Source organism: Salarias fasciatus, chromosome 3 (genome assembly GCF_902148845.1).
Source record: "Salarias fasciatus chromosome 3, fSalaFa1.1, whole genome shotgun sequence".
Taxonomy (NCBI): Eukaryota; Metazoa; Chordata; class Actinopteri; order Blenniiformes; family Blenniidae; genus Salarias; species Salarias fasciatus.
The window spans coordinates 9,947,501-10,091,679 of record NC_043747.1 but is presented as its reverse complement, the minus strand read 5'-3'; the positions used below and the strand labels follow the sequence as shown (position 1 = coordinate 10,091,679).

At 44.6% G+C, this 144,179-nt stretch overlaps 1 protein-coding gene and 3 long non-coding RNA genes across 9 annotated transcripts; 2 read left to right on the top strand and 2 right to left on the bottom strand.

The window, feature by feature from the left end:
- Window positions 1-25,712: 25,712 nt before the first annotated feature.
- On the bottom strand, window positions 25,713-140,119 carry pcdh7b (protocadherin 7b). 6 transcript variants are annotated; one of them, XM_030084992.1, is made up of 4 exons: window positions 136,104-140,118; window positions 84,491-84,710; window positions 31,090-31,108; window positions 29,664-29,801 (listed from the first exon to the last, which is right to left on the bottom strand). In XM_030084992.1, exons 1-3 carry the CDS (start codon window positions 139,176-139,178, stop codon window positions 31,092-31,094), a joined length of 3,312 nt encoding a protein of 1,103 aa, XP_029940852.1. In that variant the 5' UTR covers window positions 139,179-140,118; the 3' UTR covers window positions 29,664-29,801; window positions 31,090-31,091. The 6 variants fall into 6 exon arrangements, with proteins under 6 accessions (XP_029940826.1, XP_029940835.1, XP_029940844.1 ...); XM_030084996.1 differs by having other exon boundaries at window positions 84,515-84,710; XM_030084966.1 differs by lacking the exon at window positions 31,090-31,108 and having other exon boundaries at window positions 25,713-29,801; window positions 136,104-140,119.
- On the top strand, window positions 61,093-70,955 carry LOC115383003 (uncharacterized). The gene is made up of 3 exons (XR_003930617.1): window positions 61,093-61,105; window positions 64,835-64,839; window positions 70,558-70,955. It is a non-coding gene; the product is annotated as an uncharacterized LOC115383003 (long non-coding RNA).
- LOC115383019 (uncharacterized) lies at window positions 105,656-116,748 on the top strand. Its single transcript, XR_003930620.1, has 3 exons — window positions 105,656-105,668; window positions 107,738-107,742; window positions 116,386-116,748. It is a non-coding gene; the product is annotated as an uncharacterized LOC115383019 (long non-coding RNA).
- LOC115383011 (uncharacterized) lies at window positions 106,043-124,119 on the bottom strand. Its single transcript, XR_003930618.1, has 3 exons — window positions 123,726-124,119; window positions 115,611-115,613; window positions 106,043-106,062 (listed from the first exon to the last, which is right to left on the bottom strand). It is a non-coding gene; the product is annotated as an uncharacterized LOC115383011 (long non-coding RNA).
- Window positions 140,120-144,179: the final 4,060 nt, after the last annotated feature.

Here is a 144,179-nt window from a genome sequence, read left to right as displayed (position 1 = left end):
CAAGTACAGTTGGGCATAACCAATGCACTTTTTTTTCTTAATTTTGTTTGTCAGTAATATTACTCTCAGAGTAAAACACAATGTTCAAAAGAGGCTGTACTTAATCAATTATTCATATGTGTGTTTTGGGAGTAGCTTACCAAAACATTACTATTTGATATTACTACTACAACTTCATTTGCGCTTTCATTTCGAGCATATCAAGGGCAGATATACCAAACAGTAGTGAAAGCGACAGCTGGAATCCACATAGAGATGCTGGTGTAGGTATTTTACAAACTCCAAATTAATGTAAATGCAAACAGATGTAATCAAAACTAAATCTTGGCTCCAGAACAGTTTGATAAAGCATTTGAGCCGACTAAGCTGTACAAGCACATAGAAAACGGCAACAAAACTAGTGTAGTTTTAATGCGTGAATCTGTGGCCATTTTCCTCTTCTCCTCACAAACCGGTGCAATTCTTTGGACAAAAAAAAAAATACCATCTGCATCAGTTTGACGTGATAAAAATAGCTTTTTGTGCCACTTTCTTCCACGCAAAGCACTTGTTCCTCAATCTCCAGTCGGAGTACAATTCATATTTAATAACTTCTCTTTTTTTTCTTCATTCCAGCACAACTTTATTGTCTGCAAACTGTTTCTGTGGAACTGCATTTTTTAATATGAAATGAGAAAAGAGGGATCTGTTGGATGAAAATATGATTACCAAATATTGCTTCCAGTCATATTTTACAAAATTATTACATTGAATTATATTTTTCCCCTCGGCCTGTGAACAGACCTCACTTTTAATGTCCTCAAGACAAAAACAATGAGAAGTTCTGGACTTTTGGAATATTTTATCAAGCAACAAATACTAAAAGTGAAGAGGCCTGGAAGATGATTAGCCTTTATTGATCATTTTCTTTTTTTGATCCAAACAAAAGCATCCAACAACAAATTAGTAGATGAGTAATCGGAACATTTCTGTGTAAACAAGAACTATGTCTGGGTGTACATGACAAAGTTCTAGCTTGAGCCTTCTCCTTAATGAGAAGCATTATTGTGTTCGGCTCCTGGTCATTCATATTGAACATTGAGGTTTTTTTTTGTTTTTTTTTTCCCCCGCAAAGTTTCTGGAGTGTATATGGCTCAGAGGAAACCCAACAGACCTCAAATTATCCTCCTCCCTTTTCGAGGTCTTTTCATCATTTCAGCTCTCCTGCACACCATTCCTTTACTCGTGGACATTTTACCCACAGTTATATCTGTTCTCGCTTGCACATTATTTTCTTGCTTTCTTCTTCCCTCCTCGCTCCGGTCCGTGCGTCTGCCAATTTCATGCCAGGCCAGTCCTTGGAGAATCACCAAGGGCATTGGAAACAATCAGACAAGTCTTCCTTCTCCCAAAAAAAAAAAAAAAAAAACCAGACCTGAGTTCTCCATAAACAACTATTTACTCTCTGTTGCAATTAGGAAGCACATAGATGGAAATTATTTTTAGACATGGCTCTCGTTTCCTATTTCGCATTTCACAGTTCAAGATTATTTATCTAAACACAGCACTGTGCTAGTGTGCATTCTTTGGCCCGCAGCTATTTTCCACATGGGCAACCGTGAAGTCATATTGACACTAAACATATGGTCGGCCCTGTTTTGAGATACACTTGCAGACTCCCAACGTTTCACTTGTCTTAATGAATAATACCACGGTGGATTCCAGCGTCTGGAATCAGTGGAATTTTTCAGCAGCACCAACTATGCCTTCATGCATGAATTAACGGTGCGCTTTTCCATTTCTACATGGTCCTGGGGAACACAACGCTTTGTAATTTCATTTGCACAATTATGAGGGAGGGACTAAATAAGGGACCCTTCCTGCTTGTAATAAGTGGCCCATTTTATGTTGATTTCCATTCTAGTTCAGCCGAGTACACCCAAGGAAAAAAAAAAAAAAATAGAAGCATTTGAGACAAATCAATGATATTTTACGGTACTAAACCACCAATCCTCAGTGATATATCCCTTTGTTATTGAAATGCATCTCTTTCAGAGGACCCTGGCTTCATATCAAGACTGGAGCTATTCCTGTGTGCACTGAACGGAAGAAACCTAATACTAAGTGACAGGATAGGAAATGAAAATAATGAGATCTCATAAATATAGTTTGGAAGACAATCCATCCAGTGCTGCAGAGACAAAAGGAGATATTTCTGTCCACAGGCCTAATTTCACTGACCTCTGAGGTGTAGTGGGAGTTGGAGAAAGAGAGACAAGAGGATGTGTGTGGGAGTATGAAAGGCGTAAGTGTATGTGCTGTCCTGTTTGTGCTTGCGAAGGTCAAACTGAGTCGCACAATGATGCGAGAACTTTCCTGCTAGTGTGTCCAAAAGACAGAATGATTTTTCAAATCAGAGGCTTTCAGCAAGATCGGACCCCCCCCCCCCCAAAAAAAAAAAAAAAAATTAAGCTCCGGGATAGTTTTTTAAAAGAACATGTTTTTCCTTTTTAGAGCTGGTTCAGTCATTCACTCAAAAGACATGCCAAAACAAATCATTGTTTAAGTTGTGAAAAACTATGTTTCTATTAGTACTTAGTTTACACAACTTATTTTTTCTTTCCATGCTGATCCCCCCTGTGGATCGTACTCCATTCTACCCCTCACAGAATCATTAAACTCATGACATGAGAATAAACAAACTGAAGACGCTGTATAGAAGGGAGCTGCCTACCATGTGTTGATCCATGTCTTAATGGGTCAGCCGGTAATGTTGATCTGTTTTTGAGATTTAAGTCATGGGATCACCAGTGTCATTAGTCTTAATCCTCTGGGGTCCATGAACGTATGGATGAAATTCCATGGCGGTCCATCTAATACTTGTTAAGATCGTTTAGTCTCCAACAAAGTGGCGGATAAACCAACTGCCGCCATCTGATGAGCCGCGCCGCGCGTCTGATACAAAGACATCCTTAATTCAGTAAGCATGCAAAGAAATGCATGTCTGATGTTTTTTTTTTGTTTTTTTTTTTTTCCTGTCCTGCTGCATAATTTATACATTCAGATTCTTAATTCTATTTTAAATTCACTACAACAAAATACATCTTGACAACATGACAGTCTTCAGAAAAGATTCCCAAACTTGTGTTGACAGTGTCACATGAGCTTTAATTTAGCAGTTAGGCCATTTTTTTTTCTCCTCCCACCAAATTTTAAACAAGACATCAGCACTGTTCACCCGCCTGTCTAAAAACATCTGCCCCCCTGATGACCTGTGCTGCTTAATGACTTTCCCCTAAGTTTCCCTGCCCAGCCAATGAAACTTGATGATGTCGGTGGATTGTGCCGTTCCTTGATCTTGACGACTCATAACTCTGAAACCTTATTAAGGCTGATTAGCAGTTTGTCGAGCTCGTGCTTTTGTGTGCATTTCTGTCATGCATAAATCTTGACAAATGGCCTCTTGGCTCAGCGCAATATGCATGATGTAGTACACGCACATTTCACAGCCCCGTGGACTCCGAGCTGACTGAATAACTTGCTGTGTCTTGACTTTGGAGTGACTGACTGGCTCCATGATGACTAGAAAAGCACACTGTGAAGAATTTACACAGCGAAATCAAACACAGGAGCGAAGGGAGGGATCATTAACTATTGAAGGCAGGTGAAATTAAACAATTTGTCTCAGTCCGGGGGCGAAAAAAATGATCTTAAGTTCCTGCATGAGGAGCCTCTTGACTATCCCCATTTTAAAAAAAAAACAAAATAAACTGCACAAAAGTCATGCATGCAGTCAACATTTCAGAATGAGTTTTGCATCTGAGCTTATTTTGTGAGATAAATTTCTGTCGCAGACACATTCTCTAATAGATAACACACAAAAAAATCCAAAGGGATAAACATCAGCTGATAAAACCAGACAAGGTTAAAAAAAAAGGGTGAATAAAGGCATAAAATACCACATCTTTTAATTCATTTATTCGTCTCATAAATTGTGCATTTAGGTCTACAGTGGATCGGAATGCGAAAAGGCTTCAGCTCCACTTGTCCTCTGCGAGTCAACGGCTCAAAGACTTCAGAATGACACCGGCCTCGCTCGCCATATGCTTCTCCGAAGTTCCACGTCACTCGTACCTCGCAGGACAGCGTCAACGCCAACAATGAATCCATCTTGAAACGTACTTCTGCTAATTAAGAAAGAGCGACAGAGCCGGTACATAAAGGATCCGGGGACAAGGAGCAAACATAAAGGTGCAGGTTAACTGACAAGCCAGATGGTCTGAGTTTCCAACCAAAGTCACTTTAGCTACCCGCACTCTTTTCACCGTCCTCTGCCTAAAGTGAACTGCGTTTGTTGGAACGGCAAGAAAAGCATGCCAGATATAATATTTTACGACATATTTGCAATCACTTTTTGGGAACTGCGATAACATTATGAGGGAACTATTTTAGTGATTTTTTTTTTTTTTTTTTTTTTGGTCAGCAGATAAAAAGTGATACCATCTTCTGCAATGTGACGAGGATTCAAATCACGTTGCTTGTGCACATCTTCTTGGCTCGTTATTTTTCAGTGCTGAAAATATTTTATTTTTTTTTTTGTTAAAGGATTGCACATTTCCCTCCCCCCCAAAAAAAGGAAAATATTGTGAAGTTTTGTTAGAATTGTTGTGATTGCACCATCATTTATTTTGGGTTGGCGTGATTACATCTGGTGCAAGAAAAACACAAAAAATGTTGGAACAACATAATTGGTTGATTTTCACTCACTCCCTAAAATCTAACAATGTGTCAGATTCTCACTAACAATGGAGGAGATCCAGATCAGGACTGAAACAACAACATCTGCAGCTCCCTCCTGCTTTTTGGAGAAAGAACGGTTACTTTGCTGTTTTTTAGTTGACTCAAGCGCAAAACAAACTCTGATGATCCCAGAGGTTTTCTCTGGGATTCAGGTGTGGAGAAAGTTCAGGTCACTCCAGATGTAAGAGGGGGCACAACAACTGGTTTAATGATGTTTTTCAGGTAGTGTATGGGCTTGGAAAGGCTCCATTCACAAAGTGTAAGCAGATCTATACTGACGAGACACGCTGTCACACCACCAGCACCGCCGGAGACTCGTCTGGGGACAACAGATCAAACACATTAAGCTCACCTGTGAATGTTACAGCGCATTTTATGTTCTTCCTGAAATTTCACCTGGAAGTCGAATAGCCCTAACTTTTTGTGAGTAGCTTGTATAGAGTATATGTTTATGCTCTTATTTGTTTGTTTATCCATAAGGGGCTGCGAGTTATACAGCAGCTTTGAGCATTGAAGTAAAGCACAAGTACCTTAAGCATTCCACTTGAATAAATTGTTTTTATATAAAAAAAACAAAACAAATGTTGCTCACTGTTCTCTCTTTATTGTAAGGCTCTTATGAACTTACTTTGAATTTGCATGATTTGTAGCTGTGCTGAAGTGTGACTGTTCAATTTGTTAACACTTCAGTGATTTCTGGAGTTTCAGATGCAGGCATTAAGGTAATAACCAAAAGCCAGGAGTGAAGCCAGTGATTGCGGAGTGTATCATAACACCATCCCGTCTTCCAGGAATATTTCCGTGCAGATTTATTGCCGTTGTTTCTGTCCTCTGATGTGATTTGATTGACGGCCCGGGATGCTGTTGTGAGATGCACCTCTCAGAAACATAATCAAAGACTGCGCGCTCGCTGTGATGGATTACCAGAACTAAACTCATTCAAGTTCCTGGAAGTTTTGTGTTTGTGAAGCTGTGCCGCTTTTCCCCGACTGTCGAGAAACTAAATGTCGTGAAGACAGGCAAAATTTGCATGTGGTAACATAGAGGGAGACGGTTTAGAGAAATCCTAGAAACCGGCAATCATGTCCACATGGTGCTCAAGATGGACTAAATTAGAGGACAGAGCACTTCAGGTGATATCAATAAGGGAGGCGCTCACTGTTTTCTAAGTGCGTTCTATTGCTTTAAGTTTACTTTCGAGATGAAATCGCTTCACTTTGCAGTTCAAGTAATTCTCTCTCTGCCCTGATCAGAGTGATGCATTCAACACATTCACACACAGACACACACACACACACACACACACGCCGATGCATATAGGCTACTCCGCAGATGGATATTGATGACAGGGCAATACCAGTTGGTGTAATTAATGCCCAGGTTATGTTGGAAGGACATGAACAGCGATGCGAGCCATTTATCACCAGTGGGCTCACTCATTCTCGCCCCATTGAACCATCGGAGTAGGCTGGCTGAACAGAATCTTAATTGCAGGCTCAACCCTTCACACACACACACACACACACACACACACACACACACACCCGAAGACACGGAAACCAGACGGGAAAGTCAAACAGTGCGGCGAGCGTCTCCGCTCCTCGCCGTCGCTTCACCTCTGCGCAGTGTGCGGCGGCGGAGAGGAGGAGAAGTACATGTGTGGCGGAGTGAAGAGCGCACACCGGCGCGCACGTACCGGCTGCCAGATAAGCGAGCGAAAACGGGGGAGGGAGTCCGTCACGCGCGCGGCGGGACTCGGAGTAGATTACAGAACTCCTGAGGAAATATTTCTTAGCCCTCAAACTGACAATGAAAGAGGATTGACCACTGCCAAGCCCCAAAACAAACATTTACACTCCCCCTGCAACACACAGCATTATGTAAAGAGATGGGGGTGCCGAGCGGCAGATGAAGCCTGAATCACTGAAGAAGAAGAAGAAGAGAAAAAAAAAAAATACTTTCTGCCAAATGGAAAATCGACAGGGAGCTTGTGGACTGCATTTACCCCAATTGGTGAGAAAGTCAGAGTCATTTTGTGGAAGATGTGCCATTTAAAATGTGTTTCAGCAGGAGAGAGCCACGCTGCTTTAAATGCGCCGTATCGGCTGCCAGCGTCACCTGGCAGTGTCACACATTTTGGAGAAAATCCCAGGAGGAGCTCTAGTTAATGCAGTTTTTTCTTCTTTATTTATTTTTTTTTTTTTTGGGGTGGTTGTTGAGGTTAAGGTTGGAGGTGCATGGGGCTCCTAAGAGGAGCGCTTAATTGAAAACACGAAGCCGGAGAGGAAGCGAGCGCAGCGGGATGGTCCAGGAGCCAGGCACCTTTGGGAATACCGACCGGCGCTCATTATCATCGACGTTGGCTTCCTGAGCCGGGCGGCCGGGCGAAGGCGAAACGACCGGAGGAGGAGAGGAGGGAGGAGACGCAGATCCCCGAAAGGGGACTGCTGACGTGCGGAAGGGAGATGTTGAATGAGGAGACTGATGGGAATAAAAAAACAGTGTAAATACAGAGCCGTCAAAAAAAAAGCAAAACACAGTTGACAGGCGGCCGCGAAGGGAATAGCGGAGGCACGTATTTACGCAAATAGCTGTGGAGTGTTTTCAGAAAGTTCCCTACCTGAGTGGTAAAGCGTGCCTGTCAGTCAAACTACATATCGATCCAATGACTGTATGGTTCATCAGTTCATCACAGTTAAACAAAGAACAGTGATTTTAAAACTGAACTCCCAACTAGACTCCCGTGAGAAAAACAGCGCTCATCACCGCTCCGCCCGGCGCAGCCTGAACGGAACAGGCCGGTCCAGCCAAATGCGCTGAAATCAAAGAGACGAGCGGAGCAGACTGATGAACGCCTCCACACCCACATCCCTCCTCTCTTCATTGTTTCTGCACATCATCACATCCCTCTGTGTTGTTTTATCATTAGTTCCGATCTCCAGTGACTGGCTGTCTGCTCGGCCGGCGCGCGGTGAAAAATGCAAATGTTCCAGCGGCACTATGAGATGCATCGCAAACAAAACTCCAAACCCCCCCCACCACCACCGCCACCCCAAAAATACTTGTGTCAATACAGAGGATGGAGAAGATCTAATGTAATATGATAGACCGGCGACCTTTCTCTGTGCTCTCAGGTGTCAATGGGATGATGAATAAACCGCTAAGTCGCGCAAGATCGCTGACGGCGAGCAATACCGAAGGCCCAGACTTTCCCACTCTTTCTGCAATCACTCTGAAACATATTGAAAGAACCGCAGCCTGACCACACACTCCTGCCGACGCTGTGGTGGGCGAGCGAGCAAAGACACGGATGAACGGAGCACAAGTTTCATGTTTGAGCACTTTGGAAATTTTACCGTCTGCATTTATCTGGAATGTTAAGGAAACGCTTAGACAATCGTTTTTAATACCATTCATGCAAATAAAAAAAAAAAAACGCAAATTTCACTTTAGCAAAGAATTAATTGCAGTAGCTAATGACGTAATTTCTCTCCTGGCGGGAAATAACTTGCAAAAGTAACTAATTACACGTTTTGATGCACCGGGGAAAACACAGTTATGCTACCTAATGTTCCTGTGAAACTTGTGGCAAGAAAGTCAATAAGCAGGTTTTTTTTTCCCCAAGAATCTTCCAAAAAAGAAAGCAGCAGGGATGGTTTAATTGCAGAGTTTTGCCTCGGGAAGCCAGGAGACATTTTGGTACACAGATTGTAAGAATTCATACCCATTGCCAGGACTTCATATCACTTTTCCTCAAGCAGGCTTATAATGGGGTCGGTCATGAATACAATTGTGAAAGCGAAACATTACTGAAAAGACTCTTTAAAAATGAATTTCCTTAAATGATATTCAAATTTGTTTGGATTTCATCATTGCATTTAACTTCCCGCCATTGGCGGGATGTCATGTCAAATTGTGCAAAACCCGTCACTGTCATGTCATTCCTGCTGTACAGATTAGAGAAACAGTGTAAAACCCCTGCAGCTTTTACAAATACACATTTCATAAGCCTGACTCTGAGTCCGACCAGAAGTAAATACAGAAAGTAGAAAACTCGGGGCGGCGTCCTGCCGTATCCTGCAACAATGACCAAGGCGTTCAACTGGAAAGCAATACAAACGCTCCCCAACTTGTTCATATTATTATCTATAAATCACTGTATCCATGCAAGGAAAAGAAATGGAGATAATTCTCAAAGAGAGAGGAATGATTTGTCATTTTAACAACGAGAGCGGCGTGTAAAGCACACAAGTGGCGTCGACTGCGTTTGGCGGAGGAGCATACTGACAGCAAACGATGACATATGAATCTGGCAGACAGCGTGCATATTCTGCAGCATGTTCGCCATGTGGGCTGTGCCTATACCCCAACAGTTCTCTGAATCAGTCATCTAAATGCCTCCCCGCACACACACACACACACACACACACACACACACACCCTGACTGGTGATGTGTAAAAGGAGGAGAGAAAAAGATCCAAGTTGTGTTTTTCTTACAGCAGAGCAGATGGATAGAGGAGACATCTGCAGTGTGCACTGTGTGTACAATACATCTCTCTAACTTTTCTCCTCTTCGCTCTTCTTCTTCTTCTTCCTTCCCCCTTGCCGTTTGCCCCCCCACTCCTCCTCCCCCCCTCAACCCTGCGGCTAAACACACTCCATTGTATTCCTCATGTTGACTCGCAGGGAGAACTGTCACCAGCGCTGGAGTCCTGTGCCATCATCTGGCGCTTCGAGGAGGGAGTGGTGTCTCTGTGTGTGTTCCGTGTTTGCATGCGAGTCTGTGGGTGGGCTGCCGTTCCCCCGCCCGTCTCCGTTGAACTGATTGGCATGGCAGCAGAGGGAGCAGACACTAATCTCATGTGCCAGGTTGGAGGCATTGCGCGGTCTGCTATCGCTTCCGCGGATAAACAAAGTTAGTCTAACAGAAGCCATGCCGCCGCGGCACGTCGGCGGACGCCATAAATGACAAGGATGGGAGGAGATGGAGGGCTTTCGTGTGTTTCCTTGAAACTGAGGAGGCCGCGGAGTGACGGCGAGTGTCAGGAGTTCAACATTTCGAGGTTCACGAGTTCAAGAAAGTGAGAGGGACGGTGTGAGCAAAGGGAGGCTATTTGTGGATGTTATTGAATGTAACATCCTGGGCTGTCAGTGCAGGTCAGCGCGGCGCTTTGAAGTGGAAAGGATGTACTCGGGTATGGAAATAAAGAGAATTAATACGAGGTTTACACTCAGGTGTGATTTCTTTGCTCAATTCTCAGTTTCACTTTTAAATATTGAGACTGGTAGCTCTTGAATTGAATATTCTTGTCATATTGGACATATTCCTGCCTGCCTTTTTCTGATTGGCCTACCTCCAGGAGTGACCCTCGAACCAGCACTATGTAATTTGACATCAGCCTCATTGCCTCACTTACTGCTGCAGATCCAGAAAAGGATTTTTTTTTAACATATATTTAAATTCATATTTCAGATTGAGGCATAAGCTACATCCCTTTTTCATAAAAGATACAGAACGTCCCACTCATAAAGACGAAACTGCATCAAACAATTGGATCCAAACACCCTCAACAAACATCAAAAGTTATTGTTGGCAATGCATTCAGTTGGTAGAAAATATTTAAGAAATGTTTATCATGTGGGACCAGCTTTGCTCATATCCCACAAATGCATGTGTTTTACAAATGGGGCACCAATTAAAGGAGAAACAAATTATTTAAGATATATAATATCCCTCGCACCCTGTTCTTACTTTTTGTGTCAATGCTCTTTTTCACTATTCAAAATAAGGAATAGTAATAATTCTACAAGAAGTTTGTGGTTGAAAACCACCTTACCTTTTTTTTCATTTGTTTGCCGCACTACATTTACAAAGTTTTACTGCTGTAATAACTTCCTACGGATGAATTCAAGAGTGTGCAATTTCAAAACAACATTCATTGGAGAAAAAAAAAATGTTTCCTGGTGGAAATGGAAAACACAGTTTGAACCAGGCTGCAGTGCGCTCCTTTGGAAATGTATTTAATAAATATACGTCCAGGGCGGAATTAGTGCGTTTCCTCTGGCTCAGCCACCTGCCTCTGAGCACAAATTAGAGGCACAAAGGTCATATATATTAAAAAGGCTGTTGGCTCTTGGCGCAACTCGTGATTATGCGGAGTGTCATCTTGAAAAATGCTCTAACTGGGGTTGTGTATGCAGCATATCTCTCAGATTGCTGCACAGAACCGGGAAAGTTCTTCTTCAGTCATCAATATTATTGTCACTTCATTCTGAATCAATGAGAAGACGCTGCGCTTTTTGTTCCACCACGCAGGATGAGTTAGTGACATGCACTTGAACCCAAACCGCCTTGCACTCTTGCAGCCATCATCCGGCTAAAAAAAGGAGGTTAAAGGTCTTGCTCAAGGGCAGACTGTCAGCCGCTGTCAGCGGGGCACTGGATCCCCGTGCTATATGAACAGGCATTTGAAATAGATGATGAAACTTGACGGCATAAATCCCGCGCATCCCACTGATGGCACAGGTGGTTTTATCACACATTTTATCACACGTGACCCAACAGCGCCGAGACGGGAGCACTAAATCAGGGCAGATATTGAAGGCTGTACAGTGGAGCCGTGTGATTAATAAAGAGGATAGGAGCGCGGCTGCTGACATTAGGATGACATTGTGCACATAAACATCTGTTTTGTTTTGTCAAGACAGCCGGATCCCCGGGGTTGCCGCTGCTTAGCATCGGCAAATCCACGCGGATTTGTTTAGTGTGTAATTACGGGAGGGTGCATGTGTGTTGGAGTATCATACATGCAAGAATGACTGTATTTGCATGTTGTGTGTGTGTGTGTGTGTGTATGTGTGTGTAATGCGGTGTATGCTCCAGCTCCGGCTCGTGTTTTCTCCTTAAGGGGAAGGGAAGCAGTCGACAGAGGTTTCGGTGAAGGGTCCAGACGTGCGGCCTCTCGTGGGACGTGCGCTGGAGCTCCCAGCCTCCCCACACACTGCTCCTTCCGTCCCTTTGGGTGCAGTAAGAGAGGCAGACGCAGGAAGTAAACAAGGTGGCCTGAGGGACGGCGGGGTTCACACGTGAGCTGTGTGAGGAGGGAGCAGAAAGGATGCAAACTCAAATCTTGGTGGGGAAAGGGGGATGTTTTTATTTTATTCATCCAACCTGATGCATTATTATATTGTGTTCTTCATTCTACCCCGTGAGTGTAGCCCAAACCAATCAGGAGCTGTATAATAATTATTTATGGGCTTGAAGAGTAAATGACATTTATTGTTGTTTTGTTCCTCCATCCAAAGGTGCACTTCAGGGTTTCTTCCACCGACCAGCATAACTAGAAATCTAGAAAACACACCCTGAAACATAGTTGAGTTCCATACTCGGCTTAGTTTTAGTTAAGTAAAAAAAAAAGGTAATTAATGAGGGATAAATGAAACAAGTGTAGCTTACTTTCATATTGTCTATCTTTTACCTTTGTATAGGGGTGTCCAACGTAAGGCTTGGTGGCCAAAATCCATCCAAAGAACAATCTGATATGGCCCTCATAGCCACCAAGCAAATGGTAAAAATAAAAATAAATTCATTAATTAAAAAAAAAAAAAATAGACATGAACTGAGAAATCAGTGAAGCTGCATTGAAAAACAACAAGCTTGTAAAGTCATGGTGTCAGGAAGAATTTGTAAAAACATGCAGCTACAAGAGGAGTTTTTTGTGACTTTTACCTAATTTACACTTGACTTTATCTATAAAATTGGCTCTATTTTGAGATCGCGGAAGTATGTCACGGGATTTTGTTTATTTTTTTGCAACACCGGTTTGCGCCATAAGGTGGTGTGTCGAATAACTCAAAATAGCAGCAGAGGGAGTAGCTCACACAATAGTGACTGCAGCATGGTGGAGGTGCAACTCGCACCACTGCAACTACTAAACGAAAAGAAGAGCTCAACATCTGTCGGCCAGGTGAAGGTCAGATCCCCCACATGCAACAAAAACGATTTAAATATTACACGCTGCTTTGTGTGTATTTGGATTTAGGCTCGCAACGCAGAAAATTAGCACCAGCATCACGACCCCAGCTCATGGGAGTCCTGCAACCTGAATGCATCAATCACAGGACGGCCGTGCGCGCTGTGATCGTTCAATCCTGGCGTCTTTTCATGGCTCCTTCACAAATAATGATATTCTCAAACAGAGCTTCTAACCTAAATACTTCAACAAACAGGCCACCCTGTTTGTGGTGCTGTTACATTTTATGCAAATGAGGAAATACAACATGCATGCACACATGCCTGACTGATTACATTTTTCCCCAGAACTTTGCAGTGCCTCGCCACAATCAGATATGTGGCATAATTATGCAAAAGCATGCATGCAAAATGTGTATACAAGGAACACTATCTACCATAAAACATCAAAGACAAAGTGTCGTCCTTGTCAGAATAATGCATGCGTAAATAGATGTTTTATATACATCACAAGAGTATTTTGTTTGCTGGTGCTGGCTCTATAGTAGGAATGCATGCAAAAAATAAGAAGCAAGCAGGAGGGCTCTCTCCCAGGAGAAATGGCCCACAGTACCCAGTTTCTTTTCCAGACCCCCATTCTGTGAAATGCATTAAGGCTGCTCACAGAAGCAAATCCATTGATCTCAGCAGAAACTTAAATTTGTGAAGTAATTAGCGTGTTTGGAGGAGGAGGCAGAGGTATCGCTGAACGTTAAAGCCGTCCACAAAACAAAGACCCATCCCAAAGTCGAGATTTCTGTTCGGGGTTTGACTCTGTGCCTTATTTAAATACACTCCTGATGAATGATTCATGAGCAAGTGTCAGGGGCAGTGTTACTTTGGTATGCAAAGGAGATATGTAAATAGACGGCAGCAGGTTGGACCAGCGGTAGGTTTAAGAGATCACCGCGGGATCAATAGTTGAATAGTTTGGAGCGAATTCATTTGCTAATGCATGTACACATGTTCGTGACAAATACTTTCGATGGGAGCATAAATTCAGTGATGTGGCGGAGGAGACACGGTCGGTCTGGATCGGGGACCGGAGTGCATCACACAAGTCATATGATTAATACGATATTTTTCAAGATATATAAAATGAAAGACCTTTTGCGTAGCAGTGTGCAAGTTGGAGGTTTCTGTTCCTGTCTGAAGATAAATGGTGCCCAAATAGAAGGTTCGGCTTTTGCATTTAAATGCTCTAATAGTCCACCTGCACGGATGTTTGGACGTAATTTATCGATCGAGCGTGCATCAGCAAAACGTTACCTCAGGTGTGTTTAGTTTGCCGACGGTTCTGTTGAGAAAATGTGAAATTTTGGACACCATTTGTGGTCTATTAACGCTGCCAAAGGGAAAACGTCTTCTTCTGACATCTAATTGTCAGGATTTCATTAAGTGAGCTGTTGAGATGGAGTGGGGTCAAAATGTTTTGTCAAATATGTAGTTCAGGATTCTCTGTTGAGAAGGACACCACTGAGAAGCAAGCCTTTTTTCTTGCTTTAAAAAGTGCTTTTTTCCAGTGAACAGCAACACCGCTGTTTTCACTTTAAAAGCACTGCTGACACAGGGCTTGATGGAGCTCAGCTGAAATCCACACGATGAATAAACAGTATATTTTCACAGTTTTAGTTTGCCCAGCCGTGATAAAATTGTCTTTTTTTCCACATATATAAGAACTGGAAAATTTCATCTGTAGAGAAAGCGTGTGTGTGTAATTAATCTGAAAGCTCGAGAACAACTCCTAAATGGGCTGATTGATGTGTTTCCTTTACACGAAGATTAGTTGGTGGATTTCTGAAATTTGTCAGATTTTTTTTTTTTTTTTTTTTTTTTTTTTCCTATGTGCTGTATGGCTTTTTGGAGTCACACACCTTTTTTTCCCCCCCAATACTTGTCATTTCCACAATGCGTTTGACTACTTGGTGATTTTTTTTTTTTTTTTTTTTTTGGTTTAACAGTAATGAGAAGTGCAGCAGAGTGGCAGAGCTTGCAGGGCACAGTGGGATGGAAATGGCTTGGTGTCTATCAAAGTGTCAAAATGGAATAAAGCTGTGCTGCACTCTGGCCCCGAGCCACAGGGTGAGTCAGGGATTCACACATACACACACACACACACACACACACACACACCTACCTACATGTACACTTCTTGCTTCCACTGTAAGGTCAAAACCATCACTCCTGAGTCAACCCCTTTATTTGTGATCTGGCATCGAAGTGTAAGAAAGTGCGTATTGAGAGGGAGAAAAAAAAAAAAAAACCCCAAAAAAACAAAAACTCTGAACTGGAGCGAGAGACGGCAGCCACATCTTTAGAAAGGGTTAATTCTGGAGCTACAGGGCTGGAAAGACACACAGGGAGAGTGCACTCACATGTGTGTGTGTGTGTGTGTGTGTGTGTGTGTGTGTGTTCTGGGCCTCTCACTCAGCTGCTCAGCACATTATACATTTATCCACATGGGAAATAATGAGATCACTAAGATCATTCTCTCAGAAAAAAAAAAAAAAAAGAAAGAAATCCATTGCATTTTCATGGCTGGTGCCCCGCGCATGTTAGCAGCATGAGGCGAGGAGCAAAAACCAACTCTCCCTCCACGTGCCTTTCTCGCTTTTCTCTCTCGCTCTCTCTCGCCGCTCGCTCGTCCCCTCTGGCTTTTCCTATTGAGAAAATTAGAGCATGTGCACGAAATGCACCAGAAAGAGTGGAATAAGAGACGAGAAGGGAGGGCGAACCAAAGACGTGAAATCTGTCCGTCTGCCTCCGTGTTGAGCTGATTTAGCATTTGGACACTTGTTGCCGCCTTAGCAACAATATAATCTTTTCGCCGCGGCGCCGACGTGGCAGAAACGCGCGGGTTTAGAATATATAGATGCGGCGCCGTGCACGTCGAAAAGGGCAAAGATGAGACGTGACTCCCGCCGCCGAAGTGTAAGCCGCAAAACATTCCCACGCGAGATACTTGTGCATGATATCACGCCGTGATTCATATGCCAGAGATTATTCTTGTCGCGAGTGTGAATTTCATACACGGTGGCCTTTTGAACACGTGTGTGGGCCTCAGATTCTAATCGATCAGACTGTGAGGATCATGTGTTTTACATGTAAAATCGCATTTTAGATCAAGAAAGGCAATACGATGTCGAATCATCCCTTTAATGCTGTTAAAAGTTGCCCCCTTGGGAAGTTGCTGTGCTTGTGAGGCAGAGTTTCACGGGCGCAGATCAGATCTTAATTTCTGGAGGTTTGGGGAAGATTCTGACATCTCTGGCTTTAGGTTATTGATTTTACTGCTCACCTCTGGCTCCCATCAGCTTTATGACTATATCTGTGAGGATCATTACGACGGCGTGCATCGCAGACTCTCTCGCTGAGGTTAATTCTTTGGTTTTTCTTGAACGCCCAACCACGATTTTATTAGTTACGCTCAGTCTGGCAGTAGATATAGAGGTTAAAAGAAATGTTGGAGGTATTTTGCTAATACAGCTTCAAATAATGCATACAACTCCTGAAAATCTAAAATGGTGAAAAAAGAGGGTTAGAAAATGTTAATCATACCTTCATTTTATATCGAAATGAAGCAAAAATACTGCTAAACAGAGTACAAAATGGAGGAAACATAAATATTCTATTAACAGAAATGCTGTGATTGTGATGAAGACTCTTTTAAATGATAAAATATGCATCAGAATAAGGTTGAAGGTTGCATATGAAGAGTCGTCATGCCCTCCAAGGTGAAAGCTTCCACCCAGCAAACGCGGGTAAAACGCTCTTTGTGGTCTTTTATGAATATCTTTGTTTATGAGTAAACCTTGCATGAAGCATTCAAGGTAAAAGGGTTTGATTTATTGATGATGCTTCATTTTGTCAATCTGGTATGCATTGATTCTTATTTCCTCACCCTTTTTCGAAAATACTTTGCCTCCATCTTACTTTCCGCTGCAAAAAACAGAACTTTTCTGGAACGTTCCTTCGGCCGTAGATGTTTAAAGTGCGTTTTTCTTCACAGGGATGAGAGTTTTCTTTGGGGTTTACTCGCATGTCTCATGAGGCTGTTGTCGCTCTTCACGTTTGCAACTCAATGTTTTCCTTCGGAGCATGCCTGGCTGTCGTTTTCCCAAATATCATGTAATCTCCTAATGCTTAAGGCTTTTTGATAAAACCGCCTGGAGCTGGGAATGTGAAGCGGCACCATGCCATGTCAAAGGCGAGAGCGACGGCGCTCCTGCGAGTTTACAGTGGAGCGTTTCAACCGCCGCGTTCAACGTCCCGAAAAGTGCAAAATCGGTTGCTTTTTGTCGAGTTTTTTTCTTTTTCACAAACTTTCAGAAGTAAGCAAAATTTCCAAGAGAGACCTGGGCTGGAATAAATAAATGTATTCATCATTTGTCAAAGCTCACTTTTTCTTTTTCTTTTTTTTTTTTTTTCTTCTTTAGAACAGAAAGTCTGGATGCAAGGCGTCAGGGGGCGTTGGGTGTTGGATAGTCAATCAAGTAGTCACCTTTTTCTCAATCCCTTTCCCCCACAGTCTCCTGCCATCTATTTGTCATTTCTCTGCCTCCTCCAGCTCCGTCTCTCCCTTTCTTCTCACCCGCTCACTTTCTCTTATGTAAGTAGTCCTCATTAATCACAGCCCGGCTCCAACTACTAAGACCTGTATGGATTTTTGTCAAATTGCTTCTGCCACATAAATCTAGCACATATAAATTTGTGTGCATTCGACTCACAACTGATGTGTGATTAATGGACATGAGTACATTTGCCTGTTCTTTTTTTTTTTTTTTTTTTTTTTTCACTTTTTGGCCTCACAACAAGTCGCGCTCCATACTTCATCTCTGCCGGGACGTCACGTGAGCGGCTCTCTCTCTCTCTGCGGTCGCGGGTCAGAGCGGGAAATCCATCATGTGACAGCAGGGGTCACGGGGAGTCTTGTGGATAATAACTGGAGACCTCCGCGCGGCGGAAAGGTATCACTCATCGCTCCTCGCTGTCAGTCCAGCTGCCGCTGCTCTGCGTGTCCCAGTTTACAGGGAAAGAGGTTACAAAAAAAAAAAAAGAAGAGAAAACTGCGTCGATTTTTGTTTACTGGCAAAGTTTTAGGGACGAAATTAATTGCTAAGTCAGGGGTGTTCAACACGAGGTCGAAACCGTCCCACAAGAGGCTCCATTCTGGACAAAAACTGCAAAGGAACATTATTTTTTTAAACAACAAGACCTGAATTGACACCCCTTAGACAAATGAACTTGTCACGTTTGAGTGAGGAAACCACTTTCTTCTTTTTTTTTTTTTCTTTTTTTTTTTGATTCGACTGAACAACACGGCATTTTGCTTCATTCTTCATACTTTTAATGAACTCTCGTCTCGGGTGTCAGGTTTAATAATCCTCCAGCTAAATTTTTGTAATTGCCTCGGCATAATGATGTAACAACATTTAATAATTGCCGTGGTTGATGTGAGAGAAGGAATGCGGCGAGATCTGTTTTGACAGGGAAAAAATAAAACGGTATAATCATAAGCATTTTCATTTTATCTCAGTTTTATTTCAGTGCCTTAGAAAAGAGTGTCTGAGAATCAGATTTAAGTTGCACGTGAATGTCATTTGTGAGATGTGTGTGACGCATTCATGTCTCGTGAAAGCCTGACGTTTGTCCTTAGTCAACCTCGAGTAATAAGGCCATCTTTCAACTTCCTGTTGGCTCAGCTGGCTGTTTTCAGCACTAATTAAAAAGTGCGTTAGATGGTAGATTTCCTCGCAGAAACGGATTCAAGTATAAAAATAGCTTGAAAAAAAAAAGTAAAGAGGATGATGATGATGATGATAATGATCTTACAGCTGCTTCCATCCAGCTCAATAGGTTATGATCTGCATGTTTCGCTTGGCACAGTTTTACAGAAACCTCTGGAGATTTCTGGGTCAGTGGGATTCAAACCCTGACTTTCCGCTCACAAGCTTGTTGTTCTAACCTCTGAGGCGCCAACTGCCAAACAAAAAAAAAAAGGCAAGAATCAAGTACTTTTTCTTTATTTTTCCTGCATGATGCATGACAGAATCCGGACAGCTTCCGTCCATCTTTCAGACCGTTTTAGATTCTGCTTTTCTTATATATTATAGTGATTTTTGGCTACTTTCTTTCTCACTTTCTTCCTTTTTCTAGTTCTTTTATTTATTTTAGGCATCCTCAACCATGTTTAAGGTCATGTTTGCCACTTTAATCATTGAGATAACAGTTCTTTTGAATAAAATGGAGCCGCAAATATAAACATCTTGTTGGTTAGGATGTACCAGAGAAGCTATATAAACCAAAAAATTTTGTGTCAAACGTCATGTTTCATAAACAGGAGTGTGAAAAGTGAGCAAAATTTCAAAGCATCTGGAAGTATTTGGCTCACATTCTTAATATCATGCCCAAAACGATGCATTATTCATATTTAATAAGTGTCGGTGGCACATTGTCTGTTTGCTTGTAGCTAAAACAAGATTCCACCAAACTTCATATTACAGCGGTGCAAATCATCGGGCAGAAATCCGTCCGGACGGACACGGACTTCTCGAGAAAAATATCGACTTCCAGCAGGTGAAGTGTGATCGCAGGGTACAGCGGCTCACTGCACACGTGTCCATCTCAGCGGCGAGAGCAATGGAATTAACTGTAATAACAACACACTCGGGGGGCCGGATCGCCGGAAAAATAAACGCTGATAGAATTTATGTGATCACAATTAAATCAAAGTTATTGCGGGAGTTTCCTCGTGAACTTGTTTATTTGTTCCATCCACAACACATAAAAAAAGTTAGCCCTCAATCCCTCAGCGCATCCATAAAATAAATATGAAATAGAAATCAATTTAACAAAGCCCTAACTGCTATTCCTCGGGTGCCATTTCCCGGCGGTTGCGCTAGAAAAATAAAATTTAAAGACAATAAAAAAGTCATAAATTGTGGATATCAAATAGCTCCCTCAAAGGTTTATGGTTGAATTCCCCTCGCTAATGCGATTTTAAGTCGTTATTTTGCACCAGTGAGCACAAATGGGATCGGAATTTATATTTAAAGTGGCATACCTCGTGTTTGATGTTGGAGAAATGATCAATGATTTTGTTAATTAGCTTTACATATTTGAGCTGGGGGGGAAATGGTGTATTTTGCGATTCTCTCCATCTGTCTCCTGCCCCGCGGTGCACCGAGGACCTTCTCCCCCTCCCGTGCAGGTTTATCTGTCTGACGGAGGCGCGCCGGCGCCGCGGCTCCTTCCAGGGAAACAGTGGGAGGTCAGTGCGAGGTTTGACCTTTCAGGTGCCGTTTGTCCGATTTTCAGACACGTATGTTTATGGATGGGCTGCAGGAGCCGTGTCAGATGTAATTACAGGTGATAAGTTCCACGTTGTGTTTCTGTGAAATAGCTTGTTGCCCTGCTCTGCTTTGTTTATCAACCACAAAAACACTCGATCACGCAGGATTTGCCCTGATGAGGCAGGATGGATTCAACAGAGAGGGTGTTTTCAGTCAGAGAATGATCAACAATGATGACGTAATATGTAAAATAAATATGAACAGAATCACTATAATCTTTCTGAAACAGCAGAGTGTGAGCTCCTGTGAGCCGCACCAGGAAGTAAAAGCATGTTGATATGCAGATAAGCAAGAAAGTATTACTATATCATTGAGAACTATCTATTTACGACACATGAAAAAGCTGACATCTGAATAAAAGAGCTGCAATTTCAACAATATCATGCCTCGGTTCACTATGTGCTTTATATCTTACACGTCACAGGGGGATTAAAAAAAAATAAACTAGTTCCTGTTATGATCAGAATAACCTGTCAATTTCAAGGAATTATCTTTAATGTGGACACATTTCTATAACTTTGTCGAAACTGCTTGTAGTATTACAACATAAAGACGAGCTTGAGCTAGATAAACATGAAAATTGCCATGTTTATTCAGATTACAATGGAACATACGAGAAAGAAAATAAACATCAGGAAGGTAATGTCGAAAAAGCTAATTGGAAAAAAAACAGAAGATGCAAATGCCAAAAAAGTTGAGACGGTTAAGGAGGGATAACAGCTTAAGCGGCAAAAACAGAAGCAACACCAAATACTGCAAAAAATAAAAAAAAAATCCAGAGAAATCTTCATATTATGAGATAACAATGTTTTGTAGTTCCAGATATTAATTTTGAGGTGGAAGTGAGAAAACCTGCAAAAACTCTGCTCAAAGCCAAATTCAAATTTCTTATTAGTGGTAGCTTTATTCAATTCAATTGAATTTATTTCATTTCTATTACGCCAAACACAACACAGTCATTTTAGGGCACTTTTACAGAGAAAAACCCAACGATTCCAAATGAGCAAGCAGAGGAGAAGGTGGAAAGAAGGAAACCTGCTTCTTTTTGTTTTTCTTTCAGGCTGATTAGTGTTTGCAACCTTCCACATAAGACGTATTGACCCTCAACTCACTCTGTCTTGAAGGCTGGACATATTTTAGCGTTGCTTGAGATGCTAAATCCAAGTACAAAACTCTGCAAATCACTATTTACTCGTAAAGCCTAAATGTTGCACTCCTTAATTGCTTAAGGGAACTCGAGGCGTTTAACATTTTGATGGAGCCTGATTTCTCCGATCCCGGTGCCGGTTTAGAGGAATTTCAGTGAAATCAAACCGAAACAGAAGAGATGAAAAGTGACAGCGACATAAATAGGATTTTTCAAAAGTGAGAAGGGAGACGGGCGCCCAATCCCCAGTGGAAATTACATCCCTGACAATTAATACTAGCAGCAAAAGTTTTTGTTAAAAAAAAATAAAAAATCCAAATCATGTCAAAAATGATACACATCCCATAAGAATTAAGCGTTTTGTCACATTTTCCACTGTTGTGTTCCGGTATGGACTGGTGTTAATACAGCCAGTATTTTCCATTATTTATCATTTATTTTTCCCTTTTTTTTGCCTCTCAACCTTATTTATAGTATGCAGAGTGTTCTGTCACTGTTTTATTCATAAAAAGAATCTCACAACAGTTCATTGGTATGCATTGCCTAAACATTAATTACATTCAGATTCATTCTAATTTGTCTTAATTTCCCTCTCTCTCAACAGAAAAATTAATACTACCCGCTGATTATTCCATGCCTGGCAATTCAAAATGCTTGAGAGGGAACAAGAACATTTGCATATCAACATGAGTCGATGCCAGTATTTCTTAGAAGTGGCATCTTTTTTGAAGACAAACATGCAGTGGGAAAAAAAAAATTCTTGAATTCGTACAAAAACCAGCTGTAAATTTTTGTTATTTTTTTCAGCAGTGCGTCGTATTCGCGCCACACGTCCTCTGATCTCCCCGTGACAGCGGAGAGGAAAACTTCCTCCTATTGATTGAACTTTGGAGATGTAATTTAACAGCGCGCTGTATTTTTCTATTAAGATGCCATTAGTGGTTTGAGGGTGTAGAGGAGGCTGCAGTGTGCTGGTAATCAGAGCGCTGGGACTGGATTAGAATGGCTCTCTAATTACCTCCACTGTAATCGCCTCATATATCAACCGTAGATGCACGGGCGAGATTGGAAAGCCATCCGGAAGCGTGGACGAGCGGGATAGGCAGGTACGCACACCTGCTAACGTTTGCAGGAAAGACACGCTGGAACGCATATATTGTTTAGAATAGGATATTGATAAAATATCAGCTGATCCAGGCCTCTTTCTCAGCTACACGGCGATTGTAAGTATCATTCGTCTCAGTGTTTGTTACCCTATCCTCAGATTTCATTCAGATCAACCTTGTTTCCAGCCTCAGCCGTCAGCTCGCGAAAAGCTCTTATGAATCCGGCGTTTGCCTCCTGCAAAGAGGCCGTCTTTCAAACATGACGACACCGCTCAAGGCTGAAAATCTCTAACGCTTTCCACAAGGTGAACGAGGCTGCGGAGACCGCTGAGATTAAAATGGAGTCAATATTGGACTTAGACTCAACATGTGGGCAGAAACATGACTGAATGAATGCTAATGGAACGCTGTTTGGTACTGTTTGCTGCGAGAATTAAAGAAAAATACCACACAATGGCCATTTTTCCACCACGCTGGTTCCGGTGCTGGTTTGGAGTCGGAGCCTCAGCTGGAGGCGGGGTTATTGAGATCGCTGGAAACTCACCGCCGCCATCTTGAAGCCTACAGTCGAGCGTTTTCATTTATTTTCTTTAATACACAATGTTTGCAAAATGAAAGCAGCAGTGGTCTGAGGCTGAGACCCAGAGCTTCCTGGCACTGTGGTCGGCGACCAATGTCCAGAAAAATTTGGAGGGAGCCTCTCGGACAGAGCGAGTGTTGGAGGAAGGACAGCGGGAGATGGCTGCAGCCGGATACCAGCCTCCAACAGATCCTCAACGAAGTTAACAAGTTACACAAGACAACAGAGAGTTGTTGTGTAAATGGCTATGTATATAGGAGAGAAAAAAACTCTCTTTAAAATGAACAAATCATATTTTCAATGATTTATTAATAAGACCAGGCACCAAACCCGGGCATCCTGCGTGGGAGGCGAGGAAATCTACCAGTGACTCAAAATAGCTTCATATGTGCTCAGAATCCCGACAAGGCTTTTAGCGTTATATATAATGGATGCGGTGACGCGCTGACGCGGCTCTCACTTGGCTCCTTCTCAATGGGAAAGCAACAGCTTCCTCTGGAGTGCCAGATTGGAACCAACTAGGCAGTGGCTCCAGCACCAGCACCGAACTGGGCTCTGTTTGGTGGAAATGTGTCTTTGGAAAGGTGTTGAGCCAACATGAGAAAGAATGAAGAGCATTACTCAACTTCAGTCATGATTCTGAGACTGTAATGAGCGAGAATTGCGAATGCGTCAGGCTTACTTTTTCGTTTTTGCAGTTTTGTCTGTTGAAGCTCACAGTTTATCGTTTGATGTCGGGAGTGTCACGGTGCTCTTGATTGGTTTGCAAACCGTTGGCTGGAAACATTGTGTTCCGTCAGGGCTGCAGCCTCTCCGGTCCAGGGTTCTGTGATCAATAGCTTCAGGGTCTGGGCCTCTGCCGTCTCTGGGTCTGGTTCCCTGTTGAAGTTTTGGGTGGGATGAGCGCCAGTGGCAGCTGTGTGTCTTGAACTCCGGAGTCCTCAGTTAATCTTATTTAAGTAAATGGCACTTTTTTTTATTGGACTGATCCAGGAAAAGAGTTGAAGCAGCCAAACCCACAAAGAATCTTTACAGTGTTGTGGGAAACATAGCAGTCTTTCAAGAGGTATTCCTTTGAGTGGTGTTTTATTGATAATTTTGCAGAGTGCAAACTTTATTCTCTGTTCAATTCAAGTGAAATGTGCAGAATATTCTCACCATTTCGTGGTCATCAGTCACAAGTTCAGTGTATATTGAAAAATAGTAATCACCTACACTAACTAATTGGTATTGGTAATGACTGTATTGATCTAACCTTGGACAAGTTGTGTATATATATATATACACACATATATATTTGCCCTCCCAGGGACATATTTGATTTATTTTTATGTAAGATACCGATGCTGAAAGATGCTGAAACCACACCAGAACTTCAGCATAGCTTCATAAATAAACTGAAAGCTTCTCTTTAATGGCTGATTGCTTAGTAGAGCTGTGAAATAGCAACCAGGGTGTGGTTGAGTTTTCAGTGACCTGCTAAGGAAGCCACAGCGGCGACCCCTTAAGGAACTGGAATCTGAGATCTCCACTTTAACATCGAGGCTGACACTGCTCCACAATAAATCTAAAACCACAGGTGTCAAACACGTCATCGTTCGTTGGCCACACACACAGCCGAATATCTGTTTGAGTTGGCCTAAAGACTAAAGACTAAAGCCTCGACATGAAGCCAATTTTAATGATACTTTCTGGTACAAAATACAGCGAAATTCCCTAAAAACCCTCTCATGTCGCTTTTGCAAATGCATGTTTATGCAATCTCATGCTAACAGCATGGCTTCGAGAAAATGCTTCTCATGTTTGATTCCCATGATCTAAACTATCACTGCCTACTTGTTTTGAGAGAAGATGACAGGAGAAAAGTTTTTTTTTTTCTTTTAAATCTGCAGCCACACTGGTAACTGTCTCAAAAATCCCGCCCACTTGTCCGAACATGTTTTGGATATCAGCGCAAATAAGTCGAAGGCATGCAGCGCTTACCTTGCTAATGAGCACTTTTACCAAAGGAACGATGCAGTTAAAGTTTAAGTGCAGCAGGCTGCATTGCCATTACTGCTGGAGCTTTTAAGAAAGGGAATAATTAAGAGTTGTTTACAATAATGCAATAATGGGAAAATTATAGGTTAATGGTGCTGCTCCTTCAGCAATTAAAGAACCATAAATGGTTTTTTTTTTCTCTTTAACTAAAAGCAGAAACTCACATGAACAGTCAAATCAAATGAACCGAAACGACAGATGTTTGTTTTACCATGTTATATTTTAATTTCTGCAGAGACAAAAATGACAAGCAATTTATTTACACAAACCTGTACAAAAGCAAATTAAATTATGTAAAATATCTCATAAATAGAAGTGGACTTGCGCTCAATACACTTTGCCATGTTCAGCTAAGCTGCGTGCATAGTGACTCATATTAAACGATGATAATTTTTGTTCCTCAATTTCTATATCAACATCCAAGTCGCAGGACAAATAGTAATGGTTAATATTAAAAATCTCATTACACACTGTGAATGCTATTACGAATAGAGGAGAGCGGAGACGGAGCGCAGACCTCAGGCGGCAACAAGGTACAGACGTTTTGATGACGGGCGCTGCTGACCACGCCTCTAGTCTTTTCGTCAAAAGCTAAATAAGCCCCAATTTAATACTGCCATCACCCACAAGTCTGACACTGTTCAGAAAATATCAAGTGCAGACGACAATCAGCACAGTTTTCTTTCATTTCTCATATTTTTTTTTTTTTTTTAAATTTCCTTCCACAAACAATTGATTCTATCTGATCTGGAAATACAAAGCATCACCTCACAGCATCAGAGCAAAACCCCGCACCGTGCTTATTAGTAGGACAGGGTTTCACCGTCTGCTGATATGCATACACTGTGAATCCTTGTGTACGGGCGTTGTGTTGCGCCGTGCGTCCTGAGGTGTGTGTTCCGCCAGCTCCTCTCCCTTGCAGCTTTTCGCCCCCACCCCACCCCCCTTTTTCCCTCCAACTTCCACTCCTCCCTAGTAAACCGTCACATTAGCATTTTTATCTCTAGGCTTCCTCAACTCCGAGCAGTCAAATGTCTCCAAGCAGTTGTGTTTTGCTTTTTTTTTTTTTTTTTTTTCAACCCGTCCTCTGTCTTCCTAAGCTTCTATATTCAGTCCTAGAGCTTGTTTCATGCACAAAGAAGGTTACTTGACCTCGGATGTCACACATGTACATGAGTGGAACACGACAAAAAAATCCATTATATCATTATTATTTCTACCAACAAGCAGCTTTTTGAATGTACCTGTACTCATTCAGTAATGCACTAAGCTAGGAATGGATATTTCAACAAGATAATTGAACTCAATGAACAACAGCCATTTGAGTTTTTAGACCTACAGGCTCACTGACATTTGACTGGTCATCCTCCAAAAAAAAAAAAAAAAAGCCTTTTGACATCAAGGGATTTCGTCTAAGATATGCAAATGTATATCAGTCTGTTTCTTAAATACCACCCATTTCAACGTAATTGTTTATGCACCATTCCTAACCAACAATTAATCATACCGATTGGTATAAAAAGGCACAATTGCATATTTGCATTCACTCTAGAATTTTTTTCAAACTTTTTTTTGTCTTTTTTTTTTTCAGAAGCACTCTAAATATACAAAGTGGCACCAGATAAAGGAAAAAAGTAAAACACATAGTACATTGTTATGATCATTTCCACAGTTTTTCACTGTTGTGTACCAAATCGATATGACATAAAAAAAAAAAAAAAAGAAAATACAAGATAAGGTTTCCTAATTGTATGATTTGAAGATGATATGGTTAAAAAGAAAAATAACAAGAAAAACTTAGGTTTGTGATGAGAAATAAAATGATGACATGTAGTCAAATCAACTGCATGAGCTTAAAATATGTTTTATATAACGAATGTCTTTTTCGGTAAAACAAAAGCAAGCAACAAGATGGATTTCCATGTTTACAGGGATAACTTTTTTTTTTTTGTACATTTTGTTTTACAGTTTTTTTTCTTCTTCCTTCTCAGTAAGTGAAGTTAAGTTCCCATTAAACGTGCAGTAGAAAGTAAATATTTATGTATACAGTTGATAAGTATAGGAGCACTTTCCTTCAAACAACGAGTAGTACTTACAGACTATAGATTGCCGGAGTGCGGAAAAAAAGCAGCTCCGGTCCAACCAAAGGGGTTTTGCTAACATACAAAAAGTTCCATTGCATCTGATATTCTTTTGATTTATTACAGTCATGAGAGTTTGCGCCTTTGTTGCTGCAAAAAAACAAACAAACAAACAAAAAGAGAAAAAGAAAAAGAAAAGAAACACTGTTGACAGGGAGGCACAACGTCTCAACATTGTTATGTGTCTCTGTGTGTGAGTGGTCGTAAAGCGTCGGCTCCGAGGATGGAACGGATGTTTTGTTGAGACATCACATTCTTATCATTCAGACTCAATCCTTCATGAAAATAAAAACTTCTTCATGTCATGTGCACTTAAAGCACGGTTCTCCCCGAAAGCTATTTGTTGTGTGGTTGTCGGGTGTGTCGGGCTTTGTGGGAGGAGGGGTGCTTCATTGAGCTCACGAAGCTTTGGTTTCACATTGACGCCAGTAATCAGAAAACAAACGAACAAAACAAAACGACAAGCTTGCCGGTACTTCCTCATTACAGTGTTGCTTTTTGATTTTACTCCATTGAGCTGATCCTTACATTCATGCTCAAAGACGCCATCAAAGCAACATCTACTAGTGCTTTGAGAGCTGTTGGACAGCCACGTTAGTGGGAGGGGGTTGGGAGGGGGTAATGTCATGTTTGAAAGCTTGAGAAGAAGTGAAAAAGAAGTTGATGCTTGTTGGTCACGTGTACTTTATGATATTTATTGCTCAGTCCTATCACACAACCCAAACCAACAGAAATGAAAGGAAGGAACAGTTGAAAAGCTGTCCTTGCAGCTTGTTTTAGGACCAGCTCGGCCATGTTTACGCCCTCATAAGCCTATTATTGGTGTACATCTACAGTGGCCTACACAACCACGCAATATTCTGCATTATCTGGCCCATACACACATACGATTTCAACTGCGCCTGATAATTTTAATCTCATGCCTCACACTGTGCTTACCCAGGATTTTAAGTCAGCAAAGCAGCGCCACTGGCCTCAGTTAAATGAATCTGCTTTTCTGCTTCGGCATTTGGATGCGAGTCTGCATGTGTGCTCAGGAAGGGTCGAAGTATTACAACGTGGTATAAACAGCAGCATCCCCACTAAGGTGATCCAGACGTTCGTAAGACCGTGGCCAATGCAGTCGCGGGTGATGACTCAAAGAAGTGTTGCATTTAAACGGGAGGATTTTGGTCTCAATCTCGCCAAACAAAGACAAAGAACGAGAGACTGAGGAAAGGGTGTGAGACAAAAGGGTATGAGAGCAGTTAGCACTGTTGCTATGGTCCCATGTTTATGTACAATGAGTGACACCTGTGAAGCGTGTGCGCACTGGTAGATCTGAATCAGTCTTCATTAGTCCATCGTGGTCTACCGGTGAGGTTGAAATCTAACCAGGAGTGTTGTTGCAGCAAATCCCGTAGGCTCCTATTTCTGTCCGTGTCCGTAGCGAGGAGAGGATCGAGTATTTAAAGCTTAGTCTTTCTCGTCCCGATAAGACGTGACTACGGACAAAATTTGGTCTGCAACATTAATCACAAACAGTAAGGATCCTTGGTCAGTATGACACCACACTGCTTTGTCCGTTGTGTTACTCCAGCCAGAGAACGTCTTGGTCAGACTAACCGGCTGTTCTGAAAATAAAAAAAAAAAGGCATATCCAGACGCACTTTAAAGTCAAAATAGTCTACATGTACAGCTTTGTTTCTAGAAAAAACGCAAAAAAACCCAAATGGTCTCTTTTGTACATTGTCATCTTCGGGGGATCAGGGGTCTTCAATGGGAACACGGGTATGCATGCACGGTCTGTATATGTAAAATGAGCTGATAACTGTACAGATTGACTGTCAGGCAGCAGAGTGTGTCCCAAGAGCCCGACTCGCCAGTAGAACAGCCTCACTGAATGTCCAGTCAGTGCCCTCAAATAGTTCTTCCTCCTCCTCCTTCGTTTCTTCCAGGTCATGGCCGGAATTAGCACTTCAGAAATGGGTATTCGGTTTATATATCCACTTAGATTTTATATAAAGGAGCTGTTGTGAAAGTCTTTGGAGAAATTTTAGTCCTGCCTTGCACGGAGCAAGGGTGGCTAAAAGCTTCAGAAGCTGTAACGGTGGTGGGTAAGCGTCTATGCTTCGTGTTTTGTTTGAAATGCCACGCTTAATGGCACATCGGACGTGTCTGACCAGCCCATCTCACAGGTACACCTCCCGTCGTGTTAGAGTACCACAAGTTGTGGGCTTGTACTCCCCAGTGGGCGCAAGAGGGATCTCCTCGGTCGGGTGGCCCAGCGCCTCCTCCCCGCCTCCCGGCGAGCCGTAGGAGGACGAGCCGAAGGCCTCGTAGGAGGAGGAGGAGGAGGCCATCTTCTTGTTGAGCAGGTTGCGATTGCGGTCGCCCATCATGTGAGCAGCGGTGGGGTCTCCGTTGGCCATGGCGGCCATGGCGAGGGTCTCTTGGCTGCCGGGCTGCTCGGCGCTGCTGCTGCCGCTGCCGTTGCCGCTCATGAAAGTGGAAAGCTTTGGTTGTTGGGGGTTGGTGGTGGACTTGGAAGGCCGTCGCTCGGGCGACGTGCGCACAGGCATCCAGCAGGAGTCCGAGTGGCCGTACTCGTCGCATTCCCGAGTGCACTTGCCAGTCATGGCTACGTCAGGCAAGGGCCGGGAGTCTGGAGGGAGCAGAACAGAGAAAAAAACAAGAGTAAATGATACTGTTTAGTCCACCAAATTGGAATATTGACTGATAAACTAGCAATGACAATGACAAACTTTCCTGCCGCTAAGTGTTTGTTTTGGTATGTATCTCATGATTTGACTGTTATGAGTTCCTTCATCAGATGCGTGAATCTGTATTTCCTTCCTAATGAGGGCATCATCACATCTGAATGTTAATGGAGAAGGAGGAAAACAATAAAAACGGGTCACGATGGTTTTTCCCAGGCACCTATTTCCACAGCTAATTTAGGATGTGACTTTTATCACCAGTGAATACAATAAAGCTTTCACGGATAAAATAGCATTTGATTACATGCAGAGCCCAAACCACATGACAGAAACTGTAAGGAAACAAAACAACAATAACAACAAAAAAAAAGAATTTACTAGCTACGACAACAGCCTCCAACTAAAAAAAAAAAAAAAAAAAAAAGAGTGGTGTGAATCAGAGTTGAAATAAAGTCATGCTTCAAAACGCGTTTGTGCTGAGAAGGGGAAGGAAGGGACGGGGGAGGGAGGGGGGGGCAGCGATGGAGAGGGAAGGGAAGAGTTCAATTTGTGCTTTACTGTTCACCTTCATTTAAAATTTAAGATGCGCAATTAGGCTTGTTCTTTCTGTGTGTGTGTGTGTGTGTGTGTGTGTGAGTGTGTGTGTGTAAGAGTGAGCATGTTTGTGAGATAGGAGCACCACCAGCACCCTATTTTCTTATTTTGGTGATTGACAGACGGCAATCACATTCTGATCTAAGTAGCTTAATAGCTTTGTATGGCTCAAGCGCTCTAATATCCTCTTAAATCCCCGAATAGGGTTCTTAACCAATTAACTAGCTGGGCACTGGCCTCAGATTAACTACATCTACTGTATTGTCGTAGAAAGCAAATTATGTGCTTACAATGCTACATCAGGACAACAGGTTACACAGATACACTACTGTCAAAGGATAATTACCCAAAAATACAAACCAAAGCTGATGAATTAATTCTGGATGAGACCAAAAGGAGGGAAGGAAGGAAGGATTCTGCTCCACAGCCCGAATGCTTGGACGTTACACAGTGCCAGAGGTGATACAAAGTGCCCGTGTTATATAGAGATGCTATGTCAGATGTAATTTATTCATGACCTGATGCAAAATATGGAAAACCAAAAATCAAGCAGAAGCAAGGGTGAGTGCAAACCAAGCCAAGCATGCCTTTGCCCATTTAAAATTTAAAAAAACAAAAAAAGTTTGGACCATGGCTTACTTTTAATGCTCTTTTTCTCCTGTAAAAGAAAAAAATACAACACAAATCACTCTTTATGTCTCGCACTTATGCAATTATATACTGTATAATGGACTGTATGAGCGACCTTGAGCAGCACTGAAACTGTGACTACAAGAAAATCAATGCCAAAAAAAAAAAAAAAGAGAAGTCGTATGTAGAGCAGACACATGACTGGGGACACGATGCAGCGGAGACAAGGACAGCAAATAAAGACGAGATAGGAAAAAGCGTAAGCGTTCCCTAATGTCCTGCTGGTTTGGGATTTTTAATCAACAAATGAGTCACTCGTTTCACTTCAAATGCCTAACAGCAAGATCTTCAATATTACTTCAAGAGTGCCATTCCTCTGCTGTAGGAAATCTTATTCCTGCTAAATACCTACTGGAATCCATTTTCATGTCAAAAATTGCCTTTGTAAAGCGTCAACTAATGATTGCTAGTCAATATATAGCCGATGCCTCGGGGAGAGACTGCAACTCGGTAGAAAAATCAAATAACTTTTTTGCTATTAGTGAGCCAAAACAACTGAGTGCTTCTGTTTAATGATTTGCAAATAGCTATATAAATGAGAGGGGAAGAAAATAAAGCAAAATACAAAAAAAAAAAAAAAAAAAAAAGAAAAACAAAAAGACAGATGATTCTGCAATCACAGTTAACATGCCAGCTGATGTGATGAAAATGGTAAAGTGGAGCTTTGGATCACACGGCGTCTCTCCCTCGTTGTTCTCTGCCTCAGCTTGACAAACACAGCCATCAAAGAGACAAGTGGCTACCAGGTACTGATTGTCTTCCCTCATTTACACCTACGATTGAGCCATCAGGTTACCCACAATGCACACCGGCTCTCTGGAGGGCCTCCCTGTCCTGCTCCTGAATGCTCATCCAATTGGCTCCTCACCCCAGTCGCATTCAGACACACTCATTTAAAAGAGAAAAAAAAAAAGAAAGAAAGAAATAAAGCGCACAACAAGCAGGGAGGACCTCTAGCTTCCTCCGGCTCTCATGGGTAACAGCCAACCTTCGGCGCAGCGTCGCGGCTGCCCCGCACAGCGAGATGCTGAAGTAGTTAGCTGGCGCTCTGTGTGTTGTGCATGCTAAAAGGAGGCTGATTTCCTAGCCATGGTCCATTGACTCTGCAGGCTTGCTAAAAATGAAGACATTTCCCACTGAGCTAATGAATTGGGCTGCTATATCAAAGCAAAAATGCCTCTTTTTTTCGCTCCGTCTTTCTCTCTTCAAAAGTGTCACCTCCCCCCGAGGATAGGCCATCAACATTAATACTGAAACCACTTAAAACCATCTGTCCTTTTAGCTTTGGACAAATAAGCATGTGGAAGCCTACGTGCACCTACTGGCTGAGGGGATGTTAAATTAGTTTTGATATCCAGCTAACATAATTAAGGTTTTTTTTAGTTAGAATCAGAATAAATTTTTCTATGACTATCAAATCTGGTTTCGATTCTTAGGATGTAAATGAGCATTAAAAGACCACAATCCAGCTGAATTGCTCCAAATGGTTTTAACGCAGAAGACACGCAACCTTGCTTCCATACATATATCCATAGGCCCTTTCAGAACCCAATTCAAAAATCAGGATGTAGAAAATGTGCTGAAATAAAAAGGCCTTTCAGCATGTCCAAGACATTTTAAGGCATATTCACAAACATCCCACAAGGCCATACTTCTACTACCGGACATAACACAATACAAGTGGGTCACTCCATACTCCACACCATATTCAAAAGCTTTGCTTTAACACTGAGCGCCAAACAAGGACGCCTCTTGGTCCCGGGTTACATCCCCAGGGCGCAGGCCTTGTTATCCGGGGATCCGAAGCTAGAAAACAGTGAAACAGTGTGGGTGCTGCAGACAGGGCGCACTCTCTTCACTGGAGCTGGGAAATGGGAGCTTTCAGCCAAGTAGAGGCTGGTCTGCTCAAAATGGCAAGCCATTAGGCATTTTTTTTTTTTTTAAACATTTCTTCAAAAGACACTAATGAAAGATGGGGGGAGGAGCTGCGATGGTGAATAACAGAGCGATTGACGCGTGAGTTAAAAGGGCAGCGTGCGGAATGGAAGCACTGCAGCCGTTCCTGAGACGTAAAGCCACACCAGCAACAAAAAAATGCATGTTGCTGAAGTGATGATTACCCAGCAAAGCACCAACCGCTGCTGCAATGCTCCGAGACATTAAGGCCTCAAACCATAGAGGTTTTAAAGCGTCTACAGAGGAGGCTTTCTCCATTCGTGCAGACTGAAAGTGGGCCAGTGACTGCACTGGTAGAGCTGTGGCTTTTCTGAGCTGGCTTTAGACAGCCGCCCTATCAGCTGACTAGCTTACACTTTGGATATTTCAAAGAAACTCCGATGCTCGGCTATAGAGGCAATTTGATGCGGCGTCTTTAGCACCCGCAAAGATGTTGCAGCGGTGGAGGAAAAAATACAGAGGGTTAGACTCATCGCTTCCAGCCATACAGTACGTATGTGCGTGTCTGCGCCGCGGCCGTCCCCCAGGCGATTACGCTTCGCCGTGTTGTGCAGTTGGTGTTTTCAACGTAGCATGTCAGCAAGATCACTCTGCCAGGCTGCATTTCGTCTACGTCACCGTCCATCTTGGCCTTTTTTTTTTTTTTTTTTTCAAACTTTGTGACCGCTTGCTTATTGCTGGCCAACTGATTCAATACAAAAAGCTGACGAATAGAAGGAGGGAATGGGAAAAAATGAAGAAAGGAAAAAAAAAAAACCAGACAATATGTCTACGTGCGAGTTTTGCGTTCTTGCCTTTGACAGACATCGCACTTGGCTGGATAGCAGATAGGGGTCACAGCGGAGAACGGAGGACGGGAGAGGATGAAGAGAGAGATGATGTGCGGAGCCAAGGAGGGATGAGCAAGAGAATAAAAAAGAAAGTGAGCGATGGAAAGAGGAAGGGGAAGTATGTGATCTGAGTACGGCTGGGGTCAGGGCACGAGAGAAGGGAAGCAGCAGACTGAGTGGAGAAGACAGCATGGCTGCCTCTGGGCCGTCACAGGCCAAACACACTGCCAGAGAGAGCAGTGGAGAGGAGAGGAGAGCCGGGAAGACAGGAGGAGAGGAGGAAGAATTGAGGACATTAGAGAAGACAGGAGGGGGAGGAGGAGGAGGAGAGGGAGAAAGGACAGAAGAGGGACAGTGGTGGCAGAATGATAAAAGCAGCTCTGATAGGAGAATATCTTCGGCGGTATAAATAAATCCTGCTGGCGTGCTCTCCCAGGTCGCTGCCTGTGCTCTGAAGCATGCACGCATTAACTTATCAATCCAAAGACCTTAATTTAGCACGCTGAAAGTTTCAAATTATCTCTTTAACAATGAGGTCTTGTCCGCAGCCCGAAGTGAGGGACCGTTCACCTCGGCGGTAACTTAATCTGCGATGTTTTGAACATTCCTGACATTAAGAAGGCTAAAACAGGAAAACACTTTACCCTCCAAACACCATTAACACTCATCCACGTGTTTTCACTCGGAAAGCTCAATTGAAAGTCGTATTTCTCAAATGATACCAGGAAAAAAGGAACCTTTGCTTGTAAATGGACTCGTGACTGACTGATCAGAGGCCTGACAGATCTACATAATATAGTGTACAACATTAAAGGAGGAAATGTAATCAGGTTTAACGGTTTTTATGATGGATGATGGGCCAGAGGAAAGATTTTACGCAGGTAACTTCTGGTTATTTCAAGTTCACCACTCCTCTTTCTTAATTAATACCAGAAAAAAAAAAGTAAGTTTTCCAGACCAAAAACACACAAGACTTCTTGGAACTTAAAATTCACACAGGTGGTTTGACCAGCGATCAGTAAGATCACCGACCACTGTGAATCATGCAGATTACTACTTTGAGGCGAAAAGAGGCAAAGTGAAGTATTGACTGTTTTTAGAGAGAGACAACAAAAATAAACGCAATACAAGGAAATGGCAACGAGACAAGGTTCGCGGAGGATGAGGCCAAAAACAACACGAGAGAAGCTAATGTTCTCTCTGTGGCGCTCTCTCGTCGTCTCTCTTGTTTCTCTCCTTCTACTCATTCCTGCTCTTAATAGGGTCCCATTTAATTAGGTGAAACTTGCAGACTAATTATGGTGTAAGAGCAAGTCTCCCTGTGTTTGGCTCCGGCTCTGCGGGGCCCCTGCGGCATTGCCTCGAAGCTGAGAGGTCCTCAGCATCAAAGACAGACAGGCAGACACCATGCACTGCTGAACACACACACACACACAACTAAAAAAGGTGGCTGTGGGGAATAAAAGGAAGGCGAGAGAAAGAGGAGGAGAACGCGTCGGCACGACCTAAGAGGGGGAAAATAAGGTGGGGGAGGAAGCGCTCCTGAGAGAACGGCAACGGCGAGGAAAACGAATAGGTGCTAAATTATTAACGCAGTGACGGCGAGTTCAGACGGAACAATATCCACAGGAAAAAAGCCATATTTGTCTTTCTCTTGCTGAGATGTTTGCCAGACAATTAAGGAGGGATGGAAGATACGCAGTGGTGCAGGAGGAAAATGAGAACAAAAAGGGGGATGTCCCGTGGAGCGATGACCTTTGAAATGCAAGTCATGGCACACACACTGCAAGCGGCCGCATTAATTGACGGTGATAACATCAGCAACAGAGACTTTTCTTTTCTTTTTTTTTTTTACACCGTTAAATCCGAACCTCAGAAATGCGACCCTGGTTCACCCGCTCACGCGCAGGAGGTCGGCTGGATTGCAGGTGCACGAAAAACAACTAATTCCGACACCCCTAATTACAATTTGAGGAATGATTATTTATCAGGAGCACTTCTACACAAATCGCTCTCTGTTCTTGAGCCCTACTTGACCCATATTTGCCCTTTCTCATAACCGACATCTCTCGGCGCAGCGGTAACCTTTTCTCTTTGGCGGTGCTGCTTATGGGCCAGCTGGAGGAATGCTGTTGAATGTGGCAGCAGGTGATCTATTCTCTGCCTCCAGAGCTTCTTCTTGAAGTATTTACTACCTGGCAAGGGCAAGTAAAGGAATAATAATCTGGAGCCCCCCCTCCCCTTTCTCTGTCATCCACCCACCATGCCCGGAGAGGTGAGAGTGAGTGAGGGAGCCCAGGTCGAGTTTTGTAATGAGCTGTTGCCTCCTTTTGCCTTACTTTCCAAAATGCCCCAACCTCTGTGTGGAACAAAGACTTGAGTAGAAAAAAATACATGTGAGAGCCAGTGAACTATCCCTATAGCAAAAAGATTTTCTCGGCTATATGCAGGTGGATGACGACACCGCCTCCATTTCATCCCTCCTTTTTTTAGCTGCTGCCTGCAGCCCGTACGCTAACAAGCATTACAATAACACCGCGAGTAGGCATTATGGGTATGATATGGCTGCTTCCCTCTCTCTCTCTCTCTCTCTCAGCAGGGTCAATACTCTTTCTGGAATAATGAATGTACTGCGGTCTGCTCCTGAGGTAATTAATTGAGGAGAGATTAACTGGCATAATTTCATTCTGGTGACGATCTCTCAGCCAATTATCAAATGCAGCTTGCACTCTGCCTTACCCTCTGCACATGTCCTCTCCCGGTCTCTCTCTGGGCCCCTCTGCCTCCCTTTCTGCCCATTTGAGCAGTCAGCACTCAAAGCCAAAGACCTCCATAAATAAAGTGTCCCCCGCACGCCATGCTCCCTCATTCATCTTGCATGCACACCCTTCGCCGTGCACGCTCGCGCGCACGCGGGGATATCTGGTACAGCAGGTGGTACACTGGAAGCATCCGCTCTCTCAGGTGCACATGCAACATCGGGAGGAGGTGGGTGGGGGGGGCTTCATGGGCTCTCAGAGCAATCCTGACCCCTAACCTATGGCAAAGAGGAAACAACGGGGATGATGTGGAAAGCAGAGGAGCAGAGTGACTCATCCACTCTCCTAATAAGACTGATGGTGCTGGCCTGTTGCCAAAAACACACAAGAATACTGAAACAACACCTAAGCCAGAAATGCTGCCAAGCAGTGTGCAACAAAGCACAAAATCTTGAAACAAAGGGATTTTTTTTTTTTCTCGCCACGCTTCCATATTATCATCGAGGCATGACACTTATAATCACCTTCACAAGCTACTACTCTCATCTTAGTATATGTAATTCAGTTATGCTTGAAAAACAACCAATTACAGTAGAAAATAAAGTACTGTGTCAACCCTGAGAACCTCGCGTTTGTGTGTGCCTCCCTCAGCGTGGCAGTCTGAGCTTATACGGACTAGTCAGGAAGCACCGTGAGGATTAGAATTAGCTGCTCTGCTGTGGTGCACACATGCAACACTGCTAGCAACCGATAACAAAAACAACATGGCAGTCTAAGCTATAGGCCGCACAAACGCCGCAGACAGAGAAGCCCGCATTAACCATGCAGCGTGTGCAAAACATTCCCAGCCACAGATGAAAAAGAAAAAAAAAAAAGCAGAAGCACACAGTATTAATTGATAAGACAAACATATAGTGCACGTGAAGGGGGTGGAGAGTGTGTAGAAAATGGTAGGGCTCACTGCTACTCACATGAGGATGCAAGTGAAGGTTTGTAATCAGTTAAGGATAAAATATGTTTTTAATTGTTTACTGTTTCTCCAAATCCACGTAGCTACGTGCCATCTCTCTCTCTCTATCCTCTCTCTCTCCTCTCTCTCTCCACCGGTCTTTAGAAAAAGAAGTGTCATTGCTTCTCCTCCACTGTTACTCTTATCGCACACTCCCAGGCACACTCACACAATAGCCTGTTTTACACCATTAAATGGTTATTTGTCAAAATACAATTTCAATTAAATCCTTCCTAAAATAATAATAATAATAATAAAAAAATACTATGTCATTTGTGTCTTTTACTGATTGTACTAATAAAAGAAAACATCTACATCATGTGGTATGTGCAGGTTGTGGCTCCATGTGTGCGAATGACAAAGTCCTGGAAGAGGGGTGCAATTCTCCAGAGATGGAATTACTGGGAAATAAATATAAAGACGTGGCTTTCAGAAGGAATTTTCTATCTGATATTGCTAAAATCCAACGGCGACTTCACAGAACTTCCTGTTGTGCACATTTTCAGCTCTGAGCAGCTCATGCTTTAAGAGGAAATACAGTATAATGCCGCTTGGCAAAAATGCTCACATATTTTAGCTGCAAATTTGCATCAGAATTTCATTATGTGTCCTGCTTACCGCAAAGATTTAGTGTGACCTACATATTGCAAATTCTGTGCATGCATCATATGGTTTTTGTTTAGGAAAACAGAGGATTCATGAATGCCTGGCACTGTATAATCTATATTGTTATTTGCAACGCAAATGGTTTATTCTGGTACATCTAGTATGCAAAGGTAAAATTCCTAAAAGCCTGTCTTGTGCTGTCATTGCAACCTTAACTAGCAGCTTAGTGCCTATTCTGATAGTTTGAAGACATGCGACTCATGGTAGCTGCAGGGAAGCAGTGTCTTTTAAAGGTATTCTAAATTTAAAAAAAAAAAAAAAATTAACAATGCTTATTCTGATGCAAAATTGTTTTGGTTCCAATCTCAGAGAGACTGAAATGTCTGCTTCCCCAAATATGTGAAAAAAACAATCATTTCTTTTGGCTGTTTTTGACATTACTGTATATCCATCTGTGGAGTCAAAGCTTCCTCCCAATACAAAATGTATTCACCGCACCAAACGTCTAAAACAAAGGGACCACTTACGATAAGTAGTTAGCATCGGCGGGCTAGCTAGTTAGTTTGTGAGTCGGCCAAATAACACCCACTATCCGCAGCCCTCCTCATCCTGAGTGTGGCAATTAGCTCTCAGCTGCTGGCACGGCCGAGGCCAGAACGACGCTGGGCTTGGTGAGTCATGACCTTAATGGAAAGCTTGTGGTGGAAATGTGGCGGGGGTAATTACGCTGACCTGAAGGGACTGGCTTTTCCTGTTATTTTTCTGCATCTAAGCTCATAAACAGGACAAGTGCGCCTTGCTCTGAAGCACAAAGGGCCAAATTATCTGGGGTTTGTGTTTTCTGGAGGGATTAGTTTTCGGTGTTTCAGCAGGATCTACAAACACGGACATTTGTTTTCGGCTGCAGAACTCTGAGGAGCAAAAGAGCTGTCCAGAACCCGATAGAAACACACCAGTAACTCCTTCCTGATGTTTAGAAAGGTTACCATCTCTTGAAGCTGATCTGTGATGGGTTTGTGGAAGGCACAAGTGCAGAAGCCGGACTCAAATCTTTTCATTTTTGCAGAATTGGATTGTTAAATCTGTGTCGAACTCCTGATCTGGAGGCCCAGTGAATCTCGCTTCATCAGGTCTCTACCCTTTGACCTTTCTGGCACAGGAGACCCTCAATCACTGCAAGGTGGCGATCCTTTGGTGAGCTTTGCTGCCCGACAGGTATTCAATCGAATCGGTGAGTCAGATCCGTTCTTTATTCTACTGTGTGACAAATATAGCCCGTCTGTAATTGAATGAATCACCTGTTGCTGTTGCACTGAGAATCTTTACAAAGCATGCCGGATACCAAGTTGTGTTAAGTTTGTTGTTTTGACCTTTTGTCCTTCCTGCTGCAATGATTAATCAACTCAGTTTTAATTATTTCGATACCGCAATGTGCCAAAACTGCTAGACACAGCTCAACACTGTAATGACCTGCAAAACCAAACAGGCGATCAGACGGATTTCGGAGAATCTTCCCCTCAGGACAGATAGAGCGCCTACTGGGAAGGTTAAAAACAAACTGCATCAAAATGGCTGTGCACAGCGCAGCCCCTGATGAAAGTGCTAAAAGGATGTGCCAGTCAGCAAATAGGTTCTACAGCACCTCTTTAATGTATCCTTGAGGCTGACCAGGGTGCCACTGCTGTGCAAAACCTCCCGCAGTGTTTGAGTGTTCAAGAATAAAAGTGAAGACTTCAGCGGCGGCATTAAGGCCTCATTCTGCTCTCTGCCAGACATCGAAGGAACGAGTCTCAGTAGGTGAATCTGAATGTGTACAAAAACACATTCAGTTATGTCGCATGATGAGGAGACTGTCACTTCACACCGGGCGTGTTCAGATGCGTGTGAGGCTTGGCAGCCCAGTAGGAATTGAGATCTTGGTATTTCTCAAGTGCTCTAAGTACTCTGCAGCCACTCCTGCTCAGGCAGAAGCTCAGGGCGATACAGCCTGATAACGCCAAGGTGTCCTGGATTATAGACTATCTCACAGATAGGCCACAGTTTGTTCCCCTTCTGCTGCAAGTATATTGGATTTGATGCTGCAGAGAGGCGCCGTGCTGTCACTTTCCTCATTCACTCTATCTGTGACTTGAGACTCAACTGAGGGTCAGCCCACCTCCAGACTTTCTCCAGCGATTCCTCCAACACGGAGCGCATCCATTCAGAGGAGGAGGAGGTGCGTGTAATGGTGGGGCTGGAGGGGAGACCTGCTGCGCGGTGCGAGGATGACCATCTGCACACCGGCATTTGTCAGATGAGGAGACTCAGAAAGGGGATTCATGTTGAATCACATGTTGAGACAACAGTCATTCTAAAGATGGTATGTTTTGCTGCAGGAAGGAGGCTTTATGCTTGAGTTTGCCAGTTTGTTTGTACATATGTTTTCCACACTTTCACAAGCTTTTACTGCAGGACTATATATTTTAAAAAAATTGTCTATATACATTGGAATCAATACAGGGAAATGTGAGTACACTGCATGGGCCCTCTGCTATTCTGAGAGTTTTCCATATGGGGTCACATTATGCAAAGGGAATAAGCAAAAAAAAAAAAAAAAAAAACCCATCTTAACATTTCCACACCACACCTAACCCATATTTTCCTGCTCGCTTCACTTCACCAGCTCAGGGAGTGTCAGCAACAGTGGCACACCACATTTTAAACTTTCATCATCACATGATTCCTGAGCATTGAACGCCGCGGGGATACAACAAGGCTCTCCTCAGTCATCACTCAAAAGTCGCCTCTCATCCCTGGAAACTCTGAATCTAGATCTGAATGCGAGTGGACACTTGAAAGTAAGGCTGGCGCTAACATTTGCATGTATCACACAGCTGAATGAGAAAGGGAGACGAATGGAAGTGAAACCTGCTCTGGATTGAAGTCACTAACCGTCCCGCTCTCTCTACCCCGCAATACACATCCCTTTTTAACAGACCAGTTTAGCAATATAGAAATACAGTGCCACAGCTGAAACCATACACAGTGCATTATTTAAAGCACCAGGGGCCCAATTTGTCACTCTGGCGGGCTCATCACAGGCGAACATCCTTTATGAAATGCACTTTTCACGCTGCCTGTCGGAGGGATCAAAGCAGCAGCGGCGGCGGCGGCGGCGGCGGCAGCAGCAGCCCTGCCCGCTTCTCCCTCTTCAGTTTCCCTGCTCCGATTCCCACCGACAAAATGAGTCAATTTAAACCAAATGGATCCCCTATCAAAATAACGAGAGTGAGTGAGAGAGATAGACGGGCAGAAAGAGATTCATATTGTGGGTGGATGGAGTTCGGACAGGTGGGCAGTTACTCGGGAAATATGGACACTCAGCCTCACTTATGTAGACTGAAAATTGTTGGATATAGGACAGAAATGCAATCATTGTCGTGGAGTCGAGGCCAGTTTTCGGTGAAACACAGTAAATGATCAGACTTAGTGAGTATGATCGAAAAAGTTGAGCTTCTATTCGCGTCCCATGTATCGTCGAAGCCTGGAGTCTGAATCTTTGGCTGACACACAAGTGTGTACACTATTTCCGGCCTCACTTGCCACTTCATATATTTGATTCATTTCAGGCCATCCGAATGTGCATGTAGGTCACTGTCTCAAGCTGGAGAAGTTCATCTGCAGTATTTCACAAGTTCTGCTTGTGATATTAATTATAATAAGAAAAAAAAAAAAAGATGAAGAATTGTGTGTGTTGACATTTTAGCTCAGCTGGAGCAAAAGCAAGAGCAGATGGACGGATCATATACGGGACATTTTCAAAGAGGATGGGATTTTAGTTCAACAGTTGTCAACAGTTCAAGCTCCTCCACGTTTCCCTTCTCAGAACTATTTTTCGCACCATTCTCACGCCTGCAAAATGAACCAAGAAAACAGCTACAGGATTCATAGGTGTCTGAGGAAATTCCACAACTGTCAAGTAACGGACATGACACTTGCGCTTCGGCAAGCTGACTCAGATAAACTGGTAACACTTGAGTTAGTGAAGCATGGAGTAAACACACATTTCGGGGTTGATACGTGTTCATCAACAGCTGGCGGAAGAAGATGCGGCCGGATGTTTGCTAAATATTGGTAAACAGGCTCCAGCTGTGAGCCCACAATTGCCCCATTGCATAGAAAAAAAAAATCCAAAAAGCAAGCATTGGTTTTTACCATGAAAGGTTAGCATAGCTTATGAGGCTTAAACTAAATGTTTACAGGTTGACATTTAAACACATGTCAGGGGAAAGTCCAACTGCGCATCACAAATAGTCTGAAGTATCTCTTTAGCATGCAGCTCGGAGAAGAGGCCAGTTTTAAGGTGCTTTTGCTGATGAGCCTTGAGTGGAAGCTCATCCCAATGCACGCACAGAGCCGCTTAAGCCTGTCTCTTTTTTCTTTTTCTTTTTTTTTTTTTTTTTAAAGATTTAATTTTCAGCAGCCAGAAGTTGTAACGGATTCTTAATCTGACACTGATCAGCAATTCTTGAGAACTCCTGCTGATATTCCGTGCAAATTGCACCTTAAAGAGACGCCTGGGAGAAGCGGTTTAATACTTGAGGGGTTCAAACGCCTCGCGCTCACCTCGGCGTTCTGTACCTTATTTCTGATTCATATGATCCTCAAATTAATGTGACATTTGATGACACAGAGTGTGACATAACTTCACTGTGCCTTTTCTCCCCTTGCCTTTGATGCAGTGAAAACATGCTTCATTATTCACTCGGCTTGACAGGCCTATTTTTCCCCCTCTACCCCTTCTCTCCCACTCCCTTCACCTCCCCACCCCCTTTTTAGCAAAGCTCTCCCCAATTGATTTTCCCTCTTTCCTCTGTCTGTTTTTTTTTTTTTTTTCTACTTTCTCCCCCGTCCTTGATTTCTATTGCTTCTGGGTTGTGGGAAATATTTATTCACATTGATCGACGACAGAGCTGATGGGTCTTTCATGAGCGTCAGAACTCAAACTGTTTTTGTCCCACCGATGTCTCTAAATATCAATCACCAGTGGGAGAGACGCAGACCGGACTGCAGATTAGGGCAATAAAGCCCCAAAGGCCAGACTCATTTTCCTACAACTGAATAGAGAACAGAAAAATATACACCAGACGCCGACAATCTGACCAGTTGATGGAGTGTTTGTGGATTCTGAGATGAGTCTTTTGAGCTGTCAGAGACAGCATTTTAAAAGATGAACTTTTCTTTTTGAGTGATTGAAATACCTGAGGCCAATTCAGGCAAGTCTGTCTTGGAGGTGCCAAATCATTTTGGGGTGCTGCGCGTGATGCTGTGCCGTGCTCCGGAGGGGGGTGGGGGAAGGAGGAGGGGGGGGGGGCGCCGCTCTGATGATAATTTCTGCAGCTGCGTGGTCTCCATTAAAAATGCAGCGCCGACAGGATATTTTCTGCATGAAATTTTCATCGCGTCAAGCAGTCTCGACAGCCCCCGTCGAACAAACACACATGCAGACGCCGCCGTAACAATGATGGCGTTCTCAGAGCCTGTGGATCTGCTCTCTCTGTTTGAATGAAAGCGGTATGGATTTCTTAAGAGGATGCAGACTGTGTCATGGTTCACAGACGGCGGTATTCCTCAAGGACTTCCTTTGCTTTAGCGTGCTTGCTATTCCCTCGATGCATACCTTCACAGCAGCCTTACATCACTGATTGCCGCTTCTCTTATATGTACACAAGCGAATCTGGAATTATTTTCGAAGCTGCCTGACATCCAGTAACAGGTACCTCATATATATATATATGTAGGAAAACAATCTGTTGGTTCCATGCGGAATAAGTGACACGTGTACGTTTATATATCCGCAGCCCACACAAGCTGTACAGTCCACTGACATAATATACAGTACAGTCAGCAGCCAAGCTAGTAAACACATTATGTCTAATCCTCATGAATATCACGACCCGTGCTGACTCAACTGCTCTTTCCGTATTTTCATATTCATATTCTGCTGTCACATCCAAGCTAAAAGCACATCATTCCAGCAAAATAAAACTCTGCGAATCCCCGTTCCACCAATTGCTGCTCACAAGGTCATATGTAAATAGGTTTCCCTCGCAGCAAGGGAGACAGAGGCATCACCATCCGTGTCAGCGTTGGAGAAAAAAAAAAAAAAAAAAAAAAAATGGCAAAAGCCGCGTTTGATAAATACGCCTGGTGTTCAGCCGCGCACATTCCCCTAGCTTAAGCAAATAGCACATGAAAAAAATGGAGGGCTGTGGAAGTTTTCGGCTCTGTTTCGGGGGCAATGAAGATGTATGCTCGCTTTGCCCTCATTATCACCCTCGCAGCACAGACTCCTATGTTCCCCTGTCATGTGTGGAGACCGGGAACAGGTCCCGCATTTAGGGACCCATTAAAACCTTTAGCTGCAAGAAAGCAACGCGCAGTCTTTGTAGGGGTTGTAAAACGATAATAAACCAAAAGTACTTCAGATTTATCGCTTTCCATGCACACAGCAAGGCCAGAAAAAAAAAAAAAAATCCTTTTGAAGACTTCCAGCTTAATTCTAGCAATGCTGACGGAGAATTTGTTTTCTTTCCAGTTCGCAGGCTGAAAGATTAGCATTGTCTCTGTAGTCGTTTGTTGAAAGGAATTTGCAAGAAAAGGAGAGAATGAAACTATAGCATCTATAGGGTACGAGTGAGTCATACTTGGCTTGAGAGCTACGGAAGGACGTAAGGACGTACGGTGATAAAACCTCAAGAGTGTCTATTTAAAAAAAATAATATGTATATGCTTCCTGTGGTTTCTCTTGAGAGTGTGGAGGGGGTTGGAGGGTGTCTGCAGAGTTACTGTGGATTGTGGAGCCAAATTAAGAGAGAGAGCAACATAATCAGCGAGTGGTAGAGAAAGAGTGAGAGATGCAAAGTGTGTATGAGAGAAAGAGAGACTGGTAATATGCTTGGGAATTTAATAAGGCTCAGCGCTCCTCAATAATATCACCCGCTTCACAGAGTCCTCTGGGAAACATGAAATGTGCCGATAAAGGATGATGCCTCCCTCTGACAAACGGGGTGTGCTAAAAGCGCTGTGGCAAGAAAAAAAAAAAAAAAGAAAAGTTGGAAAAAAAAAAATCTAGCCACGTGTCGCTGCCGTAGCTAGCGCACATGCTAATATGCCCCAGGCTACACTTTAAAGAATTATTCACTTTCTTCTCCTTATGCTGCGATTCTCCAAACTTCCCCTCTTTAAGGTCACACACGCCGCACACTTATTCAGATTCAAGCCGAGAAATGTCAGCTTTATTCATAAAGGATTGTTAGTGGACACGGCCGGTGGATTTAACACAGTCTCTGTTTGTGTTTTTCTTCAGTCTGTGAGCGTCTGAACCTGTCCAACCACACTGAATACATCGCGAAACGTGGCATAAGATGCAAGAGAGAGCATAGCTTTGCATCTATTAACGTAGATGGATGTTAAAAGGGAGCCATTATGCTGGTTTTCACTATTGCAACAAGGTACCTTGAATTGGAGACTAGATACTTGGACCCATATTACACCCTACTAGAGCCTGCTATAGAGTTATCTTCAAACTGAAGGTTTTTTTGTGTGGAGTTTGAATACGATACGGTAACGACATGTTGCCTGACTTTACCAGAATTGCATGTAAGTGCAACCCTCTCCGGGTGTGTTGGTGTTGACGCCAACACGGCCCAGGAATCCACACCCTGACCTGTCATGTTCCGTTAAACGGACGGGGACAGGCATCCTCTCGCTCTGTTGAGTCCTATGACATTTACATACCGCACCGCGTCACCCTAAGGCCATACCGGGGCCTTGAATTTAGGACGGGCACGTTTCTGCTGCCTCGCCCCCGCCTCCCACCTATCCACGTCCGTCCCCTCTCTTGTCGCTACCATGCCGGGACCTGTTCACGCTTGACAAAAAGAACCCCAAACATGTACCTTGCTCCACTGCTGCCCAAAAAACGGCCTGCTGGCTTTCAGACGGGGGACGCAAAGCGTGAAAGGGAAAAAAACATGGCCCATTTCTCCCCCAACCCCCTCTCCGTCTCCCCTCCCTCCTTTCCTTTGAGCATCGGAGCAGACATTGATGTTCACATTCTCTCTTTCACGGCAACTCTGTCTATCAAGGCTCACCTGCTCTTTTGTCTTCACAACTCGTTCTCTTACAGTCGCTCAATTCCTCTTCAGTAACTTTAAATATATCCCCTCCAGTCACCATTTCCCAACCCCCCGCCCCCCTTCTACCACCATCCTCCACCATTTCTCCCACACCCACTTTCTCTCATTATCTTATTCTGATCGGCCAATGAATCCCTATCGGCAAATTCATGAGATTGATCATTTTTTACACGGGTGGGTGGACTTGCTGATAGGGCCCGCTCCTCTCCTCCTCCTCTTCCTCCTCTTCTTCTTCCCACTGTACACGGCTCCTGCAAAGTACGCTGTGTGGCACCCATAGCCCTGCCGGTAAGACTCTGAAGCCATATCACTTAACATGCACTGGGCTCAACTCCCAGGAGGAGGAGGTGGGGGGGAGAAAGAGAGAGAGAGAGAGAGAGAGAGTGAGAGAGAGAGAGAGAGAGAGGGGCGATGGCGATGGGGAAAAGGAGAAGAAAGCGAAGTAGCTTCTGAGCAGAATACTAATAAAGTGGAGCACTTGAGAAAAAAGGAGAGGGGAAAAGACAGTGTGGCAGTGTTTTGGTGCTGCAAAATTATCACTTAATTTGATTCAATACTATGGCGTCTCGCATTTCTATTCTCGTCGTGTTTGCCTGCATGGACATGTGCGTCACTTTATGCGAGTGTGTGCACGGCTGAGCGCGAAGTGCGCCAACGAGCGCGCAAAGATACAGAGCTATAGAACAGTACACTTAAGATATTCATATGCCTTAAGGTGCTTTGGGCACTCTATTCTTTCTCTGTTTTTTTTTTCTTTCATGCGTGTGTGTGCGATTAGCATGATTAAAAGGACAGTTACAAATGGGTGAATGTCTCCGAGAAGCCGAGTGACTGCCACAGCAGGATATAGGCCAAGCGAGAGGAGAGTGGTTGGAAGCATTAAGGTGGAGCGAGACAAACTACGGAGCATGTGCCAATTTCCCTTGATTGCATATGCAGTGTATAGTGTTTAAGAGGCTGGATGTCATGTGAGTGTGTTTGAATGCATCAAATATTAATGCGCACATGGTCGCTGGTGAAGCCTCATTATCACAATTTCTTTTAGGAGAGGAATACAGAATAGAGAATTTCTTTCATTGCTACAACTGCTGAGTTGCAGGCAAAGGCAGCCTCTAAAAATAGCCTCAAGGTTTCATGTGCTGTAAACCCCTTTCTTCCCGCTTCCACTGGGTAGAAATGTTTCCTTATACTGGTTTTTTTTTTTTTTGCACATTATTATTCATCCGCTGTGTGAACAATTTCTATTCATTAGAACTTTTAATCACTTAGCTGAGAATTATTTGCCCGGTGCCGGGAAGTTCATTGGCTCGCTTTCCAATAATATCCATTCCGAATGGATAAAGTCATTAATTCCTGCCTATCACTTGGCTAATGCTTACCCATGGCTCTGCAATAAACCTTTGCAAGCCAAGTGTACTCTATTCCAATTCCACTCAGACTAAGAAAAAAAAAAGTTATAACCTGGTTCATGTTAGCATAGTGAAAAGAGCATGTTTCTATCTTTGCCCGTGGCAGCATTCAGCTGGCATTCATTAATATTAGAGGGAGAGGGGGGGGGGAAAGAGAGGGAGTAAGTGGAAGAAAGAATTCTTTGGTACATTAGCAGCCAGATTTATAGACGTGAGCGTGGCAGGTGCTCTTAGGCTGCTTGTGGAACTCCCCTCAAACTCCTGCCTCTGGAGATAAGTTTTCGGAGGGGGGGTGGGGGGGGGAAACACATCCACGCACGGCATTCTGTCAAGGTTGCTGAGACGTTGCGGGAACTTTATGAATGTTCTCTGTCTTGTCAGGGCACAGTGTGCAGCCCCTCACTGACAGCAGGCACAAAATGATGGAGGGTGTGTGCGTGACGATGCCAGCGGCTGAAAATCACCTGCTGGACCTGTGGCCAGACCTTGAAAAGAGACTCAGACATTTTTTAGTTTTTTTTTTTTTTTTTTTTTTTTAACTGTTCTCAAAGTCATAATTTAAATCTTTCAAACAAACGGCGCAAATGCTCAGCCATGGGATAGATGCAGAACGTTCAATATATTGCCACATTTGCCAACTAGGCAAGTAATACGTGACGCAGTCGAACCTTTAACGCTTCTGAGATATTGATGAGCACATCAGTTACACAAGTCCAGACATGCATTTGTTTTAGCGTTTGAGCTCGGCCACACCAGACCAAACATTATTGCATCTCTGCTGCGACTCAGCATGCAGCTCGTTTATTTTTTGCTTTATGAGACACTTAGACGTTTCTATGGCTTCAGCAGATGAGTTGGCGAAATCAGTCCTGTTAGAATTGGAGGAACAGGCATTTAAATATATGCTACCAGCGGATGAATGTTGTGTACACAGTGCGTTTGTGCTTCTCACGTCTGAACACCACAGGATTCATTTCTCGGCCGTTCCCCAAGCCACAATCATAACCTTTTCACCCCGGCTCATATGTCTCTAACAGGCCCTGCGGCAAACGGCGGGCCGCATCGCTCAGTGGATGAAACTGATGTATGGCGCAATGCACTGGTTCAATACAGTTTAATTTTATTAGGCCCAAAGTATGAGATTAGTCTTCAAATCTGTCCAGAAGAAACAGGGCTGGTGTGTGAGTGCTGGCGGTAGTGTATTAAATTGATGTGAATCCGACACAGTCTAAGGAGGAGGGGGGTGGGGGGGGGGAATAGCCGACTCTGGTCTCGGGAGATAATGACTGCTTGGTTTGTTTCTGCGGGTCAGCTTGGCCATTTCGGGGCCGAGGTGGTGTAGTCATTGATGTGTCAAAACTATTTATCCTCCCTCATCGCTGAATATTCCGTGCAATTCGATTTCCATCCCTCATACCTTGCTTAAAGCTGACCGGGCTCCGAGACATCTTGTCTCGTGTGATGCTGGTGAAGTAAATTAGAAAACGGAAGAAGAGACGAAACCATATTTTCATTGGATTTAGTAGTGAGGGAGCCTCGGCAAGAATCAAAGGAATGCGCTTAGGCGATAAAGCGCCATCTATTTTTGGATTCTGTTTGTCCTATATTTTTGAGAGTTATTGCATAGCATAAATAAATATCCTATAGTGTGCTTTTCAAATGGTTTTGTGCCATGAAAAATCCCTTAGAGCCAAAGAAAGGAGAACAAGTATTCTTTCTGAGGAGGCTGCATGCAGCCAGAGTACAGTTACAGTATGAAAAATACTCGCTTATTTATCTGTTTCTTCATTTTTGTCACTGCATTAAATAGAGCATATTGTGCCATCCCTCAAATTGCCTGAAACAAAGTGTGTTTTTGTTTGTGGGTTTGCATGTGTAGGAGTGCAACGGCATAGAAACACAGAAACCAATCCTCAACACTACGTACATGTTTTGGAATTCAAACACGGGAGCACTGCGGATAGGAAAATCTCCACCAATTGATTGGAGCTGTGGATATCACAACAAGGCAGGGAAACCCACCAAATATTTAATACACAACAAACATATCAGCCGCTAACAGCTGAGTACGGATTAGGCCATCTTCCTGAAAGTGAAGATGAATATTTACTCACACAAACAAGCTAGGGAGCATATTACTGAGATACGCATTGCTTACCGCCAACATATGAATGTTAAATCAGACGATATAGAGGTGCAGAATGGCTGCGGCTGTGACATTTGTTGCAAGGAGGGAAAAGCAAATAATGCTCCGGCATGCTCAGTTAAAGATCAGCAGATTTAGACGTTATTCTGTCGGTCAGTGTCGAGATTAGGGTTTATTTTAATGACAATATTTATGCATATGAAGATTTAGATAAGCAACCATTCAGGTGGATAAACTGACTGCAGATTTGTTCTTTTAATGCCTCTGCTTTGTTAATACATCTTGACTTGCTGAATACATTGTGATGATTGAGTTTTAATAACAGCAGACATTAAAGCTTTGCCATCTGTGCGCTGAACTCTCCCTAGCAGATGCTGAAGTAATGGCATCCCCCCCTTCATATCTGTTTTTGCTTCTCTCTCGCCCTCGTCTCTCGCCGTTCGGAGGCATTTTGATAGAACAGCACCCGCCACTGGTAAACAGGAAAAACAAATGGGCTCTGAGCTCATGGATGTAGATGGGTATTGTTTTTTATTGATTGCCATTGGCTGAGGAGCTGGTGACAGGGAGTCTCCACTCATCAGGGAAGGTTATCGATTAGCTGAGGAGGAGCAGTAGGGGTGCATGAGGGGTCAAGCATGCAAGTGAAAAGAGTCGCAATTTAGCCCTGCTTGGAAAGCCGGAGCATCGCCGCGATCCTTGACACCAGTAATTAATGTGTGAAATGCAGTCAATTCCTCCTCCTCGGATGGGAAAGGGCTGTTGCAAAGTCACCATTTTGCTGGGATAAGGGAATGGTCTCACTTCCATAAACACTTAAAGATTGACTGTGTGCTGCAGAAGCCAATCAAGCACACAACACTGCAAAGCCAGGTGTGGAATAGAGGTAATCCTTCATGAAGCAAGGCAAAGCATTCGCCGCCAACCGAAAAGCCAAAACTGTGAATGAGAACCTCAATTTATTGGCTGCTGATGATGATGACCTCAATCTTATCGGCTGTATTAAAGCGAGCCGCAGAAAGTTCCGCCACAGAAAAGCAGCTGCGATGGCGGTTCATTTCGCATCGCTTTGGATTGGTCAGTAAAACAGGTCATCTTCCAATCCCAAGGTTGACGGTTTGATCACCAATATTGTGCAGGCACGTTGCAATCAGCTGCCGCTTTTGTTGAAAATGATTGTGAAACGCAGGCTAAGACTGATAGTCATAAAAATGTCCAAATCATCACGTCCAAGTCTTGAAGGAGTGTTTTTATTAGAGGCAGTGATGGAAGATCGGTAGTTAGCAATAGTAATCTTTCAGAAGGATAAAGTGTATATTTCTCTTTAACTATACCAAAAAAGAACAATTGAATTCAATGGATTAATGTAAAAATAATAATTTTTTATGAATATGCACAAGCTCAAAATTAATGTAAACTTAAATAGACAAGCTAAAAAAATGAATTTTCCTAAATATACACATATACAACCTTAAAAAGAACGATCCCATATGTTGCGGGCGTCTGTACTTAGAGGACACCAGTACACTCAGAGGTAGGTGAGACAGATGACATTTTGAACCCCCGCAAGGACTGAATCATTACAAGCACCTCCCCACTGGAAGTGTGGCGGGATCAGCAATATTTCACACAGACAGAAGGGCCTGACAGCAGGCGTCCACACACAAGCCCGACTCCTCTTCTCCTTTTTATTTATTAATTTTCTGTGGGTCTCCTACTCGGCCCCCCCATTTATATTTGTGAGTTGCCAGATTGGATCAAAAGCACATCAGTTTCAAAGGTATCCTTTCACAAGCTTCTCTGCTCGGAGAGGTATGCTGGCAAACAGAAGAAAGAAGTAGAGAGTGTGATGAGAAATCTCAAACTCCACAGATTTCCCCGACATTCCTCTTTATGTTTCTAATCAGCAGCTGAATGTAAATGTGTCTTTAGCTCCAGCTGGAGTGATAGCACCAGCATCAGTATGTGTCTGCTTAGCGGCAAAGTGTTTAAAATGCCCGCTGAGTGCTCCTCTATCTTTTCCCCTTTCTCTACTCCTCTTTCTTTCCTCTGACTTTGTCGCTGATGTATATGCAGAAGACACAACATTAGGACTCCGGTTCAGCTGATTGAACCCATTTGCTGCAGACTCTTGCTGCTATCCGCGCTCCCATTAGATAATACCTTATCGCACAACAGTTCACTTGTACCTCTCCTACATCTTACAAAGACGACGAGCTCATTTGATCTGAATACCCCCGTTCTTAATGCACTTCATTCCTTGTGCTATTTATTTTTATTTGGGCCAAGGCCTTTCTTCTCCTTCAGGACCCATGAATAGTGCATCATTCTTGGCTGCGAGCACTTGAACAAGAAACACAAGAGGCCTCGGCAGTCTCACTCTGACTCCGGGGCAAGTCTCTTCTTCTGTGCCTCGCCCTCCACCCGTGCGCCCCTGCCTCTCGCTTCTTTCTTTTTTGCACAGAAATGAAACAACTTGGATGGAACAGCTCTGTCTCTGGCAGCACATCTGAACAATCAAGACGTATCAGCTCTGGAAGCAACTGACGTGGAATGATGTTTGCTGACAGAGACTGTGCTAAATCACTTAGGAAGAGTTCTTTTTTTTTCCCCCCCTCTTTTGTCTGGCCAAGAAAAGGACACCTCTGCCTGCACCACCTACATTGCCCTTTGAGACTGAGGAATGCTTTCTCAACCATCTTTCAAGTGAAGTGTTCTCATCTGGCGATTAAATACCTCAATATCAATTTTATAAAGTTTCAGTTTTGCCAATATTTTACAGATTGGCTTGAGGATTTGTTTGTCAGTGAGTGGATCTTGGCATCAAAATGGAAAAGAATTGGCACTGTTCCTTCGGGGGGGAAAAAAAAAGTTAAAAAAATAAGTAAACAAACAGGTTTGTTAGTTCGGTTTTATAATGTAATTCAAGAATTTTCCAACTTTCCACAAACTCTATGAATTTCACTTAGCAGAATTTCTGAAAAAAAAAAAAAAAAAAAAAAAAGATCCCACTATGAGCAACCATGAGCGGTGACTAATACCATTTGCTGGGATCAATTAGGCTGATTGGCTTAGGCTGCTTCTTGGCCAGCCCAGGGGGTTGGCAGTTTCAGACAAGTTGTCCAATTAAGAGAGCACAAGCACTTGCCAATAATGGGTGAATAATGGGCCTTAAGGGGAGCGTGATTCATCTCCAATGTTAGGCACCAGGGAAGCAGCCATTGAGTGTGTAAAAAAACATAGATTGCTCTTTTCAGATTACAATCAATATCCCCCCCAATGGCTTTGACAATGGCTTCAATGAAAGATTAGACTGTAAAGATGTTGGTATCCTGGGGTGATGCCAATAGTGATTTTCCAACCCTGAGTGGAGTGTTCAAATGTCAACATCAGACTCAGATTTACATTGTTTTTGATATTACTAAAATTGCAATTTACAACAAAGTATTAATTTACATATGTATGCCTATATTTGGATAGGGAAACAACACTGACAAGCTTCTTTAACAGCTCTAACACTTCGTGTGAACACAACTGCTCAAGACTCGCTGAGAAGGGAAGGGTACTTATCATGAAAAGGTCAGACGCAGTCACTGAGTATTTTTCTATTACTCCCTCGTTCCTGCACTTCCTTCTCTTTGTCGTGAATAATCGTCAATAAGTAGTTGAAAGGCTTTAATTTCTACTGACATCACATCCAGCTCCCATCTCCCTCCCCTTTCTTTCACTCCCCATATCTCTTTTGTTGATATGTCTGGTACTGGCAGGTTTCTTAATGTCACATGTAAGCAGCTGTAATTTAACGCGTCGGGTGCAGCGGCTGACAGTCGCACGTTTAATCTGCCCCCCCCCCCCCCCCCACCATCGAATACTTGTTAGTACCACCACCTGATCATAGGCCTGGGAGTGGGAGATGCCACCGCGATGTACAAAAGAACCATTTGATATGAGAGTGATAGACAGATCGTCATAGGCTGACACCTTTCATCCACTCTTGTTTTCTTTCCTTGCTTTATACGATTGTTCAGGATGTAACCATATCATGATGATGAAGACAGCATAGAGCAGAAATACATTTTTCCTTCCTCCTTCCTTTCCTTCCTCTGTTTCCCAGGTGTCTGTGTTGGTCCACCTGCACACACAGCACCTTGTGGTCTGCACAGCATCGAACGACATTACCAAGGGGATCCTACAGTTGTGCATATGTGAAAGTATCACCGTTCCTCATGCATAGAATATCTCACCGATACCACACCTGTCAATCATGATGACTGGTAAAAGGAAAAAAAAGTGCAGCAACAACCTGGAAAAACAACAAATCCTCTCACAAGTTCCTCTACTATCTCCTTCTTCCCTCCCTGTATTCCTCTCCTGCTTTGCCTCGTCACCCTCCATTTTGAAGGTTGTATAATCCCTCTCTCACAAGAGGGTACTTGTTTCTTTATGTTCCAGCTTTATTGGTCACCAGCAGATAATTGTTTAGAAGACACATTGCCATTTTAGTTAAGATTTAAAACACAGGCACGGGCAATGAGAGAGGCGAACCACTGACATGTGCAGGCGAAATCTCATTAAACATATTTGAGCATCAGGGCTGCGTGAGTTTTCGCTGACCATAATGCCATGCAGTTACCAGCGGGGCATTATGGGAGAAAAAGCAATTTGCCGCGGCAAAGCTCAATGGCCTCATGAATCAAGCCAATATGGACAAGGCGAGAGCAGTTAAGAGACCAGTACACGCTGCCTGGAGAATTCACTGAATGCCGTTCTGGTACTAAAGAAACGTGACACCTCGGGGTGTCTCAACTCGCCGGCTGAAGTTATTTTGCGCGATCTCACTGTCATCACTTTCAAACAAGAGGTTTTTGTTGAGAAAGTTCGGTAAAGCACTTGCTCGGGTCAAGGAGGATAAAAGCGGACAGAAGATCTGAAAATGTTTTCCTCTGTGATCGAAAAATGTGACACCAGTACTGAGAAAAGTATATTTTTTCATTTGCTTCCAAACAACAACCTGTTAGCTTTGGGGTTGTCAACAAGGCCTGAGTTAAAACACCTGTCATACCCCACTGCCAAGCACTTCCTGGTAGGTAGCGGCACTGCTCAAGCTGCCTAATGATAATGACGGCAATCAAAACATTGGCACTAATGCTGTTAATAGCGATGATAGCACTAATGAGGACACTACCTGGGAGGCTGTTTGCTTGAGTTGTTTTCCTGGTTTACCCTCTGGGACCGGAGAAAGATGTTCTGATATCCTGTTGCACTATACCTCCTGTGGCCTCCCCAAAGTCCTGTAAAGCCTTCATCTGTACTGGCTAACTGCTAATGCACACTGTTAATTATGAACAGGGGAATTGAGGGAACAGCAAGGCTGTCTCATGTGGTCGAGAAGAGCACCCTCTGCTCCACTCACTCCCTGGAGCAACCTCTGGCCTCCCTTCCTCTCCAGAGGTTACCAACAACTTTCTAAACAGTTTTCTTTTTTTTTTTTTTTTTTTTCAAGTTCTCAAGTGGTTCTGAGGTTTCGCTGAAAAGACACAAGTGTGTACGCGTAGGAAGGAAATGGGAAAGCAGTTATTTCCCCAAGCCTTTCATGCAGCAATTAAAACCTGAAATATTAGTCTGCAAAAATGGTTGCATTAATGATCAATGTGGCAACAGAATGGAAAAATCCAGGAAAAAGAAGCAGGAAAGAGCTCCAAGGCTTGTCTGTGGCGATAAAAGCTGTTTATATACAGTATTTTCCCAACAAAGTCTAGAGCAGGAAGGACTGTTGGGGATTACAATGCTGTGGGACTACCTTTGTAATGCTAAATCCCATTCTAAATCTGCCAGTATTGATTGGCCATCACATGCATCCATTTACAAAATAGAGGATTGTAGAGAGGGGGGTGAGGGATTGGGTAAGGGGGTGGCGGTGGTGGACAAAGCAACACAAGGCGATCCCAAATGGCAGACACTGGATAAAACCAAAGCCAGCTCCACTGAGCGTGCGCAGAAAGAAAACAGAGAAACCGAGGATAATGCTCTTCCTCTCATCTACTGTTTCCATTCGCCACAAGCACAAGGGAGAGAATAATCACCAGAGCAAGACAGAGCTAAAACAGGAAAAAAAAAGAAGAAGAAGGAAAAGGGTAGAAATGAGCCCTCCTGCCTCCATTTGGCTTGGATATCTGGCAGTTGCCCTTTAAGAGTGAGAGTCTGCAGGGTCCAATTGGAGACGGGAGCCCAATCCCCTGTTCGGTCATTAAAAGCAGTTTCTAGAATGGCATCCATCTGCTGCTCCCTCATTACTGCTGTGAGTGATGGTGGTAATGTTCCTAAATACGGTACTGGCGAATTGTCATCGTGACCCTTGACTCAAGAAGTGGACACAAGCCGGCTAATGATGCCGGTGTGTGGACAGAAGTGAGCTCTGGGTGTCCAACTTGGATTTGATGCAGGTGGTGCACGCCGCCGCGTCGTTAAGCCTAAATGACTTGTCCTCTCAGTGACGCGTCTCGCCTCACCGCTGTATTTGTGCACCGGGTCGATTGTTCAGCCACCTGCATTAACACGAAGGGGAGGATACTGAAGCCAACGATCGCTCATCGCCGGTACGTGTCAATCAATGTCGTCTAGTTCCCTTCCCTCGTGGTCTCGTTTCTTTTCCCCTTTTCTTGGCCGCGTCTGACATATGGGAAACTCAAATGTGTGGAATGAGTAATAAAGCATCACTAAAGAGCTAAGCTGTGACTCAGCAAACGGCACATTCACTGAGGATAAAAGCCTTTTCCACGGCAGCCATTTTGATTTCACAACTACAGCGTCAAGTTGAGGCTGGTGCTATTTTTCTCCTCATCAGAGTGAAATTCTCTCCACTGCTCAGAACGCTACTTTTATTTATTTAATTTTTTTTTCCACCTTCAAACTGGCCCCTCCCGTTTCCGCTCTCCATCCGTAGCTGCAGTGCTCACTCCCATTAATTACCTGCTTACAGAAGCTCTGCATTGAGCCTGCCAAGACAACCGGCAGAAGTGAAGCGACTCTTTGGGCTTGAGAAAAATATCTCGGCATCACACACATGCACACACACATACACACACACGCACAGCAAGTCCTTGCTGTTTGCTTCAGACAAATACCAAACAAACGACGCTGCTAATAAACAACCTCATATGTATGCAACTATAAATCTGAATATGCAAATGCATACAGTGAAATCAAAAACAACGCACGCCGACTTGTACGTGTGCGCACACGCGCCGTTATTACTCATCACTCCAAGTGGTGTGAGCTACCCCAGCGTTGGGTATATTTACCTGGAAGACAGAAAATATACAGTACACCAAGGACTAATGAGCTCATTCTCTGTGCAGCCCAATCCCCCCAAGTATATCACACACAACCGCTCTCACATGCAAAAAAAAAAAAAAAAAAAAATCCTTTTTTTTCCCTGTGTCTGTTGCTTCCCCATCTTCAACACCACTTTCGTCATTTTTGCAATTCCTCCTTGTGCGTCTCACTTCTCCTCCTCTCCTCGTTCCTGTTTTCTTCTCTCCTCCCTACTTCCCTTTTTCTCGTGCTCCCCGAGGCATATCCCAGGGAGTCTGACTGATCCAGCGGCTGTTTGTTTGGAGTGCGGTTGATAGGGCACTTGGGTACCTCGGGGCGCGAAGAAGGGAGGCAGGAAGAGGCATACGAGGTAAAAGGGAAGGCAGGGGAGAACGGCTGTGGCGCTGCGCTACAGTACGTGCACACACTTGGATGTAGGAAGTCACAGATGTTAGAGGATGTAGAGATGTGCATGTACACGAACGGAGCACTGACTTTCCGCTCAAAGTTTGGCTGCTGCCAGTGATGCTGCCAAATCTGATCCCGACTAGATCCCTAGATAAAGTTTCCGCTGTCAATTTGAACTACGGTACACCTCTGCAAGTGAGATATTGCCTTTACTAGTAAACTGAGAGGAAGCATGTTCGGATATTGTGCACGGCAGTTGACAGCCAAAGAGTTCAGCGCTTGATTTTCTTTCTGAGATTTCATTTACAAACAGCTTAGAAAAGGCCCTCTGGATAATTGGATTTCAAATTGCTTGATGACATAAAAATCCTTGTCGGAATGCACCCAGGAACCACCGAGAATTGGTTGAAAGCGCCAGCTGAGGTGACCACGGCTGCATTCCAACAACACCGAATACATGTGTAACTGCATTAGCACAATCCGACATAGTTATCAAGTTCATATTTGGCTTTTTCCCAAAGTGCTGTGGTCTCCCTTCACAGGTCAAACAAATACATGCAAGGTTCCCTTTAATTATTTCTAGGCGTTAATGTGTGTTAGGCATGTGTTGGGCCGGCGACCTATAAAGGGTGTAAACATCTTTCAGTGAAAATCTAAGGTTGAAAAAAACCCAATACAGACTGAAAATGGATGAATGTAGTACTTGGTGTGTATCTCTTCTGCAAAAGTCTGATGGTGCATATGCAGGTTTGACACCTAATCTGTGAATCACAAGTTGAAATAACAGAAAAAATAGGAACTGTTTGTGAGTATGTGTCAGTGTGTGTGCATGTTTGGCAGAGCAGCAGCAGTAAACACATGTGTAACATGTTTTCCCCGTCTCAACGAAAGAACATCTTCAGTGATTTAAACATGTCGCCACGTCAAGCTAGCTTTCATTATATGATTTATCCTTCATTTATAGAATGGTGAGGTGTCACGAAAAACAAGTTGAGGAGGCCTGAAAGATGTTTACTGATTCAAATATTTTTCAGAGTAAAAAAAAAAAAGAGTCTTGATAAAAGAAGACTGACTGCATGATGAACAGCATCCAACAGATTCCATCGAAAAGCTCTCACACATGCTAAAAGTAGCACGCAAATACTTAAACCTTGATTGACAAATACCAGAACTCCGCTGGACGCCGCAATTTGTCACGTCGCTGCAGGAACTCAAACACATACACACGAATGTGTGCTGGTTCCACATGACAAGCCGACAATAAAAGGGACACTCTAATCCCATAAAAGGTGTCTTTGTGGCATATGAAGCTGCCGCACTGTGGTCTACTTCACTTTGCTTGTAATTATCACTGTCTGCCTGGGAGACAGAGGCAGTAATGCTTCATTACAAAGAGCGCGAAAGACCGAGGACACTGAGAGGAAACGGAGGAGCCTAAGAGGGGAGGAAGAAATGCAATGACGGCGGATCATTTTGGGCCCATTTATCTCAAAACAGGAGAGTCGGAGGAACAGGAGCACAAGATGACTCAACGTGAGAGCAAGAAACCTTTCAGATACGGATCCAGTTCAGTCCTGCAGGACTTCTGCCTGTCAGCTAGGACCAACTGGCGATCACAAAATGAACCAAACCCAGTTCAGAGGAAAATGCAGCCGACTCTCCAATTCAATTTCATTATTCTACCTTTAATTACTTGCCCAATTTGGGGCTATAGCATGCCTTGATTAAAATGGACACTATTTAATAACCCTGGCCCCCTCCAAAAGGAACGCACCTTGAAGATGGAATAATTAAAGTGGCTGGGAGATAAGATTCATATCGCCGCCCCTCTACCTCGCTCCCTGCAAATTGGATGTGCTCTAACGAGAGAGCGGAGTGAGTCAGAGAAGGGAGAGAGCAACAATAGGTTGGTTAAGAAAAGGAGAAAAATTGACTGACTGAATGGCAGGGGGGGATCTGATGGACAGGAAGCGAGGTCGGCAGAAAAGCGGGAGGATACATGACACATGACAGACCTAAAACCATGAGGATGATTTGTGGAAACGGAGGGAGCAAGGCTGGCTTAGTATTGATCCGACCAATATAGGAACCATCAGACGTTAAATGTTTAACGCTCCAGATACATGGAAAAGAGCTTCTCGTGCTGTGAAGGATGAATGGGTGGGAAGACGTTGGCTGGTTAGCAGGGTTGACTTTGAATTAGTCCAGTGGTGCTACGACATTCAGCCCATTTTCTAGAAAGAGCAAATACATGTTGGAGGTGATCGTTATATTTATCGATCTCTATAGGGAACCTTCTAGTGTCAGTAAAAACAGAATTATGTCAATATGGAGCAATAAAAAAGGATGCAGAAAAAGAACTAAATGAGGCAAGATAGACACAACGTTTTTGATTATGTCTCTGCTTTAAAAGGGTTTGCTTTCCAAAAGCCAATGGGTAAAAAATGTAGAATATTTGAAGTGACATAACCCACTTATGTTTTCCTCATGATCCCATCCAGTCATTCATCCAGCCAACTATCTTTCTGTATGTCAGATGTGGTAGAAAACTGTTTTTGTCAAAAACGGTTCACTTGGGGAGGAAAGTGACAGGCCACATGATGTATGACATACTCTATAAGGAGGTTAGTAAAAACATCACAAAGAAGGAGAAGTGATTTCGTATTGATGTGACCGATCTGAGCGATTAGACCCAGAGTGTTGAGCACAGCTGATACTTGGAAAAAGTACTTCTCGCGTCGTGAAGGGTAAATGGGCTGGAGAATGTCGGTGGGTTAGCAGGGTTGACTTTGCATGTGTCCAGCACTAACCCCCCAGGGGGGGGGGGAAAGCTATTTAAAGAAAAGGACGCAAAGCAGTCTCCCCTCTACAGTCTCACCAAGAAACCAGGGGGAGAGAAGTGGGGCAGAACATTTTCGGTGTCCTCCGCACACAAAACTCACTATGAATGTGCACACGCAGCATCGGAGGCTCTCATTTGCCTTTAAAGGACACTTTGAGAGAATAAAAAAAAAAGAAAAAACACTGGACAGGTTCTTACCTGAGGTTATGAACCCATACACTATAAGCTTTACACTTTCTGTCATTGCATCAACAATAATTCTGCATACAAGCTTTATGGGTCCACCCAAGCTTGTAAACAGCAAATTTATTTATTTTCTCTGATAATAAAAGCACATCTCCATCGGGAGGGTGTGTGTGTGTGTGTGTGTGTGTGTGTGTGTGTGTGTGTGTGTGTGTGTGTGTGTGTGTGTGTGTGTGTGTGTGTGCTTGACTGAGAAAGGTTGCATTGCATGTCTGCGTGTGTGTTTGTGGGCCACTGTAACAACTACTAACCTGTGTGCCCTCGTGGCCTCACCTAGTGAGAGTGCCATGGCTCGTTAAGCTGGCAAGGATGATCGGGCCTGACATCTATTTACCGGAGCCGTGGAAACACACGCAGACACACACAAATGGCCCACTTTGGCCGGCAGCATCACCTCCAGCCATTTTATGACTCTCTCCCTGTCTTTGACTCCTTTCCTTCCATTACACACGCCCCCCCCCCCCCCCCCCCCCCCCCCCCCCCCTCTTCCAACACTGTCCGCCCAACCCCCGTGTCTTTTCCCTCCCCCTCGTTGCCTCCATTCCGGTCTGAAACGATTAGTGTCATACCTGGCTTTGAGGTTAAAACATGGAGGAGGCAGGCTTTCTGTGCCCCGCCATAACTTCCGTATAAATACACTGAACTCTGTCCCTGCATGAGAGGTTTTATGGCGGTAAGGCAGGATGGTTTTTGAAAATATCAACACACACTCCATCAACAAGTGCTTTACTTTTTAAGCTGTATAGGTGCAAAGAACATACATCCATGCTTTTTGCATTTCTAAAGATGCAGTACCGAAAGACCTTTTTAATTTTTATGGGTGGAATTAAGCCAGCTTAAGCTTTTTACAAGGGCCCTCTGACTTTTCTGCGAAAGCAATCTAAATGAACGACGCGGGGCGAGAGACTAATGTAGAGAGACGGTCAGGCAGAGCGAGTGAAATCACAGCTTGCCACCCCGGACTCAAGCAGATCAGCGCCGTCTAGGTCAGCACATTTGAAGTTAAAGTCAGTCCTAAATGGGTCTTCAGACACCCTCAAATAAAGCCGACAGACAGGGCTGACCTTTACAAACTACTGTCTGCGATGAAGAGACGGAGTGAACGGGGGAAGGCGGAAGAGACGGCGCGCAACGCCACCACGACCGAAACTCCTAATTGAAACTTTTCAACACTTGGAGTAAAAACTCAGGGGAAAAGGAAATGAAAAAGAAGCAGGTTCTGTTTTGACTTGTTCTTTTTTCAGAAGCCCCTCCACCACGGTTCCAATTTTTCTAATGTGTTTATGTTGAAATCTAGGTTGCTGCAACAAGAGCGGAAGCAGGAAAGAAGGGTGTTATTTGGAGCTCAGGTTTTTTTTTTTTTTTTTTCCCCCCCCCTTCCATGCACCACACAATTAAATTTAATGACATGAGCGCTCGTCTGTACCGTTTGATGTGACTTAGGTTTTCTCGCTGGTGAAATAGTGCAAGAGGCGGGAAAAGGTCGGCGGCCCGAGACGTCATACATCTCCTTGTCTTACATAATTTGACGACCCCTAGCATTTGGTAGTTAATTCAATCATTCGAAAGACTTTCTAATTCCAGTGAGACCAAGGGGAGGGCGAGAATAGAAGAAGCCGAGGGCGAAGAAGAATGGCAAAGGGGGAAGGTTTCGATGCATTCAAGCGTGAATCAATTAATGCTAATATATGTTAAAATTGACAGAGAAATCAAAAAATTGCAATGGACGTTTCTGTATATTTTAGGATGTTTTAATTTCTCTGTAAGGCACACTAGTGTGGTAGCAACAAAAATGATCAACATTTATTCAACTCCGCCGCGTGGTGATCCTTTCCTGCTGCCCTTCATGCCTGATGGGATTCATGGGCATGAGTGACTGACTGCTTATTTGTTTTATGCAAAACCCGGCTAAGTACTTTTGGATCCCAAATGTCAACACGTCGTTTTAGTTAACAAAACAAAACCAGCAGTGTTGATTCTGAAACGTCATGGAGTCATTGTGGTTTCAGTCATATATTCTAAAGGTTGAAAGACATTTTAAAATCCACCTCACTGGTGAAGCAGTTCGCGTTGAAAACAACACGTTTCACCGGTCCGAGCGTGCTGGAACATTTGCTGCTGTTTTGCTACCATATAAAGGCAGACTTCTTATTTAACCATACTTTTTAGATCTGGAATTTTAAGTAAGACGGATTCGTGCTTTTCGTAAACAGGAAGACGAAGCTCTGTCGCTTGCTGTCACCGACTCCTCTAAAATGTTAAGTGACTGTTTTTTATGAGACCCCGCAACTTGGCCGGTCCCTATAAATCTCCCCCCGTGCAGTCGAGTGCGTGAGTTATTTGTTTATGCATGACATGCCTGGGCTGGGAAATGTGTGTCAAGCGAGCAGGTGGGGCGGTCATCAATGGAGACAATTAAACACCTCGGAGGCACTCGGCCAAATCTTCCCTCTGTCCCTTGTTGCTCCGTGCCCTTCCTCCCCCTCCCCCTCCCTCCCCTCCCCCTCCCCTCCCTCTTCCTTGCTCGCTCTGACAGATGATAATTCAGTGGGAGTACGGGGTCACGGCCTGACAGGGAAGGGCATCATCAGCTGTGATAACCATCGCTGGACACAGACAGTCAACAACAAGTTGGCAGCTGGGAGAAAAAAAAAAAAAAAAAAAAAAAAACAGACGTGAAGGGAACTTTTCAAAGGCGCACGGGGGGCTGGTGTTTCAGCTATAACCTCGCATGTGATGATGCTCTCTGAGCGCGCACGTGTCGACATTAACGCTGATTCGGCTGTTTTCCGTGAAGGATGCCGCGGGTACACATTGTGCTCTGGCGGCGGCGGCGGCGGCACACTGCTTACTCATCCTAACTTGACTCCCTTGTGTACGCCGAGACCCCGAGACACAAATACGTACGCGAGACACGGAATGTATCAGTGCTCAGCCTCTGTCGAGGTCAAAAGGGCTCTCAGCTTTCTCTGGCATCTTCTCGAAAGCGTGCTAATTACAAAAGAGTTGACGGATATTATTGCACCCTCTGTAATTGCTGGAATATCTAGAAGGGCTGTTGAAAAAAAAAAAATAGAGAAACTTTTTTGTCACATGCACATCCTCAAAGGAGGGATTATGGTCCCGAACGAGAGACGGGGGGAAAAAAATCAGTGTCACAAATGGGGATCGACTGTCAGCCCAGCTAATTATCCCCGTTGAAAAGAGCAAGCTTCATTTCCCGGACTTACGTCAAGGGGAATCATTTCCAGCGACCTCATCCCCGACTTTATGAAAAGAAACATTACATTCATAATATCCCCCCCCCCCCCCCCCCCCCCCCCCCCCTCCCCCATTCTTCCCAGCTCTTTTCGGCGTGGCTCTCATTTTGACGGCTAATTCCGGTGTTTTCATTTCAGAGGCACGGGCTTAATTCTAATGCACATTAGCGCATTACAAGGGGAGTATCCACAGCACGAGCCCTCACATATCACACTGACACGCGGGATAAAACATGCAAGCTCCCCCCAACCCCGTGGCTACGACCGCGGCCAAACGCGTGAAGAGCCCGCCGAGCGACGGCGACGCAGTTAGCCTCGCGGTCTCGACGGACTCCGATCGAGACGCAGCTTGACGAAAGCAGCGGTCTGCCTCCATCTGAGTTCAGATCGAGTGCGGCGCGGCAGAGGTCAGAGCCGGGGCGCTCACATGATCGATGCTAACGCGATTAGCGGCGTGCTAGCGTTTCAAACGGTTACGCCAACACTCGTGAAGATTTGTAGTTTACGGGGAGCCTTTTCTTTCCCGTCACATGTGAACCCGGGAGCCGACGTGTGCAGGTTGATGTCGAGCTGCCCCGCGGACCATAATCCATTTAAGACTGTAAACATGGAGGAAGGGAGAGAGCCGCCATATCATCATCCGTTCAGCAATACACAAGCGCTTCAGATGTGAAATAAGTGCAGCGTTATTGTTGATATTGTTGCCTTTTGGTTTCTGCATTCAGCCATCAGTGGTCGTACTCACAAATAACCAAAACTCAACGAAACTTTTCCATTTTCTCTTGGAGACGTTGTGTAAACAGGGCTTCGGTTACATTCTTCTTTGAGAACAATGTTGAAAGATTTATTTTTTTTTAAAAAGTACAGAATAGCTGTTCACCTTTCTTTCGGTACATCCAGAGTTCCGACAGTTGTTTCTTTTTTTTTCTTTTTTTTTTTAAACTTTGTTGGCCTTCTGCAAAGGTGAATAAAGGCACGGTTTGGCTGAATGGCGGCCGAGGTCACAGACTTGTTAAGGGAGGACTGACATTTACACACATTACAAGGCTCCTAAGCCTCTGGCGTCACAGCAGTCAGTCACGGCTTTGTGTCCTGCTGCTCTCGCCGTGGCATATGGGTAACAGTTAAGCCAAGGTGATGTACAGTACGTGGGCAGTAAGGGAGGGAAGGGGGGGGGGGGGGGGGGGGGGGGGGGGGACAAATGACAGAGAGAAAAATGCAGCTGGACATAAAGGCCTTGGAAAAGAAGAAAAGAAAAATCTCGTCCTCACTTTTTGTTGTCCACACAACATAACAGACCACGACACGCACACCGTTTCCCATTATGCAAACACCTCTTCTCACACTCTGCCTTGCTCCCAGACCTTAACTTCTATTATTAGAGGAGGGCTCTCCAGCTACTCCTTTTGATTTTCATTTGTGTCGGCTTCCGTGAGCAGGTGCGACGCTCTCGCCTGCAGGATCCGCCATCCTCCTGCTCTCTCGCCATTAACAGCCTCGCAAATATTTAGACTTTTTGTTTCTTTTTCGTGTACGTCCTCTGGTGGGAGAAACTGTTTGTCTATTCCGCCACGTGGACTGACTGGACCGCGGGTCAGGCAGTGTAGCAGCACAAATATCCATCCTTTCCACAGTCAAGGTTGTCTGCAGCGTCCGGATCGATATTTCTCGTAGTACACACTGCTGCAACATGACGGCTACTGAGAAACATCAGCGGTGGAACACACAACAGTTTTGCATTCTGCGCATTTCCAAAGAGGAGAACCTGGCAGTCAAAGGTGGTGCGAGGCTCGAGATTTGTAGTGGAAAAGGGAAGATTTGCAGCTCACGTTCATTCATCGGTTCGGTTGATTATAACTGATATACGACGTGTGATCGCCGTATCCTAACAACACAACAAAAAATTGTAACTTTAACTGAACAAAATGCACGAAGAAGTAACTTGCCGCAGTAATTTTCAGTAACTCAGTAACTGCGCAACACCGTTGATGCTGTTTTAAATTCACATTCCACCTTGCCGCCGCCGTTCAGTGATCACCCCCCACACAGGCACAAATTCAGATGCAAATCTCCACCCAACACGCCTGCAATAACAACCCCAAACTTGCCTACACTGCTGAACATCTCCTGGCAGCACAACATCGCTCACAGACATCGTCAGAGTTATTAGTCTATTATTAGCTGCAGTGGCGCCCTCCCCTCCCCTCCCCTCCCCTCGCCGCCGACACGGCGCTGTCATCATAGATGACTGGCTTCTAATTGGATACAGAGGAGTCGGCGTCCATGTTTCACACGCTGCGAACGGCCATCGAGCGGTGAGAATCACATTTTCAATTAAAGAAGCCCAAAATGCCAGCAGTAACATTTCTTGGGGAGGTGGCAGGCTGATTACTCTGTGAATCATATTAGGGGGTTTTTTCCATTATTTTTCTTTTCTTCTTGCTTAAGCTGATGATTACTACAAGATGTCTGAGAAGCAACAAAGAAGGAGGAGGGCTTTGGATGGTGTGGATGGATCTGAAGCAACAAGGGGGGAGAGAAGTTTCCAGAACAAAGGAGGACCCTCGTTTCCCCCTCTCTCTCTGCGTATCAAACAGTTGGCACCTAGTTTTTGTTTTTCCGTTTCTGAAATGAAAAAAAAAAAAAGGGGAAAAGAAATATGCAAACACATAAAGAGACACTTGTGTATACACACACACACACACACACACACACACAGTGGGGGAAACTGCAGAAAAGAGAGAGTGAGGCAGCTGTGAAAACATTGCTTCTCGGTATCAGAAGAGACTTGAGAGGAAATATGGTGCAATTTTTTACAGCTCCCTGCCTGTCAGGGTGAGTAAAGAGAGCCCTGTCCAGCGGACCTTTACAGTCCTCACACGCAGAAACGCACACAGATCACGCTCCAAAATCAAACCTCGGGTGTCGCTGAGTGGGTTGTGAGCTTTTGCCTTTTGCCTGATTTGAAACAACCCGTGGTCGATTATCCGTATACTCCCGACGCCTGTTTTTTATTTTGATATATGTACGTATTCTTTTTGGAGGCTGTTTTAGTCCATGGCCTTATTTTCACTCCAACAAGTTTTCCTGTTAGAAATGGTGGGAAACTTTCGGTTCATTTTTATTTAATTCTTTTTTTTTTGTTTTTTTTTTTCACCAGATATACCACACATTACTTTCAAAAACTAAGCAACACACAGGCTGGTGTGTTGCATCCAGCTTACATTCGCACATTTTCTGGCTCTGCCCTCTATAAAATGCTCACAAACAGTTTATAAGAAATAGAATTTAGCGACAGAATGCATTTCATTTCTTTGGTACTCTCTTTTTTTTTTTTTTCCTCGGCTTCAGCTCAGAGTGGGGATTTATTTTGTGTCTGTGTGTGTGTGTGTGTGTGTGTGTGCATATGAAAATGTGTCAGACATAGCTTTTCATTAGGGGAAGTGCTCTCTGGATCTTAACTGTGCATTCTTTGTTTCTCATTATTTTTTGCCCTATTCACACAATCAGCACTTCAGATTAAACTGACACAATCTCCCTGCTTGAGCGCGAGGTTGGACACGCACACACACACACATGCACGCACGCACACACAATTAATCATAAGAAAGGGAAGAGCCTGCTCCTCGGGTTGCATAACAGCGAGCGGAGAACACAATGGCGCCTGCACACTCCCACATTTTCTCTCTGCCTCTCACTCCTTCCTCTCTTCCATCTTCACCTGTGCCAGAGGATAAACTCTTTGACTCGCAGGCTTTCTATCAAAGCCCGAAAACCACCAAAAAGGAGCTCACTGTCTACATTCTCCCAGTTCTTTCCTGCAAAAAAAAAAAAAAAAAAAAATCTGTACAAAGTCTCAGCCCTCTGCAGCCAGCCCTGCATTTACGCCCTCAAAGCCCCTCCCTCCCCTCCCTCCTCCTCTGACGCTTTAGAAACAAATTGCTTTGTCCTCGCTCAGAGTTCAGCCAAAGAACATGAGTGTTGACAGCTATGGTCTTTTCAAGAGGAGAGGAGGATTACTGTGTGTATGCATTGAGGTGGATTAAGACTTTGACGCTAATGAAAGGTCCTGACAGGAGCATTTTTGGAATTGGTCAGCCTAGTCTTAAGCCCTGATAATGCGCATAAGACCACAATGAAATCTCCAAAAGCGGCGGCAGTAATAATCATAATAACACCAAGGAGGGAGGGAGAAAAGCGCAAACAATCAAGAAATGTCTGGGAAAAAAAAGTACAATTTTCACTCTCAAGCCATCTGTTTTCGCTGTTTATAATCTGTGGTTGCTTTTGATTGAGATTAAACCTTGCCCAAGCCCTGCAAGTTATTAAGGGTGTGCAGCATATTGTTTTTTTTTTCCTTTTTTCAAATAAAGATGAGTGATTTGAACTGTGATTTGGGGAGCTCAGCAAGGTGACATGCCTTTCTGTGATTTGTACGGGTTGCGTACGCGTATGTGCGCATATGTGTGTCCTTGCTCCGTCTGCAATCGCTCAAGGATTAAGATGATTTATGCCGCCCTGGCATGACTTCAGATTCACAACGTGTGGGGTGATGGACCCATCATTCATCTCTCTCCCTCTCTCCCTCTCTCCGTCAGACTGTCAGTAAAATCAGACGAGTGAACTCAATTTCTCCGAAGCTTAAAGGTCCATAAGTTTTGATTCCTATTGAAATTCTTTCCATGTCATGTATTTAGTTGCCCGCACTGAGCATGAACAGTTCTTCCAGTCATAAAGGGGTGATTTACTGACTCGACAATACACTTTGATTGACACCGCCGGACTCACAATGGACAGATCAGGAAACACGAAAAGCCAACTCTGCTCATTCATCCTGCCAAATCTTTCCAAAAAAGAAAATATCACAGTCATTAAGGAGCCGATCTTTTTCCAGGCGTTATCCAGAATCCAGAGCAGGGGTCGACAAACATCAGGCCCGTGGGCCAAAACCACCAAAACCACCAAGCAAACTGGCAACATTTCAAAGGAAACACATTTCTTTAGAATAGCAGACGCGATGCAAAAACTGACACCTGGACTAATATATCTGTCATGCTAAAATGAAAGTTGGCAAACTAGCATTATCCTCTAAGCCATGCTGTCAGGGTGACTTTGTAAAAACATGAACAATCCAGCAGCTGTAACAGAGGTTTTCTAGATATTTCACTTTATTTAGCACCGAACAGCACCACTAATGCAATTTGTTGTTGAAATTTTTCGAATTTTTAGTTGTAATTGTTTGGTTTTGTGCACATAACTTTAAAGTTTAGATTTAAAGGACTCCGAACTCCGAGTTATTTCATGGTGCGTCTGTCCGAGCATATGTCTGCGCAAGTTTGTCCTCAGCTTTGCCCATGGTATCTCCAGCCAAAGCAGCTTTAAGTTTTTTTTAAAATGGTACACAATTGAATAAATACATGTATGTTCCTCAACTGCTTTTTCAGTCACACAAGGACATAAGTCTTTTTTTTAAGTCCTCACGATCTGTAACCAGAGTTTGAAGTAATATTTTTAGACAAATACAAGTTACCCTGGCAAAAAAGGACACACAGACCAGTGCACGTGCGCATGCGCGTGACAGTGAACTACCCAAAGAGCAGTTTGAGAATGAGTTTCTCATAACAGCTCTAACTGGATAATGACTGCAACTTGTTTCCCTGCACAGTGTGTGAACCCAATCTGTCACTTCCAGAAGATTTTCAAATCCGAGCCGTACATTGTGTGTGGGAGGCAGGCTAAACAGTTGCCGCTCTGCATCCTGCAGCCTCCGTCGCTGCGTGCGCCGAGGAATACAGTAGCCCGGTAAAACTGGAAACCGCTCCTAGAGCTCTGGCGCTGATCTGAGAACCATCCAAAGTAAACACATATTTCTTCTAATGTTCGCTTGCGTTCACACCTGCAGGAACTTCCTGCTTATATACACAAGTCTTTTGATTTGCCGGAGGTAAGCCTCTCTCCAGTCGTATCTGTCCAACAGCAGTAAAACCTCCGTCACTTCTATGCAATCCGATGTCTGCAGAGGCTGCCAGGAGCTGATCGCAGGGCGTTTATTTAAAGAGATCCCTACATGTGTTTAAATCCCGGGCGCTCGCACATATGTATTTATGCGTGCGCTTACATGCATTTGTGTGTTGTGTTTTTGCGGGTATTGTGAGTGGATTTGCGAGGCGCACATCATCAGGATTAGGATGCTCTGTTTTGTCAGCTCATCGGTGGCGGGGGCGCGTGCACGGGGGCGTCTTTTGTCACCGTGTCAGTCTCCCTCTGCCTCTCTTCCCGAGCCTGATAAAAGTCGAAGGCCCGTTTGAAGCTGAGACAATGTGAAAAAAAAAAACATAACGGAATTGGGGGGGATTGGCTAAATAAAACAAAGTCAGAAGGAAAAACAATAAATGTGCATGATTTGTAAAACAGACTGACCATTGCTCATGAGTTTCTCACCCAATCCTGTCAAGGTGCTTCTGTGACTAGTTCCACAACCTCCGCTAAAGTGATTGCCCGAGGGTTAGTTTGAGCCGCAGACAAGATAAATGCTATTGTTTTAGCCTCGGAGGTAGCCATTAGTCTGCTGGGCGGGACTGCAAACAAAAAGGGCAGGAAGCAGACAAAGAATCGCACACTTTGCCACACAGTGGAAACAGGTGTGTCCCGGCTGCTTTCGTCGGAAGGGTTAATCTTTTTTGTAAGCGCTCAGGGGCAAGAAAAACAACTCACCTGGCATTCCCTCATCAAATCCGCACCACATTTACCACCCATTGTCTGGTTCCAGTGTCGCGTTACTTCCCTCTGATTGTGTCCGCCGATGTGTTTTGGCTCCTGGGTGCTTTTTCTATTGTGGCCTGAATGGAAGGCTTTTGACTGCCACTTTGGCTTTTCCTCATCCCTCACAGGAAGTTGCGCTCAGGACTGTAAGTCACCCGAGCCGTGCATAGCTGAGCCGCGGCGCTTTGTGAGGTGATTGCAGCATTTAGGGGATTGAAGAGACAGCTGCCACGGTAAACGGCGCACAAAAGGAGAGGAGAATTCAATTTTTTATCGTGACCTCAAAGGACGGAAAAAAAACAAAAAAACAAAACAAAAACAAAAGCATCCACACCTGGGGAAAGGGTGGGATCTGGTATGTGTGTGTGTTCAGAAGCCAGCCTTTCACAAGCAGGTGCAGGAAAGAAAAAAAAAAAACAAAACAAAACAAAGGAAGTCAAAGAAGGGAGTGCCACGCTTTGATGGAAACAGACTTAGGTGGAATTCGTCAAGTCATGGGATGAAGTTGACGCGGCACCTCAATTACCGGCTGCCAATGCATATTCATGTCGGCGTGAGGGGGAAATGGTGCGTGATGCCCCAAAATAATTCCCGAGCTGTCAGCGGCGCTCGGCGATGTACACCCGGCCCCGCCGATGACACTTCATTTCAACTTCTGAATTCCAAGATAGCAGACAAGGTGATAGGGGAAGAAAGAGAATGAGGAAGAAAGTATATTTATGAAGCGGGAAGAAAAGGTAACAAATAAAAGGGGGGCTCTTTCTTGTTAGGAAAGTGTCAGAATCCAAAGACGTTTCCTTTGTGTCGCTATAGGTGCCATACGTAGACGAATGAAAGATTAAAGAGCAAGTGAAGAAGAAGAGGAGAGACTGGAAATGTTAATGTATTTATGAAGCAGGAACAAAAGGAGCCAATGTTAGGGAACAAGGACTGAATGCACTGAAGATGATTTTAGCGGACGCGTACAGGTACTTAATGTGTTAAAAATAAGGTCTGTGGGCCGAAAGAGGAACGCAAGAGTCTCCAATCAACTGTATTCATTATCATTACAATTGGTTTCTTGTTCAGAATGTAGTAAATGTAAAGAATGTAGTTTTTGCAAAAATGTTACCATTTTCATCTCTGTAGAAAAACTTTAAAGTTCAACTTTAAAGGTTATTATGGCGCTATTTTACCAATCGAGATGAAATTGGTCTGTATGATTGCCCTGAACTAAAATGTGTTTGACGCATCTTCCCGGTGTCGAGTAATAAGACGCTGGACAGAAAAAGAAAGAAAAGCATTTTCATCCCTTTATGAGTAGAAACGGGAGAGCAAAATTATTTTCTTATCATGACTTCACAATATGTAGGTGACTGTTCAAGGGGGATAAGGGATGAAAAGGAACCAGAGCATTGTTACGAGGAAGAAACAAGTGTTTTTCATTGTCGGGGAAAATGCCTAAATAGGGGAGTTTCTCTTTGTGTTGCATTATGTAGAGAAACAAATGTTCGAGCAGTGAAACATCTTAAGAAAGAGAGAAGTAGAAAAAAGTCTCCCTTCTTGGAAAAACAAGAAACTACAGTAAATTTATTGAGTTTTCTTGGTGTGGCTCGAGGTGCTGTGTGTATAAAAGTGAAGAGTTAGAGGGAGGCAGAAACAAAAGGGTTCTCCATTGGTGGGTAAATGTCTAAATATATTGTTTTTTGGTCTCAATGTGACTTTATACGGGTGCAATATTAGGGAGCCGGAGTGTTGGAAGTAGATGGAAAATAAAAGCGAAAGAGTGTATTTATTAAGTGGTAAGAGAAACAAAAAGTGCTCCACATTGTCGGAAAAACGCTTAAATAGGTTGAGTTTTTCTTTTGTTTGGCTGTAAGTGCAATATGTAGAGGAATAAAGTGTTAGAGGATGAGAAGCTTCAGCGTATTAGAAAAAAAAAAGAAAGTATACCGGTAGTGTATATATTGAGTTTTCTTGGTGTGGCTTGAGGTGCTCTGAGTATAAAAGTGTTAGAGAGAGAACAAGTGGCAGAAAGCAAAAGATAATGGGAGAGAAATGTCTAAATACGTTGTCTTTCTTTCATGTTTAGGTGGAACCTGTATTGCTGTGCGATATTTGGGAAATCTAACGCTTTACTGAAGTCGCTAAACTTGTTTAAAATCACACATATTTTTCTAATCTTAGTTATAAAGGGACTTTGTTCAACCTCAGAGATTGTGTATGCATTATTGAGTGACACAATTCTACAAAAAAAGAATCAATAAATATGATTTAGTGGACCTACTGAGTGTTTGGAGATACTGCCACAATTTTTGATTAATGTATTTAATGTACAAATTTCACTTGCTCAAAGAAGGGCTGGAAAAATGTCTAAATGGTTTTAGATTTTTCTTATATGTGGCTGTAAGTGCAAACGTGCGGAGGGATAAAGTGTCTGCGGATTGGAAGCATGAGTGTATTTAAAGAGCAGAAAGAGGAATACAGAGGTATAAAAGGAGTCCCGCTTGGAAAATCATGAACGACAGTAAATGCAATGAGTTTTTTTTTTTTCTTCTTTCCCTCAGTGTAGCTTTAAGCATGTGCTATATGTGAAGGAAGAAAGTGTGAGCAAGGAGAGACGACACAATAGCAAAGAGAAAAAAAAAAAAAGAAAAAAGAAAGAAAGAAGCTAAAGCCCTTAAATGGGTCAACAATGCATAAGCAAGCAGCTCCACACTCACAAGAGAAAAGCAGCTAGAGTGCAAATATTACAGCACACACACACGATTTCCTGCTCCCCTCAACACACACACATCTACACACACACACACACACACACACATACAACTGCGCCGATTCGGCCGTGCGAAAGCTCAAACCCGGCGTTTGTCTTAAGTAGGGTGAGCTCTCGGCCTTCATAAAACATGCATGCTGCTAATGCTGACCGTTATGTGAATTTCTTGCCTCGCAGTCACCGGGGAAACCGGTTCGATGCACTAAATGGACAAGCCTTTTGTAAAGAGGAAAAAGTCTCTTGGAAAAACGCATTAAGTCTTTTGCAACCTGACTGACTTCTGAGAGAATCGCGAGAATTGTTCAGGGTGAGGAATAAATGAGCATCCCTTCTCCTCTGGATGTATTTAAAAAAAAAAAAGAAAGAAAGATAGTACGTATGTATATCACACATCTGCTATGGGAGTGGATTTTTTTTTTCCTTTTTTTTGATGCATACGTACATGAATGACCCTGAGTAATCGTGTCCATGAGCAGAGTCCCTCGAAAAAAAAAAAAAAAAAAAAAAAAAAAGCTTCCAGTTGAAAGGAAATAAGACGAGAGAAAATAATGAAATTCCTCAGCTGGAGGAGCTCAGGAGGATATTGTCCCTCAGGTGAGCGGAGGCTCGCACATGCACGCCGTATGCAGACGCGTTAGCGAGCACTTTCATGTGAGTCAAAGCTTCCTGCGTGTGTGTGTGTGTGTCTTTCTGGTGGAGGTGGTGGGGAGTTATGAAACCCTCCAGCGGACGCCGCTGCCAAAGGTCGCCGCGTTCGCCACGCGGAGACCTCCGGCGCGACTCCGCCACCGGCGCACCGGCGGGAGAGCGACTTCCTATATGTTAGCTTTTCATTTCAATCCCTCTCCTCTCCGCTCCCTCCCTTCCCTCCCAACCATATGAGACACATTAACGGTGTCCTCAAAGGGAGAAGGCGAGAGGAGGGAGAGAGCGGGGAGGATAATCCCCCCCTTCTTCCATTGTTACATGCTTTCATCTATTTTTATAAGGCGGCGAGCGGGGGAGCGAAGGGGCGAGAGGAAAAGAAGGGAAGTAAAAATAAGTTGTGGTGGGCTGCCGTAGTCTTGGTGCACCACTGAGAGCATGATGCATCGCCGCTCGGATTCTGATACAAGCGCCGGAATGTGCACACAACTCTGCATACCATACCTGCACAGACTACACACCCCTTCCTGCAACAGCCAACCTCCAAACAGTTTATTTTTTTCAGTAATCCTGTGAACTAACACATTGTTACTTTCAATCAAAGATTGTGTTTGAAGTAATTTGTTCCATATGTGCATTAATCTGCAAGATCTTACATGCACTGCTGCACGGTTGCAGGCTGAATATAGAACATTAAACATAAAATATGTGCAAACATCAGCATAAATTCAGCTTCTAATCAGAGAAAAGTATACACGATGTATCTAGAAGTTCTTTATTAAAACAATGTCACAAAGGCTTGAGGGGAAAACAGTCAAAAACAGCAAGAACTCCCCCCGCGGTTTCCTTTTTTCTCTTGAAACTCCCTCCTTCAGCTCAGCAAATATGAATGAACCCTTTAACAATGAGGGCCAGATGGTAAGCTTTTCCACAAACAGCATAAAACAAAGCACGAACAGAAATATTGCCGTTTCACACATGAAAATAAACAAGAGGACGTCTTTTTTTCCCCCCATGTTTCAAACACAACTGCGATACTTGAATCCATGCAGCTTCATTTGAAGGAGTCTGACACTTTGAACAAATGATACAACTAATGAAAGCAAAAGGTCCGTACATTATTAGAATGTAAGAATATGTATTAGCCAAAGAAATCCTTTTTGGTTTGAAGGAGTTAATATAAATATCTCTGACCTCAACAGTCCCAAACTGCCTTCTTATTTCTGTGAATAAATTCTCCTCACAGGTCCAGGAAAGATGCTTAAGGCAGGATTGATCCACTGGCTGTGTAGATAATCGCTGTACCGCAAAACATTTCCTTGATTCTCAGGCATAAACAAGTCAAAGTTGATACTCAGTTGAATATTAATGTGAATTTCCACCCAAATTAGTGCAGGATTATTTTTTACAATGTCATAATTTAAGGTATTGTGCCCCCTCAAGTGTGCCACATAATGCACTTAAGCTCTCCTCTCGCCCAGAAACACACTCACGCTCATTGTCATTGTCTTTTTGCGTAACGCCTGCCACAAACAGGCGTTTGTTTTGCCCGCGCTTTGACAGTTCGACGGCATTCAGCGGTGCGTCTGACTCATCAAACGGGGCCGATTAAAGGCGAACACGATGTCAAATTCCCAAATAATGCGACCTAATTGCTATCAATTAGTGGTAGCAGCCAGCGTCGCTGGCAGAGCGAGGAGTTTCCTGACAAAATCCCTTCTTCCCAGAAGGAACGCCAGTCCGCCGCCGCGCCTGCTGGAGATGTGGCGCAGCAAGCTGTTCTGTAAATAGGCACGTGTGGGCAAAAAACCAACGTGAGGCGGAGGCAACAGGAGGCTTACAGAAAGTTCCCTTCTCCGTTCCGAGTCGGATCGGCAAAGTTGTGGGTGGTCAAATAAGCGCATTGTGAAGTCGCAGAAATGTCAAAGGTTAAGCCGCTGGCAGGCCTGCTGCCACACACACACATGCATAATGTGTAAAATAAACAGAAACATGCATGAGTCAGCTCGCGCGGCAACACAGCCAGGGAGGTGTACACCATTTGCAATTCCTACCTTAAAGGTCAACAACGGTGTCACTGCTTATATTCAGATTGAAGCTCTCTCTCACATACATGCATGCATACACACAGTCTCCAGAACGTCTACTTTTTTTTTTTTACCAATTTGGACAACCTTATTTAAAATGAGGCCACATTTCTGTGCGCCGGGCTGCTGGAAGGTTACATCTGCTTCCCGTTGCCCTGATTGGTTTGCTTCCCCGTGCGCTTCAGAAAGTTCTGCAATCGTGTGAACGTAGTGTTTTGTCAACCTTCCTCATGTGCAAACACAATCGAAATCTGGAGGAGAAGAAAAAAAAAACGTGGTGAGGAGAGAAGAAGGAGCTCCCGTAGAGTTATTATACATGGATCTGTGTCTGTGCCTTAACTGTGAGATATGAGGAGGGGGTGGTGAGAGACGGTGTTTGCACATAAAGTATAGTATGTTTGGCAAATACATGAATGAATGCATGAGCGGCCGCGGCTTGGTGTCGGCCTGCAGATTGTGTGAACACCTGAATGTGTTTTTCAGATTTCTGTTTGTTTGCGCCTTTTTTTATTTTTATTTTTTTCCCAACAAATTCCCTGAAGTGAGAGAAAAAAAAAAATAAAAAGAAGGGCTTCATTCTTTGTCTTTCTCAGTGTTCCTCTTGTGGTGTGAAGCTGGCACACTGCGACATATGCAAATACATACACACACACACACACACACACATATCCTGTTTGCACACTTGTCCCTTTGCAGTGGTCTTATTGGAATGCAGGAATGGGGAAAATGCAGAAACGGTCGCTGTCGCCGTGTCTGGATGTTGGCATGCCTCGCGGCCGGCCCGTCCCATGCTGTCCACCTCACACTGGGAGAGACACGGCGCCCACTGCGTCCCAACGCCGCACACCTGATGTTCCAGCATGCTCCGGCAAACGCCATCCCTCATTCTGCACAACTTATTCACCTCGTCCCGAACCTGCGCGGAATCCTAACCGGGCGCTCTGACAGGAGAGGGTGACGAGGAGGAGTTTTGGGGAAGATCTGGGTGGGAGGTGGGAAAATGAGCGTAAGACAGAGTGCCTCGGAGGGGAGCGGGGGACAGGATGGGAAGGAGTTAGAGGAGGGTGGGAGGACTTGGCTGAGTGCCTTGAAGATATCTTCACTGAAAGCTGCCCTACCAGTTTTCCCCTCCCAAAAAACGACACCGATACCCCAACGAAAACGTGACGATATCGTAAGCTGTAAGAAAGGAAAAAAAAAAATAAATAAATAAAAATAAAAGGAGCATTCCAAATTAACAGCTGTCAAAAGAAGTGATTTTATTTTTCACATAACAAATGCCTGTGCCATTTGGAGGCAAGCCAAATTGCTAGTCATCGCATGGTTGCACCCAAAAAGGCCCAGAATGCACATGGTGGCGCGTATGACTGTAGGCGCTCATTGAAAACACAGTCATGTCCCTGCAGTGCAGAGAAGAAGAAGAAGAAGAAAAAAAAAAAAAACTATTCAACTTTTTCTTCTCTCTCCTACAAGTGCTAGCTTGTGCTTTATCAGCTGTGCATCCAAATTGCAGGAGGCTGTGGAGAAGTGTTCCCACAGCCGGGTTCTGATGCTCAAAAATTGACGCGCAATGCAATCAGTACATAACAGTGCGGCCGCCCGACTCGAGTGGAGGCTTTTATTGTAACTACCTGACAGTGACACCACTGTCTTTGTGTAAGAAGGTCACGTAACCTCACACAGTCTCACCTCACAACATGACAAGAAAAAAACCCAAAAAACTTATCTTTCACTTCGTACCTCACTTATTTCCCCCCAGTTCTTCTTTTTTTTTCCTGCTTAACTCTGAGACCGGGTATGCTTCACTGTTAATTCAGTCAGCGCAGCGTGATTCCGGAGCGAAGGCGGCGCCGAGGGGGCTTTACGGGCCACGTGTGCCCGCGCGAGGAGACGCAGAGGAAGATGGGACTGTGAATGTGACACCGGGGTATGATTTGAATACCTGCCTGCTCCGACTGAGCAGTGATCAATCATCTCTCTGTCAAGCGCCACTCCCTGCTGGCAACTTCTCCATGCATGTAACCTCCATCCCTCACTTTCTGTTTCTCATTCCCTGCCTCTCTCCCCACTGTTTGTATTAATTTTTCTCTCTATCTCCTTGGTCTCTTTCCAGCCTCCCATCCTTCGATCCATTTCTGGCCTCATGTGCCGTGTGTTACTCATTTACTCTGTCTTGCCACCCCCCACCCCTTTTTTTTTTTTTCTGTCTCCCACGTTGCCCTCAGTGCTTTCTCTCACATCATCTCACCGGGTTCTCTTGTTCTTTCTATCTCCCTCGCTGTCGCCTTGCCTGAGGATATCGCAAAAGAGAAATAAGGGGTGAGGGCTGAGGAACAGATGGAAATGAATGAGAGACAAGAGGTACGGCTGCAGGCGCTCGCCGAATACAAACCCCGCCGCAAAGTGTACCGGCATTTTATAGACTTTGGAGATATAACCGACTATCATCTCTTTCATTTCCGTCCTGATTTTAAAGTCGTAGATTAATGGTGTAGCGTTCTTAAGTCATAATTGCACTCGCGCACTGTGACCTTCGGGAAAGCTAAGGAGCGGAGGGAACTGTGCGTAACGTGCTGATTGATAGCGAGGAGTGCCGTCTCTACGCCGCTCTGCGCTGGGTGGCTATGGACACACATGCACAAACACACACACACACACGTGTGTACGAGTACTCCCAAGTCTGCACCAAGTTGAGGGAAATCAGACCTAAGACCAGCGCTGCTGCAGCTCCGCTCTTGAAATATGAATGGTTTTAATTAAACAAACTCGCTTTGCCATCTGGCCCCACAATTGGGCTCGCCTAATGAACAGACTTGCACACAAACACACACACACACACACATGCATACACATTATTAACCAAGCTAAGCAGCATTCCAACGGGCAAAGCTTTAGAAATCAGGAAAAAAAAAAAAGCAACAACAATGAAGTGATCTAGTGAGGTGCTCCACAGAGCTGGAAAATGATTCAGTGCCTCATTGCACTGGAAGAAGAGAGTATGTGTGCACAAGGCACCAAGACCTAATTTGTATTTATTTGACTAAGCACGTGTGCATTTGATTAAACATGAATGTTGTTTTAGGTGTAAAGAAAATGAACCCGTTCTGTCTCAACGTCCGTGTTTTCTCTGCGCTTTGCGCGGTTTGTTTGCAGAAGCTCAGGCGACGTGTGAACTCGCCGACTGGCTGATTGATGGCCGCTGTGATGCGCCACTTGTCTGGCCTACTCTATTGAACCGGCTAGCCAACACTAAATGATGATGTTGGTAATCCAACGGAGGTACCCCGAGATCCCTCAGCGGGAGAGACGGGCGTGAGACAGAGTCTGGTGTGTGTGTGTGTGTGTGTGTGTGTGGTACGTGAGCTGGAATGGGTGTTGCAGCGTGGGGGGCCGATGGGGGAGTGGCTGTCTGAAAGCCAACGCAGGAACGAAAACGTGGGAGGCATGCTAACATTAGCGGCGCTGCTCCTCGCGGCGAGGCTACAATAAATTTGCACTGTTCATCTGTCTTTGCAGGCGACGTCAGCGGAGTAAGTCATCAGCCACCGTGGGACCCGCTCTGTGATGGAGCAGTGCATAAAAGTCAAGTAAACTAATGTATATCCTCCTGCCTTCTGGTGATCAACACGAGGCACAGATCTAAAGAAAAGTTTTCAAACTTGAAACTCAAAAGTAGGTAAAGTTGATTCTGAGCGCCACATGCTCACACCGAGGATATAATAGTACTGTTACCCCAAGGAGAAAAAAAAAACATCAGTCAGACAGGGAAAATTGTTTCATTCATTCCACTTCTGGGGTGGAAGGCGCCCCCTACTGACCATGATAATGATGACAACAACAATGAAGAAATAATTGTTTTACAAAAAGCCACAAGAGCTGAAAATGGTTTACTTTTCGCGGTGGGCCACTAGTGGGCGCTGTTGTTTGCAGTGGCAGTGTTTCTGCTGTCTACATGGAGATGGAGTCCTAACGTTTTTTAAAAAGCTGCAATTTCAGTGGCTCCAAGCTCTGCTGTCATTTAAACAGATAACCAAAACACAACAAAAGCTTTCCACTTAACAAGTCGTGAGAAAACTCTCAAATGTCCAATGTGCTTTTTCTCATTTTCATGCTGTTAATGTATCAACAGTTTAAAATATCAGCAATTTTCTGGGTTGCCCTCAAGTTTGAAAACAAGAAAGAGACGATATCATAAAAGATCAGAGTTATAGATTAGCATTTTCTCATAAGGGAGAGAGAGAAAAAAAAAAAAAAAACATCAAACAGAGATTCTTGCTTTCGATCCCAGGTTGTGTGACCTACAGCAACAGTCACAGACGAACCGCGTAACTTCACTGATGCACTGAAAAATCATATTACATCTTCAGTGCCGGGAGCAGTTCAGATCCATGCAGAGGTTTCACATAAAAAAAGAAGAAGAAAAAAAAAAAACACTTTGCACACCTCATACACTTCATTCATCATAAAAGAGCAATGTGGAAGCATGTTATTTTGAGGTGCACCTGAACTAACACACTGAAAATTGAAAAATCCACAGCCCCCCTGGCGATGCAGAGATCAATAATGGAGCACGAGTCTTTGACCCACCGATAACGCCGCACAACTGGAAGGGCTCTTTGACATCCAGAATGGTCTAATCGGGTGTTTGACTCCAAACACTCAGCGTTTATGAATATCTGATGAGCACCAGGGTAAGCTTATGAATAAGTGAAGGGCCCAGCTGTGCATCCAAAAGATCAAGACTTTATGAAACATACAAAGTGCCGACGTGAAAAATATATAGAGTTTAGTGCTCCTCCAAGATAACGGTCAAGCTGGCTTCTGCTCAGAAAAGCACTGGTAATTATTGGTACAGCATTCAGCTCAACAATTTCCCACTGGGGATAAATTCTCCGAGGTTTCGTCTCAGTCTGTGATTTGCATGTGAAGTGTGGAAAAAGTCAAGAATGAGTTGATATGTCCACCGTGTCACCTCAGGATGTATTTCTCTTGGAGGCAGAGCAAAGGTTGCGTGCGTGTGTTTAATTTTTATTTATTTATTTAGACTCCCGATGGTAAGAAGTTACCCAGCAGAAAATAATAAAGTTTGAAACCTGACCTTGATGAAGGAGATGAGGGGAAAAAAAAAAGGTGGTCCCTCAGCACATCTGTGCAGGGTGGAAGAAAAGAAAAGGAAGGATGAGGAGCAGGGGCAGAAGTCGGAGCCTGTGTGCAGCAGCGTCTTCATGTGTGTGTCCCTGGAGTGGCGGTGCTGGTTTGGGGCTGGGGGGGTGCATTCATGTGTGAGCAGCTGCATTGGAGGGTGTTTGTTCATGCACATTGTGCGAACATCGATTGACAACAAGCAAGTCTGAGCTTGGGGAGAGAAAAAAAAAAACGAAAAGCCCGAATGAGAAAGGGACATTCGCCTTTGTCTGCATTTCACCCTGACACAAAGAAATGGCAGTCAAACACGATGAATCAATAACGTGAAGAATAAATAACAAAAAACGAGGAGGAAAAAAAAATCTGATTTTCAGTTTGGAAGTTTTCAAACTGAGCCGCATGGGTCTTGTTGCAAGGTTGAAATCGCCATTGCTTTTACTGTCACCCAACACACACCTTTTTTCCAACTGTCTTGCCACTCCAATGTCTCCTTCTGGTCACCTGCAGGACTGACCCTCACCCCTGAAAAATCAAACTGCTCGTGTTACTTGTTGCTAATGATGCCCATGTCAGCTCTGAGCGCCGCAGGAAGCCATCTGTTAACTTCTGTACTCCCGCTCTCCTCATAACTTTCTAATTTTCCGAAGAGAGGGCCGTGTCGCAGGTGTCTCTGTGAGTTCTGGCAACAACACAAGGGGGAGCGCTAATGACTACAGTTAGCTTTCCTCAGGAGGCTGAAGCAGTTTGCCAATATTTGCCCTAACCTTAGATGATTGCATTTACTTTACACTTAGGTATTTAGCTGATGCCATTATCCAGAGTGACCTAGCATAAGTGAGCAAGCAGGGGCTCAGCGTTCTTCCTCAAGGACGCTTTAGCCGGACATACACAGATGCTTTTTTTTTTTTTCCTTCCGTGATTGAATCACAGAACATGCACCAATTACAGCCTTTCAAACCACAAGGCCACACAGCAACCCGTAGCCGAACTCTCTCGCCTCACAGTTCAAACAGCAAGAACTCCTATTTGTTGGAAACGTGCCACAAAAACCCAAGAATCAGACCATGAACTGCCAGATTTACTGTATGTGGAAGAGAAGAATACAATATCCACATGCACTGCTTCACTTCCAATCTCACTGGTGCTGCTGACTTTCCTTCTGCAAACACAAGCCAGTTCAGCTGATCACACTAAAGATAGCAAGGCAGCAGCGGAGCATGTTGTTTCTTTTAGATGGAGACTGATTCATGAATTGACCTTGACTCTGTTCTCCAACAAATCTCCTCCAAAGCTCCAGTGTACTTTTCCCTCGTACTGTGAAAAGCAGCGGAATTAGCCACATATGCACTTTGAGCCAAACCGAGAATTGACGGGAATAATAAAGCCTTATATTCTGGGTCAGTGTGCTGATTGTAAAGTATTGCAAATAGAGGTTTAATGCTAATAAAACATGAGCTTTCTGGATATTCAATATTCCAATTTTATATTCATTTGTCCCACTATTTATGCATCTTTTTTTTTTTATGTTCGGTTGGTGGATTTGATTGACTGCCTGATCAAACCTTTGTCCTCATTCAATTAATTGAAACAGCAACCAAACCAAAATGAGCTTTTCAATTTTAAAGTCTAATTTGGCAAGTAAATGGGATCTCATTGTTTGAAAAAAAAAAAAAAAGGGGGAAATTTTAATATCCACGAGGTAGCCCTATCCTCTCACATCAAAGTGTTTCAAATCCCTTTTAATCTGCATTAAGGCCAAAATTTGAGAACGCTCCTGTGTGTGGACACCTGTGTAACTGCCCGTTTGATGTGCCCATCTGTCCAGTTTGCCTGGCTTTCTATTTGCTGGCAAGGGTCAGCGCAAACCACAAACCAATACCCACACATTATCCCACTCCGATAATCCCTGGAGTATCTAAGTTAAAGTCATTGAAGGTAAGGCCAGGATGTACCCTGTGTCCATAATGTAACTTATTATTGACTGCATTGATTGGACATAAGTTAAGACATCATCTCCCAAAACAAATCCATCTGAAAAGCAAGGATGGGAATCTGTAAGCGATTTGAATATCTTTATGCTAAGCTGCAGTGGGAAAGCCTCTGCACTTAGGCTTAGCACTCTCAAGACAGCTACTCCTTGTTAAGCATCGCTTCAGACTCCTCGACTATGAATGGGACCATTACCCCCATCTCTCACTGCGCACCCAGCTACACACACACACACACACACACACATTTTTTGGCCTTGGTGAGAAACTAGCTCATGCTAGCTGTGAAAAGGTTCTGCAAGAGAAGATACAGCGCTTTGCTAGGCTCATTTTTCCACCGCTCCCACTCATGCTCTCTGGGCTGCAGTCTTTTTACATTACAACCTACAGAACATCAGTTCTTTCTCCAAATTGGCAACGGAATGAACTACTTCTTAAGGGCTGCAGGCACACATTGCAAATTGGTACAGCAGCTGTCTGTTTAGCTTTTAAACATTCCCCATAATACCTTTTTTTACTTTATCTCAAGGAACACAAGGCAACATACAGGGGTCTTGAGGAAAATCTAACCACCGTCATGAAGAAATCTACCAAGTAAACAACATTCAACAGCACTTATCAAATTGTCCAAAATAGTAGCAGACTAACATAATAAGGCTGGTTGGAAAGGTCTCAAAGAATACGTAAGTAGCGTGTATAACCACTTGTAGCTCCTTTGATCAAACAAAACTGCCAAACCATAGGCGTTAGAGTAAATCCCAGACCTCGGATTCACATAATGCACATTTATGAAAGGTTTTTACCTTAAGGCAGCCGCTATATCACCTCATGCTTGACATAAGAAAATGTCTCTCTTAGTAGAGAAATATTTGGGGGGAAGAAGGAAATCTTGTATATGTTTCTGTGTTCTGTTTGGGAGGCTGTCTACCATCGGACATCTCATATGTGCATGTGTGCTTCCTGTTCTTTAGCGATTTCTGAATCTCCTTTCAGTGTTTGCCCCTACCATTTTCCATGTGCTCTGCCTCACCGACACTGCCATCCGGCGTTGTCCTCTCGTAGCTGTCCTCGGGCAGGGGAAGGGCGCCCAGCCGGGGGCCCGATGAACTCTTGCTGCTGGGTGTCTCCGACTCATCCAGGCCGCTGTCGTAGCAGCTCTGCAGCGATCCCTGCTGGTGAGGATCCTGGGGCTGGCTCACCACCGAGAAGGTCACTCGGCGAAACGGCTACAAGAGAAACCAAATTGCCGGGGGTCACTATAAAAGGGACTGCTTTATTGTTAGACGTCAATTTTGGAGTTGGGTTCCTTTGGAAATTGTAGGAAGGGATTTAGGTCAGGATGATAGGGGAATAGGTAAAAAAAAACAAAACAAGAAGCAAAAGGGTCAAAGGTAAGGAGGCTGGGAGTAGTGTGCTACATTTTAAGGGCACAGCTACCTTAAGCGTCCTGCCTAACAGCAATATTGAGATTCAAAACAATAATTGTCACCCTCATCTGTTCTACTACAACAGTCAACAAGGATCTTTTATTACAGCCATGCCTTTCTCTCACCCTGAAAACTTTCAATAGGAAGACCTTGTAATCAGGACACAGAGGAGGCTGCACAAAGAAAGTCTTTCACAAACTCGCCAGAAGCTCAGGGGACCAGGCAGACATGGTAGCTAGCTAAACCTGTGTATTAAACACAGCTAAGGAAAGGAAGAATGCAGCGGCCCGCTTCCCTCGCTTATTTGCCCACTAAAAAGAGGACAAGGTGAACAAGCACTCGTCTCGGCGGGAGGTCTGATTCCACGCCAGAGAGTGACGGTGTGAAGAAAGAGATGAGTGCACATGAATAGGCCAGACCTACCCTGAAAGCATGTGACCGCGTGCACGCTAACAAAAGGTTTTTCTCGATAAACTTCACGTGGCCGGCATGTTTGATTGAATCGCTTCCTGTGTTAAGAACTAGAGGAGTATGTCGTTTTCTCATCTATCAGTCTGTTCCTTTCTCGATATCTCCTAAGACGTGACCGAGCATTGTACAAAGGTAATGGAAGAGAGAAGGAATGAAAGGAGGAGAATGAGCATGAGGCGAGGAATGAAAGACCAGGCTCGGTCATTACCAGAATAAATGGCATAACAAATGGCTAATGCCATTCATTAATTAGATACAACAACTGTCAGTGCTTGCCTCCATTGCAGCACACGTTCTCCTCCTGCACCTTTCCATACCTCGCCGCTTCCTCGCGTTCTCCTCTTATTTCGCCCCCCTCCTCCCTCGGTCCTCTTTGTTTTGATGTCCAATCGTGATGATATTACAAGGAACATAGATCCATTACTCATGTGTTTTTCTCCCTTCTTGTTCTTCCCACCCTCTCCTTTTGGTTGTCTCACCTCACGAGGTGGCATCTGTTATGTGTTGGGCGAAACATGTTAGCTAACATGCTACAGCAAAACAAAGGTGTAATCTTGTTATACTTCCTAAAGACCAAATGTCTAATAGCATTGCTCATAGCGATTGATTGTTGTTGTTTAATTATTATATTTGGCACACTTACAGAATCCTTGTGATGTTCCATCTACAAAATATTAGCAAGAAAAAGAAAACCTCCCACAAAAGTCGAGCATCGCAATGTGGCCATGACTTCAAATTTGCTGGTTGAAAGAGACAACAATGCGATGAAGTAACAGTGCAGCAAACTGAGGCTTGTAATTGTGGTGACTGGTGTTTTCTGGTTTGTGTTTGATGCTTTCCAGGGTGGTTTCAGTCCACGCTGCTGTCAGATTTGTGGCAGCCTGTAACTGTATGACGACATTTTGTGTTTCTCTCATTAAGTAAAGAATCTGGGCAGATATGAGAACACAAATGTCAGGTCCGATGCTGTTTTATTCACTGGTATGCAGGAAATGACTTCTGTCTTTGAATCTAATGGGAAAATGTGGCTCATATGACGCTGTAGATCATGGAAAATGCTGAAACCGATCAAGTTCATACCAAGAATTGCAAATGCAACTTGAACACAGACATGGAGAACATTTCCAATGGATTTGTGGCAGCCTGCAACTTTATGGAGGAGAATCAGAAAAAGTATTGTGTACTGTTTCAGGCATTTGGCGAAGAATTTGTGTTGCTGTGAGAACACAAATATAAGTTTGAGTAGTAAAACTGTCAGAACTTTGCATAATTTTGAAGTTCTAATTTTTGTCAAAAGAATTTGTCTGTCCAACTACTCATTTTCTCTTCCGGTTTATCCAATTCAAGGTCGTAGATGGGGGGCTGGAGATAATCCCAGACGATGGGCGAAGCCAGTGTGCACGCTGGACAGGTTGCCAGCTGATCACAGAAAGGAAATTTTGGTATTTCCATATTTGTTAAACTCTGCATATTTCAGAAAAAGATTTTCAAATGAAGCTTGAAAACAGAACTACGGGACAATTTCACCAAGTGTTGGCAAGTTCTGTTTGTTGGATGGATCTTTTTGTTATTTTCCTGTACAAGTTTACAGATACAGATGAAGTTTTCGAGTGGAGTTGAGATATTCTCCATTTATTTCGCCAACATTTTTGTAAGTCTCCAGGACTCTTGAAGGTACTAAACAAACGGAGCAGTACCACCAATCGCCATAGGGGCAGTGTTGACTTTGAGCAATACTTTTCAATAATAGTTTCTATGATGCATTGTAATTTGGACATGGGTGATTCTGCACTGATAAAACATAATCCGTTATAAGGCAGTGTTCATTTTTGATCTCTGGCAAGTTTTTTTATGTGTTGATGGTAACTTTCTCAAAAAAAGAAAATCGCACTTATCTAACTGCTTGTATTCATTAATGGAAAAAGTAGCCATATGCCGTCATGAAGAAAAATGGGGAATCAGGAGACGAGTGAAGATGCACAGCTCTACTTTTCATGATAACTGACCAATATGTTGAGAGCAGCGCCTTCTAGTTGATTAAATTGTAAATAGTAATTTCAACACACTTGACATGTCGCAGTATATGATAAAGACAGTGATGTTTATAACATTTCAAGTGAGAATATCTGTTTTTGTGTACGCAGAACTTGAATGAGCCTTTACTGTAGTCACCTCTGAAACTCTGCCAGGCTCAGACTGGTAAAGACGCTGCGTCTAATAATCAAATTTTCCCACAAACTATTGGGAAAATTGGCTTCTTTGTTGTTTGTGCACATGTGCCTGAGTGTGAGTGTGTGTGTGTGAGAGAGAGAGAGCGAGAGAGACTGAGTGAATTTGCATTTATTTATATATTTCTGCCCGCTTCTCTTTCTCTGGCTGGCTGGCTAACACAGCAATCTTGGCAATAAATCATGTTTCCATGTAATTACAATCAACACTCAACAAATGAATTGGTATAAATATTCATGCAAATTTCACTTGAATAGTCAAACATTTGTTGCATAATTAAAACCAGGACCCAGAAGGAGAACGGCTCTCTATAAGTGTAATAACACTTGAAGAGATGTTAAGATACTGAAACCTTTTTATATATTTATTTTTTGGGGGGTTTGTTTGTTTGGTCGGTTTTACTCTATTTCTCCAAAACACTTGTTTAGCGCGAGGTGTGTGTGAACAAATCCCACAGCTTGTGTGTGGCTTATAAAAAAAAAAAAAAAAAAAAAAAAGTACTTTGTCTGGATCAGATTTAGTGGAGTGCCACACTCCTTGAGAAACACGGTTTTCTAATGATACAAATTAAACAACAGTTGCCAAATGAATAGCTGGCGCGACTGTTGCAAATAAAAGAAACACTCAAGCTAGCACCCAACGAGAAAAAAATTGAGTTTGGGAGAGAGAAAAAGACGCTGACGGGAAGGAAAAAACTGTTAAATGAACAAATAGCTTCTATTCACCTGACGTTCCCCTTTATTTTTACTGGAGGAGGAGCGAGATAGAGGAGGGGGGTGGGGGTGGGGGGAGGGCGTGGGTAATTTGTTTGCAGACCAGAAATGCAGTTCATGCAGAGATCGCCAGAGGCTTTGGATTAGAATCTGTAGCAACCGCCGTCTGCACAGCAACCTCCGCTCCCTTCATTGTGTCTTTTAAATAAATGAATAAAATCAAAAACAGATTCTTTCTGTCATTCCGTCAGTTCGTCATTGCGACATGTGCGCTCGTTGCCAGGTGAGCGTTTCAAAAGGAAAATAAAAATGGAATATCCGGGATTTCGCTCGAGATTACACACAGCTTTCTGCTTGTCATGATCAATCGTTTATTGCCTCTCTCTCGAGTATTGAAAGGGAAGACCATATTGGGACCCACTGCGTCGTCCAAACCACAAGGAAAGAATTAGCAGTTATCTGCCATGCACACATGCAAAATCATGGTTGACAACTGAGATTTTACAACCCCAAAGATGCCGTAACACATGAGGGAAATTTTACACAGTGCAATAAAAACAGGCTGGGTGTGTAGCAGTGTGTGTGTGTGCCCTCTTTGATGTCTTTCCGTGCTGTTGTGTTGCAGTGTGCCGGCCCCTCCGTGGCCCGGTACCGGCCACTTTTCAGCCCTGGTAGGTCTCTGACTCGGTACATGCCCTTTGATAGCGGTGTGTCTGCCTCCCACCCTGACCCGCCGCCCTCCGTGTCCTCCCGCCCGTCAATCAATTCACCAGAGGCACAACCTCACAAACACACATAATAAATGGCGGGACGCTACTCCAATTTCATTTTGAAGGTGAAGCATATTGTTTTCTAAAATATTACCTAGGAGTCAGATCAGTTTATAGACTTTTTGTGATGAGATGGGTGTTTTTTTGAATGCCTTGCTCTTATGGATAGGAAAAAGCTATTTTCTTTTTTACATTTGCACACATGCATGGCTATATAACAAAAAACCCATGCTGTGCCCTGCCAGAGAGCAGCCAAGCTTTAAATGTATGGCTTTCATTACAAGTTAGCAGTGCTTTGCCTTATTTTTGCCAGATGCCGGGACCTCTTTTTCAGGGTCCCAACAGTGAAGGGCCTCTTTTGGGTGTGCCTGTGATTGAAATCCTGCTGTGACAGCCACGGGTGATTGAGCAAATCCGTCATCCTAAAAAATGAACAATGCAAACAAGCCACTTTTTCTCTTTTTTTTTTCAAACTGCGAGCTCTGGCCCAAGCCTGGCCTGGGCCTGTTTCCTGGATGTTAAAGGGAAAACACATGGGCTGCCTGACTCACAGCGAACCTGGAGCCAATAAAAGCAGGGCCATGCCACTCATGTCAATAATGTGTGACCTCTTGGATTTGATTTTCATTTCCTCCTCCCCTGAAACGTAACATTGGGGCGCTTTCAGCGGCACTGTGCATGACCATTACGAGTGCTTTTATCTCCCTCGAAACCTGAAACAGGGGAGGCCCTGCTTCAGTGTAGCATTCTTTGTGTTTTTCATGAAAACTCACGATAAACAATGAAACCATAGGGGAAGTTATAGCTACGGTGCAGGTGAGGCGAAGCACTGGCTCTAATGTTACCACGCCAAATTTCACTCGTGAAGTCGGGGGGATACAAAACATGCGCAGAACACACAATGGTCACTCTGTTTGGGCCTAAATGTGACCACTCATCTAGGAGGACTTCTGAACCCATTCTCTCTGGATGTCTGGGTTTATAATTAACTGCACCTTTACCAGAGCCTCTGGCTGAAGCACAGGATAATGGAACGACAGAATGGCATCTGGGAAACCCAGTGTGTGTAATTTCAGCTGTAAATACCTTTGGCGGATGGCAGTGACCCACTGCCGTGAACCACAGGAAGTAATGTTGGCTGGTTTGGACTTGGAGGGGGAAAGGGGAGAAAACATAAACTGCAAGTCCAGTGTCTTATTGCAGTCAACCAAGAAAAGCACGGGGATACGGAGAAGGAAGTCTGTTTAGGTGAGATGGAAAAAAAAGATAAGAGGCCAATCAAAACTGGTGGGGGGGTGGAGAAAAAGACCTGGAGAGAGTGAGAGAGGAGAATGATACATGAGCACCACCATGATTGCCAAAAGTGCCAGTCGGTAATTAAGAACCCATGTTTCATATTTAATGGGCAACCAGACAGCGACCTGCGATACGCCACCTGAGACACATCAAGCGTGTCAAATATCCACGGTACACCAAACAACATACTTCAAGGGATCTTAGATTGGCACGTCCCAATTGCATCTTCTCGATTTGCAAAGCTCAAATGCAGGTGAATCTCGGTGTAATTCCAATACCGCCAACTGCGAAGACCATGCGATACACTGACGTTGAGGCGATAAGTGAGACAAACGCCCTCAAGGTGAACTGACTGGGGATCAATTGGAATCCGATCGAGGCGGATTCAGGTTTTATTTGGGTACGCCGCACTTGTACTTCATTACTGTGTTGCAGAACAGAAAGCGGACGCTTTGGGGAGTATGGCAGTCGAAAACGGTCCCTGGTGTCTCATGCCCCCTGCGAGTGACCTGCGGAATTCTAAAACAGGTTAGGGCTGAGTAAGTCGCCGGAACGTCGGCCGGAGTATTTGGCTGCGGCTTTGTTAGGGCGATTGCCGAGCACACACTCTCAAGTATCATGTTGTAGCCTGACTGCTTTGGACCTGTCAAGCTCCAGTGCTCCTCTTCACGTTCCCCATCTCCTTCGAACTTCACTCCTCCGCACAAATTCCTCCAGGTCACTCTTTCACAGGAAAGAGAGAAGGCAGGATGAAGACAAGAAAGGAGGGTAACGTTTCTAAAGAACACCCAAGACTCCAGGAGGAGAGAAAGGAAAACAAAAGCGAGATAAAAGAGGCTCTTGTGAGTTCAGTGTCTCATTTTTTTTCTCTACCGTTATCTTCTAAGTCAACAAAGATGCAAGAAGTGTGTTTTTTTTTTTTTTCTTTTTCCCTTCTACTGTTTCTAGTCTGCTGAGTTTGGGAAAAAAAAAGTTTTTTGTTCCAACTCCTTTCAGACAAGTCTGGCTTACAAGGGCATCCGTCTTTCAGTTCCTCACCTTAGCTGAGATGGATTAGCAAAAAAGAGAGGAGAAAAATCAAGATAGCAGCAGATACTTTAATGAGATTGATGGCCCTGAATGGCAATCTCTTGTTTAAAGAAATGTCAGTGAGGCGTGAGCTTGTACAACACACAAAGGCACAAAGCTTGATAATAACATTTTTAAACACCTTTAAAAATTGTTTTATTAGAGGAGGCGCAGACATTATAGGCAGCACAGCTCACAGTCTCGTTACGAGCTGATGATGCTATTAGCACCCTCTTGTCGATCTTTGAAATACTGAGAGTAGTTTATACCCTTTCATTTTACCGTGTGGTTGTTTTACGGTGTGACAGAACACCGATCAATTCAATGTCCTTCATTGTGTGCACGCCCACATTTTCTCCCATTTATTTAATTGTTTTATCAGGAAAAAAAAAAATACTTTAAATATATATGCTCCAATTAAAGAAAACTAACTAAAAAGGCAGCAGGAAACCCAAAGCATGAACTCACTCCCTGTTGCTCGGCGCAGAATGTTCTCCTAAGAAACACTTGGGATGAACTCTCACAGCTTCTGCCTTGGGAACCATTTTGGATTGAGGAAATATAAGTGAGAATTGAAGTGGGAATGAGATGCAAGAGTTGGAAAGAGTATAAAATAGGCAAGCTGTGGGGGGGAAAAAAAGAGTCAAAGAAGATAATGAGTCAATGAAAAATTGGTGATCCTCCCATCTTGGGCTGTTTTTGGTCTTTTCTTTTCCGAGTGTGTTTGGAATGCCTTTGGAAGAGTGCCACAGCTCGGCACTTTCCCATTAGCATGCATCCCATCCACGCAGCCGGAGAGACAGGCCCGCAGGAAATAAAAAAAAAAAAAGACAGAAAAAGATCACACATGGTTACTTTCTTAAAGTCTGGGCTAAACTTTTAATTGCTCTTCAAGTGGCGGATTAGGCCACTGGTGTAACAGAGATACTATTCTGGAGGGATGCGTTTGAACATCTTCAGAAGCTTAGTCCAACCCCTGACCTGCTCTGAATGCCAATGGGGGAGTACATTTATGCTTTGTTTTTTTTTTTTGTTTTTTTTGGTGTGTGTGTTTTTTTTAATTCATTGGGCAGGGCCATGGATGGATTGAGGGAGAGGGCATTTGTTCTGAGTGGCAGTGGATTAGCTCCAAGCTGACAAATAACACTCTTTGTAGGATTCCGCCGCTTTTCTGGCTGGGCTGCGAGAATACTTTGATTGCAACCCCGGCGCCATGTAACTGATAGCACGGGGCCTAAACTGGATGTTTAAAACGTTGGATGAGCGAAAGCTTCCTAAGTCACAGAGGGAGGCTTGTCAGCCAAATAACATATATGCCGTGGAGCAATTTTGCAGCAATTTCCACAGCGACACTCAAAGCCGTCAACGAATTATGTTACGCTCTTCTCATTAGGAATAGATGGGTCCTTCTACTGTGTCGCCGTGTTCGAGCCGTTGCTGCTGACACGAGTGCTGGCAGACACTGGGAATGAGTGTCAAGCAAACCCTGATCCTGGTGTTGCTTACACAGAGTCTGCCTGCAAATCCTGAGATCACATTTCCCATCTTTTTTTTTTTTTTTTTTTTACCCCCTCCTTCAAGTCCTTGGTTCATACACTGACAGCTGAATGACATGCCATCCACACATGCGTGCACTTATCAAGTGAAACCCCCGCCTCCACTGCAGTCAGGTGTGCGAATGCCGAGTGTCTATGTGGGAGTGTGAGTCAACACTGGTGTGTGTGTGTGTGTGTGTGTGTGTCTGACATCGTCATGTCATTTCTCTTGTCACCCTGCCATCAGTTTGGGTTTCCAGTTCTGGCATCGGGTGGTGGACGGGCAGTCGGGGTGGGGGTGGGTGGCGGGGGGGGGGTGGCATCAAGGTGCCGTGTGTGTGGATCCATCACCGCACTGGCAGCGCTGCGTCTGACCAACGGCCTACTACTGTCACTCTGTGACAAGCCCTGGGCCGGCGCTAACGTTAGCTTGTTGTGACACAGGTCTGGGTGTCAGCAAGAAAAGCATGACACCGCATCAACGGAGCCCGGAGTCGGCGCCGAGGCGGCCAAATGCCACAGCTGGGGATCCGCCGCCATCTGAGGTTATGAGCCGCAGCAGCAGCGGCGGCTCACTTAGTTTGCTACCTGTCCCACGCAGGAGCAGATGGAAGATTTAGAAGCCTTCAAATGCTATCTCTAAAAAAAAAAAAATGAATGTCACCACGGAGAGAAAAAAACAACAATATGATCAAAGAGGATAGACAGACTGTGGAGAGAGGGATATAGGAGGAAAAAAAGACAGATCAGGAATAAAGAAAAGACAGTGTAGAGGCTTTAATAAGGCTGATAAATGATTCTTTATTTACCATCCTGAGTCACTGATGACAGATAACCTGCATTTAGGGGATCAGGGCTGCCATCCAAACCGGCAGCAGAGACAGAGGAGAGATAGATTGGGGGAGGTTAGAGAGCATATCCAGCTTATCCACTAATGAGGCGTTCTATTTGAGTATGATCATGCAGGCATGTATCATTCATGTGGGATAAGTAGTGTGTGTCTAAACGCGTGCCTGTAGCTGTGCGTGTGTGTCTGTGTGTGTGTGTGTGTGTGTGTGTGTGTGTGTGTGTGTGTGTGTGTGTGTGTGTGTGTGTGTGTGTGTGTGTGTGTCCTCATGCCATCTAGGAGAACCATTTTATCAGGATGGCACCAGGAGGTGGCGTGTCTTCTCCTTGATCAAAAGAGCACCAACGTTTTTTGATCATATATCATAGCACACACACACACATACACACACACACACAAACACACACACACACACGTTACTATCTTTGTTGATCTCCCCATTGTCTCAATACCTTTCTCAGCCTCACCGAAAAACAATCCACCCTAACCGTAACAACCAGAACTAAATGCTGAACTCTAAACCTCCTAAACCTCAAATATATGTATTTCAGTGGGGGGCCTATTAGTTTTGGACCCCACAGGTGTTTCGTTCTTCCAGTTTTCTTAGATTACACAAACACACACCTCCTTTACAGGTCCCATCCACCACCTGTTCCTGACAACACAAGCATAGGACAATTATGATCCGAACAATTATGAAAACAATTACTACAAATGAGTAATTAAACCCTAATGTCAGGATAAATAAACTCATAGTGAGGAGGGAGAGGATGAAGGAGGATGGGGAGAAAAGAGCTGAAGGCGAGCTGAGGTAGGGAATGAATAACGAGGGATGGGCCGGTGCAGAAATTGAGATATGTGGCGTTGCTCCCCATGGCTGCAGCGCGAAGATGAAGCAAAGCGCGCACACATCCCCGCGTGTTTGAAAGGCCCCGTCACATTGTCTGGAAAATAACTCTCCCTCCACATTTCTTTCTGTCATGTTCTCCATCCCTCCATCCTCGTTCATCATCTCAACCTATCGTCTTATCTCCCCAACTTCCCCTCTTCCCGCGCTCCCCTATCTCCGTCTCTGTCACTCTCGCTCACTCCCTTCCACCAACTCGCTATCTTCGTCGAGATCACGCAAGGTCAAACCTCCCCGACGTTTGATGGATGAAAATGGAATTAAGATGAAAGCACACTTTCAGATAATGAAGATATGCAGTGGGAGATTAGGAGGCTGGGGAGGCTGCCGAGGTGCCGACCAAATTAATATTGAAATTTATGTGTGTTTGGCTTGTGCCCAGACAATCCCCATGTGTTATTTTCACCAGGGGGGCCAAAGTGGAAAACATAACAAAAATTTTAATAGCATTGAAAAGGGGGTGGAGGGGGGGGGGTGGAAAGGCGGTGCCGCTTTTGCAGCCGACAGTGTTCATTTTGTCTGACGTAGGAATGCAAAACGAAGCAGCTCGGGTGCACAATGCAGCTATTCAAGGAGCAAAAGGAGCGGATTGTGCTGGAAACAGTGAAGGTGCACATCTGAGGGGCTTTGTGTCGCGGCGCTCAGAGGCGACCATGAGTTTATGCGTGGCATTTAAAAGGCAAAAGAGTGCCTGGGCTCACTTAGGTGTGTGATTAAAAGGCATGTTTGCATGTTGACATCCCAGACATTTGCATTTACTTTGAAAGGCGAACGATGTGCTTTGAAAAAAAAAAGAAAAAAAAAAAAAAAGGCGACACAGACAAGCAATTGCATCTCACAATCCAATCTGCTCCATCTCAGCAGTTCTGAAAGGCTGGATCACTGTACGTGTGCTTGAGGAGCGTGTTATAGAAGATAGGCTGAAGGGATAAGGCCTCCCGTGCCTCAGAAGGCATCAAAGACAGACAGCCTATCAAGACCCCGTATCGCTGTCTGATGACGGCGATATGCACACTAATCCATGTAAAATAGTCTTCTCTTCCAAAGCACTTCTTGGAGTGCACTTAGCCGAAAGTCTTGCCGCTCTCCGATCCTTTCCTTCCCTCTAACGCTATTCCCAGACGAGAAGATCCTCGACGCGCTCTTAAGGTCTCATTTTCAGCTCCAGCCCTATTAGATCTCATTACTCAGTTGTTGACTGGGCGGCCATTTTGGGCAGCTAATGGGAAATTTGATAATGGCGTCAGGTTGTTTTGGGTCCCCACCGTCACGGCTCTCCGGCACTTGCTTGCTTGGCGCGGCACTTTGTTAAGAGGGCACAGGAGTGTCGAAAAACACAATTAACGGTGCGGCTTGTTTTCTCCCTCTGGTATTTCTCCCCAGTAAGTCAAAATAATGCAGAAAAACAGTGCGAGGGAGGAGGAGGAGTACAGAAGGAACTCATGGGCAGTTCAATTTAGCCCAGTTTTTCTATCATCTCCAAGTTGCAAGCTGTTCCCCCTATTGAATAAGAAAAAAAACAAAAAAAAATGTGGTCAGGTTACATAGGAGATTGTCAACAATGCCGCTCTTTGTTCGGGCTTTGAGTAAACCGGCTGAAAATATCATCGACTTCCCTTTTCTTTTTTAACAAACCAAAGGGTAGAGAGGGGTCAAACAGGCATGATTACCGGACACCTGCGTCTGCTCTCTGTGCCAAAGCACCAGTGGCCCTTGTGCTATCAATCCCCACCAAGTCATGAGTATGTGCGCGCACATCCATGCGTGTGTGTGTGTGTGTGTGTGTGTTTCACCTATCACCTTACCAGCAGCTGGCATCCCAGGAATAAAGGAATCAGTGAGATAGCCCAGCGGAGGCTGCAGATGAAGGAGGATGGTTGGGCGGGGGGAGGAGAGTCGCGGGGCTCCAAGGAGGAACGGATCCTGTGTTGAGTTGAAATACCAACCTCCCCCACCCCCCACCTCCCCCCTCCACTCCAGAAAGCACAGGTGAATGCACCTTACTGTACGCATGACCTCTCCCCCACCCCCCCTCCCCCTCCCCCTCCTTCCTTTTAATCAAGAGAGGGACAGAAACGAGAGACGAGGGGGCGACCGGAGAAAGAATGGCCACTATTGAAGTAACCTAAGCTAACAGGGAGCGATAGCTGCCACGCGGACATTCGAGACTTGGACAAACATGCTCGGGGTCTGCGGTGACGGTGGGAGAGCGTGTGTGGCGGCGGGAGGGGGGAGGGGGGAGGGAGTGGAGGGGTCAATGACTAAGAGATGGCTATTGATTCAAAGTGACATCGGCATGACGGATAATAGTGACGGGCGATGGGAACGCGGCGGCGCATCACGTGCGAGCATCATCAAGCATCTATGATGTGGGATCAATAGGGAGGCACGAAGCCGGGTTAGCGATATGTGTGTTTGTGATGGCTATGAATAGGCTTTTCCTGCGTCCTTGTGGATTTACTGGGAGAACAGAGGAGGGATGTACCGTAGCTCCCTCGCTCTTTTTCGCCCCCAATCGCCTCTTTCCACTTTCTCTATCTTCCTCCCTCTGTCATCCAGGCACAACAGAACAGTTTAAAAAAAAAAAAAAAAACAAAAAAAAAAAAAACCCCACAACATCAAAACTCAAGGCCAGAATTGAAGCTGTCACATAAAAAGACAAAACATCCATTTAATTTGAGCTCGTATTACATTGCCATTTTCTCTCTCTTTGATCTAAGAACAATGCCCAGGATTCGCCTCAGACTGGGTTCTCTCCAAAACCTTCCCGCTTTGCTATACCTCGTTTCTGCAGAACAGGTTTTTCCTGTTCGCCGCTTTCATGAATCCAACCGCGAGCGGCAAAACACAGCACCCCGCCGCACTAATGATGGCTCTCATCAGGCTGGCTAATTTAACCCCCTGTGTAAATTGAGAGGTAGAGGTCATTGGGGGGTAGTTGGATGAGGGTGTGTGTGGGGGGTGGCAATTGAGCTCCAACTTAAAACAATAATCAGATCTCCGAAGGAAAAAAAAAAAAAGGATGCAGCTGCCTGGCCCACATATTTCTGCTAACAAGAAAATTGGGTGTGTTTTATTTATCTGCATTAGAGAATATATTACTATGAATTTGGGGCAACGTGGAAGTAGAGGGCTATGCTTCTCTATGTATTTACTGTGCCTCCCCTGCATGCCCCCCCCCCTCGACGGCGCTGCTCTTCTGGCCCACGATTTCGGCCAGAATGAAAAGCAGGTCAGGCGCAAATGAAGTGGCAACTCAGAAAGTGTAGTTTAACGCACCACCAGGCTAAACATGCAGATCTGATCTCTTATTGGGGGGTTTTGATGGATGAAACGTTATTTCTGTAATCAGATTACTGGTGTCATATAGCAACGTACAGCTGGGAATTCAGTAATCACATGTCAATCCCTTATGTGATCCTTTGATGGAAAAGTAGTTAAGTTCCACCATGCTGTTGCATGGAAAACAGCAGATCTGCTGTTTCACACATTACGATTAGAAACACATGAATCAAGCAGAAAATGTCTTTTCAATGCATTGATTCTAATGCTAATCAATCCTTTCATCATCTCTGGCTTACACTGCAATGTGCCACATACTTTTATGTTTGAGGAACTTTGTTCTAATATGTAGTCCAATACTTTTCTGAGTGAAAATTCCAATACATCACAAAGTCAGATTTCTTTCCTTTTTTTTTCCACCAAGAAGCTGTCAAGCTGTTGTGAAGGAGTCATTCCATTCTTTTTTTCTTAATTTAACCAATGTTTGCCAAGCAGACCAGCCCATCCAGATGTGATCATCACCATTAGCGAGTTTGTTTTTTCAGCGCCGACAACTTTTCCATTTCTCACCCATCTGTCAAGAATATTACCCACCAAGTCATCCATCACACTCAATCCACTCCCTAATTCTCGCGTTTCTCGCTCCGCTTATCTCGATACCTCGGAGCCGAGGCGCAATGCTAACAAGCTGGAGAAAGACAAATGAGTTGTTGGGTTGTAAATCCTCTGATAAGGTGAGTGGTGTGTTTCACATTACAGCTCTCTGCCATGTCAGACCTTGGAGGAACTCACTGGTGTCTTTGTACCCACATGGCTAACTAACTGCTCTCTCGCACACACACACACACACACACACACGGATAAAAGTCTCTGTCGTCCCTCTTGCTTCCCGCTAATGAGTTCCATTTCATTCCCACATTTTCTTTACACGACCCTATCAACCTCATTCATGTTCAGTTGCGATGCCGCGGTCTCGTTCGGGATCCCTCTCTCCCGTGCGCTCTCCTTCCACGCGGTGCTTTCCAGCGCAGCTGATCTCCACCGAGGCCCACGGTCTAGTTAATATTTCATCAAGTGAGGAATTTCACATCTGTAGGTCACATTCTGGGCCCCGGCAATTAGAAACTCAAACAGCGACCTGGCTTGCTTCTTTAATTCTCCTTCTTTTTCTCCTTCTCCTCACCCTTCAACACAACCTTTTTTTTTCTTTTTTTTTTTCAAAGGGAATTAACAAGTTGAAATTAATTTGAGCCCTCGCTGTAGTCCTTACAGCGCAATCACCGGGAGCGGGCGGAGGGGCCCGAGGAAGGAAGGTGGGTACGGGAGGAGGAGAGGGAGCGGCGTGGCGGTTGATGAGAGCGACGGAAAGGAGGAGGGGGGGGGGGGGGGGGGGAGTCGCCCAGGCAGATGCGGCGGCGGCGAGACCACCCCAATCTGCATGAATAAAATAACAACGCGGGATTTAAAGGGTCGCGAAGATAAATGAAAAGCAACCGCGGCCGTTTGCCGGATACAGATTCTCTTTGGTCTCGGACAAATCCCTCGTTTGAGACATCGCCATGGTTGCTGGAGATACAATGAGCTGGAAACCACTGCTAATTACGGCAACATTTACACCAGTTTGTGTGATTTGCAGGAATTAAATATTTCATTGAGCACATATGAACGTCTGCCTCTTCTCACAAGTGAATTTGGGAGTGCGCGCCCCCTCCATTCATGTGTCACTGAGGGACATCTGTGCACGCTCATTAAGTGTGTGTTGCGCAGGTCTTAAGTGCACGACAGATTCCGTGGGTTTACCCTAGATACTGTATCTGAACTGGATTAGCAAATCCTCATTCATGGCAAGGTCCTTCCGTTAACCCCGCCCACACCTCGCAGTGCCGAGAGGCTCAACAGCGAATGGACGTCTGGACGTGCGATCGCAGCCGCGCCGGGAGAATAAGTAGCTTTAAAATCATTTTGTTACCTGTTTCCCTTGAAACAGGGTTTCAACAAGCTGAGAGAGTGAGCAGTTTGCAGACCGAAGCCAAAATCACAGAGAGGGAGATGGTTTGTTTCATTTTACTGCCTGTAGATAAGGAAAAAAAAAAAAAAGGTGACTGAACTCCGTAAACACAGGCGCTTTTCAAATAATGTCTTTAAACATGACTTCTCAGACACTTCCTTCTCAGGCTCGGTTTACACAGTGATTTCAAGGGAAACCGGAAAACTGTCTCTGGGCTTTCGGTGTCTGTTTGCCTGATATCGATGCTCAGAGCCACTGAAAATGGGACTTTTTGAAAACACCCAACATACCGATTTCAGAGTTTCTGCCTTTTCCATGTAAATAGAAATTGGTTGAAAAAAGTTGCTGTGTAAACGTGAAACTTTTCTGAAACAAAAATTCATCCTTTTCTTTCTTCAAATCAGTTCTGTTTGCTTCAACAGATTTCCATCGGTTGAAGATCGTAACAAAAACTGGTCCTGGGACCTCTTTTATTGTCCACCCTGCTCTTGCTCATATATTTGACTTCTACAATAAGTTGAAAAGTCTTCCTTAGAAATGAATCTGAAAGACTCAGACATCAAGAGAAACTGGAAAATTAAAGCTGCACAAACCCGATAACATTTTGCAAGAGAATATGATCACGTCCATCTAACTTAATCCATCATACTGATGCAACAATATCATGTATCATATACAAATTGCAGTTATGTTGCATTAGTATCAAATCTATCACATTTACATACAATTAAATCTCATTTTTGGGAGGAAAATGTTTTGATCAAGAACCACAAAAGTCAAAACTTATGGAAATGTATTCAGAGAATCGCCCATTTACTTTCACAAATTCAACTTCAGTCAAGTAATTGATGATCAAAAACACATTAAGGAACAATCCTTTTCATTTTCTGGAAATAACAATAAATCATTTTCCAATTCCACAACGTTTTAATTAAAGCTTATATTTCAGAACTATCGAAGTCTATCTTGAGTTCAGGAATAAATGCTGTCATGTGGAATGATTTAAATGTGCAGACTCGGTGATCAGTCAGCCACTTCCTGGTGTTTGCGCAACAGAGTCAGATCCTAAAAGATTACAATAAAATCTTCTGTGCTTAAAATAAACACAAAGAAGAGCTGGAAACCATAACAAAAGTCCTTTTTTTTTTCTTCTAAAAAGTGTATTTAATGCATATGAGTTGAGTACTGCTGAGTGGGGACTAGTGATTATTAACAATGACCTCTGAGAGCCTGACCTGCAATGCACTCTAATACATATGACCTTGTGACCTTCCTGTCTCCCAGCCCTGCTTAGAGATAATATGCATTGATCGGTTAACGGGGGAGGGGGTTGGGGAGTGTGTGGAGAGAGTGAGAAGGATATAGATAGAATTATTATTGCAAATTCACCCCCCCCAAAAAAAAAAAATGCTCTGGCAACTGCAGGTCCCTGCTGGGCTAATTTAAGCAGGCAAACAAGAGAGGCAGCCCAGCAATCTGGCAAAATAAAAACCAATGCTCCCCGCTGCAGCCAGCCAACCAAGGCCATCACAGAGAAATGACTACAATCCACTGAGCCTCTCTGCGCGTTACAGTCTCGACAAAACCCTTACAATTCAAGCCAGCGAGAGCAGAGCGTGCACCTTTCTTTCTTTCTTTTCTTTTCTTTTCTTTTTTTTTTTTTTTTTTTTTTTTTCTTTCTTGGTCGACCAAAAGATGAAACTTTGATACGGGCGCGTATCGCTTGGCGCGCGGCGGGGGGAAGACACGCCCATCCCACGCGCAGCCCAGATCTGTCCGTCAGCCGCGCGTTTAGCCAACCTGCGAAACTGCCCCAATCAACACAGAAGCCGAGGCTTGTCAGTCACACATTAGCAGCCAAGTCACCACGAGGCAGAGGAGGAGATGAGGCTGAATGCTTATTAGTGGCTGTGAAATCTTAGCCCCAAAGCTCCTCTCGCATTCACAGGCTTCAGACGGAAAGCACCCCTGCTTTTCTGTAAGAGGATTTTTTTTTTTTTTTTTCCCCCCCTCTCATATACACGAGGAAAAGCGAAAACGGAAGAGAAACACGATAAGACGTGCCGATGTTTCCCACCGACTGTTGCTTCAAGCTGAGCTGGAGAGCTCGATGCTTCCAGAGATGAGGGGGCCCCTCCGCAAAAGGAACGCCAACTGGCTGTTTCCACTTTGGCCGTCACCTAAAAAACATTCAGAATTAAAGTCTCCGATTCGAAATGGTGCGTTCCCAGAGCGCGCTAATGCCGTTTCCGCCCCCCCGCCCCTCAAACGCCACAGCCCGCTCCCGCTCTCATCCCTCCTCTGTGTTTTCTGTCTCAATTTGAGTCTTCGTTATCCTCCAAAAAGAAAAAAAAAAAATTGCCCGGACGGCTCAGAAACGAGCCACCTCTTTACACGAGCAAAGGAATTTCAGACATTTAGGAGGAGGGAAGAAAAAAAAAGATCATGCATTAATAAGAGTGCGCATGCACACATAAGTACACACACTCCCACATGTACACACACACACAGAAAGCGAGGACGCGAGCGCACATCTGCACCCTCTCGGCAGATGGACGTGGCGTTTAAACGGATGTGACATTAAAACAGGCAGCCCCGTTTCAGACGGCGTCTGGTTCAGAAACGCGCTCGCTCCGTCTCCCTCGCCGTCCGCATCAATGTTGAAATAACGACGTCTTAACATATTTGTCAAGCAGATGCAGCTACTTTACACTTTCCTGGAGGAAGATGCAATATGCAGAGCTTTATGTGAGCCTGTTGGTGATTTTATTTATTTATTTATCTTTAATAGCGGCTACACAGCAGCTGTCAGTCAGAGCTTGACCAATTTTCCAAACAGACTCCCACTTGTGGTTCGACTCAACAGTGGCTGTGAGTCACCGCGAGAACATGGCGAGAGAGAGAGAGGGAAGCATGTATACGAAGGGAGAGAATTCAAACCCAACTGCGGCTGTGTTGAATCTGCGATACACACACAAATCAGGGTTCTCAAAGCAAACTGGGCAGCATAATTGAAGTGGCAGGAAAAAAAAAAAAAAACAAAACATATTTTTAGATTTGCTTCAGCATATGTGCTTTGGTTTGGATTCTCCGAGAAGACGAGAGACATGCACCCCTTGCTATCATGTTGTTTTCTTCTTCTTTTTTTTTTTTTTTTCTTTTTAACCACTTCATCTCGCCCCTCGGCGCGTATCAACCCGAGGATTGACCATCAGCCGCACACCGTCCCCGTTCAATCTGCTCATTGTTTGATCTCGGCGAAGGCAGAGCCAAAGAATAAACAAGTCTATCACAGAAGGATTTTGCATACAAGAGAAAGGCAAAGAGATACAAAGCAAACAAATAAATGTGCCAGCCCGTATGAAGAATTCTGGGCTGCGTAATTAGGCAACATTCATAATACATGACTGGAGGGAGAGAGGGAGGAAGAGAGGGGAGGAGACGGAGAGAGAGAGAGAGAAGAAAGGTACAGGAGAGCGGTGGAGTGCCGGAGCAGGAGTGGTAATGCTTGATCTGCTGTCATTGATCAAATGTATGTACGTGTGCAGCAGTGTGTTTATTTTTGGTTGTTTCCATCATGTGGCCATTCATGTGTCTCCGTAACCCGCGCCGCTCGGTGTGAGGTTCTTATTTTTTTTTTTTTTTTTTGCTTTCACAAGGCTGTGTGTTGGTATGTGTGTGTGAGTGTGTGCATGGGAGTGATGGAGGCAGAAGGCCTGTGGCAGGTAGAAAATGGCCCGGGCCTTTTCATTTGACACCGCTGCGCCTTCAAACAAACTACCTAGGGCCCCTGTGCACACCCATAATCCATTCAAGGTAGCAAGCAATTTTCATTATTGACTGGTGAGAAACACAGGCAAAGAGAGAGAGGGGGGGGGGGGGGGCGAGCAAGACGAGATGGAAAAGAAAAAGAGAATAGCATGGCTGAGTGGGGAGGGATTGAAAGTAGTAAAGAAGAGAGAAGTGGAAGAGATATAGCGGAGTATTGGCACGAAAAAGAGGTTGCGTAAAAGGAGAGAAAATAGATTACAAATAAAGAAGGAGGCTCAGGAAAGAGGCAGGGTGGGAAGATTGAAAGAGATGGACGTGATTGAGAGCGATGCTCCTGGAGAGGCGTGGGGGGGGGGGGGGGGGGGGGGGGGGGATGAAGTGCTAACGCACGGGGCACAAATATAGGAAGTTCATGTTTACCAATAGCGGAGGGGGCGTAAAGAGCGGGCAACGACCTGTCGCCTTATATCTGGGCAAACGTGCAGCGATAACACACACACACACACACACACACACGTTCATACACACTACACGGAAGACCAGATGTAGTCACGACCGTGAGCTGACGGATGGCGTTTTCATCTCCATCTTTATTTTCCTTAAAATAAAAAAATAAATAAATAAATAAAATTAAAATAAATCCCGACACAGATTTAGCGCCAGGTGAAATCCTGCCGCCCGCTCGTCATCGTCCCTCCCGCGGTTTTACAGTATCGCGCTTTAAAGATCTGTCGAGAACAGTGACGGGCCATTTCTGGGACGGACTCATTGAAATGCGGCTCGTCAAACCGGGGGAGAAGAAAACGAAACAGCCAAGAGAGACTGATAGACGGGGAAGGGGTGGTGGGATGTTGAGAGTTGTTAATACTTGAAAGAAATCCCTCCATGCATTGCATGAAACCGCAGAGATTTGTATTGTTTAACCCCCACGTCCCTCGCTTCACTTTCCGTAAAGTTTGAATAGTTGTAATATGAAGGTTCCGTTGTTCATTCGAGTCCGTCAGGCCAGAACTGCAGCCGACGGGGAGCGTCCACTGCTTTTTTTTATATATATGGGAGTAGAAAAAAAAAAAAAGAGTAAGGAAGAAAGTCGAAAATGAGACAAACGATTGAAATTCACTCCCTGTCTTGTTCCAGTCAAGTGACAAAATATTTCCCTCGCCGTGTTTTTCCCTCTATCTCTCCTCGTCTCTAACAACCCGAGCCGGCAGCCAGGAAATGAGCCAGTTTTGTTTTGTTGGAAGTTTTTTTTTTCCTTCTTTCTTCTTCTTCTTCTTCTTCTCTTTTTTTTCTATTCTGAATAAAATATGACAGATTATTTGCCTCCCCTCCCTGTAAAGTGCTTGTGCTGGACTCGGGTGCGTCGAGCCCACCTCACCGAGAAGGTTAACATCGCTGCCTGCCGAGACGTGCGTGTGACCACGACGGTGGCATCAATCAAAAACCCAGGCAATAATTGCGGGTAATAACGGAGACAATCGCTGCTAAATTCCCCCCTTTATTCCACCTCTGCGCCAGATTTTGGGCTTTCTGAATCTCTTCTACAAACACTCTGCCCTTATCTCCTGTCCTCTCCTCCCTTTTATCCTTCAGTCTCTCTCTCTCTCTCTCTCTCTCCGCAGGCACATCATCTCCGACACACACATATACACACATTACAGGAAGTGTGTCTAAGATTATGAATGTCTCTCTCTCGCCCTCTCTCTCCTTTTCTTTATGACCAGGGCTCGGGTCTGAAGTTGCTTCTGTCAGCACAATAAGGCCCTATAATGGATGGTAATCATTCAGCGAGCGTGGCGGCTACGGCGAGCCTGAGAGGGTGGGGGGGGGGGGGGGGGGCAAGAGAGAGAGAGAGAGAGAGTGAGAGAGAGAGAAAGAGAGAGAGAAGCCTGGCTCCTGCGCTGCTAATCTCAGCTAATGGCTTCTGCAGAGCCAGGAGAGAGCTATACGCACTAATAATGCAGCGGGGAATGAAACAGAGGGATTGGGTGTGTGGGGTGGAGAGTCTGGTGGTGGTGGAGGGGTGGGGGTGGGGGTGGGGGGTCAACGGAGCGATCAGAAAACGTAGGGGTGGGGGGGGGGCGTAAAGAGAGAGAGAGAGATGGAGGATGCGGAGGGTCGGGGAGTGGGGAGGATAAAGGACGAGGGAAAAAGGAAAGCAAAGTCAGCTTAAGCGCAGGGTTTAATAGCATCATTATTATGGGGAGGCACCCACTGTGGGATTTAGAGCCAAACACACACACACACACACACACTGGAGCATACGCACACACACACCTTTCACTTTCAAATGAGTTAAAAGACTTGTCGACACTGTACATACTGAAGCAACAGTTTCACATTTTCGTAAAGTTGGCTAAAGCTGAGCAGAGAGCTGGTTTTAGTTTAGACGACACCTTCGGCATTCAGCTGCCAAACTTTCATCAAATTTCAAACAGTTTCATTTGGGATACGACGGGTCAGACGTAGCAGCTGTAAATATTTAGCTGTTTTGTGTATACATCACACACTGCTCGCGCCGTTTTCGAGCCATATTTGCTCATTATTTGCACCGTTTTGGTCTCGCTCCCCATCTTTCAAAACAGACACTGCTCACATTAATAGCAAGTGTCTGAATCCTTCTTGTCACTGTTAGGAAGCTACAGTTAACACGTTTTTGTCTCTCCACTTTGGGATTTGCGCAGATTAAACAACCAGCTGGATATTGTTGTCTTCTGACAGAGATAGACTAACTGTTTCCCCTGTATCAAGCTTTTGGGCTAAGCTACGTTAACCATCTGCTGGCAGCCGCCTTGTATTTATCAAGCCTGCATGAGAGAAGTATTGATTTGCTTTGGTGACTGTTGACAACAATTAAATCAGCGTGTTTCTGGGTCTTTCAGCGAACGTGATGTACTTTTTGTTGACGCTGTCCGCCAATGGAGATTTGAGATCTGTTTGGGGGAAAAAAAATAAATAAATAAATCTACAAAAGTCAGATTCTGCAGGGAGAGATGCAAGAAAATAAGATTTATCAAAAGCAGGAATGAAATATTTAAATTTAGCACTGTAAACAATCATGGTTTGACAATGCGGTACATTGGCTCATGCTGCAATGAGCACCATGCTTTGAGGGATTGGACGTTTGTCTAAAGGGATTAGCTGAGAGGATAAGCAGAATGTTTCCCCTATCTCTTTAGCCTAACTGAGCACACAGACAGCGAAATAGTACTTGTTTGTGTTTGGCTCATTTTCCATTTTCCAAATATATATTCATCCTTTTTTTTTTTTTTTATCCCATTTTCATCATCTGCGAGGTTATGCAAGCACGAGCGCAGGCGAGGCCGCCAAGGTCGGCCCCGACGCGCAAGCGGCCGACACCAAATTACCGCTATCCAGCGTCCGTGCACGCGCATGGGAAGCGGGGCCGCGGATTGGAGGAGAAGCCAGCGGGTGGTTTCCTCTCGTTGCGACGCCAACAGACACAGATGGCCGCGGCCGGAGCGGGGGATCCGATCCGTTGGACGGCACCCAGTGGGTGAGCTGTGAGCTTTCCCGCGGTCACAGTAACGGGAAAGAAACAGGCTTGGGAGAAAACGGCGAGAGCAAAGTGTGGCGAGTTCACTCTCCGCTGTGACAAACGATGAAAAAAAAACTTACGGCGGGATTAAATTAACTTTCTTTGGGAAGAAACGGCTGTCCGCGCCATCGCCGTCGTCTAGAATCAGACGTGAGCAGTGGGCTTCACTTCCTGGCGGAGGGAACATTTATCCACATCAACCTGGTCAGGCATCTTAAATAATTCTCAGAGGGATTCACAATGGATGATGCGGTGCAGATTTTATACAATTAGCTTTGCTAGACTGGCCCCAGTTTGGAAAAGGAAAAAAAAAAAAAAAAAAAAAGGAAGAGAAAAGAAAACTGCCTGCAAGTCTTTCAGAAAAAAATAGGTCAGGTTTTAGCATCCAGCAGAGGGACAAAACAGACATCTTCTGTACTGTGTGAATAAAAAAGCCTCGCAGAGAACAGAGAAGAATGAGCAGAAGAGGAAAAAATAGTTTTTTTTTTTGCGTGTAAGCGAGTGCAGAGTGACTCAAAAAAAAAAAAAGAAAAAGTGCTAAAAGTGCGGAGATGAAAGTGGGTGAAATGAATGAGATGGGAGAGATTGAACGAGGACGAGGAGAAGGAATCAGTGGGATGGAGGAAGAGGAGCACAAAGGATCCGGCAGAGTTCGGAGACCGATGTGAGAATTATGATTCTGTGTGTCCGGGAGGAGTAGTTACACGGCAAACTTTTCAAATCAGTCTGTCCACTTTCTGGAGTCCGGGCTGACATAGCTCAAATACTTCTCAAATACACTGACATGAACAGACTCTCGGAACAGGGCTGGAGATTTTTGATAATCCTCCCTCTCGTTCCAACAGCAGGGCAGCGTTGTTAACCGGACAGCTTGACATCTACGTCACCGGATGAATTATTTTCGGTGATCCCCTCGACCTTTCCTGCCATTACCACCAACAGGATGACATTTCTGGGTTTTTTTGAAATATTCTGCGCACTGATTGCTTGGAAATTTACTACAGGTATTCAAGGTCTCCGGAGGATGAATTTAAACCAGAAAAAAGAAGAAAAAAAAATCTTCAGATGAGAGATATGATCTCTGCCAATTACATGTTCAGAGTGGTTGCAATGCTCACTTGAGGCACAGGATGCTGCCATCTTAGTACAAAATGCAATTCCTACTGCAACGACAGTCAAAATGGGTCAAATAAGATAATAAAACTGCTTTTTTATGTATGCATGAAATATGCTTGTGCAAGACAAACTACACATAAAATAAAGGGCTCAGTTGTTACAGTCAAGAATTGAAGTCTTGTTTCAGTATCTTTTCATTTTCAAGCCCGAACCAGGGATTCCCCCCCCCCTCTGCTCTACACTCCCCTTCAGTTCTTCCAACATCTCAATTTCTCCACCTCTCCATCTCTTTGCCTCCACGTCTTTCTTCTTCCCCATTTCAACCCTCCTCTCTGCCCTGCCACCTCCTTCCCGTCTGTCTGCCGCTCCTTCCCTCTCTCTTCCTCCCACTCGGCTCCCGCGACTGTGTGAAGACTGATGCAGGTCTGTTTAAAAGATGGGAAAAGAGCATTCATCAACAAAGGGTTGCCTCGTCACTTCGCTTAATGCGCGTGAGGCTGCGCGCGTAAACAAAGCTAATACTATCAGAGGAGGTCGACGTCTGCGTCTGAATGTGTACTTGTGTGTGTGTGTGTGTGTGTGGCGGCACGCCTGGGTATAAACACACCTCCTTGAACCTTCTTCCACCTGCCGTGACTGACTGGAGGCAAGTGTGTTGAATGCTCGCTGCTTCTTTCTTGTTGTTGACATTCAAACGGTGTAGTAGGTTTTGTTGCTAGTGAAGTGCCAGAGGTGGAATCCATCTGGCATTATAAAGAAATGTCTTGACAAAAGAGTGCATTTTTCTGAAATACAAGTACAGTGGAGAGAGCGTGCGCGAGCAGCCTGGTGTGTGTGTGTCTGTGTGTGTGCGCTTACAGGACTAATACCCGCAAAGACGCCATGAATCATGTTTACACCCTTGGCGCGAGACCTTTCATCCATCACCGCCGCATGTTTGTGAGCGCGCCTGTTTGTGCGCGGGGGCGTCGAACTCCTAATTTGAGCAGAGAATGAGCGAATGTTATCATTTTCCTGCCCTTGACCTGTACCTGCACCAGAGACGGAAATACCAGATTGAGAAAAGATTGAATGAGGAGGACTGGGGAGAACACTACATAAACAAAAGGGAAGGAGGGAGGCGAGGATGCTGCTGCTGCTTCAAGGCTTCAGAAGTACACGACAGCTACGGGGGGGGGGGGGGGGGGGAATATTATAAATAGTTTTGAAACTGTTTTATTGTCTACTGGGGCTTTTCGTGTCCGCGATGGAAAAAACTCATTTTCAATAACACAGCATGTCGCAAATATCAGAGCTCCTCCAAACCCTGGATGCCATCGCACTCATCACAGAGTGTCATCGGAAAACGGCAACCCTCAGCAGATGGATTAGACTCAGCTTTCTCTCATAGAGACTTTGACCTTTAGAGTGTAAATTGCAGATGGTTATCTGAAGGAAAGCTGAAGCCGAATGACGGTCGAAGGTAATCTGGTGAAACTTCGGATCTGTCAAGAAAACTTCAAACCTGAAAAAGTTTGATAAAATTCGTTGAGTATTTTTTTAATTAAATCTCTTCCCCCATCAGTTTTTGACATTATCAGGTGTTCTAATGGGATTCTGATTGATGCGCTCAGACGTGCGTGAGCTCTTCGCGTGGCGTTTGATCCGACTCGCGCCGGAGCGACATCCTGCCGCCGGTAACGAGGGGCGCTCTCGAGGAAGGGGAACCCGAGGTCAGAGGGGGGCAGCTTCAAGTCCACAGGCTTTCATTTAGTACCCAGCTCAACCGTCCCACCTGTCTTCAGAGTCCAGATTAAAGACCTTCAGAAAGAGACAAAGGAAAAAGGCGAGGAAAAAAGTCCAGTGACAACGACAAAAAAAAAAAAAAAAAAAAAAAAAAATCTCCCGGCTGTCAAAATTCAATGTCATTGTATCTCAAAAGGGAATTGGTAATTGTCCGAGAGAGTGAGGGAAAAGGGTACTGGGAAAGAGATGGGACGGGGGGGGCAAAGGTTCATCAGCTGTGCGGCGGCGGCGTTGAGGTATGCTGCGCGCGTCGTCCACCGCCCGAGGCGGAGAGAGGCCAGCGCGGCTGCGAAAGGAGCACGGTTCTAAAACGGTATTGATGTCAAAGGAGGTATAAAAACTCAACAGCATTTCCCATTGTTGTTGGGCATATAAAAGACAAAGTGGGAGCCCCCCTGCCGTGGCGAGGGAGAAAGATGTTGGCGTGAGTCATAAAGAAGCACCGCTGGCTGTTCTGTGGTTAACCAAATCACTTTCTGGGAACAGCTCGGGGTATCTCATGAATGGAAACAGAAATATTCTGACATAATTCTGTGGCTCAAAAGCAGAATGTGCCATTGGAAAGAGGCACTTACTTCTCACCACACAATGGAGGTTTTTTTTTTTTTATTCTATTTAAGGGCACCTGTTTGGGAAATACTTCTAAACCTCAGCGGGAGACTCTTGAGCAAGACAAAAATCTGACAACACAAAAGACATGGACTCCTGAAAAATCTTCAGGAATGCTTCATTCCCCCTCAGAGCAACAATGACAGACCAATGGCCTCTATTTATCCCTTTTCATTCGGCCTGTTCTTTAATTCCAACGTTCGTTGCAGGAATTCTCTCTGTAAAGAGTTCACTGGAGGCCAAGGCGAGCGGATCAAAGGGCAGACTGAGGCTAAGCATCACTTCAAAGAGAGAACGCCGTTGTATGAAAGCAACTCGTACAATGCCTCACGAAAGAGGACACTTAACTAGGCTCACCCCGCTCTCCGCAAAGCCTGCTAATCAGTCAAGGTTTAAGCAAAAATCCCTATTGCGATCCACGAAACATTTTCACCGAGCCAGTTTCCGTGAAGCTTTGCGGTGGAGTGAATTCTCCATTAGTGCAGCTTATGGGCGGAAAAGCAAAGACTTTCATCTAGACGCTGGCGGATACCGAACGGGTTCCCATTCTGGTTGGTGTCTTCCTGATGTGATGCACTTCCTGCAACATAACTTCCACGATGAAGCAATTAAATGTACGTTGGATTTTCAACGGCTGTGTACTCACCAACAGTCTATAAACGATATAAAGAAGCTTAAACAGCCGCAGAAATCTCTTTGCTATGCACATAAATTACAATAAATTTTGAGGATGCGGCGCTTCTAAAGTCCATCACGTCTCGTGTTTGGTCTGCTTGAAGCTCTTTGGTCTATTCTGCGGTTCGCACTCTCAATGGAATTGAAACCAAGCACGTCAATGGATGTTTCCATGTGTAACAGGAAGTTGTAAATACGACAGCGTATTGACAACTTTAAGTGCAATTTTTTTTTTTTTTTAAGAACTTCATCTCCTTTTGTAAGCTTCGTGTTCATCCATTTAAGTGCCCTGGTGACAAAAAAAAAAAAAAACAAGTTACCAGACAGTAGCTGGAATCACATTCAGTGAACATCAGCGTCATTTTGACACTCCAGTCCAAACAGAGCCATCCACCCTGAGCCGCGGTAAAGGCCCCCTGATTAACTATTAAAGCTAACATGTGCAGAACAGTGTTGACACAAAACCGGCTGTCATCCCTCCTCGGCCATCACTCTCGCTCAACAAAAACAAAGCGGCTTGTCATATGAAACATTTCGCGATTAATATTTCAACATCAGATACAGAAAAGGTTGGAAGTCCTGTCGTCTGCTGCGTCTCGGCGCTCGAAAACGCCAGATTGTTTGGGTTAAGCCCAGGCGCTCGTCTGACTTCCCACGTAATACATTATTGGGAGATTTACTTTCTTTGGCCATTTGGATATGTTACTAAATCCAACAAGGTTTATCCAGATGGTCACCATCCAGTGTGTGACAGTCCCAAAAAAAAAAAAAAAAAAAAAGCAATAAAAGGCGAGGAGAGGATTCACTCGGATATCTTTGCAGCACTCTGCTTTTAATATTTCAAGGTTGCGAGCATAATACTTGCATGCTCTGGGACAGAGAAATTCACTTCAAAGGAAGGGTGCGTTTAACCTAGAAAATACAGCAATTCAGTAAAAATGGATGGTTTCAAAGTGAGTGTATCAGATTTTTTATTTATTCTCTTTTTTTTTTAAGCAAAGCCTATAAGGTTTGGTGATGAACCCATATTCAACTCCTGCCTCTGAAGAAAGGCAACAGGACTGTCAGGAAAAAAACCCTGTGAAGAGTGATTACTTTCCGTATGGAAGGTAGAGAAACATCCCTGCCCACGTCAGCGCGCGGATGTGTGTCAGGACGAAGCTTTTGAGCAGAGATGTTAAAACGATGCGGTCTGTGTGTGTTCCCTTTCTCTCCGGCCCTGCATCCACTGCCTCATCTTTTGTGCCTTTGACACGCTTGTACGTTCTGGGCTCTTTTTTTTTTTTTCCACGGTGCTATGTCATGATCAATTTACCGCTCGGCACATGACGGCCTCCAGCGCCTCAGAGGATTTGAAGGACTTTGTGTGCAATCCCAGCCTGCCTTCACTTTTCCTCTCCCACATACAAAACGGGCATTTGTATTCTTATCCCGGCTTGGCCGTCGCGCGAGACTGTGTCCCCGCTTTTGCCTCTCTGATTCCAGGTTATTGTTTGGAAGAGAGAATCTCGCCGAATCGCCATCGAACAGGCACCAACTGGCAGTCGCTATTTTCAGGCAAATCTTGTCAATTCTTTTTTTTGCTCTTTCCCGACACTCAGTGTCAAAACTACGTGGTGTCGCCATCCATGGAGAAATCTTCCCGGATCTCCGGATGCGAGTGTGTGTATGTGTGTGCACCTGCATGCATGCCTGAGTGTGTGTGTGTGTGTGTGTGTATGCGTGTGTGCATGCAGTGAACGAAAGCACTGAAGCATTTTGAAAACATCAGGCTCAATCAGTGCTCATTTGTTCAGGGACCCTGAGAAACTGAGCTCATTGCCTCAAATAGTGACAGAGTGGGAAGGAACCGTGGACAAGCTTTGTTCTTTGCAGCTACAGTATGTTTGTGCACCTGCTATGGTTTTTTTTTTTTTCTCTTTCTTTTCCTTCTGCCAGCATGGAGCACAAATATAGGCTGGCACACTGTAAAAACATAAAGCCACCATGTTCCGTATTTCAATTTGCTTCATATTCCAAACTCAAACCCGCAGCCAGAGTGGTCTCGAGCTCTCCGCAAAGATCACAGCCGATCCAGAAGCACTGCGGGTTTTCAATATTTCAATTTTTAACTCCAGGAATTAAAATGCCAAAATGCTAAGAAGCTTGGCTAATAACCCACCAAAGCAAGAACATGCCGTCGAGGATATTTGCAATTCAACAACTGCCATCAGTGCTACGCATACCGCACCAATACCGCCAAAATATTATATTACCATTCTGCTTTTGTATGCAGGGTAGCACTGCCGCCACTGGCAAGGCTGTAGTGTGTGTGTGTGTGTGTGTGTGTGTGTGTGTGCATGTGTGTCTGTGTGTGTGTGGGTGTGAGAGTTGTTGGGCTCACATTATTAATCTGGCTGGGACTGAATACATTCACGCAACTCACATTTTGTGTTGCATTGCTTATTCACTTCCTCTCCCTCCGCCTCTCGTCTGCAGTCTCACCATTTCCGTCATTCTCTCTCTCTCTCTCTCTCTCTCTCTCTCTCTCTCTCTCTCTCTCCTGATCATCCTGTCGTGATCCCTCAGCCGCCTGGCGAGTAGCCCCGCACCGGGGACTTTTACAGCAGACCTTTCTTTACTCATCCCCTTAATTGAATAATGCACTGTGGTATAAAACAGCTCTCATTAAAAGGAGCCCTTCTTTGGATTAAAATGCTGACGCTCACACATTTTCTGCATGCGGAGGTAACTTAATGTATTCGGTTACCTCCAGTAATGAAGTGAAAATGAGAGTTGACCGATAGCCTCGAATTTATGTGTTTGCTGGGAAGGGCGGCACAATTCTTTTTTTTTTTTTTTGACCGGGTTTTTACAGGTTGTGCAAACAGCGACGAGGCCTGATGTGTTTGCATATGCCCATTTGTGCACATTTATTAGGGAAATCACTCAAATGAGTACTGACTAAATGCAGCATTTACAGCTGTTCATCCTGCAACCTTTCAACTGCACCTCCAAGCACAATGTTTAATGGAATATTAATAGGATCTATACATTATGCTCCGATCGCCAGCGCTCTCGGTATCCCAGAGGAAGCCAGTCCAGAATATCCCCCAGTGATGTATGGCAGCATTATGGATATCAATACTGCACCCCGAGGTGGTAAAATTACACACATTCTTCACTCGAGCTGAAATACAGAGATTCCAGTGAAAACCGGGTTAAAGTAAAAAAAATACTAATTCAATTCTTACTTGTGACAAATTAAAAAGGTCCTGGTTCTGACATGTAACCTGAGAGAGTCACAGATAACTTCTTTTATTTGAGTCAATAATGTTTCCTAAGTAATGCCTGAAAGCGTGTGCAGTGGGTCGCGCTGCTGCCTCACAGCAAGGAGCCCCAGATCAATGCCTTTCTCTGTAGAGGCTACGCTAAAGCCAGGAGCGCCAAATAAAGGCCCTGGGGGTCAAAACTGGGCCTCAAGAGGATTATTTTAAACAATGCAGTGAAAACATCGAGTTTTAATACATTTCTTAAGAAGACACAACATGTTGCTGAGACTCAAAACGGATCCGCACATGAAAGTTAGCAAACTAGCATTAGCCTCAAAGCCATGCTGTTTGGGTGAGTTTGTAAAAACATGAATAATGCAACAGATATAGGAGAAGTTTTTGGACATTTCACTGTATTTTGAACCAGACAGTTTCATTAAAATGGGTAAAATGTCAAGTCTGTATTCATTTTTGGTAGAAATTGTTCCGTTTTTGCCAAAATATTAATAATGTTGAGCTTGTACAACTGTAGAGGGTAATATTTAATGAGCTTATGCTTCTTCCTACTCCTTTTCAAGCATGATAAATGTTCAATCTCATTGTTTGTTTTAAATCTTTCATGTTTGAGATCAAATAAAGAAATGAACAAATTAAATAAGTGTTCAGTGATAATTGTTTGGTGTTGTGAGAACACAGATATGATCATCACGTGCCACAATAAAGAGAATGTTAAAGGTTATTACGACACATTTTTAAGGGTCCAACACACTCCAGATGGAATTCTTACTTCAAACAACACCTTTTGACGTCCTATGGCCTTCATAGATTTCCCTTCGCCCTCCTTCGGCAACAAGAACATAACAGAATCTGCTCTAACCCCAATCCAGGTTGTCCCAGCGTGCACGGCGGCAGCTGCTCCCCTCCTCTGAGACCCGCCTCATGACCGAGACAAAAAAACTGGGGCTCTATCTTTCTCTTTCAGCCCGGTTTATCACACCGACTGGACATCCAGCGCCTTCCTCCTTCCCCTCGTAAATCCACCAAAAAGCTCACTATCGTTTGTTTGCCCAACCTATGCAAGCAGACGAAGAGAAAAGAAAGGAAGAAAGCCATGAAAAAGCTGCTAACCAGGTGGACTCCATTGATAAAGTTTGTTCACCAAACCTCGCCTTTCTTCTCTGGCTGTGTCTCCTCGGCAAACACAGAGCGACTGTGAGGCCCGGCGGTATAAATTCAAATTAACCAACCTCGTCCTCGTATGGATGGGATATTTCTTTGGCTAATATTGAAATGCTGAATTTTCTCATTATCCCGGGCGAATGAGACCGCTACAAACAACGCGCAGGCAACCACGTCTCGTGCCGAGAAGACGAGGGGGAAAACAAAAAAAAGGAAAAAAGAAACGAGAGAGAAAATTTAATGTTTAATTTGTGAAAACAACGCCCTGACTAATGAATTTTCTGAGTTTGTTTCCCTCCATTTACAGCTCCTTGTTTGGCTTTGTTTTAACAGAGCATGCTGATTTTGAGAAATGAGAGGCCACGAAAAGCAGGAGCGGGGAAGACAGAGCGAGGGAAAAGAGAGCAGGAAAAGGTATTTGTGGAGAAAACACCTTATTTGGACTTTTCTGAGGTGATCCAACGGTGCGTTGCCAAAATGAGATGTTGGAGCGTAAATGTGAGACGAGAAACAGCTTACATGAGGAGTGCATTGCCAGAGGCATTTTAATGATGCAGACTAGAGGGACTCGAAACAAGAACAACAGACAAGTGTTCCTGTGCGCTCCAGACACCAGCTGAATTATTACTGTATACAGAATCCGGCATCTCTTTGGAGAATCACATAAATCTAGTTTAAAAAAAAAAAAAAAAAAAAAGGAGACTGGTATCCAGGTGTCACAGTGGCCTCGGAGATAGAATTGAGTTCAACGTGAGTTCACAGAAGCCTCAAACATTCTTCCCGGGGCTCAAGTGAACAAGCTCTGCATCAAAAGTAAGAAGTAGTTTATTCTAAATAGTAGATCTAACCCATTTTCGATCAACTGGTCCCTGAAATGAAAACATTCTGGCACCGCTGCTTCAGAGTGACTCATTATGTCCTTCTTTTGGTCCCGGGAGATAGTTTACAAAAATGAATTCTTCCTTTATAATGTAAAACCGATACACTTTAAAGTGGAGATTATTAAATGCATGCATATTGATTCAATCTGCCTAATTTATAGCCCGCGGGTTAGCCAAGTTAGTAGCTACAATTCTCATACATCGCTAAATAATCCATTACAATTTGGGCCCAGATTCAAGATCTATCCGCCGTCCATTCATCTTTGATGCCACATTATCTGACTCGCTGACGCTGAGCGATGGCGGGGTACGCCCCACGCAGGACGCGACTCCAAACGCTCACACACACTCTGAAGGACATTTTAGAGACGCAAATTCGCCTCATATGCAGGTTTTGCGACTGTGGGAGGAAATCAGAGTAACTTGTGTAACTTCCTCCTCATGAATCTACCAAGTCATTTCTCTCAATTTAATTTTAAAAAACACCGTGATATGAGCAGCCCGCCCTCAGCTTTCAACCCGGCTGGTTCTCGTTACTAGAAAGAGCTGCGGCTCTGAAGTGGAATAACTTTGCCGAGCGCTTGTGACCTTGTTGCACTCATGAAAGGAGCCGCTCTCAGAAGACGTCGCTGGAAGAGACACCCGAAAACAGTGGCGAGGCGAAGAAGAAGTCAGGATCGGCGGCGGCGAACCCTCCGACAGAAGCAACTGTTACATTCCTCCGTGACAGCACAGGATGGACACACCCTCCCCGAGTCGTAAACAAACCCGGTGGCAGTTGGGAATGCGCCTCTCCACCTCCTCCTTAATCCCGGCACCTGATTTCCTCAGAGCTACGCACGCCGCAAAATCATAATGCTGTCAATTATTACAGTTTATCCCACATTGCGCCACAACCGTTGGAATCATTTTCTGCCTTGAGCCTCTTAAAGGTTTGAGTCACGGCTTTATCAGGTGAAGCCACGTGAAGAGGTTAACGGAGCACGACACGGTTGGCCTTGCCAACATGAAAACATCCTTTTTTTTTTTTTTTTTTTACCATTTATTTAACGGCGTGTCGTTCCAGAATTGCACGCTAATGCGTCTTCCAGTGGGGCGTAGCAATCGCTGCAAAACTCTCTTCTCTCAACTTTGACATAATTCATTACTTCAAAGACTTGTTCCAGAGATATCACTGTTTGTGGAATTAAATGAAATAGTTTTATTTCCTCTCACAAACAGAAATCCCCGAGGGACACGAGAAGTGTGTTTATTCCAACTTATCACAATAATGTAATTACACAGAGTATTTCATGGTTTTTTTTTTAGTCCTTGTGTACTTTAAAAAAAAAAAGAGAGAAATGTCTTGTCAGTTTGTAATTAGTGATCACTGAGTGGAATTTAAAAAAAAAAAAAAGAACAAGACAGACTTGTTTTCGTTGAGCTCCTCGCTCCTCGCCGTCTTTCCTTTCCGCCCTGAGGGGGGGAGATGCCTCGCAACGCGATCTGACTCGGAGCCCAGCGCCGAAACCCGCCCGACTTCAGACGGCGCGGTAACACTTAGAGGCTCGCCGCCCGTAAACTTCACAACCTGCGAGATTCACTGTTAATAAATGTCGACACGGACACGGGGAGGGATGAGACGCCGGCAGTCCTGCGGGTGTTGTTGACGTCTCGGCGTTTGGTTTTTGTTCATCCTGAACAGAGCCGAGACCCGGGCGGCTTCCATAAGTGTTCAAAGTCTGCCTTTGTGCTTTGATAGATATCACTCTTTGCAGGGGTGACACTGAAGAAATCTTGACAAGACATGAAAAAAAAAAAAAAAAAAAAAAAAAATCCAGCTTCAGAAACGGTTCTTTTTTAACACCGTTTTAAGAAATATTTAAAGAATTACCACCGGAAGGCTGCTATCAAAAACCTAAACAGGAAAAGCGTTTTTTTTTCTGAGCTCTATTTTACGACGTCTGTAATTGTGGATAATACCGGCGCCCCGCCGAGCTCCTCTTTTTGGTGTGTTTTTAGATGATCTCTCCCACTCTTTGTCTCGCACCAGTGAAGCTAAACTACTGTAACAAAGACAGCTGGCGAGATGTTTCTGGCCAGATTCGCTGTTTATAAAATTCAGATTCTCCGAGAAACATAAAGAAAGCGGCACTTCGCCGGGATCTTTTTTTAGAGTCTGTTTGGAAGGTCAGCGATGCTTTAGTGCACACAAGATGAGCCAAAGTGAAATACTTTAAAGGCAGAAAGAGAAGCAGAAAACATGAGCGAGAAGAACAGACCCATCCATACTGCGCGGAACAATGTTTTCACGTCTAGACGGAGTAGAGGAGTGAGGACGGGGCCACTATAGGACCAGGTGGTCTTAATAAACACTTCTATTAGAGGTCGGAACCGGTGCTTGTTTGACTAACATACTAATATGAAAGCCTGCTGTTTATCTGGCATTGATCCTCCTGCCGTCTATTACACCTCCATGGGAGGACCAGGCCTTGTCAGGACGGACTATTATAGGAAATCCATACTTAATACCTTATTATGAATGTTCCTTTTAAGCCCTCAATAATGAGGATGCATGGGCGGTTATCGCTATATCTTTAGGTGTAGGTGGTGATCAGTCAATTTATTTCCGTGGCCGTTTGTGGCTTGTGTGGCTTTTGTCTAACATCTCTAGAAAAAACAAAACAAAAAAAAACAGTTCTTCAGCAGGGCCCCATGCAGCAAAAATCCCTTCAATTTACAGTTATAAACCTTCTCAGCCACCAGAATCTACCCTCGTCCTGCTGTGCCGGATAATGAATTCCAATTTGGAAGCTTGTTTTTATATGGTTTCTTAGCATAGGTAATGCTCCTGGAATACTACAAAAGAGAAGGTGTGGTGCTGCGTGCAAACAGTCGTGTGCTTAAGAACCGGAGACGCCGCGAGAAAAGGCGGCAAAAGGAAGTGAAGCTGAGGTATTGCTGGTATGTCACCACCTGGAGGGACACTTAACTCATAAGGCCAAAGAAAGAGTTGAAATTCACACCAGCCGCAAACAGAATGTGCAAAGTGTCATAAAGTTAGACGTTTAATTTGCCAGACTAGTAAACCTAACTCAAAATACTTTTAAAAAATGCAGTGAAAGTTTCCAAAAGCATTGAGATGCTTTTTTTTTTCTTCTTCTTTTCATTCCATTGGAGTTGATTTTATTATTAATTCACCGTAGAGATGTTGCTGGAAAAATCACACAGCATGCATGTTTTCACAGATTCACCCACACAGTATAGCTGCGATCTCAACGCGATCTTTCAGCTGGGGTCTCACTCTTCTCTCATGTTCACCGCTGTTAGTAAAACAATAAAATCCCTACTGAATATCTTAGAAAAAGCAGTTACTTCTCTTCACAAACAAGCGCATGGGGTTGGAGGATGTGGGGTCCTCGGTTGTGACTGCGACGGGCGGCTCAGACGGCTCGGGGAAAACAGCATCGGGCGCTTTCAGATTGAAATGTACATTATAGATATATAGATAGTTACGGAGCGGCGGCGAGCCCCGGAGCCGTTCTGCGCTGTGATGAAACAATGACCCAGGAGCAGCCAAATTTAGAGGCACGCCAGGTCTCCCAGGAAGCATCTCCATTTGGGCAGGAATGGCAAGTGTGACCCTCATCTCTCTGCTCCTCACCTCCTGCTAATTGAATCAGGCTGCTGCCCGGGATAATTCGGAGCGAGTGTATGTGTGTGCGTGTGTGTGTGTGTGTGTGTGTGTGTGTGTGTGTGTGTGTGTGTGTGTGGGTGTGTGTCGGGAGAGAGACTGCCGAGCAGAGCGGTGTGTTTGCAGGGAGTCTGTTAAACCAGGTCTAAAATCATTAAAATGGGCCTTTCTGAGCTGACCCTCGCTTCAGATAACCATCCGATATAATTTCCCAGAAAATGGGAATGTGTGTGTGTGAGTGTGTGTGTGAGTGTGTGTGTGCACTACCCGAGCGAGGAAGTAACCCCACAAGTTCCTGTTGGCCCTTTCATCGCAAAACCCAGAGGGCAAATGTAGAAGTCTTGAAATCCCTTTTTTTTTTTCCCTTCTTCATTTCTTTCTTTTTCTCTAGTGTGAAAATATCAATTAAAACCCCTCATGGACATTCCCAGAGAAAAATATGAATTATAAATTCGTCTGTGCACACCCCCACCCCACCCCACCCACCGCCACTACTGATACTCGGCTTTTGACTGTATTCTGATGCATGGATTTAATTAAGAAACAGCGGAATAAACATTAAAAATGTATGATTGGAAATTGCCGCAAGTTCTAGATTTCCTTCTTCTTTTTTTTTTCCTCTTTCCTTTTATAGTGCCTTCTATTGGATATACCAAAACATTGTTTAAGCACTGTTCAGAGCATTAATTAAAGTTTTTCTTTTTTTTTTTTTTAAAGGGTGAAAGACCAATACAGTCTGGTGGAGACTCTGCGTCATCAAGGCCATTCGAAGTGGGGGGGGGGTCTTTGTTGGGTTCCCTGTCTGATTCCTTCAAAGCCGGCTCACGGGCTACGACACCAGCGCTCTCATCAACTTGCCGAGATTTAAACAGGGCTGCGAAGAGCCTGCGCCTGATGATTAGTCGGTAGTCTGCTTTAAGAATGTTGAGGTAAACAGAGTTTAATTAGGAAGGGTAGAGCAATCTGGGACAGATGTTGTGCAGGAGGATTCACGCTGGGACTGTTTTCCGTTCGTGTCGCAGCGCGAGGATATGAAAAGGCAAAAATATAACTCACGTCTCACTTCGTGTGCATCTAGTTTTAGTCTAGAAGTTTTTGACCCTGAGCGTTCCAACTCCTGTAGTCGTGTATGACGGCGAGAAGAACGCGGTGCTGTGAAGAGCTTATGTCCACAGGGCCCCCAGAATCCTGCGCTGCGGGACCGCGGGGCGGTTTTAAGTCGCCGCTGGACCACGCCGAACGGCTCTCTGATGGTCAGCGACTGAACAAGGATCAGCGGCGAACAATGTGGCAGTTCAATGCACTATTTTTAGGGAAGCAAACAAAAGCAAACACACCTAAGGCAGGTTTTATGGATTCTAAGCCTTAAATAACCACGTCCGCTAAGCTGGAAGAACAGAGGGGGGGGGGGGGGGGGGGGGGGGGGGGGGGGCAGAAGAGACGGAGGAGGGTATTTTGGTGAGAGAATGGAGTGTTAAAACAGAAATGATGAGAAGTGGAAAAGAGAGAGAGAGAGAGAGAGAGCAAAGCTTTGAGGGGCAGATGAGGATGACAGCCAACAGTGGGAGGGAAGGAGGGAGCGAGGAAGGAAGAAAAAAAAAAATCACGCATTCTTGACAGAAGCAACATGGCAGGATCACACAGCTATTTTTCATTCACACTCCTCTGCATTCGCACATGATTTCAAAGGTACCCAAGCCCCAAGGAAGCCTTCCAGCAAACACTGTTTGCCAATTTTTCAAACCTGTCACTCCCTTTCGGTGTATCAGCTTGTGCCGCACAAAGGGCCTCCTCCTAGTGCTGTCGCGATTGTTGTTGTCATTGTGCCCGAGCGAGGTAAACACGTGAGACGGCCTCGTCCATTCAGACGCCCCCACCCCCACCGCCGCCCCGTCCCATCGCTACCCCCCCCCCCCCCCACAATGCATCACTTTCAGATCACACTGTAATTGTGGGGAGGGACATTCAGTGCGAGTTTCTTTTTCTCCCTTCTTCCCCCTTCAACTCGCAGCTTGATAGCATATTTCAGTCTGAAAAATCACACGAACGCCCAGAAATACGACTTGTGCGAATAAGCAGCAAAGGCGTGAGAAATGTATAAGGAGAGGATGTGGAAATCGTACACAATGCCTTGTTGGTTCAACAGTGGCAGTTTGAAGTGGCGCCGGGTTTGCTTGGTAATCCACATCATTTTTTTTTTTTTTTCTTCTTTTTTTTCCCACTCCGTCTTCAGTCTCCGCATTTTTATACCTCCTGGATGTTAATAAAAACAGCTGAGACTCTGACATGTTCTCACCTACAGTGAGAGACATGCTAAGCTGTGAAAGCAGGTCAGGCCACCGCGGGCTGGCAGGTAAAAATTTAGTCAATAGCAAGTGTTAGTGCACTTGATGCCTGAGGAGCACGGGAAGGCACACACGCACACACAGGCCGTTTTATTCCTCTCTCCCTCGCTTTCACACACACACACACACACACACATACCGAGCCATACACCACTCGCTGCCCAGAGTGCTCATTATGAGCTTTGATACAAAGTCTATAGAGAGACTGAGGCTAGTAATCAAAAAGAAGTCGTAGTGTGTGTGTGTTCCTGAAGACGCCGTGTCGGTGCTTCAGACCGAAGTGAGGTGAATATTGGATTTGAAGTTTTCTTGAACTTTATTTTGGTCGCCGGAGCTGAGCTGAGAATGACTGACCCTGACGTGGGCTGCTGTCCGCCAATAGGTTGATATGATGCTGGTCTACGTTTTTCAACATCATGAGCCAGCAGGGAAATTGTTGTGACGCATACTTTCATTTCTTTGTTAAAAAATATTAGCGTTTTTGTGAGCGAGGACGTTTTCCACTGTACGTGCATGCACCTGCAATGTTCTCGTAGGCGTGTTAACAACGGGGATATCCCCGGGGGGGGTTCAGACGCGACGAGCCGAGCGGCGACCGTCTGACACGCAGGTGGAAACGCGAGGTTAAAAACAGGTTAAGTGTTTATCGTTGAGACGTTTAGATCCGCAGAGCAAACACGTTAAAGCACTGCAGGCGCTTTGCTGCGGCTTCCAATCAGATGCTTTCGTGTCGTCACATAGGTGAAGTCCCACTTCATTAGGCCGCACGGGTGCCGAGAGTCATTACACTGAAGAGACGCTCCACAGCTACAACACACACGCACACACGCGCGTGTGCACGCACCTCTTGAAGTTCATTCCTGCCATTCTTGCTTCTGATTTTTAAGCTGCGCGCTGATGACTTGCCTGCGTACCTCTGAGTGTAAAAGGGTGCTTTACATTTCTCTCTGCTTCAATCTGTGTACACAGACGCACACTTGGTCATTCATTCTCTTCCCGAGGCATTTACTTTCTGTATTCAACATTCCTCTTTTTTTGATCCTTGACACAAGCTCCTTTAATCTGTCTGAATGAATTCATTGCTATTCAGCGATCATTCTCCTCAGCTATGGAATGAAATACAGACGACGCTTTTCATCTGTCTTTAAGATTCATGCCTCTTTGATATTTCGCGTTTGAACACAACTGGATTTAAATTTGGCACATAAATAATCATCTTGACTTCGCAAAAACGTGCCTTTTTTGAAGAGGGATGTAAATCAGACCGATAATTATTCGAATTATTATTTTTGGCTGCATTAAGCTCATTATGCTCCTTGTAGAAGGCCTGGTTTACTGGAGATCCTGAAGTGGACTAAATTGAAAGCTCATGCAAACAGATGGCGCTTTCAGTTTGCATGTGTTTTGCAGGTGATCAACTGAGATTATCAGCTTCCCGGTTCGGTTCTTTGAGTTCAACGTTGAGTGATTGGAGAGTGGAGGAAGCCATACAACGTATCAGAGTGCTACAACAAGTACATCTGAATAAGATCAAGAAAAAAATTCCCCCTCTATACTGATGAGGTGATCGATCACATAATCAAAGCTGGAGGAAAGCAAAGGGGGGAGGGGCATAAAAAAGTCTGCAAATAAAAAGCGTGGAAAACCAACTGAGAAAACGGCCTGTCATCACAATAACAGCATCATAAAACGCAAACATTTACAGACATTGTAAATCACATTGTGCGTTCCACAATAATCTCTTCGCATGTACTCCCGCCAGTAATTTGTTTATCTTGAAACACGTCCAACGTTCCGTATCAATTAAATGGCACACGCCTGGTGTTGTGTGCTCGGTTACATGTTTGTCAGTTACAAACCCTCGGTGCATCCCTATACCTGAAGAACTTCATTCCAACAGGAGAATACTGCATTTCCCATGAGTTTCACCAGTGTTGGAAATAATTTCCCAAGCAGGAATTGGGTGTAGGAAATGGTTAACCAGCGAGTAAACCACATTTGCTATAGTGCCAGAACGCTGGCCTTGAGTTAAAGAGCAAAGCATTGTGCAACCACTGATGTTGTCTGGCTGTCTAATTTGATCTCATGAATCAAGAACTCAAAATGGGAAGGGCAGTAAATTCCAAAGGTTCCCCGAGGAACGGTGACACGGGGAGGAGATGAGCCCACTGTAGTAAAGCAAACTGCAGCCAATTTGGTGTTCAGGGACCCTCATCTTTGAAATGCTCCCCGCTTGCCCAGATGGCTTTATCAAAACAGTTTAGCGGAACATGACGTTCTCACGCCTCATCCAACTCCAGGCCAACGCTGTGAGAAAAAAAAAAAAAAAAAAGGAGTGACTTTTGTGTGTGTGTGTGTGTGTGTGTGTGTTCGGGAGGGGATATTGCCCCTGAGCTCAGCTTTTGGCATTGATGTGTCTGAATTACCGGGTACAAGCAAGATGAGAGAGCGCTGAAAAGCTTTTGAAAAAACTCCCGGCGTATGGCCATGGGAGAAGTTGCAGAGGGTGTTTGGGGGGGGGGGGGGGGGGGGGGAGTGTAGCGGCGGCGGCGGTATATTGCCATAGTAACAATAGATAGCCCACCAAGGATTCCTGAGCAAACATGGGCATACGGTTTAAAAAGTGACTGAGGACCCCAGCCAGTATTTCTCCTTGTTCAAACAAAATCACGCTGGCACGGATAACTCTGGCATTTTAAACATAAATTACAAGGTCTCCAATTGTAATGTCATGTCCCCAATTCACTGGGAGAAGAGGCTGCCTCCGCAAAGAAAAGCTTATTCAAAGGGATTCGAAAGTGTAGGCACACACACCCAGACGTAAATCTTTCAAATGTGCAAGAGGTGGGGGGGGGGGGGGGGGAAGGGAGGGAAGAGCGTCTGTGCATGTTAAGCACATTTGCGTAGACATCAAACGGCCGCCCGCAATTGGCTTCACGGGGGAAAGTAATCTGCGCTCCTCAAACATTTGCCGCCGCACCCGCAGAATCCTGATGGTGATTAAACAGAAAGTAACTGTCTCCCCTCTCGGTCCGGCTGGGGATCTTCCGCGGCGCGCTCGTAAATGTCACCCGTTGCAGGCACTCTGAGCTCCGAGCCCCCCTCCCCTCACGTCACCGGTTCATAAGAGCTCTTCGCCGTGCGACAGGCTTCCTTCATGCACTCATGTTCGCAGCGGTTTGCCTCCTTCCTCCGAAGGCTGTTATTAATGTATCATTACGAGGCAGATTAAAAGTGATGAATCTGACGTTAAGTGAAACTTATTAAGCGGCGGCTCGGCGCTGAAACAAAGTTGAGTTGAAAATATGAAAAATCTACTAATGTTTAAGCGGCTTTGTTTACCATTATTCTAATCATTTTACCGCCTCCGGACATGTCAATTTGATGGATATCCTTGCCTTTCCCCCCAATCCCAGACCTCATCAACCTAGAACCAAACAGCAGCAAATGTAACAACATTCCCTGTTTTCCCCGCCTCTGTGGGCCAGGTCCCCCTCAAGGCACTTCTCGCCACTGAATCCACTCTGTAATTTACAATTGGCTATTGTGTCCCAAGTGTTGCACTGGAGCAAGTCAGAGTAAATGAACCATGTCAAAGACCAGTCTTTCGCTCTTGATTACTAAGCCCCCCCCTTCAGTTTGTCTTCCTCCATAATTGAAGCAAACTGAGCAAAAGCCCGGGACACGGTATAATTTAGGCACCTGAGTTCACCCCACTCATTCACAAACCAAAACAGCAGGTCTGTTCTTTGCCAGTGGCCAGTTTGATTGACTATTTGTAGCTGTTACCCGGAACATTGTTGCAGGTAAGAGAAGGAGGTGAAATAACTACGAGGACTTCATCTCCTGAGATTGTGCAAGGAAAAAAAAAAATAGAGTAAAAGGTGAAATCTAGCTAGATAATAAACAGGCTATAGGGCAAGGTGCCGCAAATCAATACATGAAACCATATTAAATGTCTGGAGCTCCTCAATCCACAGTAGAATTTGTCTGACTAAGGCCAGCATTACAGTCATCCCCACTTTATATTGCAGTTTCCAAAAGGGCAGACCAGAGGGAATATGCAACATATGAAGGCTACAGAATATCTACAATGCAGTTTATTGTAGCAGCGTAAAACCAACATCTTCCGGGAAACTCGCCGCCGTAAAGGTTATGTTTCTCTCTGCAAGGGTAAAATTCTCTCATCAATAACGGCTAGATCGCGTATTTATGCTGAAGTTTTACTTCCATTCTGTAAACATCAGTTCAATGTTAATTGAGGTGCAGCTTATGATGATATTAATTAGCGATTAAGTGGTAAAAGGCGCCTTTAATCCTTATGTACAAAGTGCCCAAGGGAGTCGTACTTAATGATGTTACTTAAATTGCTTATTTTGTTTAACAGAGCTGCAAAACTAAAAGATATTAAGCGAACTACAATAAATTAAATTTAGGCATTTGCGATACTATCTGAGGTATTTCTGCTGGATAACTGAGTGAATCAAGCTTTTTTAATTTCTTTTTTTTTTGCAGCTGATGAGACTGCCTGAAAAACTGTTTTAAAAACCGGTCCATCTGCTATACCTGCTTCATCCGCTCTAGGGTTGTAGGGAGTTGGAGCCAATCCCAGCATCCCAGACAGTGGGCGAACCTGGACAGGTTGCAAGTACAATAAGAGACAGACAGACATCCAGCCAAACATTCACACTTACTGCCATTTTTTGGGGGGGTATTATGGGCAAAACCTGACCTTTTGAAGCACAGGGAGCACATGCAACTCCACAGAGAGAGGCACTCGGTCGAGATCGGAACCCAGACTTTTGTTTTCTTGGGGTGAGACGATTCACACTACTGCTGCTCCACAATGACAAAAAACTCTTTAAAAAGACCAATATTAAGTTCTATTTAAGTTTATCAAAGAACACTCAAAACCTCTTGCAAACCGAAATCTTGACCTTTAAATTTAAAAGTTAAGGTTTTTCTTTACTGGAGAGTATGTCTATTTTTGCAAAAACAAACAAAAAAAAAAAAAAACACAACAATTCTTAATGAAAATGATTATAATCTCAACATAAAGCTAATTTTAATTAAACCTTTTGTTGTGTTGCAAAACAGTGAAATGTCCACATAAAACTTTTTTTCCTCTGTTACATAACAAATGCTTTTGCAAATTCACCATGGCAGCTTAGCTTTTACGCTAATGCAAGTTTGCTAGCATGTTTCATGGCAGGATCACCTATATCTCAGCTCGAGTTGTTTTGCCCGCTACTCTTAGAAAATGTGCTAAAAATGTTTACTTTAAAATTGTATACAGTTTTTGCTTGTTGGTATGGAGGACCGGGTTGGAGTTTTGGACCCCAGGCTTTTTGTTTGACTCATCGTTTTCTCGCTGTAGCCTATCTCGCCTCGTTTTGTTTTTTTGTTCTTGTCGTAATTATTAAAACCACTAGAGGGAGTGATCACTTCAATGAGTGGAATTAATCAATCTTTTATTATTATTATTATTTTTCTCCTGGAAACCAGGCTGGTTTTTCTTTAACTTTCCCATCAAACTATATGATTGCATCAATCATACGCTGACAGGAGCTACAAAAATATCCAATAAACTGATGTTATTTAGAAAGTCCTTCCGTCACATTGAAATTTAATCCTACACCGCTGTCCGCTGCATACTAAAAGAGCGAAGAAGAAAGAGGAAGTATGCAACATGAGAGAAGCAAATTGAAAAATTTGCATTCACAAGAAAAAGAACTGGCCGGACTTCATATTTCAGATGATTTGATAGCAGCTAGCTTGCGAGGCCGGTCGTAACTCCAGCTGCCCCATGACCTTCATTCTTCAGCAGGCAGGCAGATTCTTCCAGCCTCTGACAAGATTTATCGGGCCTGGCTAATAGCCTGCTCTCTGCCAGGTACAGCCTCATCGATACAGGGGCTTCTCCTGCCCCCTGCCAGCGCTTTGCTAATGAATATTTCTGCTTTTTTTCGGTTCTTTTTTTTTTTTGCACACATCTTTAATACAGGCGGTATGTGCATGTTTAAACTGAATAGGGTGAAAGTACACGCCTTAATCACAGCAGCATCCAATAAATAGCTCAGCTGGGGCAAAGGGGGGGGGGGGGGGGGGGGGGGTTCCAAGTCTCTTGCTCAAGGGCACTTGTGATTACCGAGAAGCGAGAAAAGAAGGTGCATCATCCAGCCAGACTACTGATGCTTGTTGTGAGTTTTTAACAGGTGAAGATAAAGTATTGCTCTCGCCTTCGGGCTCCATCTGCCTCGGTACGTACGCGTGTGTGTGGAGAGGGAGTGTATGTAATAACCAGACACACATACAAATATAATGAACTGCATTCCTTGGGTAAACACAGCGGCGCGGGCGCACAGACACGCACACACAGGATATTGAAACCCTCTCAGGCATGTCGCCATGCATGAGCCCGGCGTGCGGGATGATGGAGAGGCTGAACTGTGGAGGCCCCGTTTGCTCTCTTCTCCAGGAAACACAAACACGCACACAGACACACACACACACACTAGTACTGTACGCCCACATGCTTTATCACACCCTTCCACGTGCACATCGGCGCAGCCAGTGTACCCACTGAGTACACATGCACAAACTTTCGCACCGGTCCCTGCAGGCTGTGATGGATGGCCGGTGAGTGCTCTCCCTCCTGTTTCATACACATATAATCTCATTTGGAGGCCACATGGTGTGAGTCGCACCAAAACAGGGCTAATAGAAGCAGTCAAGCTGTCCTATTTCTCCCCTTCTCGAGTCAGATCCATTATCCTCCGCTGCTTAGCAAAATATGAACGACTGCAGCCCGTTAATAAAAAGCTATATCCTTTGGATTAAAAAAAAAAAAAGAAAAGAAAAGAGCACAAAGCTTTCAGATGCATTATTTATTGCAGACCATTCTTATTTTTGTCTTAAGCAGTCAGGAGATCTCAGTTCACCTTAATATTTTAGTGGATTCCCAATACAAAAAGAAGGAAGGTCAAAGTCAGGAGGGTGTCCAGGGTGGCTGTGGGGTTCAAAGAGAGATAGAACAGGTGCATATCTGTCAAAAAAATCCTCAGCGTGAACCTGAACCCAGGGTGAAGGTTGTACCTATTAAACGCGCTCCAATTACATCGGCGAACTTGTTAACTTCTCCCCTGTCAACACCATTATGTATACACAGGAGCCCACAGCTGGCTTTACCCCGACCACCTTCAGTTCAGCCCGTCTCTGGAGACGGCACGTCAGGATTTTTCTTTTTTTTTTTCTTCTTAAACCCATCAGCTCAGCCTCATAAACAAGTTCACTTTGCACTAAAAGGCCTCCACATTTGGCTGCCAGACCAAAAAGTGGCACTTTGGGAAGCGGGGGTAAAATATGGATCAATGTGCCAGGCTTTTCACAGCTCGTATTCTCATTTTCGCGAAGGCCACATGTGACAACATGGCCGACGCCGAATGGGGTTTTAAATCGCCGCCCCCTGACGGGGGGCCACGGACCCTCCTGGCAGCTCCCTTGACACCTTGGACCTGTGTGAGCAACACGCTTGACAGCGAGTGATTGATTCGAAACATCAAAATGTTTCCTCCTCGGTGAGTGAGGAAGAAAGATTCGCTCAGACACACACCGACGGGGGGAAGTTCGCTCCTTCAGAATATCTCGCCACAAAAGCACAAATCCTCCACCTGTTTGAACATCAAGACAGCAAACAGCCTGTGACCTTCTTGAGAAAAACCAGCAATAAATAAATAAATCACATTATCACGAGCCTGACATTGCCAGAGATGGTTATAATTTTGATGAGGTACAATGTCACAGTAAATAAAACGCTCTTGTTTTTCCTATTAGCCTCACAAACAATAAGCCTTACGTTTGATCCGTTGTTGCGATCCGACTCGTCGACGCAGGACTATTCCCCAGGGTTGTACGGCAGTCGAGCTAAGTGATGTTCTCATTTAGCTGGTTCGGGCTCCTCGAGTCGATACGGGAGGACAGCCACAGAGAAAACAACCGGGCTAGCATAGCATATCGCAAACCTTGGGAGCCTTGTAAAAGTCAATTTACTGTACAAACTCCTCCTAACAATCGCCGTGAAAAAACAAGTCTGCAATATGGCGAGTGCGCCGTGATTGATAGTGCCACAGGAAAGGCAAATCTGCAAATATGAATCGGCTTTATCCTGGTGAGCCCTATCTAATGCGATCGCTGCCGAGTATGAAATGAAATTCCACTTTCGATGACATCAAATTGAAAGAAGCGGCGAGAAGAAGGTGGCATCCTCGACACTGCCACTTACAATCAGCGGCGTGGAGAGCAATCAAGGTGGCATGCGGCTTAAATTTCTCGTCTCTTTCCTTTCCTTGGCTCCCCCCACTTTTTCCTCTGTCTTCCCGCATCTTATCATGACAAACGTTGCAGATGAGTCGAGGCTTCTTCAGCGCCTTTAATCACGTGCCTATTTTTCATGTGAGTACAGTGGCTTTGTATGCAAAGGAGGGAGTTACACAGCGAGAAGACAAAGAAACAGAAATGAGGCTACACCTTTTCCAGTTTCCCCTATAGGTAGTGGGGAGTGAAAGAAAAGCCTCGGTATTAAAATATTATGCAGGGTAATATAGCAGACAGCGTAGCGGCGAGCTATAGCAATCTTCCTCTCTGGTTTTCGCTCTCAGTCTCCACCATTTCTGCCTGCATATCAGGTAAGTCTAATCCTTAGATTAGTAATTGCCTTAGAGCAAATGCATTCAAATCACCAAACCAAATTATACCAGAAAATGCTGCCCGCTGCAATTTCATGAGTATTACTGTGCTCTCTTACTCCTTCCATTTCCCTCTCCGAACATAAACAACAAAAGCCTGAGCAGCCAGAGATTGAATTAAGCCGTAATAGATCCAAAACAATTTTGATAGCGTTAGCCACAGTCGGCAGTACAAAAAGACAACGGTTAATAATAATGTGGCAATAAACAGAGCGGCCCATTGCACACCACTGCAATTCATATGAAATGCAAGATGTCCAGATTGTCAATTTCTGCCCGGTTTTGCTGTCTTGCCCTGGGTTTCAGTTTCTAGTTGGTTTTCAGCCTGCAAAGTGCATTTCAAGGTGAACCAAATCAAAGGTATATTTACACACTCATACAGTCTGTTGTTGTCTATTGAATTAGCAGCCTTGATTCTCATACATGCCTAAAATACAACAGGTTAGTCATATTAAAACCCATTTTGTGGCTCTCGTGATGATCAAAGTTGTTCCAGAGCGACTGACTTTTCTCAATTTGTGACACATCAGTTGCTGCCTTTGACCTCTATCATCAACGGAGTGACTATAAAGACATGTTCAAACCCATCAAGCCTTAGTGGAACCTCTTATTGAGGTAATTAGCCCATTAGGCTCAATGGAGTTCAGAACCAAACTGGTTTTGAAGATAACGTCTTTATTGTTACTGAACATTCTCGACACAAAGGGCAAAATGTTGCACAAATAAGCCACAACCACTTAATTCGACATGTAAGTTTTCAGTTTGTGGCTTTCTGTAGGTGTTTAGGCAGCTACAATTTTTGTAAATCACAAACAAATGAGGCCAGAGGCAAAGTACTGCATTTCCATATTGGTTTCCTGATCTGCCAGGGACATGAAGGGCAATCACATCCTACGTTTTGGATACAAACACCACCCAGGTGACCTCCATTTGCATGGCGATATTGTTTGTCCTCCGAGGCGAGGGTTCGCCCTATGCAAATCAGACGCTCCGCCGCCGTGTTCGGGCCGCGCGGGAGCGCTGCGAGAGGGCACGGCAGGAACAGCTGGCCGGAGCGAGGCGGGCGAGCCGTGGGAGCCGGGTTTAAGGGCAGCGTCCAGTTCCGCTTTGTGCATCAGCCTCCGGGCAAGATAACCCCGGTATAAGTGTGCAGGACCGGAGCTTTGCCTGCCCTGAGGGGCTGCGCTACAAAAGCGCGGCGTACAAGCTGCTGTGCCTCACCACTGATTAAAAGTGATCCACCTGGGCACAAGTGGTGCTTTGAAGTGCAATGATAAAACAAAAGCTGATGGCTTGTGCTAATTCAATGGCTAAGTGATTTCATTCCTCACTACATTATGGCTGAACGGCATTATTTTCTGGCACTAGATAGAACAGAAGCTACTGCCAAAGGTAATAAAGTTAAGTGTTCTGTTAAGTGAATACACTACTCATCAGCCTTCAGATGCAATGGCTGAACTCAGGCATGTCTAAAGAGCAGACAGGCTGAGCAAAAATGTTCCACACGCATTGCAAGAAAGGAAAAAAACAAAAAAAAAAAAAAAAAAAAGGAAGAAGAAAAGTCTGGTAAAATATGAATAACGCCAGACGCAATCAGTGGAGTTACTGAAAGAAATGAAATGTCAGGTCGGTTGCCCCTCGCGTTCAGGCCCTCGACAGCTGCTGGGTGACACGGCGGCTTCTCCCTCACAGTTAGCTCAGCTTAATGACTGTTTAAATGTCTGACGGGCTAAAAAGAAAGGTTCGCCTCACTGATAAACTCCCTCAGTTGCCTGGTTACCTGCCTGAGCAGGTTCCCTGTGCAGTTATTGTAAGATTAGGTGGGCGAGGAGGGAGAAGAGACGGAACCCGATACCTTGGGAGATTACAGTCAATGGTCAGCACTATTCTCTCTGTCCCTCTCCGCCCGCCGTTCTCTCTATCTTTCCACCCAGCCCCGAGTCCCCTGTGAAACAGTGGGGGCCATTCTCTATACCGCTAACAGGGCCGTCTTTCTTGCGCCTGTCTCTATCTCTTCCCACAGATAGGAAGAAAAAAAAAGAGAGAGAGAGAGAAAGAGGGGTAAAGAAGAAGATTTGTGCGTGAGGGGATATATGTGCACAAAATAAACCATGATTTTTTTTTTTTTTTAAACTTCACTGTGCGAGTAACAGTCTTTACAAAAAGATTAAAAGTGATGATAATGGTATTCATCTGTCATAATTTGTGTAAATTGTTCCTGGAGCTGAGGCACATAAGTGTCCTTGAGTCTTTTATTATGTCTTTAGCTGTAGTGGCACTCAGCAGTCAACAGAATATTTTTAGATCCAGTCCCCCCCTAAAAAACAGGAGCGTGACCGCTCCACTACTTAATCTAATACAGCGGGAGCTGTTTAATGTCATAATTGGAGCACATGAACACACACCTTCCCCTCAATTAGATCTCTCTTGCAGTCATTAAATCACGGCCTCTTCACCCCAACTGAATCCATCAACGGTAACTATTTACTGAGCCCATAGGGTATAAAAAAGCAATTTGAATAACCGCCGGTGATTGTATATTAGGCCTCAAACAGGCTCCAAAACATAGTAAACATGGCTGATGTTTCCCAGTACATCTCTAAACACTTCCCCTTGTGCTTTCATCGCAATCTGAATATCCAAACCAGGCGCCCGTAAATCAAAAGCAAACGCTCTCACTTTGAGTTTTGTCCAGGACGCTGCCCTCTAACAAATGCGCAGTCTATAAAAGTTACCGCAGCATTAATGTAGAGAGTAAATAAATAATTATATAAGTGGAGCACAGTGACACACAATACATGCTGCTGCCGCAGCAGCAAATAGAGTGCCCTTTTAATTATGCAGGAGACATCCGAAAGCAACAGCACTCCTCACACTCTGGGAAGCAGCTCAGCGAATACACCATATTAGAAGCTGTTAGAGACACAGCACAGTAAGAGAAGGGAGAGAAGTAAAAGGGGACTGAAATGATTTGAGAATGGAGGCGAAAAAGGGGTGTACAGAGATGAGAGTGGAGATTAAAAAAAGAAACTACTGCAAGGAAGAAGAAAGGAGCAACATTGTAAAAGGATGTGATGGGTTTTGAGACAATAAAAAAAAAGAAGAGAAGAAATAAAGCAGAAAAAGAGCACAAGCAGACGTAAGGCTCTTCACGGGTCCAGAAGAGAGTGTGAAGGAGAAAAGACACAGCGGGCATGACGAGTATAAACAAGAATGAAATAAAAATATCAAGAGAAAAGGTAACAGCAAACAGAAAATGCAAAACTGAAAAAAACTGCAACTCTGCAAGCTCCACTCCAAATATCTTCGAAGAGTGCTGACACTAAGTTAAAAAGAAAAAAAAAAAATCAATAATGCATTAGACTGCTATACAGAAAAAAAAAAATACAACAATGATGTCCTTTTTCCCGAAAACGCAAATCAGCTGGCTTCATTAAGTATTAACTCTGCCTCATGCTGTTGCTGCACCTCACGGTGCAAAAAAACCGATCCATAAAAACACACAATTCCTGGAATTTTAATATGAAATTATGCCACCTACAACTTTTACCTGCACTGCAAGTGGAAGAGAAGAGTTACTTGAGAGATAAAAAGGAAGCAACGCAACAACAGGAGGGGAGGTAAGACGAGCTGGAGGGAGGGGATGAGGGTGGAAGGGACGCAAGATGGCAGACATTTATAAGAAGAGACAAAAAAAAAAAAAAAGATTGGCGAGTGTAATACATTGAGGCAAAATGTGAGCGGTGATATAAAAATGCCCATTTTCACGATCAGGTCAATGAATCGGCGCGGACCTCGGAGCGCAGAAGAATGTTAATATGACCTCCTGGCCAGACGGCCCTACTCAAGCAGAGACTGTAAAACTGACTCACAAAAGTTACACAGCCACACTGAAGTTGCTTCAACCTACATCTATCTATCTCTCTCCCTCTCTTTTTGCTCTTTCTCCTTTTCACAGGGAGAAAAAGGTAGCCTTGTCACAGGCAGAGGGCAGGGCAGGGCTCGACACAGCTGAGGGGGAGTGCGGCCGGCCTCTGCCACGCTCCCCCTCTGGGATGAAATAACTGCAAACCAAACCCTTATGTGAGCTGTCAACAACACATCAGCTCATATTTTCCAAGGTGAGTGCCTGTGACACCCCTGACGGAAAAGGCAGTTTCAACACGCCGTGATGAAAGAAAAAAAAAAAAAAGAAAGAAAGAAAAAGCTGAACGTGTTTGGTCAAGTGGTAACAATACCCCTTCCTACGCTAATCTGAACCTTTCTCATTCCTTTCAATATTACATGTGAATGGCACTCCAAACCAAAACAGATCAATACCGCTAACTTGACACACATTAGCACCATAAAGGCAACAAGACTACTGAGACTAGCCCTGTCAGAAAGCATTATGGCAGAGAGAACACTAAGAGGAAGAAGCAGAAGACATTTAAGAGGAGTGGAGGAAAACAAAAGAACACTGAAATGTCTCTTCTTACCTGTTTGTTGTACTTGTTGATAGTTTGACTGCTGTATTCAGAGCAGTGGTCAGATCCCAGGGAAATGTTATCTCCGGTGCCAACAAAGGTATTGGCAGGGGGCAGGTCCTGCACTGCCTGGTGCTTTTTTCCAGCTGTTGGTGACTGCGGGTGAAGCTGGACAGTGGGGAGAGGTGAACTGGACTTGTAGTGACGGGCCAGATCTGGGCTCCCCGGCCCTCCGTTGACCGAACGGTACCGACCCATGCCAGGACTGTCCGACAGCTTCTCGTTAACGCCGTCATAGCGCTGCCCGTTAGGTTTGGACGCCTCTACGGTGACAATACTGCTGTAGAGAGGTTGCTTGGACTTCTGTTTCTTCTTATCTTTCTTGGGCTTCTTAGATTTGTCATGCTGCTGTGGTGTGAAGAAGTCCTCGTGATCCTTTTTCCCGGCCTCATAGCCATTCTTATTCTTAGGACGGCAATAACGGGCCATGACAACGACAAGAATGATAAGAATGACAGTCATGATTCCTGACACCACTCCAATCACAATACTCAGTCGCTGTTTACTAAGGTCATAGTTGGGGTCGCCGGCGATGTTGGTGTTGAGCGACGTGCTCAGGCTCCGAGCCACCTGGGCCTCCACAACAGTGGAGTTATAAAGAGTCTCATTCACATACACATGAACCAGCGTGGTGGTGCTCTGTGAGGGCTGCCCACTGTCGTTCACCTGAATCACAAGTCTGTGGAGGCCGTGGTGCTTCTGCTCCAGCTTCGCCATCAGTGAAATGACCCCTGTGCCCCCATCAATCTCAAACAGCTTAAAGGGGTTTCCCCCGATGATGCTGTAGTTCAGGTCTGCGTTGATGCCAGTGTCTGAATCAGTGGCTATCACAGTTCTGACCACAGTTCTGATGTTGCTGGAGGGAGGGAGCAGGGTGTAGGAGCTGTTTATTGGGAAGGTGACTGTCGGTGCGTTGTCGTTTTCGTCCATGACGAAGAGTGAAACCGTGGCAGTGGCCGATCGGGGAGGGTCACCTCCGTCCACAGCTTTGACACGAAACGTGTAAGTAGTCTTCAGCTCTCGGTCAAAAGACAGGGTGGAAAAAATAGTACCTGTTTCATTCTCGATAGAGAAGATCTCCTCCTCTTCTTCGATAAAAAGACCCATTTCTGCATTTTGGTCTTTATCTGCATCAATGACAGTCACCATGCCAACTGGGCTGTTTGGATCCAGGTTTTCTTTGACATAGAAGGTGAACACATCCTGCATGAACTTTGGCTCATTGTCATTCTTATCGGCCACAAGGACAACCACTGTTGCAGAACCCTGAAGGGTGTTTATACCCTTATCTTTGGCTATCACTTTGAATTCGTAGCGCTCCGTTTGCTCCCTATCCAGAATGGTGTTTACTCGGATGTCTCCACTGTCTGCATCGATAGAGAAAATCCCATTTACTGATGAGTCCAGGGAATAGGCTATTTCAGCGTTCTTCCCACTATCAGCGTCAATGGCTGCCACTGTTGTCACTCTCTCACCAGGGGCATTGTTTTCAGGAAAAGACACTTCTACTACATTCTGACTAAAGATAGGAGGGTTGTCATTAGTGTCACCTACTTTGACGATAAGAGAGTTATTACTCGCCAGACTGGGGCTTCCAGAGTCCACAGCCACGATGACCACATTGTATTCCTGTGTAGCTTCATAGTCCAGGGTTGCAGATGTGTGGAGGAAGTATTTCTTTTTATTCTGCTCTCCCTCCATCTCACTGGCGGGTTTGAGCTGAAAGGGCACATCTCCTACCACCGTGCAGGTCACGATCCCGTTCTCCCCCTGGTCTCGGTCTGACACCTGAACTAAGGCAATGGGTGTGTCGACCACAACATCTTCAGCCACGTTTGCGATGCCGTCTTTTAAGAAAATGCGTCCTATTTTGCGTATCTCGATAGCAGGCACGTTGTCGTTCTCATCCTTGATGTTTAACACCACTGTGGCCTTGTCCATTTTGGGTGGCTGGCCTCTGTCACGGGCCATTACCGTGAACCTCAGTTGGCTCACTTCTTCACGGTCAATACGGTGCAGCACGCTCAGCCACCCCGTGCTCTCATCCAACCTCAGCAGCCTCCTCACTGACTCTGTGGCCGCCCCAAACACATACTCGATTTGACCGTTAACACCCACGTCGGCGTCAGCCGCCTTCAGCTGGAGAATGGGGGCACCGGGGGAGCTGTTTTCCGGCAGGTCAGCTTCATACACGCTCTTCTCAAAGCGAGGACTGTTGTCATTGACATCGGTGATCATTACTCTCAGGATGGCTTGAGAGGAGCGAGGGGGATCACCTCCATCCCTGACACGCAGCGTGAGCTCATAGGAGTCTCTCTGTTCCCTATCAAGGGCCCCTTTAATGATGAGTTGAGGCTGCTTCTCTCCATCAGTAGTGTCAGCAACTTGCAGTTCAAAGACACTGCTCCTGCTCGCTCCCTCCTCAAATCTCCTCTTCCCCGAGTACGAATCCCCAGAGGAGCCCAAGCGCCTTGAGTTCTCCCCATTGTCCTGAATAAGCTCATATCGCTCTATTCCATTTCTGCCAAAATCTCTGTCTGTGGCTGTGGGCAGCAGATAAAGGGTTCCAATGGGTCTGTTTTCCTCCACAGACAGTGTCAGGACAGGGGAAGGGAAAGACGGAGTGTTGTCGTTAATGTCTAATATGATGACTTTTCCCTCAAAGAGATCGACCCAGCTCTGCGCCGGTCCTATCACTGACACCTCAAAATCTATAAAGCACTCGTTTTCATCAAAGATCATTTGGCACTGTTGTAATTTCTCACGGTCTATCCGTCTCTCGTTGGTGGTGAGCTCACCTGTGATGTTGTCTATTTTGAAAAAATCTGAGCCGGACTCGAGGGTGAACGTCACCTCGCCGGACCCAGCGACGATTCCCAGGTCTCCGGCCACGTTCCCCACTCGGACGTCGGCGGGTCCTTCCTCCGCCAAACGGTACCGGAGCACTTGCTTTGCTGAGGGCTGATGCACGAGCTGCAGGATGAGCATGCAATAGTACAAATAGTCCACTGCACCAGTAGTCCTCATTGTTCACCCCTGGAAAATGTCCACTCACGAGTTAAAAAAAAAAGTTTTAAAAAATAGCTTTAAAAAAGAGTCCGGATGTGAAGATGAAGGATGGTTTTCATTCAGAGCAAAGCCCGCTGCTTCATCCGAGACTTCATCCTCCGGACGACTTCCTCTCTCTCCCGCTGCAGTGAAAAGCAGCAACTCCTCGGGCTTCCCTCTCTTCCTCCGCTCCTCCTGGACGTGTTGCCTTTCCTTGTTTGAGTAAAATGAAAAAAAGAAACCCGCAGTGATCTCAGACACACATCAGAGATGCTCCGTGCGCCCCCGACGCCGCTCCAAACATTTGAATGTCGTGCGCGTAAAAGCCAAAAAAAAAAATCTTATAGTCCGAGTATCACATCAGCAGAAAGTGATTCAGTCCATGTCGCTCCTTTTTTTCCCCCTCTACTCACAGTTTCTGGATCCTCGTTTTATTTGTGGGGGGTGAGGCTGCGTTATCCGTTCATATGTCCACGTATGTTACAGGATCATTTAAATGCCCGCGCAGTTTCCAAACTCAGTGAGCGTCGGCTGGGTGCGCGCAGCTCGGCACCTCGCAGAGAGAGGCTGAGGGGAATGAACATCAAGCAAATTACCTGTCCATGCTTTTAATCTGCCTTCTCCCCCTTCAAGTCACTTGCAGCCAGCAGAACAGGACAGTTTCTCTCTCCTCTTTTTTTTCTTTCTCTTTTTGCGAGGACACTAACGGCGCACAAGCCACCGCAAATTCAAGATTGTATGAAAAGAGGGGGGGAAAAAAATCTAACAAAAATATCAAACGTATATCCGATTGGGTATTTGGGAAGCGTTGGTTGAATTCCTCACTGTGTCCAGCATATTCAGCCTGTTTCCTCACCTGCAGACGCGCCGCATGTGTTGGCAGCTCCTATCTGCAGCACTGTGAGAGGGATTCACAAATGATATTGCAGTCTCTCTTCCCGTCTCTCTCTCTCTCTCTCTCTCTCTCTCTCTCTCTCTCTCTCTCTCTCTCTCTCTCTCTCTCTCTCTCTCTCTCTCTCTCTCTCTCCACCCCCTCCCGGTTGCTTCTCCCGGAGCAGCGCACGTAAACAGGGTCGGACTTGGTCTCGACCGCCCTGTCCAGAGGCCAGCAGACGATATATGACCAAAAAAAAAAAAAAAAAAGGGAAAGAAAAAGGTGACGAAAGGAGGGATAGCCATTCATTAGGTTGGTTTTGACAACTATTTCCCCAGACGTCGCTCGGCACTTTGGCACGACAGTCCTGATGCCTCATATTTATCATCGCACCGTGGAACGATGTGCAGAAATACCAAAAGAAAACAACTGTATGTGTGTTTAAACAGCATGAGGGGAATTTTTCCCATAACGTCATTACAACATTTTGGAGCATATGCAGCGCGGTGCCGCGGGAGACTGTCCGTGTGACAAGACAGACGCATATACCGGAGCGTAACTTTTACGCGCGCCGAGCCTGACACAAGTTGCCCGTTTTCTGTTTTTCCATTTGATTTGAAACAGTCCTAAATGTCAGTGAGAAAGCTGCGGCAGGACAGGCGGGACGGGACAAGAGGCTGGCTGGCTGGCTGGCTGTGTGCGCAGCGCCGCGCGTTCCCTGTGGTTACTAATATGAATGCGTGTGGTCGCCGGTGGCTGTGCTTGAGCGCGAGGGCTCGGTGTCTCCGCCGCCGGTGTCGGTCCACCCGGCATCCAGGAAATCAGACACCGACAGCAGTGCATCCATTTGCGTAAAGAGGAATATAAAGGCACTGCGTCCACAGGAAGGGGTTTGATACTCGACCACTGCGCAAAGCCCCTCATCCTTGCGTGAGATGAGTGTCCGCGCAGCGTGCGTCCTTCCACTCCTGCCATTCAAGTGCCTGAGACGTGCGCGTTTTGTAAGAAACATTCACGTTATGGTGGCGGGAGCTCGTTGCCAGCTGCGTGCACGAACCCCCCTGCTGCAGGCGCGCGGGGCAGGTGAATTAGGGACATATTTGAGGAGAAGTGTTGGGGAGGGGGGGTGGTGGAGTGGATTCTGCTGTGGAACAGCCGTGCGTGCACATTTGCACAAGTGCAAAAATAAATAAATAAAAATAAGGATTTTGCGTGCGCGTGTGAGGGTTTCCTTAACTTTGGACCATGAGCTGCTTGGTTTGGGGATGGAGCTGTGTGTGCGTGTGTGTGTGTGAGGAATTATACAGTGAGTGAATGTAATGAGTGAGTGAAGGAGTGAGGGACAGTGGGAGAGGAGGAGGAGGAGGAGGAGGAGGAGGAGGAGGAGGAGGAGGAGGAGAGGGAACGAGGCAGCCAGTTTCAGCAGCTGCATCGCTCTCAGACGGCGTGTCTGAATTCCAGCAGTGGGTTTATCCTGACTTACTAGCGCCCTCTATCGTCGTTTAAAAACACAAACCCTGTCAAAGTGAGATGTGGAGGAGAGATGGAGAGGTTGTACAGGTGCTGCGGGCACTTTTAGATGCATTATTCACATCCCACATTCACATGATTATTTTCCCTGCAAATAATAGTATCTTTATATACAATTTACTGATTCTAATTACTAAACAATGACTAAGAAGGTCCATATGTTTTTATTAATCAAATAAAATCTTTTTTTTCTATTAGAAGGAAGTAAACAACTCTAAATATGTTTAGCATTGATTTTTTTTTTTTTTTTTTTGGTGATAATATGTAGCTACACTCACTTCATTCAGTCACCTTGTTGGACTGAACTGTTCAGCATCTCTGCCATGAATCCAGCCTGCTCAAAGGTCAGACTGTGCTTGAAATCATCAGAGATGTTTTTGATTTAACTTCATTTCTGTCTTTAATTTGTGGACTGTGACGTTGAACTCGACTGAATCAGAAAGAAATGAGCATCTAATCTCCCCCTGTGCATGTTGACAGTCGGAATCGAAACCAGGATGGTTGAGCTGGTTTCATCTGAACATTTCAATCAAGAGTACATGATTCCAGATATATTTACTCTCAATAACTTCAAGGAACGTTTGCAATCAAGTTTGGGTTATAAGTACTAAAGTTTTGACAACACGACTCGTAAAGCTACATATTGAAATAATCTGACGTCCGTCCTGATCAGTGCAAATCGACATTTGTGAGACGTTCACCAGTGAAGACTTGCTGCCACTACAGTGTCTTGTTACACTGTTTCTCTGCCTGTAGTCTATATTTTCCTGTCTTTATTCAGTTTTGGGTGATATATTTAGTCCATTATTCTCTGTTCTTTATATTTTCGGTGATACGCTGTATGTTCACACTGGAGGAGGACAAGTGAGATGAAATTCCAATTCCTCTGTGTGTCTTGTATGTTCAGCAGAATTAAGCTCACTTTCACTTTGACTGACAGTCATGATAGGTCAATTTAATTTCATTTTTTTTTTCTTTTGCTGCCTATTTCTACTAAAGCCGGTGCTGTGATAATGTGACTGTGAGTGGCTTGACCATGAAATGAACAAAAAGCACGATCACACCGCTTCTTGGAAATCTCTCCTTCCAGCAGCCAGCATGACTCTCGCGGATCAAACCGAGAATTCACGAGAAGCAACAGTTACGGCCCAGCCCCCCACCCCCCGAGGCAATTGGCGTATCCAGACGCAAAAGTGGAAACGAGCACGTGAGACAGCGTCTAAGCATCACCGCCGTGAAGACGGAGGCTCAAAAATCATCCCTGAAAATCATTATCATAGTTGTGTGTAGCATCGATCGCGCTCTCGAGTGGATGAGTGGTCGAAAATGATGCGAGGGAAAAGCACTCGACGCCGCTACAAAGGCCTCATCAGTGAAAACAAGGTGTTTGGAAAAATGGGATGTTGAGTATCAAAAAAAAAAAAAAGAAAAGAAAAGAAGTGACTCATACTCCCACGCTATGACTGATACAGATTAAAACAAGTTGCGATCAGAGATGATGCATCCCTCTGTGTTTTTTTTGCCCGGAAAAAGTAATTTTCTGACAAAATCTTTTGCATCTTATTAATTTCTATGCAAACGTGGGGTCGTGGCTGAAATCCAGAGCTGCTTTTGAGGCTTCAGAGAGCGCATCTTTAAAAAGATTTACATCTTCCTTTAACTTTTGCTTATTTTGCCCGTTTTCCCCACGGACACTTGAGAAGCGCTAATGAAATGTGGGATGAGAAAAATGAAGAAAAAAAAAAAAAAAGAAAAAGAAGTGCGATGATTGCACTGTCTGCTGAATTAATGCTTTTCCTTTTCCATAAACATTCGCCGAGCGGAGACGTGTGCACGCCCTTGTGTAAGTTAATGTTTGCGGCGATGCTGTTGCGCCGCATGCAACAGGCCTGCAATTACATTGTGTCGACACAGAATTACACATGTGATGCCAGGGTGAGAATATTGGACTGATTGGCTGCAGAAAATACATCTTCTTGCAGGTTTTCCTTCATTGATTTAACACCTTTTTGCCGATTGGGCTTTCGTTGAGAAACCCCCCCCCCCCCCCGCCTCCGAATCCAATCCATGTAATAGCCATTGCACAGTTAAATTTTGTATGCGTGGCGGAAGCGCGCGTGCGGCATATACGTTTTCCTCACATTTGTTCTCGCCGGCGCTTTCTGCACATTCATCACAGACTCTGCAAATAGAAAAATGTGCACTGACAAATGCTGCTGTTCAAAATAATTACCTGAGTACGCCAAGCGAGCGCAAAAACTCTGCCCACAAAGTAAGGCTGCTAAGTACTGGGATTTAAACTCGCACAAAGGTTTTAGGGTTTTTTTTTTTTTTGTTGCTTCAGTGCAGAACAAAACAAGTAAATACAGTAAATCGGGAGTAAATACCAAACATCCTTGTAGCTTGATGGGGTTCGTTGCTGGGATGGAACCACTGAGTTCAGTTTTAATGACACACATATTGTATTCTGTGTATGTTTTTATCATGTTTGTTTACTAGTTGAAAGGATTATTTCCACCATTCAAAATTGTAAACCAAGGTGGATGGGCCAATTTATTTATCATTTACTCATTATT

Bases quoted from the DNA above. Each gene is read 5' to 3' on its own strand.
- pcdh7b (XM_030084966.1), bottom strand. From the start codon at position 139,178: ATGAGGACTACTGGTGCAGTGGACTATTTGTACTATTGCATGCTCATC. The intron at 84,711-136,103 runs GTAAGAAGAGAC...TTTCTCTTGTAG, and splicing joins TCAACAAGTACAACAAACAG to CCGTTTCGCCGAGTGACCTT. The intron at 29,802-84,490 runs GTAGGGGCAAAC...TGCTCCCTCCAG, and splicing joins GGCAGAGCACATGGAAAATG to ACTCCCGGCCCTTGCCTGAC.